Source organism: Tursiops truncatus, chromosome 17, assembly GCF_011762595.2.
Source record: "Tursiops truncatus isolate mTurTru1 chromosome 17, mTurTru1.mat.Y, whole genome shotgun sequence".
NCBI classification, from domain to species: domain Eukaryota; kingdom Metazoa; phylum Chordata; class Mammalia; order Artiodactyla; family Delphinidae; genus Tursiops; species Tursiops truncatus.
Window position 1 is genome coordinate 74,465,331 of NC_047050.1, and position 144,179 is coordinate 74,609,509.

Sequence of the window (144,179 nt, forward strand, 5' to 3'; positions counted from 1 at the left end):
CTCAGTACCCCCATTTGTGCAGGTTCCTCCCATGGCGAATCAGGCTGTCTTTCTGGACCAGTGGAACACAGTGGGTAGGGTATCATGCAACTTCCAGAGCGTAGGCTGGAAGAGGTGTTGCAGCCTTTTGCTTTTGCTGTCTGGGAACTCGGCCCTGACAGGGTCCCTTGTGTGGAAGCTGGTGGTCAGGGAAGGCTTTCCAGGTGAGGAGACCCCGGAGCCAGGTATTCCCTGGAGTTCTGAGGGGAAGCTTTGTCATCTACCCCACTCACAGTGGCCCCTGAGGACAGAGTCCCAGCCTGGCTGTCTCTGTACCTGCAGCTCCAATCAGGACATCTTGCTCGGAGCCACGAATCATTCTGAATGATTTGAAAGATTGAGAGAATGATGTTTTAAGTGATATCAAAGCCCTACATTTCCACAAGTGTAGGAATATAATTTGGAGGAAAGAAAAAATTTAGAATCTCTGAATATTATTTTACTTTAGAATAGATCTTATAACACACCTACAATCTTTTTGGAGGCTTTTCAGAAAGAGAAAAATATTAAGTGGTTGACAAGGGATTAAGTTAAGAGCAAATTTCATCTAACAGGTCTCTGATAAAGTACTGAATATTAGGCAGGCAGGCGAAATCATCATGGGGGGATGGAGAGGTGGGCAAAGTGATACATGACAAAGGCAAACTGAGAGTTAGCACACTGCAGCCTGGGGGCTCGCACACCACATGCTACCCTGGGCCAGGGCCTTGTGACGATGAAAACCATGGGCAGACGCGAGGAGCTTACCAATGCGTCTGTGTGTGTTTTCTTTCTGCAATATTTTCCCGAATCATATGTTACATCAATGAATCATTAGGTGTTTTTTAAAATGTAATAGCTTTATTGAGGTATAATTTATGTAACATAAAATTCACGTGTTTTACAAGCACAATTAAATGATTTTATTATATTTACAGAGTTGCACAACTCTCTCCATCATCCAGTTTTAGATCATTTCTATCAGCCCATCAGGATCCTTCACAACCAATTGTAATCACTTCTCATTTCCATCCCCAGATCTAGGCAAATATTAATCTACTTTCTGTCTCTGTATATTTTTGATATTTCATATAAATAGCACCAGATAATAAGCCTTTGCATATCGTTTCTTTCACTTGGCATAATGTTTTTGAAGTTCATCCTGCAGCACGTATCAACACTTTATTCCTTTTTCTTGCTGAATAGTATGCCATTGTATGAATGTACCACATTTTCTTTATCCATTTAGCCCTTGGTGGACATTCAGATTATTTTCACCTTTTGGATTCAAGGAATAATGCTGCTATGAACATTCCTGTCTAACTCTTTGTGTAGACATGTCTCAATTCCTCTTGGGTAGATACCCAGGAGTAGAACTGCTGGGTCATATGGTCAATCTACACTTAGCTTTTTAAGAAACTGTCCAACTGTTTTCCAAAGTGGCTGCACTGTTTCACATTCTACCCGTGGAGTAGGAGAATTCTGGTCTCCCCGTATCTTCACCAGCACTTGTCTTTACGTGTCTTTTTGATTATTGCCACCCAAGTGGGTGTTAAGTCATATACCATTGGGGTTTTAATCTTCATTCCCTTAATAAATAATGATGTTTGGTATCTCTTCATGAGTCAGTAGATTTTTTCTACAGTAATGAACTACCTCAAAACTTAGTAGATTAAGACAACTACTGTTCATTTATCCTAAAATTTGGGTTGGGTTCCACTGGTGTCCCTTCTGTTTTCAGCTCTACTGAGACATGTCTCCGTAGCGGTTGCAGTTTGCCTGGGGCTGGCCGGTCCACGATGGCCTCGGCTGGATTAGCTGGTATCTGCACTGTGGTCCCTCTTCTCCAGCACTGTCTGGGGTTTGTTCACACGGCCACTGGGCCGGCCCCTAAGAGGATGAACAGAAATGTGCAAGTTCCCTCCAGTCCCGGGCTCCGGGGCACACTGCCCCTTCTACGTGCAAATCAAGCAAGTACTTGGCAAGTCACTGGACCTCTCTGTGTCTCAGCTCCCTCACCTGTTAAACAGAGAACAATAGAGATTTCATAGGTTTGTCAGAGGAATTATATGAGGTATCACATGACAAGAACTTAGACAGTGCCCAGCACCCCTAAGTGTGCAATCCCTGTTATTTTTCTTATTTTTCAACCCTCAGTTTCTTCACCTGTTAAGTACCTCACAAGTTTGCAAGGATCGCGTGAGATAAATGGAGGTGGGGATGTTTTACAAAGTGAAATTCACTATGTGATGTTTGCTGTCTTTGCATTTATAACAGAACACTATGGAGAAGGATAACAGTCTGAGCTACACCATGGACACAGGTGGTGGTACTGGGGATTTCATTGTCCTTTTTGTTTTCACTCATTCATTCATGGGCTGGGCATTCTATTGTGTGCTGGGCCCACTGTCTAAAGCACGGCCTGCATTGAGCTTGAAGTCCAGTGATGGAGGCAGAAAAAGATCATTAAATATGATGGAGTCAGGGCTTCCCTGGTGGCACAGTGGTTGAGAGTCCGCCTGCTGATGCAGGGGACACAGGTTCGTGCCCCGGTCTGGGAGGATCCCGCATGCCGCGGAGCGTCTGGGCCCGTGAGCCATGGCCACTGAGCCTGCGTGTCCGGAGCCTGTGCTCCGCAATGGGAGAGGCCACAGCAGTGAGAGGCCCACGTACCGCAAAAGAAACAAAACAAACAAACGAAAAAATATGATGGAGTCAGTGTACGGAGCCCAAGATGAGGGTTATCAAACCCAGTCTAGGGAGAAGAGGAAAAGTTTCCTGGAAGAGGGGATGCCTGAACTGAGCTCAGAAGGATGGCTGGGGAGTGGGCAGGTGGGCAAGGTTGTGCACCAGTAATAACATTCCCCTCTTCCTAAATCCCTCACAGGACGAGCGAGAGCATGTGGCGTATTCTAGAGGGAAGTCGAGTGTCTCAGAATTGGAAGGTGATGGGCTGGCGAGAGCTCAGGCTGGAGAGGTAAGGTGGAATTCACGGGGAGAGAGGGCTTTCACATTTGAAGAAAGGCATCTACCAAGGCAGCCCGAGCCTTCCTTTGTGACTTAGAGAAGGAGCTCGTGCTTTACCGGGAGGGCCTCTGGGGACCAGGGCAAGTCTGCAGGCATGGGGGCCTCCTTTGATTTGCTTCCAGGCAGAGAGCCACAGCAACGTTGGAGAGGACGGGCTAGAACAGAAGAGGGACCAGTAAGGGGGCCGATGCAGCGGTCTCAGAAAAGGCACAGAAAAGGGGAGAGGTGCCTGTTCAAGACTCCAGGGCGCGGTGGGAAGTAGGTTGAGGAAGATGTGTGGGGAGGAGTCTGGCTTGAGTGACTGGGTGCCAGTTACTGAGGGGAGGCAACACGGGCTTGGAGCAGGTGGAGGGCAGTAACGAGTTCAGGTTCAGACACCTTGATTTTCAGGTGTCTGTGGGACATCCAAGGAGGCCATCCAAGGGCAGGTGAATACATACATGTGTCCTTCAGGAGAAATCTAGGCTGGAGATGGATTTGGGAGACATTATCATAAAGGATACCAATGGATGCCTGGAAGCAGTGAGGGAAAGAAGAGGAGGAACAGAAGCCAGAAGGAATCTCTGGGTTATTTTCACTATACTTTCACCCCAACCCAGGGAAAGCTTACATTTCTTCTCCATCATTCACTTTCTTTCCCTGATTTTCCACTGACTTTTATGGTGGAGAGTACAGTGCAGTGTGTTTTGACACACATAAAATACTGAGTAGAACAGGGTGTGCGCAGGTGGAGAATCATTTTCATAATTCTTTTTTTTTTTTTTTTTTTTTTTTTTGGTGCGCAGGCCTCTCACTGCTGTGGCCTCTCCCATTGCGGAGCACAGGCTCCGGACGCACAGGCTCAGTGGCCATGGCTCACGGGCCCAGCCGCTCCGCGGCATGCGGGATCCTCCTGGGCCGGGGCACGAACCTGTGTCCCCTGCATCGGCAGGCGGACTCCCAACCACTGCGCCACCAGGGAAGCCCATTTTCATAATTCTTCGTTCTGGTCCTCAGCACCGCACTGGGAGGTAGGTAAGCCCGTTTAATACCCTTCGGAGGCATCCAGCAAGACGGCTAGCATCACCCCTTCTTTACAGCTTAGAAGACTAATGCTCAGAGATGGCAAGTAATTTGTTCAAGGTCACAGAGCTAAGGTTTGAGACCCCCAAGAAGAGATGGGGGAAGGGCAGAGAGACAAAATCAGTCAATTCTACTCAATATTCTGTAATGACCTATATGGGAAAGAATCTAAAAAAAGAGTGGATATATGTATATGTATAACTGATTCACTTTACTGTATACCTGAAACTAACACAATATTGTAAAACATCTATACTCCAATAAAAATGTTTAAAAAAATCTGTGCCTGCCGACACTTCTACACATTACTTCATTTAATCACCGAAGTCCCTCCAGGAGGAAAGACCATGACACAGGTCCTGTGAGGCGGGGCGTGTGCTCCTCTCCCCAGCCCCGTGCTCAGCACACACTGCCTACCGCCATATTGGATGGGTGAATGGATGGATGGATGGATGGATGGATGGACGGATGGGCTTAAATGAACAGCCACAACAGGAAAACGGGATTTTGGAGCCATAAAATCTGTCACTATGCTGCAAATTACAGCCAAATTAGCAAGAGAACTAAGCTGGCTCAGACTTCTTTGTGGCCTGGTCATCATTCACCAAGTGTGTGTAATGAACAACGTAGGAACAGGGTAAAGATAGCCTCATCTGTCTCCCAGGGTTCCCTCGTACGTCTCTGTCTGGCTCAGAAATAGAAACAATCCAGCGGCTCCTCTGTCATTCTAAAGAGCATGGAAGTGGATTTATACTGGAAAACATTCAAGAGGGGGAACCAGTGATCGTGAAGGCTTTTCATTTCATTTCCCGTAAGAGATATTACGCTTTGGGATTGAGTGTGATCAGATAACCTTTTCCCAAAGGCCCATCAACCTTATTTCAAAGGTGCCAGTTGGGACGGGTGTTTCCAAGGAATTGCAGGGTCAGATTCCCATGGGGTACAGAGGCCCGTGAGAAGGAAGGGGAAGCTGGAGGACATGCAAGTCTGGCTGCTTGGAAGGGATGAGCAGAGCCCTTCTTCGTCCTCTGCCAGGGGTTCCTGAATCTTCCACAAACCACTACTAGAGCGTCACCTCCTTCGTTAGGACTTCGCTGACTCATCCCTTTCTTCTCCTCACAGAATTTGTCACCCCCTAATTTATACCTCAGGAAAGCATAGGCTTTGGAGTCAGAAAGATCCAGTGTTATGGATTGAACTGTGTCCCCATCCCCCAAAGGATGTGTTGAAGCCCTAAGCCCCCCATAGGCTCAGAATGTGACCTTATTTAGAAATAGGGTCTTTACAGAGGTAGCCAGGCCAAAATGAGGTCATTAGGGTGGGCCCCAATCCAATATGGTTGGTGTCCTTATGAAAAAGGGAAAATCTGGACACAGAGACAGACACACACAGAGGGAAGATGATGTGAAGAGACATAGGGAGAAGACCGTGTGAAGACAGAGGATTGAAGTGATGCAGCTACAAGCTGAGGAATGTCAGGGATGCCAGCACATCGCCAGGAAGTAGGAGAGAGGCCTGAACTGCCTTCACTGCCCAGTAGGAACCAGCTCTACTGATACCTTGATTTTGGACTTCCAGCCTCCAGAACTGTGAGAGAATAGACTTCTGTTGGAGGTACTCTGTTACAGCAGCCCCAGGAGATAATACACTCAGGTTCAGTAAAGTCTCCAATCTAACGACACTCTCCCCACCCTGGGTCCCTATGAACGTGGAGAGGAGACCTGGGGAGGGATTCCTGGGTGGAGAGAGGGCTGCCGTGGGGCTGCCTGCGCTCCGTGGTCCAGTGTGCCAATGGAAACAAAGGGGGGAGAAGGATCTAGGCATTGTGCTGGGACCCAGACAAGATGCCCATTTGCAGAGCAAGAAAACTTCTGCAGTAAGAGGATGAAACATATCATCAGAGATAGGAGCTGAGAGGGGCTTGGGAGAGATCCAGGCAGAATGGCACTCCACGGCCAGGGGGCTGTTCAGTGAAGGGGGTCCTGTAAGGCCTGGGGAAAATGTCACAAAAGCCCCATTAGAGAGGCAGCAGCTGAATGTCTGATCAAAGTGAGACAGCCAGGAGTGGACCACACCATGGTCTCCAAGGAAGGAGGGAACAATTGTCCTTCTTCTTCCATGCCTCCCTCCCTCCAGCCCCCTGAGAAGTTGGTGCCAACAGAGGAGGGGCAGGGGGAAGAGGTAGGATAGAGTCAGTCCTATGTTCGTCTCGCCCCAGGCCCCTCAGGGCAGGGGTCAGGTCTAGATACTGCAGGGAGAGAGATGAGATATTAATGGGAGAGTTTAGATTTGAACTGAACTTGACTAGACTTTTTAATAACCAGAAGTGGCCTGAAAGCCAAAGAACATGTCCAAGGTTTGTACAAAAATGGGAAGTATAATTTGAGCAAGTATGGTGGAAAGCAGAGATTGGGGAGAAATATAATTTATCCAACTTGTAAGGTACTGAGTTTAGGGAGTTCAATGTTATTGACTCTGAATCAGATTGACACAGCTGCGAGTAATTGAAAACTTGCCCTACGTCCAACTCATTCTCAGCCTGAATCTCATAATCATAATTGATTCTATTTACTTATATCAAAAATCTACTATATAACAGCTTCTGAGACAGGCTGTTTACAAGCCCAATTGTCTTAGATCCTCACAACAGCATGAAGCCATAAAATTGTTATACTTTTTTCTCTATACAAAAGCTAAGATCAAGAACATTCATAACAGTATGTAGATAGACTCCCTTCTCCCACAGACATGGGGATAAAAACTAAGGATCATACACAGGACTTACTTTCAAGAGTAGCAAAGCTCCAGAGGGGCTTTCGTTCTCAACCTTGGACCGACTTCTGCACCAGTGCTGGGGCTGTGACTGGAAAGAAATGGGAGGCCGCAGTGCTATGCGGATGTGGAGATCCTGGCTGGGGTACTTGAAAAACTTTCATCTCAGAATTGCTCAAAACCTCTGGGCTGTCAGGCTTGTCCCCTTCCTTCTTACATAAGACTACCCCTTAAGTCATTGAAGATGACGCAGGAGTCTCTGCATCACGAACAATAATTACAGTTACCTCCCATGATGGCTACCGGACCAACAGCTAGCGTTAAGTCACAGCTGGAAAATTGCTGGGTTTGCTGGCTGAGGACAGGATCTCCTCCCCGAAGGAGCTAAAGGACCTGCCAACGTGTACGGAACCGGATGCCGAGGGTACCAGCCCAAGAAGGATGAAACAGAAGACTAGGTAAGGAGAATGGAGAGGCACAGAACATTCTCTCACAATACAGTGGTCAATTCCCTTGCAAAGACCCCACACACTGCTAGGATAGCTCTCGGAACCCTGGAGAAAGTGGTGCCCACGAGTGATGAGGAAAAGTCATGGCAGACATTGGAAATAGGATCCAAGGTTCAGAGAAGTGGGCGCTACGGTGGACATGTGATATGTCTGGAAAATTCACCAGCTCTCTACGCTCGCAAAAGGGGCTGGAGGGCATTTCAGTTCACACAGCCACCGTGAGACACGCACTGGTAAGAAAAGCACCAGTGTCCTCGAGGAGCTTGTGGTTGTCTCCAAGGGCAGGATGACAGTGGCAATGCTGGCACTCTACAGAAGAAATAACAGGATCCTTAAATGATAAGGCCATTGATTTTGTATCCTGTGAGCCTAGTTGCAGGGCAGGAATAAAGAGGTAGACATAGAGAACGGACTTGAGGACATGGGGTGGGAGGGGGAAGCTGGGGCGAAGTGAGAGTAGCATCGACATATATACGCTACTGAATGTAAAATAGCTGGTGGGGAGCAGGCGCACAGCACAGGGAGATCGGCTTGGTGCTTTGCGATGACCCAGAGGGGTGGGATGGGGGGTGGGAGGGAGACGCAAGAGGGAGGGGATATGGGGACATGTGTATGCATATGGCTGATTCGCTTTGCTGTGCAACAGAAACTAACACAGTATTGTGAAGCAATTATACTCCAATAAAGATCTATTAAAATAAGATAAAAATGATAAGGCCAGGTGGCAGAGCTGGACTGTTATAAATAAGGTGGGAACATTGACCAAAATAAGCAGCGGATCAGAGTGGCAGCTGTCTCTGTGACCCCTCAGAGAGCTATAGAGATGGTGGTTAGCACATGGGTAAAGACATACGGGCAGCAACAAAGTTATTGTTCAATCTAGTAAGTCGAAGAGATAGCAAGAACTGACAGCCAAATGCAATACCTGACCCTACACTGGATCCTGGAGAGGAAAACTGCTATAAAGGACATTTTGGGGTCAACTTACAGAACGGGAAGGAAGGGGACAGAATAGATTAAAATATTGCACCCGTGTTAACTTGATTGAACTTGACAAAGCAGAGCTTCACAGACGTGGTGGAGGCTGGTCCGAGTTCCTCAAGATCTCAGGTGATTGTCGGTCCTTCCTCCTGTTTGGTGCTTTCTACCCTGGCTTCTCGCTCCTCATTGATGTGTCCTAAAACTCCCGAGACCGTTACACTGTCTACGTCCTTTAACCCAATAACCCCCACCCCTCATCCAGAATTTACCTGAGGGGAAGAATCCCCAGTGCGGAAAGCCGTACACACAATACGTATGTTCATTACAGTAAAAAGAGGGGCTTCGTTAAGTATGGATTTTCCAATTGGGATGTTACAAAGCAATTGCAAATGGTGTTTATTCACCCTAAAAGCATAATTAATATTGCTATGTAATCAGATGGCATTGAAAGATTGCATCAGTGTTGTGAAGACAATTCTATTAAAGCCATGGATGTCTGTGGCTAGGAATTGGAAATTAACATTTGAACACCTACTATGTGCACCGGGCTCTGCATAATAGCTGTTCTGCTGCCACCACTTGGCTGCCTTCAGAAATGAGAGCCGTCAGAGTCTTAAACAGGGAAATCTGAGACTACAGAGGCAAGCCGACTTTCCCAAGGCCCCTCAGTTACCACGTGATCGCCGCATAATTTGAACTCAGTGCCCTCGGACTTTTTAAAATAAAAAGCCCTTATTTTACCTCTCACTGTGTTATCTAAAACATACCGAGAAATAGGGTGGTGGGAATACAGGTAATTTTTTAAAAAATACCGGTTTTCCGATACCACTGACGGAAAGACAACCATAGTCAGACATAAATAGTATTCACAGCGAAACTATGTTTCCACCTCCAGTTCAACTCTCTTCAGCTAATTTCTCAACCTCAGCACTATTGACTTCGGGGACCAGATCATTCTTTGCTGCCCTGTGCACTGCAGCGTGGTGAGCAGTACCCCTGGCCTACACCCACTAGATGCCTGGAGCACCTCCTCTCCAACTGTGACAACCAAAAATGTGTCCAGGCATTGCCAGGGGCGCCCTGGGGCACACAGTCACCTTGGCTGAGAACCACTGAGCTAATCCCTTTGCATCCAAGGTCTCTTCTCTTGCATCAACAGGGCTCCGTGTAAGACATCAGCCCTCATCTCCTGGTCATCACTGAATGAGCCTCGTCAGCTTCCACCCGTGGTCTAGGAATGAACAAAAGGCCATAAAAGCAGCAATTCTTGGCGTTAGGGCAAGGCAGTCTCAAATAAAATATTCCTTCCAATTTTACATCATCGCATCAGGAAGGATTGTGGAAGCCGTTTGTGTTGGAGATTATGATTTCTGAGAGAGGAATCACTTTGAAATCTAAACATCATGGCATGCATACTGCTCCAGAAACATATGTCCTGAGATGGGCTGAGGACCAGCTGCCAGCTGGAGCTCGGTCCTGCCCTGCTACCCGTTCACTCGCTCACCCATTTATCCACTGGTTCATCCTCTCTCCATTCAACAACTGTTGGGTCCTGGGCGAACCACAGTGGGAGAGATGTCGGTTTGCCCTCTGGCTCCAATGACCCTCCCCTCAAGCGAGGATGCTGGGGGAACAGCCTACCTCAGTCCTGAGGTCTTGGGAGACCTGCGTTATGGTCCTGGCTCTGTTTGTGACACACGATTCAGGAAAATCACCCCTCTCTGGGGTTCAGTTTTTTCCTCTGGAAGATGGGAGGACTGGACCTTCCCATCACCTCAAACAATTGTGTTCCTGACAATTGCAGCCAATTTCATCAGGCCATCGATTCTGAGACGTGGGGTGGTCTCTAAAACAGGGAAATTACCCGCCTCAGCTGGGCTTGCCTAAGGGGCATCAAAATCAATCTCGTTTTCAAGGAACTCCTTCCTGACCCACCTGTCCTGCTCAGACCTATGGACTCATTCGGCCCTGTCTGGAATTCGGACTCCACAGCTGATTAGCATAACCACCATGAACACCGCACCCCCCGAAGCACCTAGAAACCCCTGACTGATCCCCTCCTGGACCCACCCTGTGATTTCCTTCCCTGACGAGATGCCAATCTCAGCTTTGCCTTGCTTTTGTCTTAGTCTGTTCATCTTCATTTTATTCTTTTCCCTCGGATAATCCTCAGGGCCCTTTCTATCACCTTCTGTCCTTCTTCTCTTTGGTGAACTTATATGTTCTTTTGTTTGCTTGCTTGGTTTCATTTGTTTTAAGTACTAGCTTTTTCTGGACGAAGAATCAGGCATCCCTCAAACCTGGTTCTGCCTCTGCTCCTCGTGTTCAAGGGGTGCTCCTGGGCAAGACTCTCAACCTCTGTGAACCTTAGTAAGTTCATCTGAAAAGTGTGGGTCCCAGTTTCTTTATCATGGAACTGTCACGGGGCTGAATGGGATGGAGCTACGGGCCTGGAACGTGGTAACTGCGCTATCAGTTTTGGCTGTCACACCATCCTTGTTTCAATTACAAGAAGAGGAAGAGATGAGTGGGAAAGGCAGCTCTTTGCAGAATCACAGTGCCTCTGCTTTGGAAGGAACTTTAAAAGGACACCTGGCACAGGAGAGCTTTCCAGGCCGCCATGCAGCCTCTGTTTAAGCACTAGCTATGGAAGCCTCCCTGCCCTGTGAGCCTGCCCCTTCAAACACCCACAGTTCCCCTTGGAAATTTCTCATCTTCTGAGCAAGTGTGTTGCCAATAACCTCCAGATGCTACCTTGGTTCTCCTTGGAGATTGAAGGAGAGGCAGTTACTCTGTGCTCAGACCCCCTTGGCAGAGCTGGTGCCCTCCTTCCCCCAGTTCCTGGGAGTATCACCCCCTTCTCAGGGGATGCTTTTGGTTGATAAGAGCTACCTGGCTTGGAAGGAGCTAGGAGGTCATGTCCCCACTCCAGAGGCGTGGGCGGCCACAGCCAGTGGCTCACTGACATAGCAGTTCTAACACATGGCCCCACTGCCACAGCTGGGATGGCCCTGTGTGCCATTCATGCTCCCAGCTACCCCCGGGACCAAACTGAGGACACGCTCCAGCTGAAATGTCTTAGCTTTGGCTCTACCCTATTCTGTAACCTCACTTCCCCCTTCCTGGCTCCTCTGAGCTCTCCACCAATGGATTACTTTCACGGAAGTCCCCATCTCAGCCTCAGCCTCAGGAAACCCGCCTAAGATGGGGCCTCAGAAAATAAATCATCCGCGTGACAGCCCCTCATGACAGCCGTGTCCAAGGAGCCCTGAGAAGTTTTTCCTTTGAAGCCAAATCTGGCCTCTGCACACCAACATGGAATTAAATCTCGGAGACAGAGTTTTGGGTGAAGTAGAAAAGGATAGCTTTATTGCTTTGCCAGGCAAAGGGGGACGTGTGGCCTAATGCCCTCAAAACTGTATCCAAACTTGGAGAGGGTAGTGAGAAGCTTTATAGCAACGGCTCAAAGAGGGCGTGATCAGCTTGTGGACTGGTTGGTGGGGAGGTAAGTAGGAGTCGGCATCATCGACCTTCCGGTTCCACCTGGTCTGGGGTCTGTGCGCTTGTGGGCAGCACACAGTTAACTTCTCCCACCTGGTGAGGGTTTCAGTGTCTGCAAAACAGCTCAAAGGATATTGTTGTGTGTATCTCTTGAGGGGGAACCAGGACCCTGCCTCAAGGCTGCACTATTGTTTCTGTTGACTGTTTGTTCCTCCCTTGTCTTGCATCCCCTCCCTTCCCTAATTAACAACCCCCTGAATCTGCCCCTTAGAACTCAGGGAAGGTCATGGAGGCTGAATGAAGCCTATGTCCTATAATCAAAGAAATGGGGGACCCAGAAAGGCTTTTATGCACAGGAGCCCCACAGAGCTCAGTTACACCTTCTCCACACTCTCACCCTCTCACTTTATACCCCCTATGATATCCTGTATCCTCTCACCAAACCCTTCTATCACTGCATGGAATGACTTCACCAGAAAGAAAGACAGAGCCCAGATCATCTAGTCCAGAGGTGGCAAACTCAATTGCTTAAAGGGGCAAAGCTGGTAATATCAACCAGTAAAGGAGCTTGGTGTAAGACACTAGGGAGGGGTGGGGACTGTGGCTAATGGAGAGCACATGGTCTCAACTAATGCAGACCTGCTCCTCAGCTCCAGTGGGCTGCTCACTGCCTTTGAGAAATTAGAGCACCATGATGCCAACCTGATATTTCCAGAGAAGTCAGAAATTCTGCTTTCATTTTTTTTTTTTAATGAGAAATCTCCTGAACTTCACATATTGGCAACTTACTCAAAAAATTCTCAAACCCTATGTAAAGTCATCAGACTCTCCCTATTTTAGTCAAATAGTTCTTATTTGGGGTAGAGGAGCACATCTACTCCTTGGTGACAGCTTTGAACAACTGCCAGTGGAAAAATTATTCTCAAAATTATGCCAAATTTTGAATACAATTGAGAAGAGTCTAGAAAACCCAGAAAAAGAGCAAACCCCCGGCAGAATCAACGAGTGGGGTGGGGAGTGGGGGGTCACTGATGGTATTCATCACTCTCAGAGGTTTTTCTACTTATTTTAAAATAAACTTTACAAGGTACATTTTAGTGTACAGTTTGAAGAGTCTTGATAAGTAAGTACACCATCAAGATATAGTTACAAAATCGTATAACTGGTACAGTTTCTCCTCCACTTCTTCCAGCCCAGGCAAACACTAGGGCTTTTTGTTACTTCAGGGCTCGATTTGTTTTTCCTAGAGTTTCCTATAATTGGAATCATACAGTATCGTTTTGTGTCCGGCTTCTTTTGTTCAACATAATGGTTTTGGAATTCATCTGGAGTGTGTATGTCAGTAGCTCCCTCTATTTTTATTGGCAGGTTGTATCCTATTCTATGAATTGCCGCCATTTGTCTATTCACCAGGTGATTATTATTTAGCCACAAATTCTGGTCATAATAAATCCTTTCATAACTAGGTTGCTGACTGTGCAGCCATAGATTTTATAAAAAGCTGTAGTGGTGAAGTGGATACACATTCAATTAGGACACTGATTTTTTTTTTTTAGTTGGATTTTGAGCTTATGATATCAACATGAAACAATGACATTTGCCTCTTAGATTCAGTTCCAAAATGTAAGGAACCATACTACCCCATAAAAACCATTTACTCAGCTTTGTGAATGAATTTTTCATTTGATATTTGAGCAGATTACATTTTTAAAGTTCAGACTGTCTGTCTGTCTGGTGGTCTAAACCCTAAATGATTAATAGCTTTCTTCTTTACTTTAGGTCTTACAGAATTTGTCTCCTTACTGATAGACTTTCTGAAAATTAAAACCATTTATCGTTTAAATAATTTTTAATGTTAAGTTGATACCTTAAAAAATGTTTGCTTTTTTTCCCTTTCTTTTTCTCTCATTCTTTTTTTTAAAAAAATAAACTTTCTAGTATGAACACATAGGAGGTGGCTTAAACGAGCAGGGTTCGTTCTTTTTCCTTCTTAAATTAACAGACTTTTCCTTTTGAGCAGTTTTAGGTTCAGAGTAAAATTGAAGGGAAAGTATGAAGGGATCCCACACACCTCATCTCCAGAGCACTGCCATCAACATTCCCCACCAAAGTGGTACATTTGTCACAATTGATGACCCTACATAGACACTTTATTATCACTCAAATTCAAATTTTATATTACGGTTCACTCACTGTACATTCTCTGGGTTTGGACAAATGTATAACGACATGTGTCCACAATTACAGTATCCTCCAGAGCAGTTTCACCGCCTTCAAAATCCTCTGTGATTCCCCTATTCATCCCTTTCACTCTCCACTCCTCTGACAACCATTGATGATTTTACTGTTTCCCTAGTTTTAATTCTCCAAAGTCTCATATAGTTGGGATCAGAATGTGTAGCCTTTTCTGTTTGGCTTCTTTTACTTAGTAACATAACTTACAGGTTCTTCTGTGCCTTTTCATGCCTTGGTAGCTCACTTCTTTTTAGCACTGAATAATATTCCACTCTATGGATGGACCACAATTTTTTATCCATTCACCTACTGAAGGATATCTTAGTTGCTTCCAATTTTTGACAATTATGAAAAAAGTTGTAGTAATATCTGTGTACGGATTTGCCTGCGGATGTAAGTTTCCAGCTCATTTGGGTGGGTACGATGAAGCATAACTGATGGATTGTATGGTAAGAGCATGTTTGGTTTTGTGAGAGGCTGCCGAACTCTCTTCCATGGTGACTACCATTTTTTCTGCGTTCCCACCACCGATGAATGAGAGTTCCTGTTGCTCCACAAATGCTCGTCAGCATTTGGTGTTGTCAGTGTTTTGGATTTTAGCCATTCTGATAGGTGTATAGTGGCTTTAATTTGTTGTTTTAATTTGCAATTCCCTGGTGATGTATGATGTGAGCATCTTTTCCTATGATTGTTTGCTAGCTGTATATATTCTTTGTTGAGGCGACTCTCAGGTTTTTTTAATCATAAAGAAAATAACATCTGCTGTACAACCGCTGTGTGCCCTCAGTTGTAACTTTCAATTCCCCTGCTCACTAGATTATTACCTCCATTTCTCAGCTGAAGAAAGTGAGGTTCACAGAGGCAAAGGTCCCAAGCCGGCAAATGGCAGTGTTCCAGCTGGAAGCCAGCTTCACGTTCATTTGACGGTGAGCGCGACGCATTGGAGCTGGAAGCACCATTTAGAAGCTTGTCAACCAAAAGACAGCCCTAAAATGTAAAGCTTTCTCAAAATAACTCTTCCATTTAAACTGGAATGGATCAACGGAACATGAAGCCATGCGATTCTAACAGGCCGAAGTCTGGCTTTCTATAATTCTGCGGGGATAGAAATTCTCGATGAAAAACCAACTGTGGTCAGATTGGTTTGAGACTGAGATGATTGATGGAGACAAAGGTGCTGTGACAGTGGCCCAATTAAGTTCTGCCCGGGAGAGGCAGGTGAGGTACCAGCCCTAGGAACTTGCTGTGCCCAGACCCTGAAGGTCACTTCTCAAGTCTCAGCGGGAGTGGGAAGAAGACAGGCAGAGCAAGCATCCTGTGCCTTTGACGCACCATCATAGGGATCTAATCAATTGCTGTGACGACCATACAGAAACAGGACAGGAAAGCTATCTGGCTGAGACACCGTTGGGACGATCTCTTTTTTTTTTTTTTTTTTGTGGTACGCGGGCCTCTCGCTGCTGTGGCCTCACCCGTTGCGGAGCACAGGCTCCGGACGCGCAGGCTCAGCGGCCATGGCTCACGGGCCCAGCCGCTCCGCGGCATGTGGGATCTTCCCGGACCGGGGCACGAACCCGTGTCCCCTGCATTGGCAGGCAGACTCTCAACCACTGCGCCACCAGGGAAGCCCAGGACGATCTCTTAGGTAAGAGTTCAATTTAGACAAAGTGGGCTAAACACGTTGAAATAAACCTGAAACCTCCTTTTCTTGGGAGGCCATCCTCCTTTTTTGCACAACTCTCCAAACTGTACAACAAATTTCTTACCAGAAATATGGAAGAGGCCGGTATATATCTGAGTTGCACTTCTTAAGTATTGACAAGGTGCTCATCTCAGGAAGCACGTGGTGTCAGTTACCAATTATTAAAGTAGCAACTCCCAAACTATGCTTCACCATTTGAAACAAGCTGCTCAACCCAGAGCTCTTGCCGGGGTTTCTAGCACTTTATTCAAGTGCTCTGTGGGACCGGAAGTGACAGGTGCGTTTCCACAGACTGGGCTCCGTGTGAACTTTCTGGGAGGTGCGTACTGGTCAGCTCAGAGCGTGCTCAGCCTGGGGATGACGGGGACAAACCCGTAAAACAGTGTAACTTCCCAGCCCATTCCTCCAGAGAAGGGAACCAGAGGTCTTACCTGGCAGGAGGTGTCCTCGAGAAATGTCAGCCCCGGGCAGCCCTCCTCCTGGGGGGTCTCCTGGTAGCACATACTTAACCCCCCAGATCAGCAGTTCCACCTTTTGAGAGGATTTCCAATAAGTACTTTCCAAAACAGGGGTACAGAAAGAAATAGCTTAGAAAATTAATAATAACTAAGCAAGTAAAGGTCAATTTCAAAGAAAAAGAGACAGATAAATGTATTATAAACAGTAGATAGAGAAGCAAAAAAGAAACAATCACCCTTCGTCCCATCACCTACAATAAATCAGTATTTTGAACACAGCCCTTCTCTATTTTGGGGGGTTTTTTGCATTAAATTTGCTTGGAGAGAGGCGGTCCTTTTTTTCTTTTTTTGGCCGCACCATGAGGCATGTGGAATCTTAGTTCCCCTCCCCGACCAGGGATGTAATCTGTGCCCCTTGCAGTGGAAGCACAGAGTCCTAACACGGGACCACCAGGGAAGTCCCGAGGCAGTCCTTTTAAAAATCTAGGTCTTCTCCAGGATTTAGCTGAAAATTACATTTGAGCTATTCACAACTGGGTCGGAAAGAGATTCTAAGATGAACCTAAGACACTTAATGGGCTTCCAAGGGAAGAAGACACAGGAAGGATAAATCTTGTGGCTTAAGAAGACAGAGGTTGCACGTGTGGGCCCCGTGCAATGGTTCTGATTGAATCAGTAGAGTATTTATTTGGCAACATAGTATACCCTGCATGCATACGTGTGTGTATGTATGTATATATATTTGCTAATAACTTCTCCCAGAACATTTAACAAAATTGTCACAAACACACGTGTTTCATAAAAGCTTGGAAATGACTGCCTTTGGCTAACTTACAGAATATTAGGATGCGTAGTTGCTTCCTTCACGCCTGTTTTACAGATAGGAAAACCAAGAAATAACTTGAACGAGTCTCGCTAAAATCGTGCAAAATGAACTGAAAACCAGACTTTGTGAATGACCTGTACCTTTACTGTCAAGACAGAGGGTCTGTATCCATGCATGAATGTTCACAACACAAAGCCTCAAAGCACAGATCGCCGTAGTAGCCACTCCTCCCCTACCATATGTGTCACAGTAAGATGACAGGAGTAATTGTTCTGCTTGGGCTCATAATTCTGGAGATAAGACCACAGGTTTGCTAGTTATCTCATTTACGAATCCTAGTCAATCTGTGCCCCAAACACTGTAAGACTCACTCTTGCCTCAAGTGAACAGCCCCCTTTCTGAGGCATCCAGAGGGTATGCTCGTGCTAAGCTGAGCTTTGACTGGCCACCAGTTTCCCTGGTCATCTTTGTATGGGGTCTTCCACAAAGGTAATTTCACTTTTAAACAATGGATGTCACATGGAGGATTTTTAAGCCTTCAAAGACCCATTATTTCAACACTTCACTTGATAATATCCGCTTCCTCTTTGCTCCATTTTCTTTTTGTTTCAAGAGTAGAGAAAATTGCACATAAAGATGAGATTGAGGGTTAGAATCCATTTATTCCTTTTCATAAAATTGCAGACTTCTCTTTTAAGAAACGACATCTGTGTCTAGCAAAACATGACGTAGGATTCGCAATGTCTCTCTGTTCCTGGAACCCAGACTCTTCAGTTAGAAGCAAATGATCAGTTGCCTGGAGTCCTTGGTCTTCTGTGATGCCAGCCTTCCCCTGCCCCGGCCCTCACTCGTATCTGGGCCCTGGGTGGCACTACACAGGGGTCGGCCACGGTGAAGTCGTCCCAGCCTGGCTCTGGGGGAACCTCGCCCGTGTTTCACCGGAGGGCCCGCACAAGGGTGGATGCATCAGTCTTCAGATGACGTCTGGGCAAAAGCGGTTATGACTGCAAATTGAATAAGTGATTTCCCCCATGGAGCTGAGACGGTAATCTTTTCTGCCTTCACCTTAATGGAATAAAAAGGGCCCAGGTGCCTTAATTTCCTCTGCGAGGAGGGGGTGGGGTGTCTGGAACGCATGATCTACTTAAGGAGATTCTGGGTCAGCCCCCCCCCCCATCGCAGGCTCTTCTCCCTTCAGCCACCTCCGGAGGGATCATTTAAAAATATAAATACAATTGCATCACCCTTCCTGGAAAGCCTTCAAAGCCTTTTCTTCACACAGAAAATCAAATCTCAAGTCCTTCCTATGTCCTTTGAGTTCCTAGCGATTTGTCCAAGGGCCCATTTTCAACCATTTTCCACTCGCTGTGCTCCAGCCAGCTGTTCTTCCAAAACACCCGAAGTTCCCCCACTTCGGGGCATCACAGGCTGCACTTCTTCAGACGTCCTGCACCCTCACTTCCTTCAGGTCTCTGCTCCAAACTCACCTCCTTCCATAGTCCTTCCCTGACCATCCTTTTTAAGCCAACAACGGGATCACACCCTATCTCCTCGCCCTGGATGTCTTTTCTTACTAGCAATCATCACTCCTTTGCAATATGCTCTTTCCCATCAAAATCTCCCACTCAAATATGAAACCCCCGAGAGCAGGCGCCGTACACCCAGCACCTAGAACGGTGCCTGACACTTGGAAGGCGCTAACCACTACACTTGTTGAATGAATGAAGTCCATACAGCCTACGTCTGTCTCCCGCTGAGAGTCTCAAGTTTCGTTGGGGGAAGAAACCGATAAGAATCATCACACCCTGCTCAACATCACTAATCATTAGAGAAATGCAAATCAAAACTACAATGAGGTATCACCTCACACCGGTCAGAATCATCAAGGAGTCTACAAACAGTAAATGCTGGAGAGGGTGTGGAGAAAAGGGAACCCTCTTGCACTGTTGATGGGAATGCAAATTGATACAGCCACTATGGAGAACAGTATGGAGGTTCCGTAAGAAACTAAAAATAGAACTACCATATGACCCAGCAATCCCACTACTGGGCATATACCATGAGAAAACCATAATTCAAAAAGAGTCATGCACCACAATGTTCACTGCAGCTCTATTTACAATACCAGGACATGGAAGCAACCTAAGCGTCCATCGACAGATGAATGGATAAAGAAGATGTGGCACATATATGCAATGGAATATTACTCAGCCATAAAAAGAAATGAAATTGAGTTATTTGTAGTGAGGTGGATGGACCTAGAGACTGTCATACAGAGTGAAGTGAGTCAGAAAGAGAAAAACAAATACTGTATGCTAACACATATATATGGAATCTAAAAAAAAAAAAAAAGGTTCTGAAGAACCCAGGGGCAGGACAGGAATAAAGACACAGACATGGAGAGTGGACTTGAGGACACGGGGAGGGGGTGGGGTGGGCTGGGACGAGGTGAGAGAGTGGCATGGACATATACACACTACCAAATGTAGAATGGATGGCTGGTGGGAAGCAGCCGCATAGCACAGGGAGATCAGCTCAGTACTTTGTGACCACCTAGAGGGGTGGAGTAGGGAGGATGTGAGGGAGACGCAAGAGGGAGGGGATATGGGGATATATGTATACGTATGGCTGATTCACTTTGTTATACAGCAGAAGCTAACGCACCATTGTAGAGCAATTATACTCCAATAAACATATTGAAAAAAAAAAAAGAATCATCACACCCACATCCCATGTGCTGGGTGCCTTGCTCTCACGGTGTCTGATACTCACACACCCCTGAGCAATAGGGACAAAAGAGACACTGAAGCCAGTTCTTCAGCAATTTGAATTTCAATTCAATTGAGCCCAAAGTGCCTCATCCAGCCACCTGGGCAAACGCAGCATCGGTTTCTTTCCCCAGGCTTTAAAGAGGACAGAAGCAGGTGCTTCAATAACTGAATCTCAAATCCACTGAGCCCCCTGCCCACTCCTGCCCTTGAACAAGTTCCCCTCTTCTAGCATCCCTGGGCATCCTCAGAAGGTGGGAGGTGACCCACGTCCATGGATCGACCCTGTTCCTCTTGCCATCACAGTGGGCAGCTTCAGGCCTCCACAGGCCCCCAGACCCAATGCCGAGGACCTGACCGTGAGACCTCTGTGGCTTCCCCATAGGGGCCAGTCTGGCTGTGCTGCGGCTTCTACGAGTCAGGCTGCCCTGGTTTTGTTTTTCACTGAGTGGGTGATTCAATCTTTGCTGCCGATGACAGAATATCCCCATGATCCTCATGGGCCTGTGTCTTTAGAAGCGAGAGAGACTCTCGGAAAATGTTCTCTTTAGAAGAGAGGAGGAACAAGTGACCACCATCTGTGCCGTTGCCCTCTTCCAGTCCATGTGCCCCTCTGGGGCCGGGCCGCAGTACCTGACCTCGCTCTTACCTGCCTTTGAGTTCCCAGCTCCCTCAAACACGGCTTGTTCCTGTCGCCTCGTTCTTCTCGTCCCATTGACTTCAAGTAAGAATCGTACCTGCTACTTATTGAATGTCGTGAGCTTACTGTGAAACTGCATGAGCTGATCAATTTCCATTCATTGATCGTATCTTATTCTTGTAATGACCCCTTGGGACTGGAAACTCCTATCTCAAGATGAGGAAACTGAGATTTACTGAGATTCAGAGGTTTTCTGGTTTGCGGCCTTGAGGCGGGTGAGTGGCTGAGCCATGTCACGCCTTCAAAATTAATCGAGAAACAGAGCATTCAATGTAAACGTGAAAGACTTGTTTTTCCCGGGCACCTAGAATACAGTCTCTATGGGCAAAGATGTGTGCACAAGAATGTTCGTCTTGGCACTGTTTATAATTGTGAAAAATTGGCAATAACCTTAAATAGCAGCACAAACAAGCGATGAAAACTCCATGTAATGAAATATTAGGCAGTCGTGAGGAATGGTGATGCAGAGCGATGCTGGTTTTCATGTAAATTTGCCTAATGAGTATCGTCGAATGGAAAAAGCAGATTATACAACCAGTCTCCCGTCTCGTTCTCTAGACGTTAATGCCAAAGTGTTTCTTCTACAGCTTTACAGATATTTTCTGGGCATTTGAAGGAATTCAGATGCAGAGAGAGCAAAGGAGAATAAATCTGTTTAATAAAATAGAAAAAAAAAACCCTGCATATGCTGTTCTGCAACTTGCTTTTTTCACTTAATCTTGAGCATCAGTCAATTTCCGTTGATTGAGATCTTTCCTTTCTGTTGAAATGGTCACACTGCATTTTATTTATTTATTCAACATTTATTGAGAGCCTATTACATGCCGGGTGCCGTGCTAAGCACTAGAAAGTTTTCTCAGATAGTTGAGTGTACTGTTCTTTACTTTTCTCTTCCCCCATTGATTAATATTTTTCTTTTATTTCTCCTGTTACAAACAACACTGCAACAGATTTCCATGTGTGTGTGTATTGCTCTGCTGTGTGTCTCTAGACTAAATTCCTAGAAATGACATTACTTGGCCAGAGAGTAAGCAGAGCTTCAATTTCGATAGAATTTGTTTCCTGGACATCTTAACTGTGAGAGTCCAAACAGTAAAGGAATGTGAGCTTTTTCCAGTACAGAGGAGGAAGCTGATGGAGATTTCAGAACAGAGAAGTCAGTTTGTAAAGTGGATCTCAGCAAAGAAAAAAAGGAAGAAAACCACGGTGTAAGGAGAACGTACACCATACTTGACATGTTCCATCGATCAGCAAATGTTTCCCTCTCTACAGCTGTGTTTCCCAAGAAGCAACATGACAGGCGTCAAAAAATGTCTGAGTAGCATGTGGGGTAGATGTTGTGATCCCCCACTCTGCGGGTGAAGCCGAGGGGATTAGAACCTTGTTCAATCCCACCCAGCCTGCCAGCGACAGGATTGCCGCCCAGAGGTCACCGAGTCCCCCTGCAGGACAGGTCAGAGGTAAGGAGCATGGTGCCGGGAGATGAGTGAGGACTTGTTTGCAGTGCTGCCCTGCTGGGATGGAAGTCTTAGAGCAAAAGCTGGAGAAGCAAGGACAGAGCGATAACGTCCTGGCTATGGAGTGGCATTCCCCGTCCCTCTTGTTTAAGAACAAAGATAAATCCACTTTCATAAATCGCATGCCCCTCTCTGTATTATAGGTATCCCTCTTCCTTCCCCGTCTGCTGTACAAGCATGCTTTGCCCCGGCCCTCTGGCTGGGCGGTATCAATCATCTGACAAATTGCAAAAGTTCACATCTCCTGCCTGGCTTCTCACTTGCCCACCTTTGCCAGGAGAGGGAAAGACTCCTAACTAACATTCAGAGCGTGAAAAGTAATAGGGCTGCAGAAACCAGTGGAGACTTGGAGCCAGTTATGATAGCTCATAAGGGCTAAGTGTGAGCTCCTCTTCCCAATTCCTCAGTGACAGCATCCCACTCGGAGCTAGCATTTGATCGTGGTGGTAGTATTTACTTCATGAAAATTGGCAGATGCAAGAAAGCAGAGCCTTTTTTATTTTTCTAAAGAGTCGTTAAACATGTACCGCTGATGCAAACCGTAGAGGAGCCTTAGCTTGCAACTACTGAGTTCTGCCCAAGACCAGAAACTGGAGTCGACATATGATATCACTTATACGTGGAATCTAACATATGATACAAATGAACCTATCTATGAAACAGAAACAGAACCGTGGCATAGAGAACAGACTGGTGGTTGCCAAGGGGGCGGGGGTTGGGGGAGGGATGGAGTGAGAGGCTGGGGTTAGAAGCTGTGAGCTATTATACACAGAATGGATAAACAACAAGGTCCTACAGTATAGCGCAGAGAGCTATATTCAAGATCCTATGATAAACCATAATAGAAAAGAATATTAAAAAAAGAAAGTGTATATGTGTGTAACTGAATCACTTTGCTGTACTGCAGAAATGAACACATTGTCAATCAACTGTACTTGAATAAAAAAATATTGATTAAGAAACTAGTGTTGGAAGCACCTGGCCCCATTTGCACAGGTGTAGATGGCCACCACCCAGGGCTCACCTGCATGCCTGGTCGACCCAGGTATTTACATGCTTGTGGTATGAAGCGGGGACTAGATCTCCATTTGCAGATGAGAAAACTGAGGTTCAGCGAGACAAGCACGAGCTGAAGGCTCATTTCTCCAACAAGCTCTGAGTGCCCAGTCTGTCTGCTTCTCAAGGTTCACCCCTTTTCACTCCCTCCCTCAAACTACTTCAAGATTCACATCCCTCTGGCTTTGCACAAACTCAGTTCTGTTCCTCCTTAACTGCTAAGTGCTTTTCAGTCTTCCTGATCCCACAGAGAGAATTACTGGCCCACAGGAGTGAATGCACCGAGAGACAGCTCAGTGGTCAGGCTTGGGTCGGGAAGGGCTCTGGCTTGGAATCTCTGTCATTCTCCCCAGCCCTGGCCTCCTCCAGGTGACGCTTTATCCCTGAGGGTAGAAGTTGGCTGCAGCAGCCCTGGGCCTCCAATCCAAAGAAAGAACAACTCTTGGTCCCTGTGGTATCTCTCTTAAGAGCTGGGATGCTCCTTTCTCAAAAGTACCCCTCAGGGACCTCCCTGGTGGTCCAGTGGTTAAGACTCTGTGCTTCCAATGCAGGGGGTATGGGGTTCGATCCCTGGTGAGGTAACTAAGTTCCCACATGCCATGCGGCACGGCCAAAAAAAAAAAATTTTTTTTTAATTCTTTTTTAAATGTCCTCCAAAGCTCCCTCTCACAGCTGACTGTTCCTGATGAGACAAATCCTATGACCAGAGGAATCACATCACCTGTGGCTGAGTCCTTTCTGAATGAACGAATCACTAGCAAAATGTATGGTTTTAGCCTGAATAACCTGTGTCTGCCCTGGAGCTGGGAGTGGGGTCAGCATCTCTTTAAGCGCCCAGGAATGTAGGGGAAAGGGGGCATCTATTAACACCAGGTACTGCAAACAGGGAGGAGGTGGGATCAATGTTCACTAAGCAGCTATCTTTTTTACCTACAGCCCGGATCCCTTTCCAGCACTTAGTAAACACTGAAACAATGTCTGTTTCCATGTGACTCACCTGTTACCCTCTTGTGTCCTGCAGGGCGTGTCTCGATCTGAGCCTAGGTGAATGCCTAGCCAGGAGGGACCAGCTCCCTGTGTCTGCAATTTACCCCCCCATAGTCCATCATCAGGGTTTGGAAGCTCACTGGAGATTCTGGGGGAGGTGGATGGCCTCTGCCTCGCTCCAGATACAGTTGACCCTCTGAATCCATGGGTTCTGAATCTGTGGATTCAACCAAACACGGATCAAAACTACATATGTTTTTTTAAACTCCAGAAAGTTCCACAAGGCAAAACTTGTGAGTCAGCAGATATTCATGTAGCATTAACATTGTATTTACAACTATTTACATAGAATTTACATTGTATTATGTATTATAAGTAATCTAGAGATGATTAAAAGTGTACAGAGGATGTGCATAGGTTATACGTAAATACTATGCCATTTTATATGAGGGGCTGGAGCGTTCATGAATTTTGGTATCTGCAGAGATCCTGGGACTAATCCCCCATAGATGCCAAGAGACAACTGTATGGCCTTTCCCACTGCTCACCTGAAGTGTGAATTTCTTGCCTAGGAGGCTTCAGAGCTAAAGCAAAACTGGGCTAAAGATGTGTTTACTGAATGAATGAATGAGTGAATGAACACAAGGTTCACGTCACTCATACTTTCAAGGGATGGCAGAGCTGTGGAGTTATTGATGCTCTGGGATCCTTCTTCCACAATTACATTAAAAGCTCGATTATCTTGGGAATTGAGAATAGATTACATCTCCATCTGGAATGAACAAGACAAGAAGATCATTAGAATAATGACTAAGGATATACAATCTCTGACATTTAAAGGACATTGTTCGAATCCGGGCCCCAAGTCACTGACTCCTCCAAGTGACATTTCAAGTTTGGAGGGTCAGAACATCATGGAACTAAATGAGCCCTCGGAGGTGATCTCATCGGACCAGCTCATTCTATACTGGAGGAGGCTGAGGGCGAGGGGAGAGGAAACTTGACCAAAGGAGTTTTAAAAAGCACTGTGCCCGAGGCTGGTTTTCTAGCTCTCACGTAAATGACAGCGTTCTGTGACATTCACAGCCACCTGGGCACCAACCACACTAAGCTTCTACACACAGCACAGGTCTGACGTCATCTGAGCCACGAACCTTCTCCCCCTTCTGTCTGAGTTATTCTTCTGCCAGAAAAGGTCTCTTACCTTTAAATAGGCTGCAGCAATTTGCACACTGTCACACAGGGCTTTTCAGAGAACCAGTTGTGGCCCACGCAACCCCACCAGGAGTGAACAGGAAGTGTGTTTCTTGTTTCATTTGATGATCTCAATCTGCATCCTTTTTCTGTAATAAACTGTAACCATGAGTAGAACAGCTTTTCTGAGTTCTGTGAGTCCTTCTAGTGAATCGTTGGACATGAGGGTGGTCTTGGGGGAGCCAGATACAGCAGCCTACTCTGTTTATCAATATATTGCACACATGTTGAGGTGTCATATCAAGACGGACAGAGCATGGTCTGGACCAAGGGTACTGATTTTGTCCGTGAGCTTTAACTCTCTAAGAATCCCACACTTAGTGGCTCACTCAATTATTTACGTAGTCATGCTTTCGTAGGTTTCAATTTGGATTAGTCTCAGGCAGCCTGTTGTTCTGCTCTCAGTTGGGCTCACTCATGTGGTCAAATACAAATCAGCTGGTGGTTCTGCCTCAGGGGTTGCTTGGATGCCAGATAGGGCAGTGGGGGAGACTGGACGGTGTGTCTCTCTTCATCCAGCAGCTTGTCACATGCAGTAGGATTCCAATTGCTCCAAGGCAGAGCCCCAGTGGGCAAGCACTTGAGTCTCTGCGTGCTTCCTGTTCGCTAATATCCCACTGACCAAAGCTAGTCCCACAGCCAACCCAGACTCTAGGGGCAGAGAAATAGACTCTGTACCTCGAAACGTTGCTAGGCATGGATACAGGGAAGGGAAGAATTTGCAGCCATTTTTATAACCTACCCCACTGGGACACCAGGAGCTCCCAGGAGCCTGGCGTCACAGGACAGGGAAGTGAGAGGCAGTAGGCTCTGAGCTGGGTGACTGAAAGCCAGCAGACTCCAGCACACTCTTTTTGGCAGTCCCCACCTGGTGCAAGGTTGCTCCAGCAGCTGAGTCAATAAAGACGATAAATTCCCCACCACTCACCACACATCAGCAAACCACAGTTTATTGTTCGGTTTAAAAAATAAATAGGGACAGTTATTCCAATGGCATCAAACCCTATCAGAAGTGCCTCACACTCATTGCTTTACAAAATCCCTTCCAAGTCTCTCATGCCATTGTGTCCTCGGGATAATTTTATGAGTTAGGAGCTGTTCTCCTCTATTTTTAGATGAGTAAATTGAGGCGTGGTGAAGCAATATAAGTGCCCACCCAGATTCATATTCTATATGTGATTCCAACACCACTCTCTCAGAGCGCTGCTGCGCCGCCTTTAATTTAGCGTCATAGGCGCTGCTCCCTTTTAACAGATGAGGACGTAGAGGCTTCCAGCAGTTGGTAGATAAGTGGCCATGACACCCCTGAGAGTCACTGCCTCTGTGTGTTAGAGCATTCGTCATGCACGTATTACTTCCTGTGGGCGCTTGTTCATAGCAAAAGCATGGAGCAGGCAGCAGCAACATGCCCAGGGCTTTCTTTTAAGGAGTGCCAAGTCATTAAAAATACATCTTTGCAGGGTTTTGCTCTTTTGTTTGTTTGGGTTTAGGTATCATATAAGGATCCATAGATCTGGGCAAGAAGAATTTCCTTTCAAGTAGGTAATTCAGAATATGGGCATCAAGGGGAAAAATCTCACAGTTTGGAGGGAAAACGAAAAAGAAAGAGGCAAGTACAACCAGCGGGTTTGTGGGCATAATTGCAATGCTCAGAACACTGGCCTCTCCCAGGGATAATGCTGGACCCTGGGGCTAGAGAGAGGAATACTCCAATACGAGTTTCTGCCTGGAAGACCCGCCAGATGGATAACGAGATGGAGGATTGAAACACAGGGGCTGGGGAGGGAGCCGATAGCGGAGTCCTTTCAAAAGTGGGTCTGTTCTTCTCTCATGTTAGGATATTGGGGAAGGTGCCCTTGCTCTTGACTTTCACCTGCCACCCCGAGCCAGAGTGATGCATCCTGCTCTTGGTCATGGGACTTGCCAACACTGCCCACTGGCCTGGGAATAGTTTTGCCCTCCTACGGACTTGCGGACTTTGGCCTTTGGAACGCTGAGGAGTGGATGTCGACCCATTTCAGCATGAAACGTTCAGAGTTGCCCCTTTTCTTTGTTTCCTTTGCTCCTTTTTTTTTTTTTATTTATTTTTTATTTTTTTAAACATCTTTATTGGGGTATAATTGCTTTACAATGGTGTGTTAGTTTCTGTTTTATAACAAAGTGAATCAGTTATACATATACATATGTTCCCATATGTCTTCCCTCTTGCATCTCCCTCCCTCCCACCCTCCCTATCCCACCCCTCCAGGCTGTCACAAAGCACCAAGCCAATATCCCTGTGCCATGCGGCTGCTTCCCACTAGCTATCTTCCTTACGTTTGGTAGTGTATATATGTCCATGACTCTCTCTCGCCCTGTCACAGCTCACCCTTCCCCCTCCCCATATCCTCAAGTCCGTTCTCCAGTAGGTCTGCATCTTTATTCCTGTCTTACCCCTAGGTTCTTCATGACATTTTTTTTTCTTAAATTCCATATATATGTGTTAGCATACGGTATTTGTCTTTTTCTCTCTGACTTACTTCACTTTGTATGACAGACTCTAGGTCTATCCACCTCATTACAAATAGCTCAGTTTCGTTTCTTTTTATGGCTGAGTAATATTCCATTGTATATATGTGCCACATCTTCTTTATCCATTCATCCGATGATGGGCACTTAGGTTGTTTCCATCTCCGGGCTATTGTAAATAGAGCTGCAGTGAACATTTTGGTACATGACTCTTTTTGAATTTTGGTTTCCTCAGGGTATATGCCCAGTAGTGGGATTGCTGGGTCATATGGTAGTTCTATTTGTAGTTTTTTAAGGAACCTCCATACTGTTCTCCATAGTGGCTGAACCAATTCACATTCCCACCAGCAGTGCAAGAGCGTTCCCTTTTCTCCACACCCTCTCCAGCATTTATTGTTTCTAGATAATGAGATATCATCTCACACCAGTCAGAATGGCCATCATCCTTTGCTCCTTTGATGCTCCCGCCACAAGGAGCAGACTCAGCTGTGGGAGGCGACTGGTCCCAGGAGAATGCAACACTGGAGCAAAGCTGAACTTGACCCCAACCCTACAAATGAGAAATAGAAATGTTTGCAGCTTGAAGCCACTGAGGTTTTAGATGTTTATTTTTGGATGAACCTAAAAAAAAAAAAAAAAAGCTAATTCAGATGCATACTTTGCTGGCCAGAAGACCCCTGCTCTGTGCTCTGACGTCAAGGCTTGTGTACCCCTTGACCTGGTCCATCAAGAAGTCATGTCTGTTTCTAGGACTGGGTCCCTATTTGCCTAGTCCTGGTGCCAACAGGTGATCAATTCTAGGTGTATTGTTGGCCCTAGTGTGGACCCACACAGTTCACTCATCTGTTTAAGACAATATCGAGGTGGGGGTTCCCTAAAATGTTCCTATGACTTATTGTGTAGGGGCACTTTACACAATCCACGTCATCAACTCTCCTACCCTCTGGAAGAGCAGATATTAGTAAGCTGTGCTATAAGAGCAGCACGATGCATGGCATCCCCCGCTTCCCCCACACCCTGCTCTGAACCAGGTGAGATGAGCAGGGCTGCAGGCACAGCCAGGAGCTCGAGTGGCCGGCCCAGAGCCCCGTGCTGGAGGAAGAAAGTGACCAAGCTGTTTCATGGGTCACTTGGCTTGATATGTGGGCACAAGCCAATAATAGACTCAGTAAATGGGAAAAAAATTATACCATGTCATTCTGGGGGTGGTTGTGAAGATTTATTCCGATAACATTGTCAAGCGTGGACACACAGAGGCAGTCAGTCACGGAAGATGTTGGTCTGATTCCTGTTGGAATTATTGGCCTCCTCACCATAGCGAGGGGGAGTTGGTGGTAAGCACATCAGGCTACCTGCACCCACCTGCCCCCTGCCCTTACCTCTGATCTGCTCCCTGTTAACTAACCCACTCCCTCCTGGGTGCCAGTCCTACATCACACAGAGTCCAGGGTGATACACTGAGCCGGAGCAGCGCCATTAAAATCCGTCTGATCTCAGTACAAGACGTCCCCCACTGTGTGAAAGCAGAGCGTTCCCATGAAATCTTTCCTAAACCAAAACGGTGTAAAGCAAAGAAGCAGTTGCCTTAGGACACATCTCACTAACGGATGCACAACATAAATCAAGGTAAAGCACAGACAGTTCAAAGCTTACAGCGGCTCGATGATCAGATACTGAGTGTGGCTCCCGGGAAAGAAGGGAGCTTGGCGGGGCTGTTCTCGCTGCTTTGTGTACTTACTGCCTCTGTAACAGCTTAACTGCCTGCCAAACAGACATGGAATGTAATTTTCACTCGTCTTTTTTCGGAAAAGTGAAAATCCTCTTCTGTTAGCCAAAACAGGTACTACTGTAAGTCTTTCATAAAAACGAAATGGTGTAAATGAACTTTCAAAAAGCAGAGGGTACCTGTGTGTAGCCCTCTTAAAGGTCTTCCTAGTGTCAGCCCCCTTCACCACCACCCCCCCCATATGCTCTCTGGAGTGACCAAAAGAGTAATTAAACAGCTCTTTGGAAACTGACTGTGGCACTTATGGTAAACACAGGGAAAAGCCAAAATCTCTTTAGCTTGAGTCTGTGCACTGACCTCTTGGGAGACTATATATACATAGAGACACATGTGCACCCCTGCTCACAACATTCTGGAAGGGCAAAGACAGAGAACAGATGAGCCCCTCGCCACAGGCAGAGTGGACAAGTGGGGGTCATCGAGGGATCTGCTCTCCCCAAAGCAGACTCATCTGTCTTAGTTCAGGCTGCTATAAAAGAATGCCACAGACTGGCCAGCTTAAACAGCAAACATATATTTCTCAGAGTTCTGGAGGCTTGCAGGCCCATGATCAGTGTGCTTGCATGGTACAGTTCTGGTGAGGGCCCCCTTCCCATTTATAGATGGCCACTTTCTTGCTGTGTCCCTATGTGGTTGAGAGAGAGTGCTAGTTCTCTTCCTCTTTCTATGAGGGCACTAATCCCATCATGGGGCCCCACCCACATACCCTAATCACCCCCCCCAAAGGTCATACCTACAAATACCATCACATGGGGGGTTAGAGTTTCAGCATATGGATTTGGGAGGACAAAGCATGCAGTCCTTATTATCACCTTAGCAGAATCTCATTTCTCATCCTCTAGGACAGAAGTTGAAAATTGGCAGCCTGAAGGTCAAACTAGCCTCCCAGATTATGTCTCATTTGTCCTGGGTATTGAAAGATAAATTGATTTAGTGACTGATATTTAATGGTGAAACTATTTCTCAGAAGAATCTAGATGCCAAGTTTGTCTTTAGAAGCAAGACTCTCTGGGAACACTCTTTGTACTTTCCCACTTGGCCACCGTGAGCTGGAGCTGCTGCCTCTCTAAAAGGGGCACGTGATGCTCCCATTTGCCACCTCCCCTTCCCCTCCCAACCCAGAATGTCATTTGATATCTAACACCCATATCCAGGGCTGCTTCTCTCATAGCTATAACCCAACTAACCTTTTTATCATTTGAATTTGTAACCTGCCCTTGAAGACAATCTCCTCTTTTAATAGATAGGGAAACCACAGCCCAGAAATCAGAAGTGTGGTGAGACTGGTGTATGACACATAAACATGGAAAATGCCATTTTCACAAATTCTTTTCCTTCAAGGTCCACACGGTATCTCCAGAAACATTCTGGCACACAAAACTCTCTCTCCTCTGACCTTTAAAGCACTCTGGTGGTGAGGACTTCCAAGCTCTATAGAATGACCAAATAAGGAATGGCACAGACAAAGATATGGGATACCTTTGTCCCCTTCCTGTTCCCTGTCCCTTCTCCCTGTGCCAGGGGTTTTGAAACGTGGTCCTGGTAAGGGATACAGGATGAACACACCACCTGTGAGAATTCTGGGGCTGCTCATCAAATTCGGGGCATAATTGATTTGACAGCCATTTCCCAAGTAAGTCCGTGTCCCTGTTTCTCTTCTTTTGCAGACAGTGAGTTCCTCAGCAGTAAGTCTGACTCCCCAGGGAGATCCCAGAGAAACAAATGTGGTCATTAGACAGGAGTGTCTGCTCAGCCAGAATTCAGAGCAGGACTGGGACTCCTTTTCATTCCAGAAGGTTAAAAAATGATTCTTCTTTATTTCTCTGTTGAGCCACTGGGGGAGAATTTGGAAAATTTATACACACAGACAGTAAGCTTGCTATCAAAGGGGACTGATGCTCCCAGCTGGGAAGAACAATTGGCAGCTTCTCCATCTTGGGCTCTGTTTATCCTTTCATTGTGATGCATAATCACAGTTTCCTTAAGAAGTTCTGTGATTCTTAATCAGAGCTGACTTTGAAAATCTTGCATTTTCTTGGAGAGAACAAGCAAGCGGTTGCCTTTACCTGCTAGCAGATTAACCCCAGTCTTGCTTCTTGCAAAAAGTACAGTTCAGATGAAGGTGCTGAAACATTACCAGAGAATCCCAGAAAGTGAGAAGCACAGGGACCTTTATCTCCTCTCTATGGAGCCTCGTCCTCAGCAACCCAGCCGGCTCATTTGCTTCCACCTTCTGCATGCATGTCTCTGACGCCGAACACCGAACTAAATCTTGGAGACAGAGCTTTGGGTGAAGTAGAAAAGAACAGCTTTATCGCTTTGCCAGGCAAAGGGGACCACAGCGGGTTAATGCACTCAAGACTGTCTGTCCCGACCTGGAGGGAGTAGTGAGGAGTTTTATCCTGTTGGTTCAAAGAGGAGGGCGTGATCAGCTCGTGGACATTCTCCTGACTGGTGGGTGGGGAGGTAAGTGGGTGTCGGCATCATCAACCTTCTGGTTCCACGCGGTCTGGGGTCTCCGTGCTTGTGGGCAGCAGACAGTTAACTTCTCCCACCTGGTGAGGGTTTCAGTATCTGCAAAACAGCTCAAAGGTGTTGTTGTGTGTATCCCTTGAGGGGGAACCAGGTCCCTGCCCCAAGGCTGCACTATTGTTTCTTGACTGTTCCTCCCTTGTCTCTGCATCCCCTCCCTTCCCTGATTAGCAGCTGTTTGAAACTGTCCATTGGAACTCAGGGAAGGCCATGGAGGCTGAATGAAGTCTATTTCCTACAAACAAAAAAACGCAGGACACAGAAAGGCATTTGTGCCCAGGAGCCCCGCAGGGTCCTGCTCAGTTTCATCTCCACCAGGGATGGGGTGCCCACCCCACTCCCTGAAAGACCATGATCACACTGGGCAACTGCAGCTGCCAGAGACTGTTGTCTTTTGTTTAAAAAAAAAAAAACTAGGTGCTTCTGCCAGTTCTATCCCTGTCCTTCTCCTCCCCTCTGAAGGGCACATCTGCTACACACTCTTCAGGTAGATCCTTCCTTTGCACATTACAAATAACCTCCCTCTCCCAGACCTCTCTCTGAGGATTGGCATAGCTTGTGACCTTGGCCAAGACATTTAACCTCTCTGAGCTTGAATTTCCCCATCAGGAAAACTGGGATAATAATAAGAATACTCATCTATGGGGTTTTGACAATGATTCAATTAGATAATACATGTATGGTATAGTTTTTATAAGAGTTCCTGGCATAAAATGACTTCTCTGTTAGCTAATGATTCATCGTCGTCATCATCACCATCAACAACAGAATCTTTAACATCCTCATCATGCTGCCTGAAAAAAAATGCACAAACTAAAGTTGAGAATTCTGTTTTATTCGATGGACATACTGAGGATTTAAGCCCAGGAGACAGCTTCTCAGATGCTCTGAGGGACTGTTCCAAAGAGGTCAGGGAGGAGCCAGGATATAGAGGAGTTTTTGCAACAAAAACCAGGTGGTTGGAACATCAAAAGATTACTGTTAATTAAAGAAAAAGCAAACATCTCAAGTTAATGAATTTAGCACTTTTCTATGTAGGGGAAGATGCAAGAGTCTGGGCTCATTGAAATCATTCCTTTGATCTGCACTTGAACTATCTAGGGCCAGTATCCTGTTCTTTTCTGTCCTGAATCCCCTCAGGGTGCAGTGTTGGGGACATTGCAGTGACTGATGGATTGACGGCTGCAATATCCTTTGTTTGCTAATATGGCAGGTGTCATTCTTTGTCCACAATCATCATCATCATCAACATCATCATCATCATTTTCTTATAAATGGTAATAAACAACCCTGGATCCCTCTACATTGCTTGGGCATGTGAACTCTTGATTGTCGCAGGTGCCTTACAGTGAAAATGTTCCTAAGACGAGTCACTCAGCACGCTGACCCTTGGTTCCCCCAGCTTTCATTGGGGAAACTAATGTGGAAAAGCACCTTGCGTGTCGGCTGACCCAGAGCAGAGGCTGCGACGTCATCAGTCTCCCTGTTGATCCCCACTCTCCTCTGGGGCGTTCCTTGTTTGGTCTTTGCTTCTTTCAAAGCACTCAGATCACTGCCATGAACACCTAGAGGGACCAACAATTGCTCTTGGGATGGAGTTCACCATATTTTTATTCCTTCTCTGCATAATAACAGTCTGGTGATGTCCGGGTCAATGTGATAGCTCCCACTGAACAAGTAAGGAGGCCATGGGGTGAACTGACTATCTCAAGGCCTCCCTTTAAAGCAAAGCTCCACCTGCCATTCTCAGATAGCAGGATTCCACAGGATCGTAGGAATGAGCGTGACGTTCTTTGACACCTCCACTCTTCCAGCCCCACTCTTCCAGCCAATTGCATAAAATCACAAGCTGCTGACTTCTGGACACAATATCTCTCAGCCTTAGTCTCCTCATCTCGTTGAAAGGGGGTCATAGCAGTACCCACATCACAGAGCCGTGAGAGTTGGATGAGATAACCCCTCTCAGTGCTAGCACAGCCCATCTTATAGTAAACACTCAATAAACTGGCCATTTTTCATCTCAAAATGGGCTGAACAACATTCACAACACAGCTCTCATAGAGAGAGCCTGGCGCGCAGAGGCTGGCGTAGACCAAGGGCCGCTTCTGCATCATATCAGCTTTACTAGCATTTTGCTCCAAACCTTTGGCACCATGCCCACCACATCTGAGCCACCTGCGGTCAATTCTACGTTTGATGGGCAGAGTTGGCAGCTCCTCTGGCTCTGACACGCTTCCAAAAAAGTTTCAAGCTGGATTCCAGACAGCGGCTCCGGACTGTCCACTCGGGAACCCAGAGCCACACGCGGGCTGTGCGTGCGGCCCCAGAGCCTTCTCTCCGCCAGCCTGGCGCTTCTGTGCCCAAGGCCTGGGGGCTGAAGAGCGCTCAGGTGGTGGATAATTACCCCACATGCTGCTGCTGCATGTAGATGAGGCATTATTCAAATCCAGCCTCTCTCCAAAGAGCTTTGTCATCTTCCTGGACCCCAGAACGTGCAGCCACAGAACACCCACCCCTGGCAGCCTGGGAGTGGGCTGTGTGTGTGTGGGGGGGGTGGATGCAGTCAGAGAGGATGTTTCCTGTGATGTTTCACCCTAGCTGGGGCTCTTGCCCCTGCCTATCCTCTTCTCATGGCCTCTAACCTTGGCACTGGTTCCTTTCAAGGAAGGGACAAGGAAGGAAGGAAGGGAGGAAGGAGAAAGAAGGAGAAGCAGAGAGGAAGAGACGACAAAGGGAGAGAGGGAGGAAGGAAGGAGGGAGAATTTTCTGCATGCCCACAGATTTCTGTCTGCCCTTGATACCCTCAGAGTTTCCTCCATTCATTCCGTAAATGAAAAGCGTTGCCTGTGATATCAGTAAACAAAGGGTGTTGCAGCCATCAAGCCATCACATCACAGCAGCCCCGACGGCAGCATCAGGCCCTCAGCCACTGCAGCGCCCCCCACTGGTGCACCCTGGGCCCAGATTTTTGCATCTTCCCGTATATAGAAAGTTGCTAAATTCATTAACTAGAGATGTCTGGTTTTCTTTAACAGTAATCTTTTGATGTTCCGACTACCTGGTTTTGTGACAAAACCCGTATATATCCTGACTTCTCCCTCAGCTCTTCAGAGCAGTCCCTCAGAGCTGTCTGAGAGGCCTGTCTCCCGGGCTGGAAGTCCTCAGAAAGTCTTCCAAATAAAACATAATCCTCAGCTTTTAGGTTGTGTATTTTTTTTCCGTCGACACCTCCATAATGATGGCCAGGAGTGCAGAAGGGGCCCCAGAGTCTGCAGCGAGTCTTCCCTCCCTTCCTATAAGCACAGTGTCACCTCCAGTCTCCACCCAAGAGAGCATCAGTCAGACTCAAGCCTGTGAGCACCCATATCCCAGGCCACATGTGCCTTGTACTCTAGACGCCCGGTACCACAACGATATACATCATTGTGGAAACTGGGAACCCCACCACCAGACCCCTTCAGGGCCGGACTTGCTGCCCAGACTTGCTTGCACCGGGGAGTAACCTCAGAAGGCAGCCTCCAACTCTCAGCTCCTTCAGGGCCCGGCTCAGCTGCAGAGGGCCTCCATGTCAGAGGCCATGCGCCTCTGGGGACAGTCCCCCCTGGTGACCGAGAGAGGCAGCCGAGGGGCCCGCTGATGGGCAGCCCCACTCTGGAGCTCCCTGCAGAGGCAGCCGGGGCCCTGCGGGGTGTGCGCTGCAGTTTGGCCCCTTCCCACTCCAGTCACCTGCAACTGTGAAGGACTCGTAGGATAATGGTGTTGGTTGGCCATTGCTGGGCAATGCAGAAGGAGAACAACGGCTGGGAGCAGAACGAGGCAGCTGAGTGGCAGGTCTGAATGACAGGAAGCTCTCTGTGAGCCCAGAAGTTCTCAGCCCCTGCAGCTGAAGTGTGGAGAAAGCTGAGGACCAAGACACCATAGAGCGGCTGAACTTCCAAGATCTTTGGGAAAACTGGGACCCTGCCCATGGATGCCCCTCAAAGATTCAAACTTTCCAAACTACTCGGGGTCTTCTGAAGCCGCAGACTCGGCACCCCTCCCTATCAGGACATAGCAGCCCCAAGGCTGGAAGGCAATGCGGAGACCTGTGCTTCCAAGGCTTCACATTTGCCCTCAGGATCTACCCCCCATCTCCTGTTCTGGTCACTGGACCTATAATTAGGGCTAAGTCACCGCATAGCCCGGCAAGGATGTCTCTCAGAAGCCCAGGGAAAATGATGACCCACACTCAGAATGGTCACAGCTGACAGAGAAAGAAAGGGTTCAGTGGCTCAGGAAGGGGGCATACACTGGAATGGATGGCTGTATGTGGACGGAAGACTCGCCAGGTCCTAACCTCCCAAGAGCCAACCCAGAAGACAGGGCAATGACTAAGGCCATAAGGAATGTGACAGCTAGAGGGTCATCAGTATACTAAAAAATGTCAGAGGTGGCTCTCCTCTCTAAGCCAGGGCTGATGGAAGGAGAGGGGTGTCCTGGAGCTGTGGTGATGACAAGAGCCCTGAAACAGCAGGGAGTAGACAGCAGCCCTTCACACCATGAGCGGGGGGTGGGGGGCACAATGATCACAATTACTGGCAAGGCTGGCCTGGCCTCCAAGGGGTCTGACCCTCAGAGAATTATGGCGATGGTTGATAGAACCTGGCATCCCTGGGAGCAAGAGATTGGCACCACTAAAAGTACCATCCAGCTTGTACCAGCAGAACAAATCAGGGTGAATGACCAGGAGGCTGTCACAATGCTTCGCCCGATTTCTGGACTTGAAATTCGTAGTAGTCAGGGCTCTCCAGAGGAACAAACCAACAGGATGCTTATCTCTCTAGAGAGAGAACTATTTTAAGGAATTGACTCATGATTATAGAGGCTGGCAAGTCCAAAATCTGTAGGGTAGGCCAGCAGGCTGGAGACCCAGGGCAGAGATGATGTTGAAGTTCAACTCCAAAGGCCGTCTGCTGCAGAATCCCCTCTTGCTGTGGGGATGTCAGTCTTTGTTCTATTCCTTCAACTGATTAGATGAGGCCAACCCGCATTGTGGAAGGCAAGTGTGCTTTACTCAAAGTCCACCGAGTTAAACGTTAATCTCATTGCCAAAGCACCCTCCCAGAAACACCCAGGATGATGTTTGAGACGTTTGGGCGGCACGGTCCAGCCAAGCTGACACTTGAAGTTAACCATCCCAGCGTCCCAACTCGGCTCAGCAGGGGCCATTGCAGAGAGCTGCTAGTGAATGAAATAGGAATGTGGGAGGGACCATCCCAGCGTTCCAACTCGGCTCAGCAGGGGCCATTGCAGAGGTCTGCTAGTGAATGAAATAGGAATGTGGGAGGGATGTGGGAGGGGTGTGGGAGGGATGTGGGAGGGATGTGGGAGGGATGTGGGAGGGGTTCCCACCCCTGCGTGGATGACCACGTCCAGCAGTGCCCATTCTGGAAATTTCCGTGGGGTTGATGGGGGCTTTCTTGGGCTTGCACCGCTGTTCAACTCCTGCTTCTGTTTAATCTTTCTCTCTCCCTCCCTTTCACAGGCCTCGTCCCTTATAGACATCTTCCGTCCAACTGCATCTCAGCCTCAGACTATGAGGGACTCAGCTTGTGACAGTCATTCATCACATGTGCACATACCATAAGTTAGAAACTCGATAATTTTTACAATGTGGACACATTTCTGTCACGGGCACCCTGTAGCCTGGAAGCGTCCATCATGCTCACTCAGCACAGTGGCTTTGAAATTCTTCCACGGAATTTCCTGTACCAGAAGTTTGTTCTTAATAGGTTACATCTTATGATATATTTCAAATTACCTTCATGTACGGTGTGAGGTAAGAGTCAAGGTTTGTTGTTTCCCAGTACCACTTATTGAAAAAATAATCGTTCTCCCACTGAAACGCTGGGCTGTCTCTGTAGGAAATCCTGATGACGTGTGTGGGTCTATTTCTAGACACTCCCTTCCTTGCCACTTGTATATTTGATTACCCTTGTGCCCGTATCACACTGTCCTTAATACTAGAGATTTACAATGTCTTATGGCTTAGAATAAGTCCTTCAACTTTACTGTTCTTCATGTTTGTCCTGCTTTATTGTAGGTTCTTCGCACTTTCACGTGAATTGTGATTTTGAGTGGTATTGCGTTGAGTCTCTAGATCAACGGGGATTGGCGACGCTGAGTTTTATGATGGTGAGTATGGCATGGCCCTCGCATATTTAGGTCCCCTTTAATTCTCTCACTGAGGTTTTGTTGTTAATAGTGCATCCCTGCAGCTGGGATGGGAAGAGCCCCAGAAGGCAGTGCAGTTACAGGAGTATGGGAATGTTATAGACGAACCCATACGTGTGTGTAGAGATAGTGTGCTACCATCTGCATGTAGGCTTCGTGCTTTCATATCTGTTTAGTGCGAAGGGATTGTTATGGGCTAAACGTTTGTTTCGCTCCAAAATTCCTATGCTGAAGCCCTAGCCCTCAGTGTGATGAATGGTATTTGGATGTCAGGCCTTTGGTAGGCAGTTTGAGATGAGGTGATGAAGGTGGGCACCCCGTGACAGGATTAGTGCCCTTATAAGAAGAGGAAGAGAGAGAGAGAGAGATCTCTCCAGGAGCACACACTGAGGAAAGGCCATATGAGCACACAGTGAGAAAGTACCTGTCTGCAAGCCAGGAAGAGGGCCCTCACCAGACGCCACATCCGCCAGCACCTGGAGCTCAGATTCCCCAGCCCCCAGAGCTGTGAGAAGTAAATGTTTGTTGTCTAAGCTGCCCAGGCTATGGTATTCTCGTTATGGCAGTCCAAGCTGACTAAGATAGGGATCTATACGATATATACATTTGCATATAGGGATCTATACGATATATACATTTGCATATAGGGAGATAACTTCTGCTGGTTTAGGAGTAGAATTATTTTTGTAGTCTTTTAATGTTCCTTTGCATAGCGCGCCTGGCATAACGTTAATCACGGCAAGCTTAAAATGACGTTAAATTCAATTTTCTTTCCTCTTGAATGCCAGCCACACAGCCTGTTTACAAGGAGCACCAAACAAAAGTGGAGGAGGAGAGAATCAGGTTCAATCAATTTCCCTCCTCGCTAATTGGGGGTTTATTGCCGGTTGGTTTGCTCACAATGGCAGCGGGGAAGAACCATCCTTCAGTTTCTGGGCTCCGGCTGCCAACTGGAATCTGAGTTTATGCTCTGTGGCTGTCTCATAAAGGAACAGAGAGCTGAAGACAAAACAATACTTTTATCTCTTTATTATTTTCTCTGCAGTATGAGGGGCCCTTCCTAGGATGTGGTGGGCTCACCCCGCAGTCTGCTGCACTCCGGCAGGGGGGCAGGGCGTGGCTACTCTCAAGGTGTATTTTTAGGAGAAATGTCCCCTAGACTTGTGTTCAGTTACCTATTTCTTGACTCACATATTCATAGTTTGATGAACTTCTGCAGACTCCCTATTAAGCAGGAGCCCCGTGCTGGGCCCCGTGGGGGACAGGACCCCCCCAGCCTGCAGGGAGCTGACCGTGGAGGAGAGAACCAGGCCCCACAGCCTTACGCATGTTCTACAGGATGTGGCAACAGGGGCTGTGGGAGGCTGGGGGGAGGGGAGGGACAGATCCATCACGCTAGGATTCCGAGAAGGTCCATTTACTGAGCTTTGAAGGGCATATAGAAGTCCAGGGGGAAAGAAGAGGGCAAGGGCTCTCCAGAAGGGGGCCTGGGAGCCGGCAGGTGCCACGTGGGAGGAAGCAGACGGCTGGGGAGGATGGCGTGGGATTGGATGGAACCGGGGGGCTGCGGCACCCCCATCCCTCCCGGGTGGCCTTCAGCCTCCAGGGAGAGTCTTCAGCTGTGTTTGCATCCAGGGCAGATGGAGCCCTACAGGGTCCTAAAGAGGGGAGCAGATCAGGGACCCCAGAGTGGGGGTTTAGAGCCACTGCTGGAGGTGGGTTGAGGAGGGAAGAGTGTGGCGGGTGGGGGGGGGCAGTTTGAAGGAGAGGCTGGGGCTGGGAGTCAAAAGATGGAGCCAGGTTGGGAGGGAGAGAGAGAGGGAAACGCCTTCCTTTCTGGATTACAGGGGTTCTGGCCCCCAGGGCTGCGAGAGGACGGGCGAGCACTAGCAGCAGTGCACTTACGGCCACTCAGGAGATGAATGGTGCTAGCTCGCCAACGGTGGGGAAAACGTGGCCACGCCCACTGCCCTTTACGGCTGACAAAATGCATTCCCACTGAGACCCCACTGGAGCCTCACGGCAGCCCTCAGACACGTGTGACGCCTGCATTGTGCAGACGAGGACACACGGCTCCTGGTTTGCTCCGTCTGGACCCCTTCCCCAGCTCCACACTCACCTGCCCCTGCTTGCCCACCCAGCCCCCAGCTTCAGGGAGCGCTGCGCTGGACGCTAGGTCAGCCTCCCTTGGGTGTTCCTGGCCTCACCCCTTCCTGATCGGGCCCCGCCTCCCCTCCCCTTCTTCCCCAGTGAGCTGCCTCATCGCCATCAGAGTCCAAATGCTCCGGCCTGGTTTCCAATCCCTCCTTCTTCCTGGGGTCCTGGTGTCTACTGTCCCCACTGCCTGGACCAGTAATTCCCCTGCTCCTACCCACTTCCAGCTCAGGTCTTTTGTAGCCCAAACGTCCCTGTAACTAAAGTTCACTCCCCATGCGCATTCATCACCTTTATAACTTGAATCAATTTCAGAAATTACACACTGATCCATGTGATGATTGTTTAGGGCCTCCTACCGACCTCCACAGGCCTAGGGCTGTAGAGTTATTCGGAGGGAACTCACAGAATATACCAAAAATTTGGCTGGCAGTAACTGATCCAAAAGTACTTTAATGAAAACATGAATTTACGCAGGTCACAGAGAGTTGAGGTAGAGGTAAGATTCGAACAAAAAGTTTCTGGTTCCGGTCTTGTGCTCTTGCGATGATATCACACCACCTTCCCGTTGCCTAGAGCAAATCAGTCTGTGCTCAGGGGTCTAAATCGGCCCACCTGTAACTGGAAATGTTTACAGTCAATGAACCACCTGGTCTTTTTCTACCTGGCATCCAACAGCCTGTGGAAGGCTGCTGCCTGGTGGTCCGCTACTATCGTTGGCATCCACAGAGTCCATCAGCAGCCGGCCACACAGGAAAGATAATGTCCCAGGTACCACTGGTTTATTTGAATGAGGAGCCGGCCTGTTGGCCAGAGTGATTAACTCCAGCATTTTCTTTAGGTCCCTCTGGTCAGGGAAGCTCATCTCTGTCCGTAAGTGGGTCCTAGAAGTCTGAGCTGGAAGGGATCTCAGGGACTGATCACCTGGAACAGCCAACATGTGGCACTCGTGGCAGGGCTCCAATGCTTCGCACTGACAGGCATCACTAATAGATCACAGCACTCTTTTCTGCTGGGCTAGGACTAAATGCTCACATCTTTCAAAACACAGCGCTGCAGGCAGCCATTAGCAATCCATTTGCCTCAACCTGTCAGACGAAAGCTGAAGCAGTGAGGGTGCCTGGCTGGAACAGATGCCCCCTCGGCTGGAAATGTGGGAGAGACTCTGAATGAAGCGAGTCTGTGTGGAAGGGACCCTAACAAACGAGGCTGAGTCATGGGACCAGCAGCAGCGGGTGGGGGGAGATGTTGCCACCCCTAAAGAAGAAGGGAGGGAGCACTTGACATCAAGAACTGGGTTTGAAGCCAGAGCCTGGCAGAGCTGGATGTAGGCACAGGGGCCCAAACAGGGCAGGGGCAGAGGAGCAAATACACCAGTACTCTCTCCTCTGCCCCCTCACCTCCAGCCGCCACGGGTCAACTTACCGGCAAGCCAGGGGGCAGTGACTCCTGATGACAATCTCACTATGGTCACCCAGTACTGCAGGGCACAGAGCAGGACAGGGAGAGATTGAGAATGGCGCATTCTGGATGTGGTCTGGGGAACAGGTCCGGTTGGGGGTCAGGTTCCCTTAAAGCAGAGCCTGAGACAGGGATTTGGAATCGCGTAACTTGTTAAGGGAGCAATCCCCCCAGGAGAAACCTGAAAGGGAGGAAGGGATGCAGAATAGAGGAGGGGACAGAGCTGAGCCTGATCCATAGGGGAAGATGGGGGCGGTGCCCTTATGCAGGGGGGGGTCAGCCATTTGTGTCCCTTGTCAGCCAGCCATTGGCTGCAGGCTGTCCCCTGGGGCGGAGACATGCTCTTTTCGTCAAGGATAAATGTCAAGAGAAGGGGACATACTGGGAGCCCCTCAGCAGAAAAGACTCAGGGCAGGTGGGGGCTGGGTGCACCGTCCAGGTGAAGGGATCTGAGTGGAGCACCAAGGCCATCCCTCACGGAGGGGACGTCCGGGGGCAAATCCACTCTCCACCACTTGTTAGCTGAGTGATGACAGGCAAGTCTGTGACTTCTCTGAGCCTCCATGTGGCCACCTGGAGAATGTCGTTCAGTGTTAGTGAGGGGGTAAGAGTGCCCCCCACCCCAGTAAGCAGATCCCCCAGAGCAAAGGGGGGCTGGCGCCTCCTCCCCTCCTCCTGGGCAAAGCTCCTTCATCTCTGACAGCCTAAAATGTAGGGTCATGGAGACCAGACCCTCGGGAAGGCCAGGGGCAGAGGGGAAGAGGGAGAGAGGGCACCGGGCAACTCTTCCAGCCGGCAGCAAAGCCCAGTGTTGGCACTAAGACTCCAGCCCCAGGAGAAGGAAGGCTGTTGGAAACAAGGATGGGGACCCAATGGATGGGATGGAAACCTATGGACAAAGCTTAGACATTCTTCCAGAAACAACCTCTAACCTCAGGATTACAGAAAATGAATCAAGAGATCAGAACCGATTTTAGGGAGGCTTGAACTGGTGCCAAGTGTCCCTAGATGCTCTCGGGACTTACAAAAGTCTTCCCTTTGGAAGAAGATGCTGGAACTGTAGCATTTAGCAAGGTGCCATGAACATAGAGGACATTCAGTAAACAACAACCGTGATCACCGCAAGGACTGCAGTGAGTGGCACCCAAGGGGCTCCGGCAAATTGCCTCAAAGGCTCTGCGGGTGCTGTGGACTGAATTGTGTCCTCCCGCCCCCATTCATATGTGGAAGCCCTGATGCCCAATGTGACTGTATCTGGAGATACGGTGTCTAGGGGGTAATTAAGGTTAAACGAGGTCATAGGGTAGGGTCCTCATCTGATAGGACTGTGGCCTTATGAGAAGAGGAAGGGAGAGAGAGATCTGTCCCTCTCTCTCCATACGTGAGGACACAGCAAGAAGGCAGCCGTTTACAAGCCAGGAGGAGAGTCCTCACCAGAACCTGACCACATGGCACCTTGATATCAGACTTCCAGCCTCCAGAACTGTTGTTTAAACCGCACAGTCCATGGTATTTTGTTATGGCAGCCCAAGCCGACCAAGACAGTGAGGGACGCAGACGCGAGCCAGAGGGGTCTGCTGTTACCATGGAGGAGGACCAGAGTGGTCCTGCTTCTCTTTGCAGCAGGGATGGGGGCATGGAGGAAGGAGTGATACTTCTGCCTCTGGGAAGCAGGGTGGGTGCTGTGGAAGAGGGGATGCTTGAGTGGGCCCCTGAAAGATAGATGGTCTTGACGCATGAGAGAGAAGTAGGAAGGCATTCCTGGAGAAAGAAAACTGCTTCAAATTTGGGCAGGAGAGTTTTAACCTATGGCTATTCTTTCAAGACTTACATGCCACTCACCCATTCAAAACATATTTATCGAGACTTGCTGTGTGCCAGACCCTCTGCAAGGTGCAGAGGAAACTAGGCAAGAGGCTAGAAAATCACAACTGGGCTCTAACTTCAGGAGGAGGATGCTTGGGGTAGGGGCTTGGAGGTCTCGGGGTGCAGAGACATCCCCATTCCTTCGTGATCACGTAGAAACATGCCACACTCTTTCCATCTGGTCTTCATACTCCTTCCACTAAACTTTAGAATCTAAGGTTTTCACCCATTGCCACCTTGAATACATTATAAAGTTTCCTCAAGGAGATCTTCAGCAGACAAGGTTTTCAGGATGAGTCCTTCCCGAGCAGCGTTTCTGTCCCCAAAGCATGCAGAATGGGCAGCGGGAGAGAGAGACGGATAAACAGAACATTGCCAGGCAGGATCATAGAAAAAGGGAATTTGGCAGGGACGCTGGTGAAGGGGAAGAAGGGTCATCGGTCCTTCATGACCACTCGTCGGTAACTCTCCCAGAGAAGCCATGTCCTAGCTCAAACGTGGGCAGTGGTTTGGTGGCCAGTGGGTGAGTGGCAGACGACGGTCACAACATACTCGGCAGAGGCAACAAAGAGCAGGGTCGTGGGGAGGAAAGGGCCTCCGCATTTGGGGAAAGAGTGAGAGGACAGTGGTGAGAAGGGGGTGAGCCTGGGAGAGGAGTCAGGGTCCAGATCAGAGGGGACCTGGCTTAGACGAACATTGTTTAAGCAAGAAGCCTGGGAAACGATTCACAGGTGAGAACTGCGTTTTGGAAGCATCTCTTTGCAGCACTGAGTTGGAGGCATGTGAACAGAATGTGCTGAGTGGAGGGAAAAGCCCAAGCCTCCTGCCCTGTGAAAACAAGGTCAGCCTTCCTGATTTAGTCACCTTGATGTCTCCGCACTTGAAAGTACAGCTAAATCCCCACCTCCCCAGGCATCCCTCCTGCCTGCCCACTGCTTTTTCAACCAAACAGGGGAAGTTGATTCGTTTTTTTCCCCAAAATCGGCAAGCAAAGTGGAGGCAGAGTTTAAGGCAAAAACCCAAACTTACGCCGTCTGTTGTAACAGGAGAACCAGTGGGCTTCGTCTAGGGGAGGGTTTTGCTGCAAATGAGTCGCTTCTGTGATGGTCCATTGAACTCTGGAAGGATGCAATTATTTCGTGGACTTTTCTGACTTGTGTCAAAGCAGCTCTCGATACTACAGCACCTTTAAGCCTGCTCCCCACTAACATTCCCATCCCAGTCAATGGCACCCACTCCAGTCAAAAACTTAGGAGACAAGTTTGCCTTAAAATACAAGCTGGGGGACTTACCTGGTGGCTCAGTGGTTAAGAATCCACCTTGGTCCGGGAAGATCCCACATGCCGCGGAGCAACGAAGCCCGTGCGCCACAACTACCGAGCCTGCGTTCTAGAGCCCGCAAGCCACAACTACTGAGCCCAAGCGCCTAGAGCCCGTGCTCCACAACAAGAGAAGCCACCGCAATGAGGAGCCCGTGCACCGCAATGAAGAGTAGCCCCCGCTCACCGCAACTAGAGAAAAGCCCGCGCGCAACAACGAAGACCCAATGCAACCAAAAATTAATTAATTAATTTTAAAAAAAGGAAAAATAAATTAAAAAAAAGAAATACAAGCTGGATCACCCCACTGCTCACCATCGCCCACCACCGACGTCCGTGTAACACACATACACACACAAACACGCACATGCACGTTGTCCCAACGGTTTATCGCTTTCTGTCCTTTACATAAACCATACTTTTTCATTTCTCAGCTACTTTGCAATTGCTATTCCCTCCATCCGAAAAGCCTTTCCTTCCATCAAGCCTACCTGACAAACCTGTAAATTCTCTGAACCCTGCTCAGGTAGAATTTCTTCTATGACAACTTTTCTGACCACCCAGCCCCTCTTGAGTTAACGATATACATGATATTCATGTGTCCATGTTTACGTAACTAGACTGTTCAGTCCTTGAGATGAGAAGTGGGTTTGGGCTTCTCCATATTCCCCAGTGCGCCCAGAACCCAGCAGGTGGTGATCAAACGTTTGCTGGATTGAGAGAAATTAGTCAGCGCCAGCAACAGCTCAAATGCTCTCACGGAGAAGCGATCCAGCTCCTAGGAAAGCAAAGATGCATGGTGAAGGGACCTTCAGAAATGCCCTCTGTAAGTTAACAGCAGACCCTAGATAAGAACCCAGAGGTGGACTCCCAGTCTAGGGCTTGTTTCTAGAATCCATGCTTCCAAGAAACCTGGGGGTGTTAGACAGGCCTAAAGACCAACAGAACGCATTGGATGCAAGAATATGCATGTAAATTATGGAAAATCACTCATGACCTAAGTGACTGTTTGGAACTGGCTGGGCCCAAGAAGTAAGAGCACTTGCCCAGGAAGACTTGTAGAAAGGCTGATACTGTTGAATGCTGGGAATCTGCCATTTGTTTTCTGTTTGTATTTCTTTACCTTATCTTGTGGAAAGAGACAATTAAAAATTCTAAGTGGTGTTTGCATCCTTGTGTACCTTTGTCACAGGTCCTTGAAGGTTTGGTATGTTTGGGGTGTGAGTCCATCTGTGCCCATTTGGAGACTGGTCTCCACTTTTCCCACTTCCCTCAAATCCCTGTGTGGTTAATTAAAAGCAATGGTATCATCTCTGCTGTGACATGGAAGGATCACATCTCTACAATCCATCATCCTAATTAGCAAGGAGAGAAAGGATTTGTCTACTTTCAATTTGTGTGTTTTAAACCGAGCAAAATTCACGGGAGATGGGCCTGACTCAATCCAGCACGAAATTCTGTTTGGAAAATTGTTTGTGAATTTTGAAACATGGTCTCAGGGCTGTTCAGATTCGGGCTCCCTGTATGATTTCAACTGGTAAATAAGTAATGAAACAACAGTAATAATTCTGAAAATAATACTAAGAGCAGATACTAATTTTAGTGCCTATGGAGGGATTTCTCAGTATTTCCCAAAGTGTGTTCCAAGATCACTAGACCTTCAAGATGTTCCTTGACAAAACGACTGTGTACATTCCACATACGAGGCCCAGGACAGACTCCTCTTGGAGACTCATGGTATCCAGAGACTATGAGAAGCTCTGAGGAGTTCTGCAGTTGTAAAAAAAAAGAGTCATCGAAGTTGACTTATTTGAAAATGGAATCCATTTGTAGAATATTTAGTATAAGAGATCTATTCAACACAACCTTTAACTATAAAAATTCCCAGCTAGGCAGCCACCATATTACAGGTGAGGAAAATGAGGCCTGGAGTGACCCTGGAAATTGAACCCACATCTCTTTGACTCCCAGCCCCCATGACGCCACGCCAGCAGCACGTACTTGGGTCTGTGCCTGCACGGGCAGTTCAAGTTCAGGTTCACTCCTCACCCTCATTGTGTGGAGGCTGCTCACCACGCCAGCATAGTCAGGGACATCAGGAGGGGAAGAGGGGCAGAAAAGAAAAGAAGCATTTCCTGAACATCTCTGGGTACCAGACACTGTACTCGGCCCAGAGAATACAGGGGTGCAAAGATGCGGGTTCTTACTTTTTGGGTGCTAACCACCCAGAAGGAGAAAGAAATGAGTAACCAGCTTGTTATAAAAGCAATTCTTTGTAGCCAGACAGCCCGGAAGTCCATGAAATGCTCACTGTGTGCCTGGTCGTGTGCTGAGCACAACCATTCTGAGTGTCCAAGGGATTCTGATGGTCCTAGAATATTCCAAGTCCAGATCTTCGACAAAGAGTACCCGTGAGTCCTCTGAACGCCGGCTCCAGTCCACAGTGCAGAAGTCCTTCCTGCCAGGTGTCCCAAGTAACATTGGAGCTTCACCAGAGCTGCCTGACTACCTCTCTCCCATTCAAGGAGAAGGAATCGTTCTCTGTGGGCCAGGCCACCTGCTGGCTTTCAGGAGAGGGCAGAGGAGAAGCTCCGGGGAGGGACTCAGGTGACAGCCCCACCTGGGAAGGGTGCCCGTGCCACATCTGCGGGGGCCTGGGGCTCGTTGTTCAAGCTCCAGTAGGCTCTGTGAGCAGGCGTAAGACCAGATGCCCCCATATTAATCAAGGCTGTCCCTTTACTGGAAGCAATGATGTTATTCCTTTATTCATTGGTGAACTCATTCACACTTTCCTCCTTTGCCGCTTTCTGTCCATTTCGCTTTTTCTTTTCCAGTACAAAACGGAGGTGATGATACCTATCTTGGTGGGCCATTGTCATGATAAACGGCGAGGTCAGTGAGAGCCTGCCTCAAGCTCCGCCACCAGAAAGTACTCAGTAGGTTTGATGTTTCTGGATGTTTGCACCTGTCAGGCCTCTAATTGCCCAGACTTGTCTCCAGCTGTCACTAACCAAACTGACCTTTCCTCTAGCCTCCTCTAGCCTGATGGAGGGGGCCATCAGGGAAACAAGAAATCCAAGGTTGTCCCCATCTGGGATAACAGATGGTCCCAATTTGCCCAGGACTGAGGGGTTCCCAGGAAGTGAGGCTTTTAGTTCTGAAATAGGAGCTCAAAAAAAAAAAAAAAAAAAAAAAAGGAATTCCCTGGCGGTCCAGTGGTTAGGACTCCGTGCTTCCAACGCAGGGGGTGCGGATTCAATCCCTGGTCAGGGAACTAAGATCCCACATGCCTCGTGGTGTGGCCTAAATAAATAAACAAACTAGCTAAAATGGGAGCAGTCTCAGGCAAGCCGGGAAGAGCTGGTCACGCCACCCCCAATCATCAAATAGGCTGGAAGAGAACCAATAAGAGAAGCCCCAAAGGTACTCAAAGTCCTGTCTACCTGTGGAGAATACACTCATTGTTCTCGATTTGCAGAAGTTTAGACCGCTCGACACCATCTTTTTTTTTTTTTTTTTTTTTTTTTTTTTTTTTCGGTACGCGGGCCTCTCACTGTTGTGGCCTCTCCCGTTGCGGAGCACAGGCTCCGGACGCACAGGCTCAGCGGCCATGGCTCACGGGCCCAGCCGCTCCGCGGCATGTGGGATCCTCCCGGACCGGGGCGCGAACCCGCGTCCCCTGCATCGGCAGGCGGGCTCTCAACCACTGCGCCACCAGGGAAGCCCTCGACACCATCTTAATAGCGAGTCAAGCAGAGCCCTCTCTCTAGAGGCAGAGGTTAAGGTAAGACCTGGATCAGCCACTTACAGTCCATGAACTCTGGGACAGAGCACTTTCCTTGGCCTCACTTCTTCGTCTACATTTAGTCTGCGAAGACCTTGTTCCAGGTTTTGGATCTATATTCGTGAATAGCTTGGCCTGAATTTTTCAGTCTTGTGCTGTCCTTACGTGGTTTGGACATGAAGTTGTGTTCATTCACCTCACAAATGAGTTGGGGATGAGTTCTATTCTATGGAAGCATTTGTACAAAATTGGAATTTTTATATATATATTTCCCTCATGCTTGGGAGGGCCCTAGAGACGTTTGAGTCTTATTTTTCAAGAAAATTTTCATGTGTGTCATTTATTGAGATACTGCATTCATGAGACATATCTTTAATGTCTTAGCATTTGTAGTTATGTCCCATTTTAATTCCTAATGCTTATGTTTACCCTCTGTCATTTTTTTCTTGATGAGTATTATCAGATGTTATCTAAAATACTAGCACTTCAAAGAAACAAATACTTCTGTTTTATATTTGTTTTCTAAGTCGCTATATTCTAGTCTTATATTTAGGTATTTCATGTACATTAGGAGGTGTAGGGGAGAACTGTCTTGTCCTTTTTTCAACTTCTTAATGTTTAACTTATGTTGTAAGGTTTTCTTTTTTCCCAACAAAAAATGCCATGGTTTGGTGTATAATATTTTCATTATTAGCAATGTACAAGATGCTGACAATTTTCTATTACAATTTCCCCTTTGAACCATGAGTTCAAATTACACTTGTTGTAATTTCAGATTCTTTTGAGGATGCGAAAGATAAAAGCTGTTTGCCCTTCCCAGTCTATTCACCCCTCTTCCACCCTGTTCTCTGCCCAGCAAGCTGACAGATGTGGACCATAGCAACAGGGCCCAGGGCCCCTTGGCTTCTCCTTGAAAGGAGCTAAGAGAGATGAAGGAGAGTGATGTCAGATGCATACTCTCTGGGCTCTCAGGGCACCTATCACATCCTGAAAGGATGCTGTTTGTGTCTGCCTACCTGCTTCTTTATTTTCTGTCTCCCCATTGATAAGGTAAGTTCCATGACGGCAAACTCTCCCAGCATCAAGCCTGGAACCTGGCATGGATTGACACTCCTGAGGGTTGAGAGTTGAAGAAGAATTTGTAGATCACGGAGCCCAACTCCTTCCTGGCGCATGTGAGGAAACTGAGCCCAGAGAGGTGAGAAGGCTTGTCGATGGCCAAGTGTCTCATTAGAGGCAGAGCCAGTACGCACCCCCAGATCCCTGGGCTCTTTCTGATAAAGCATGAGGTGCCTGGAAAGAAGGCAGGAGAGGGATGGGGGCAGGCCACACCCGGACACAGCCCAGAGGAACAGGTGTTGCCATTCTCCAAGCAAAGGAGAAGGACACACCTGCAAATCTGAATCACTGATTTGTTTTCTTCTCCTAAGTTCCACAAAGAGCCTCTGATTTCTATGCCTTGTGTAACCAGACTGCAGAAAAGGTCAGTTAATTAAATGAGGCCACTACAGCCAAATGGTCTGGAAGCTGTCCGTTCCCACTGCCAAACCTCTAACTTCTTCGTGGCTGGGATTCTGGAAATATTCAATAGAAAAGCAAAGTTTCCCAAGAAGCTGAGAGAAAGCCATTTTCCTGAGGTCAAACTAAATATGCAGTGACTGCCAGGGACAGATGCCTAACTCACAATCTCAGAGCAGCCAGGGCCACAGACGGTCGTCTTGGAGGCTGGGAGGCACCGCATTCCATTTACCTTCCTCCTCCGCTGATCCTCCAGGGGGCCACCACTACAGCAGGAAAGTGAAGTATATCGACATTTTGAAACAAACCACTGTGAGCTGTAGGAGGGAGGGAGATCCAGCAAACATTGTTGAAAATTTGATTCATTGCTTTAAAAATATTTAAGACTATCCAAGGAGGGTCCCTCTCATAAATAGATTTTTTTAACTCATAATTTGCTTTTTGTTTGTTTGTTGTTTGTTTTTTTGCGGTACGCGGGCCTCTCACTGTTGTGGCCTCTCCCGTTGCGGAGCACAGGCTCCGGACGCGCAGGCTCCGGGCCCAGCCGCTCCGCGGCATGTGGGATCTTCCCGGACCCGGGCACGAACCCGCGTCCCCTGCATCGGCAGGCGGACTCTCAACCACTGCGCCACCAGGGAAGCCCACCAGGCTCATTTTAAGGGGAGAAAAACAGAGGCTCACGGAGGTTGAACTAACCTGCTCAAAGTCTGTCCAGATGTCACCAACAGCCTCCGAATGTGAACCTCACCCGTCCTGTGCCTTACCCTGGGGCATGTCACATGGTGTTTGTCCTTAGTTGAGTGAGTGTCTGTCTCCCCCAGGAGTCCGTAAGTTTCTTGAAATAACGTCTCATTCTCTCTGCTATTGGCCATTTCTGTCTCTACGGCTTGCACATGCATAGATGCCTCATGGTTGTATGTTTCAGATGTCGGCATGCTTGTTTGATTGAATGACCTGAAATTCACCTCAATGGGAAGCCTGAAAAATAGCAACATTATCGTGGCTCTGCTGTGTGACTTTGGACAACTCACTTCCCCTTTCTGGTCCTTGGTTTTTCCACCTGCAATGTAAGTTCTTTAAACCCCATAGTTTCTCATTTCCCACTTTGTGCCAAAGGTGTTCATCCCTCCCACTGGGGGTTCCCACCCCTGCGCCCAAGGAAAGGTAAGAGACAGCAGGTCTAGGAGAGAGGGCAGTGGTTGGTTAATTTCACAGCCAGCACCACCAGAGGCGGATGCTTTAGAGGCAGAGCCGGAGCTGGTGAGCAGGGAGGCGGCTGGAGATGGAGCCCCGCGCCCAGGGAGGAGGGAAGCCATGAGGGCAGACGAGTCTCCCTCCCAGGACAGCCGCACAGAAGGAGTTCAGCGGCCCAGGAACCCCAGCTTCAAGAGGAAGAAAGTGGATAGCAAGGCCATCCAAGAAACTGAGAAGAAAAATGGCAAAAAAAAAAAAAAAAAAAGAGTGAAACAGAACTTGTCATGAAGAAAGCTGAGAAGGAGAGACTTTCAAAATCCTGCACGGGCAGCAACAGCGTCAAGGCAGCAGAGGGATGGTGCAAGAAGAAGGCTGAGAGCTTTCTGTGAAGTGTGAGCCATGATGTTTGCTGTTAGCATGAGGGCAAGCACTGAAATGAGGATAGCTTTGGGGTTGAAATCCCTCCCCACACCCACTTCAGTTCTGCCACCAACCCCGGCTGTGACCGTAATGTCTCTCCGACCTGTCAACCTCCAGCCTCACTATTGATGGAAAAAGTAATAACATGTGACTTGAAGGGTTTTTGTGATGCTCAAGTGAGAGAGAAAATGAGCCAGTGCTTTTGAAACCGCCCATTTGTTCTTCTAACACGTGGGTTACTGCTCACGTGACAGATTTGGATTGTTAAACCATTGTTAACGCCTTCCGGGTATAGCTTGTGACCCTTTTGTTAAGGCTGGATTTTTTCATCTCCAGTAAAGATATCATGAAGCTTAAGCCTATGACATTGTCCGAGTCAATAAAAAGGGGTCTCTGAAATGCTTCACAACGTGGATGGGATGAATGTTCGAGCCTTTGCAAGTCATCGTTCTCCATCTGCCTCTTCTTGGGGCAGCAGGTGCCCTGCATTTACTTCCGCTTGTCTCTCTCTGTGGTCTGCCCCTGCTTTTGCTCCCGGCTCTTCAGAAGTGGCAGTTGGGTTTTTTTGGTCTTTTTGTGTCTTGTCCATAATCTGCCCCAACTGCATATGCACGCAGTTATTTTTAGTCCCTTATAGTTTCTCTGTATTTTGTTGCTGGAGCAGACGTTTGTCCAGGTGCAAGCACTGCAGCAAAGGGTCCCAGGTCCCAGGTTCCAGCCTGTTTCACAGGAACCAGCACAGTGCTTAGCAACAAGGAAGAGACCCAAGACATGTGCCGAATGGCTGGATACCAGGAGAAAGAAGAAAACGTGACATGAAATCAAGAGAGGTGCATTTGGCCTGAAGAACTGGAATGGTTTCCTGGTGAAAGCAACCATTGACCAGAACTTTGAAAGAAGGAAAGACTGTATGGGCAGGGAGTAGAAAAAATAGTTCTGGCCTAGAGGAAAGTGTGAGCACAAGCACAGGATATAGCGAATTAGGAACGTTGGCAGGTCTACCTTGTTCTTTCCATTTGATCTTGAAAGACATATGGGTTGAGTGCTTGCCGTGTGCCAGACGCATGCTGGACATTTCATCTTGCCGTTGGAGTAGAAAGGACCTGAGTTCCAGACACACCCCGGGAGGGCAGGTAAGTGGGTGGGCTCTGGGCTCAAGCCAATATGTGTTCTAATCCCAGTCCCACCATCTATGAGAGTGTGACTTCGGACAATTTAATGAATTTCCTGTAGCCTCTGGTTCCTCATCTACCCAGTGGAGGCAACAGTACTTCCTCAGGGGGGTGTGTGATGATTAAATGATGTAGTGATGAGGAACGTGCCCAGCATGGAACATAAAAGATGCTCAAGCAATGGCGCCTGCCCCTTCCATCTCAGACTAGTGACCCTGGGCAGCCACAGAGCATATCGAGGTCTTCACGTGTTCACGTTTGCTCTTGGACAGTACGTGCTGTGGGAAAGCAAAGCACCACTCCTACCCCAAGAGTGGAGAGAGCATTCTTTTTCTCCCAAGTCAGGTCTTTATGGTAACCTTCAAATGGTACAACATTTCAGTACCCCAGCTCCCTTCCCCTGCCTCTATTTTTATCTCTTCTCATGTTCCTAGGATGCTGTCTTGCTGTGGTGACAGACATGAGGCTGGGTTGGGAGCAATCAGAGACAGATGGGAAGGACCTCCTGGAAGCATCCTGGCAGGAAGAGCTGGGAGGACGGTGTGTTTTTTGGCTCCACTGCTCCCCGTGGCACGACTCCAAGGCCCTTGTCCGTATGGGAGAGGAGAGCCATCACGCCCTCCCTGCATCTGGGTCAGTGATGCCGAGATGCCCACCCAACAAAGCAAATTACTTTTCAGCAAGTATGCTGTTTAATTTGAAAAAATGCTCACACACTTTATATTCCACTCCAAATATATCAACCCCCATTCTTCACATCGAGGTGATATTTTTAAATTATTTAATTTTTTCCATCAAAATCTATACAAAAGTTGGCTGCTCCAAGCATGAAACCGCACATGACATTTCTTTCCTTAGCTTCAAGCACTGCTTGGGACACGTCCATCTGTCCTGGGTGAAATGTAGACCTCAGGGTGGGAAACATGAGTGGATCCAAACTTCAAATTATGAAACTAAAGCACTGATACTGGAAACCAAGCCTGTCTTTTTGGACTTCATTCTCCACTTACCTGCATCCATGTTACTTACCTAATCCTCACAACAAGCCAATAAGAGAAGAAGGAACCAGGGCTGTTAAAGGTGGCATGACTGGGCTGCAGCCTCCCAGGTTGCCACGGCCAATCTCAGTCTAGAAAAGAAGATACACGTAACGGCCAAGAGTGAGAGCAGCATGGCGTGTGCTGTGACAGAGGGGCTCTAATGGGAGCACCAAGGAGGCAGGCAATACAGCCTGGAGATTCAGGGAAGACAGTAGTGACCTACGAAAAGAGGATTCACTGCACATTCAGGTCCAAAATGTACCAGCCGAACACAGGATGCATGTTTGTGTCCCCCCAGAATCCCTATGTTGAAACCTTATTCCCAAAATGATGGTATTTGGAGGTGAGGGCTTTAGGTGGTGATTAGGTCATGAAGATGGAACCCTCGTGGATGGGATTAGTGCCTTTATAAAAGAGACCCCAGAGAGCTCCCTTCCCCTTCCACAATGTGAGGGCACAGCGAGAGAACAGCTGTCTATGAAGCAGGAAGCTGGCTTTCACCAGACACCGAATCTGCTGGTGGCTTGATCTTAGCCTTCCCAGCCCCCAGAACTGTTGAGAAATCAGTTTCTGTTGTTTATAAACCAAACAGTCCATGGTATTCTGTTATAGCAGCTGGACAGATTAAGACACAAGACCAACTACTTGCATGGGATGACAACTAGACAACCCAGAGATGATCTTGTTGGCAAGATAAAGGCTCAGAAACAAACAAATAAAAAGAATCAAAACATAGAATGGGGCTTCCCTGGTGGCGCAGTGGTTGAGAGTCTGCCTGTCGATGCAGGGGACGCGTGTTCGTGCCCCGGTCTGGGAAGATCCCACAGGCCGCGGAGCGGCTGGGCCTGTGAGCCGTGGCTGCTGGGCCTGCGCGTCTGGAGCCTGTGCTCCGCAATGGGAGAGGCCACAATAGTGAAAGGCCCGCGTACCACACACAAAAAAAACAAAAAACAAAACAAACAAACAAAAAAACCATAGAATGAAGAAGCTCTGTCTACCTTTCTCAAAAAAAAGAAAGGACAAGCAGACAGCTAATTCCCTTCATGCAATGTAAACACCACTTAAATGAGTCTTAACCAAACCCAAAGAGCAGCGCTAATGAGCAGAAATTCTCCAAAGTCTGGCCTCCAGGTAAGCTTGTAGGAATCCCAGTCTCCACCCCCAGACCCTCTCCACTCCACCCAGGAAGGGTCCCCAGACTCTGACACCTGGCTGGCAGCAGGCACTGAAGTGAATGCCTCTTATCTGCTGAGGGGCTCTTTAGAGGATTCTGAACCTGGGGGAGGATCATTTTCTGGTCTGGGGACACCTTAGGGGCAGGGACAGATACTCTTCTGCCAGGGTGAACACCTACTTTTGAGCAGTCACCCCCGTCTCGCCAGAGCATGGGTAGCTCTGCCTCATGAGGATAATTTACCGAACTGGAAATTGGTGCGCAGCCAAAAGCCCTGGAGGAATGAAGTCTCATTTCCTAAAGAGCAGATTGAATGCTTGGATTTCTCATTTGCAAATAAACATGGCTCATTATCCCACACAACCGAAGGAGTTGGCTGTCTCAACAGCGTTAGGAAGAAATCGCGAGATGGCCCTGCTAAGTGGACAGATGGCCCTACTAGGTGAGCCCCCGGCCCCGCCATGTGAACACCTGACTATGTAGCCAAATTCTGCCTCTATACACAGGTACCAAATTGAATCTTGGAGACAAGAGGTTTGTGTGAAGTAGAAAAGAAAGCTTTATTGCTTTGCCAGGCAAAGGGGGCCACAGCGGGCTAATGCTCTCAGAACCATGTGGCCCAACCTGGAGGGGGTAGCCAGGAGTTTTATAGCAACGGCTCAAAGAGGGCGTGATCAGCTAGTGGACACTCTTCTGACTGGTTGGTGGGGAGGTAAGTGGGAGTCGGCATCATCAACCTTCCGGTTCCACGCGGTCTGGGGTCTGCGTGCTGTGGGCGGCACACAGTTAACTTCTCCCACCTGGTGAGGGTTTCCGTATCTGCAAAACAGCTCAAAGATGTTGTTGTGTGTATCCCTTGAGGGGGAACCAGGACCCTGCCCCAAGGCTGCACTATTGTTTCTTTTGACTGTTCCTCCCTTGTCTCTGCATCCCCTCCCTTCCCTGATTAGCAACTGTTTGAACCTACCCTTTGGAACTCCGGGAAGGTCATGGAGGATGAATGAAACTTACTTCCTGCAAAAAGAAATGGGGGGACACAGAGAGGCTTTTGTGCCCAGGAGCCCCACAGGGTCCTGCTCGGTTTCAACTCCACTATTTAGGGAGATGGTGCTGCTGGCTGAGGGGACCCTACCTCCAAGATGAGGTCTTGCTACACAAGCCTATGGCTTAGCTTTTCAGCAGGTGCCCTTAACTTAGGCTGCAGACGCTGTAATTTGTCTACTCAGTATCCATGTGCTGCCCGGGACCCCTATGTTATCTGGGGAAGGATGAGCACAGCTGAAAGGAATCCTCCAGGTTCCTTGTAGCAAGATGGTCATGTGACTTGGCTCTGGCCAATTAAACTGGGGACTTTCTCTAATAAAAGGGAGAAACCACGCCCGAGGATATCCATCCTCGTTTGTGTTTTGCCTTCTAACCACCCAGAAAGCAGACGCCATCCTGCAACCCTAGGAAGAAACGCTAAAAGGAAAGAAATACTCTGGGTTCTTAATGACTAGCTACACTAGCCCTGGATGACCTACCTTCAGGTAAAAATAAGCCTGCCTTTGTTTAAGCCTGCCTTTAGCTCAGGCTGCCGTAATAAAACTGCTATGGACTCAGGGGCTTTAAACAACAGAAATTAATTTTCTCACAATGATGGAGGCTAGAAGTCTGAGATCAAGGTGTCAGTGGGGTTAGTTTCTTCTGAGGCCTCTCTCCTTGGTTTTGTCGACTGAAAACAAAAAATGCACGACATGAGCGTTGTAAGTTAAGTTTTATTTAGGGCAAAATGAGGACTATAGCCTGGGAGACAGCATTTCAGATGGCTCTGCGGAGTTGCTCCGAAGAGGCAGGGGGGAAAGGCCAGTATAGATGTGATTCTGGTGAACAGGGAGTGTGTACCGTCAAGCACGTAGTTTTTGCAGAAGGTGCTGCTAGGCTCGTGAAGGTTACTAGTCACGAGGAGCAGACGTCACCGGGAAGGATTTTAGTGCTTTTCTAGATACGAGGAGATGTAAGAACTGGGCTCATGAAATCTTCTCCCGAAAAGATCTAACTATCTGATGACCTGTTCTGCCAGTTTTTCCCAGAGCCCAGAGCGCCTCATTCCTGATCTCCACCCAGAACTCCTTTCAGGGGGTGTTGAAGGTCAGCAGCTATAGCAGCTCATGAATTAATCCTTGTAGAGGCAGATGGCAAGTACCAGTTTGTAGTTGATGGGCTTCTCCCTGTGTCCTCCCATGGTCTTTCTTCCATGTGTGTCTGTGTCCTAATTCATCTTTGTATAAGGACACTAGCCATCCTGGATTAGGTCACACCCTAGTGACCTCAATTTAATTAAATTTCCTCTTTAATTAATAATTGGATCCCCTCTCCAAACACAGTCACATTCTGAGGCACTGGGGGGTTAGGGCATTTTGGGAAGGATGCAGTACAGCCTCCAATACCACCCATTGTAAGGTTTTCTATAATTTGCTGTATCCACACTGCTATTTGCAATGTAATAGAAAAAGAAGGCATCGTAGTTTGAGGTGCTGTTTTGTCCAGGACTGGCTTCAAGGGCAGGCAGCCGTCCTGAAGGGCACAGGTGTGTGAGAAGGGAACAAACACAAGCCTTTAGGAGGAGAGGCCCAGGTGAGAAGGTGAACTTGCCGACCAGCAGGGAGCCGTGTCTTACAAGCAGCTCTGGACTTGGGCAGCCATCAGTGGGGCTGCACCGATGGGTGACCACATTCCAGGGCCAGCACCAACTTGCCGGTTGGTGCTCATGTAACCTTTACAGCTGCCCGTGTCACGTGGCCCCGACGCAGGTTACCAGGCCCGGTAATTTGGCACCAATGGAAACAGCTGCTGTGAGCGTGACCGTTATCCCTTTATCAGCCCCAGAGCATCGTGGCTGAGACTTGGATGGAGGCTGTGATGCAGTGAGAAATGGTGGCCGCAGTAAAGGGAGGGACCAGGGCTCAGGCTCTGGAGCCAAGTTCAGGCTCTGCTGTTTGCTCACTCTGTGACCTTGAGCAATTAATAACCTTCTCTGTGCCTGAGTCCTCGCCTCCAAACAGGGATGACATCACCAGACTCACCTCACTGAGTTACTATAAGGAATAAGCAATTAACATTTACAAAGTGTGCCCAGCACATCATTTAAGCGTTTATTTTTTATTTTATTTTATTTTATTTTTTTGCAGTATGCAGGCCTCTCACTGTTGTGGCCTCTCCCGTTGCAGAGCACAGGCTCCAGACGCGCAGGCTCAGCGGCCATGGCTCACGGGCCCAGCCGCTCCATGGCATGTGGGATCTTCCCGGACCGGGGCTCGAACCCGTGTCCCCTGCATCAGCAGGCGGACTCTCAACCACTGCGCCACCAGAGAAGCCCTTTTTCTTTTCTTTTTGTTCTAGTCCCATCATTTCATTCAACACCACAGGTCCGTGGGCCAATCACTACCCTATTCTCAGCTTCTGACTCCTCATTGTAAATGTTGAGTCAGCAAATGCAGTCGGCAAGTATTTATTAAGTACCTACTGTGTACCTCGCACTAAGGTCCGTGCTGGGAGCTGAAGGCTGGTAATGCCAAACTGCTTTCCTGTAAGGTGGGGTTGTGTGGAGTAAATAAAATTTGGGCTGGGGCTTCCCTGGTGGTGCAGTGGTTAAGACTCCACCTGCCAATGCAGGGGACACAGGTTCGAGCCCTGGTCCAGGAAGATCCCACATGCCGCAGAGCAACTAAGCCCGTGAGCCACAGCTACTGAGCCCACGTACCACAACTACTGAAGCCCATGCGTCTAGAGCCCGTGCTCCGCAACAAGAGGAGCCACCGCAGTGAGATGCCCTCACACCGCAACCACGAGTAGCCCCCGCTCGCCACAACTAGAGAAAGCCTGCACAAAGCAGTGAAGACCCGATGCAGCTAGAAGTAAATTAAAAAAAAATTGAGGCTGGTGCTGTGCAGTTTAAGAGTGGTTACTATTCTCCTCCACTGTGTGTCACTGATATGTTTTCCAGCAGTCCGGGCAGATCACTCCGGTGGGCAGCTGGGTGGAGGTGGCCCAGAGCAGTGTAGGGACAGGAGGCAGAGAGAGACCAGATGTCAGGAGGGATGGAAGGCCCGTCAGGGTCAGGCGGAGAGCACAGGCTTAGCTCAGGCCGACCCGAGTCTGAGTTTCCCCTCTGCCTCTCCATGTGAGGTTGGCCAAGGTTGCTCACGTCTCTTGCCTTGTTTTCTGGTCTGAAAGATGGAGAAGATGAGACCCAGTATCTGTCCTGTTCCCTCCGGTAAGGCCTGGTGGCTGGTGTGATTGGCCTCTGCTCTGACTGGTCTGTGCAGTGTCATACGAGGACAAAACAAGGCCACCTCCGGGGAAAGCCATCACAGAACCTGGCACAGACCCCTTAGCCAACGTTAGACCCTTCCTTTAAGATGAGTAATTAATTGTGGATGGCTCGCAGCACTGCCCTGGCAGAGATCAGTGCACTTTGACAAATAATAGTTAGAAAGGCCTATATTTAGGTATTAAAGGTTCCTCCTTACTTATGGAATTAGAGACAGGTGAGCAAGAAGAAATTACCTTAGAGAGCCTCACCTGAATAAAGGACTTTCATGAAATTTCAGGGACGATCCCCTCTCACTGGGGAAGACAGTTTGTGGACAGGAAGATTTGAAGTTAGTTGCTGAGATTTGTGGTTCAGTGACACCTTTTCTCTCTCCTGGTAAAAGGTAACCACATGCCAAGGATGCGAGGGCAACAATAGAAGCAATTGAGCAGGTTTGAAAACTCAAAGTTCTTTGCTTAGTGTCTTTCTTTGCCCAAGTCAGACTTATCCTTAATACACCTTACCACGCATACACTTTCTAACTGGCTGTGTGATCTTGAGAAAATTGCTCATCCTCTCTGGCTTTGTATCTTGAAGATAATGTGGCTGGAATAGGTACCATCTGAGAGCGAGAAGGAATCTTAGCAAGCATCTAGTCCACTTTCTGACCTTACAGATGAGGAAACTAAGTTCTAAAGAGAGCAAAGCATTTACCTTCTTATTCCAGAAGTCGTTGGGCTCTAAATTGTAAACATCTCACACGACACTGCAGAAAGTGCCAATGTTAGACACACAGGGACAGCCTAAGCCAGCAGTTTGACACTTCTCCTTCGCCATGGCTGCCAATAATGAGGATGGAAGCTGGATGAAGTGCTGCTTCAAAGCCTGTTCGTTTCCCTCAAATGAGTCTCTGTCAGGCCACGTGGGGTGAGAGGAAATATAATGGAGTCCAATCCAAATCGCTACCCAGTGGATAAAGATGCTGGAGGCAGAGATCACTACCAGCACAGCTGGGGGATGGGTGGGAAGAGTTTCCATCTTCCCAAGCCAGACAGCTCCATGACTCTTAAGTGGTGAGATATAGTCTCTTGTGTGTTATTTACTAAAACCAACTTTAATTCTGCCTCTTGAATGGCTGTTTGGAGGCAGAAAGAGGAAATAACAGGGCTCAAGAGAGAGAGAACCCTGATATCAGGAATCTAGGATCTGTCAGACAAAGAGAATCGTGGAGCTGAGAGGGGCAAAAATGTCCCTGTGTCCCCCAGCTCCTATGTACCTGGAAATAACAAATACCTTGGGGTCAAAGAAACTGCTTTTTCTGTATCATTCATAGGTTGCCCTTTCTCTGCCTGATCCTTAGATGCCATGATTCTCCAGGCTTCCAAGCACTGCATTCTTGTCTCCCATTTGGGGGTCATGAATCCTCCCTGGAGGACCTGATTCCTTTACCAAGAAAAGTCCCATAAACAATTATGTGACAATGCAGATCACAGTTGCACGGAGTTCAAAACCCTTGGTCTATATATGCTGGTGAGTTCAAGTTACTCCAGGATCTTCTATACCCTATGTTCTTTAATCCAGAACTTCCCTCAAACATCAACTTTCTGTAAGCCAAAGCACCCTCCTCCATCGATACAATAGGAAAATAATTATACCACTTATACACCGCATAAGCTTTTGGTATGAAATGAAATGCCCAAGGGAAAAGGCGACGGTGCTTGACGAAGGGTCCTACAGATATCTTAGAGAAGTCTGGTCATGGTCTTCATGGCGATGAAGACCAGTCACATAAAAGAAGAGTTGTCTTTGCCATTTTCACCCAAAAAAGCAGAATAAGGGATGGAATTTTGTGTGACAGCATATCTCAGATGAATGGAAAGGAAAATTTTTCACAGTGAAAACTGTCCCAAAACAGAAGTTCTAAACAAGGTAACACTCAAATATCTGCTTCTTGGCTTCTAGGGTTTATTTTGAAGGCGAGCTCTTGGCTATCAGTCACATGTTTCCAAACTCTGAGTCTAGTTGGTATGCATTTGGAAATAGGGTTCCCTCATTTATTGCAGTCTTTAGTGGAGCATTTCCTTAGGTTACAAGTATGTGTGCTGTTTCAGAATACTGTATGGCCTCCACCACTCCATGGAGCTCGGGAAATGAAATCTACCCTCCAAAAAGCTCATTAGAAATATGCTCATGGTGACAGCACTCGTTTCTCCAAAAGACCTTACTCGGCTCTCTCTCTGGACAGAGCAGAGGTCTGGGTAAAAGCCAAAGGCTTGGGGTCAAAGAGATCCCAAATCTTTACATACTGGTTTAATTTGAAATCATTTCCAAGAACTGTTTTTCTGCCACAGTTTATTCTATAAACCCTTCATTAACTTACGTGGAAGTGTCACCAAAACACTCTCCGTGATTTAGAACTAAGATTCATTCTCAATGGAGGCTCAAAGTTTGTAGAAATTACAGCAATGGAGAAACAGACGTATTGAGTAAATGATGGGAGGAAAAGAAAATGTTTTATCTTCACAGTGAAGTTAACAAACCATCATTATTGAGTTTTCTTCAGTCATGAGTGTGCTAATTAGTAAGGTTGATACCTATTTGTTTATTATAACTTTTTTCCAGATCCTTGGAGGTGTTTAATTGAATTGACTCTTTCTCTGCCCCTGATGGATGTGACCCTCCATTTACCTGAGGCTGATAAAATCAAGTCCTTGTGAAAATTGTAAGTGGAAAAAGTCGAGGGTTTTAGAGGCATCCTTCAGGAGGGGTTAGGACCATTGGATGTGGGGAAAGAGGGAACTGGGTTTAAAACTTGAAAGTTATTAAAACTTCTTAACTCTCAATTTTTGCATCTATAAAATTATATTAATAAGAGTACCTATTGTTAGGATTTATTGAAGATTAAATGTGATCATATATTTGGAGTGCCTGGCATATTGTCAAACATGTAGTAATACATCCCACGAATGTTGGTTATCTATTCATAGTTGGTGCTACTGATTTTATTATTCAGGTGAGAGAAATTGTTTCTAAAATTATAGGGGAAAAAAAATTAAAAAAATAAAAAATAAAATTATAGGGGAATGCCAAGGACCTATAATCGCCAAAACATCACCAAAACAATCTTGAAGAAAAGTGAAGCTCTCACACTACATGATATCACAACTTAATACAAAGCTATCGTATCCAAGAGAGTGTGGCATTGGTGTAACATGAGACAAACAGATGAATAATGGGTTAAAGGAATAGAGCAAATCATATATATCATCTGCTATTTGACATTTCGATGGAGAGAAGAAGAAATTTTCCACAAATGGGACAGGAAGGACTGGATAAATATAAGAAAAAAATATCACACAGCTGGAATATGGTGGGACCAAGATCTAATGCAGAATCTTTACCTCCAGAATCTATGTGCTTAAACCCTTCCCTCCGCTGCCATTCCAGCATGGTGATCTGCAAAGCGTTCTCATTAAATAACCAGCTGTCTTTGTCAAGCTGCTTTCTCAAATCATTATTCACAAGGAGTGAGAGGCTAAGGTGAGATGATTTCTAAGATTGCTGTAGATTTGGAGAATCTGTTCCTACATGGTAGACCAACGACTGGATTCCAGACCTTTCTGGGCACAGCTCCCAACAGAAGCTGCTTTCCCTCAGAAACCTCCATCCTGAGGACCTGGAAGGAGGGCTGCCTCGAGACCCTCGGAAGCCCTTGTCACTGCAGAATAGAGACAGATCCAAAAATATCTCAAGAGCTTGGCAATGCACTTAATATAATCTCTAGCTTTGCCCCCTGAAATCAATTAGACTAATTTTTTAAACTCCAGAAGGGTGTGCAGACTACAGCCTTTCTCCAAAGTCATCAGAACGTATAAAAATGATTTCATGATCAGCCAACCCCCAGACATCTGCACCTTGCTCATTCTGACTTCCTGAGATGTGCCCTTGTGCCTCTCCCTGTGCAGGTATCATAGGCAAATCCCCCAATGCCAGTCAATGCCAGTGTCGGAGATCACCTGGCTTTTAGATGATGTGTCCTATTATTGGAGGTTATAAAGAGTTAACTAAAGAGGCTGGCCTGGGGAGGGCTTACCCCTAACCCTACATGTATCCGTCGGAGGGTGGCAGCTCAGTATTGCGGGAGGAAACAATTACGATTTAATTCCATACTGCAAAAACATTTCCTACAGCGTATTGGGTGCTGTTTGAAAAATGATGAGACAAAGTAGATCTGCCATTGCCCTCCTGGGTCTTATAATGCATCTCTTCAGGCTTAATAGTCACAAGGGCAACTGGGGAAAGGCAAGTGATTGTACTAGAGACCAAGCATCCTGGTACAGAAAAGACAAAAGCAGTGGGAATTCTACAAGGGGGTGGCATTCAAACAGGCATGTGTTAACAGGTAACAACAGGAATGAGGTCCAGGGCTGAGGCTGCTGGTGGGTGGGGTGGAAGGGATGGCAGTTTCCAGGAGAGTCTGGAAATCAAAGGACACATCCGCTCATGAAGGTGGATACAAGAGCATGACTTGGGGGACGCGGCACTTCAGCTGAGATCCAAAGTACAGGCATGAGTTAGTGATGGGGAAGGAGTAGAAGAAGGAGGTTGTCAAGGGAGAGGAACCACATGTGCAGAAGCCCTGTGTTGGGATGGACCATGGTACTTCCAAGGAACCGAGAGAATGCCAGTGAGGCTGGAGAGGACAGGCAGGGTGAGGTGAAGCGGGGGAGCTGAGTGCTGGGCTTTAGAAAAGATGTCTTCCTTCATCCTAAGCCAATGGGAAGATACTGGAGTTTTATTTTTTAATTTATTTTATTGAAGCATAGTTGATTTACAATGTTAATTTCTGCCATACACCAAAGTGATTCAGTTATACATTTATGTATATTCTTTTTCATGTTCTTTTCTGTTATGGTTTCTCACAGAATATTGAATATAGTCCCCAGTGCTATAGAGTTGGACCGTGTTGTTAATCCATTCTATATATAATAGCTTACATCTGCTAATCCCAAACTCCCAATCCATTCCTCCCCACCCCCCACCCCCTTGGCAACCACAAGTCTGTTCTCTGTGTCTGTGAGTCTGTTTAGTAAATAAGTTCCTCTGTGTCGTATGTTATAGATTCCACAGATAAGTGATGTCATATGGTATTTGTCTTTCTCTGTGTGACTTACTTCACTTAGTATGATCATCTCTAGGTCCACCCATGTTGCTGCAAATGGCATTATTTCCTTCTTTTCTATGGTGGAGTAGTACTCCATTGTATATACGTGCCACATCTTCTTTATCCATTCACCTGTCGATGGACATTTAGATTGTTTCCATGTCTTGACTATTGTGGCCAGTGCTGTTATGAACATTGGGGTGCATGTATCCTTCTGAATTAGAGTTTTGTCTAGTATATGCCCAGGAGTGGGATTGCAGGATCTTATGGTAATTCTATAATTTAGTTTCTTAAGGAACCTCCATACTGTTCTCCATAGAGGCTGTACTAACTTACATTCCCACCAACAGTGTAGTGGCTGTACTAATATACATTCCCACCAACCTACCAGGGCTCTCTTTTCTCCACGCCCTCTCCAGCATTTCTTGTTTGCAGACTTTTTAATGATGGCCATTCTGACCAGCGTAAGGTGATACCTCATTGTAATTTTGATTTGCATTTCTCTAACAGTTAGTGACGTTGAACATATTTTCATGTGCCTATTGGCCGTCTGTATAAGACACTGGAGGTTTTAAGCAAGGGTAACGATGATGGTCTGTGTTGTAAAATGAGACTGAAATCTGTCTCTCAGAGGGAATCAACAATAGCTTGTTGAATTATAAATATGCATAAACAGTGTAAGCACGAAAAATGTGGGAGAAATGGATAGCGAATTGATTAGAGTGGTTTCTCTCTCTGAGATGGGATTTCGGGAGGATTTTGCTTTTCCTGTTATGCATTTCTGTATCTTACAAATATTTTACATCGGTACATTTTGTCTCTACTGAAAGGAAAATAAAGTTTTGTTTTCCTCTTTAAAAGCAAAATCTCTGCAGACAATGCCTTCTTTAGACAATAGGAATAAATTGCAAAGGAAATTGCCCTAATGTGACCCAGACCCAGTCTGGGCATGCTTTAGACATAAAAAGAAAGGTCTTATGATGATGTAATTTTAAAAGTGTCCTTGACATTCTCGAAGGTTTTAGCAGCCCCGAAGAAAAGAGAAGAATAGAATCATGTTGCTGAAAAGGACCTTACAGTTCAAATAATCCAGCTTGCGTATTTTACCGCTGCAGGAAATGAAGCTCTGAGAAACAGATATTTCAAAGAGAAATCCACTCGATAATCAAGAGCACTTCTAAACAACAGTCATAACCCATTAGACATTTAAGTTTTTAAAAAAGATTCAGTCACTGAAAGCAACAAAACGTAGGTTAACTAAGAGTAAATCTAAGCAAATGTGTGCAAGTTCATCATAAAGAACATAAGAAAAAAAATTAAAACATAAAATAAGACCTGTACAAATGAGGGTCTGTATACCATGGTTAAGGATGGGAAGACTTACCATCAGGACCCACAAAATGGACTGACATGTAGTAGGGGGTCCAGTTATCCTAGTTCAAGTGAACTCATTGGAAATATATCATTCCTTTCCATACATTAAGCAGAACTGACCTGCCATTCCAGGCCAAGTCCTGACAAGGTTAGTTGATTGGTGGGTTGGCTTTATCTTTTTAAAATCAATTTTTTGAGCTATAATTTACATTAAATAAAATGATCTATTTTCAAGGGTACAGTTTGATGAGTCTTGATAAACATCTACATCAGTGTAACCACCACCCCAATTAAGAACATTTCCACTACTCCAAAAAGTCTCACAAGGCTTTTCAGGAACTTGGCAAACTGACCTTAAAATAGATGCTGCAGGGTAAAAGGTCAAGGATAACAGAGACAATTTTCAGGAATAACAAGGGAAGGATTTTTTATCTACCAAATACAAAGATTAATTTAAAAACCACAGTAACTAAGACATAAATAAAGAGTCCAAAGGCACAGTTACAAGCTCCAGAAATAGACACACTCAGATATGAAATCTCTCTATATATTTTCCAAGCTATATCTACCAAGCCAGTTTATTGGAATACAGCCATGTCAAGTCACTTACAGATTGTTTGCGGCTGCTTTCCTGCTCTGATGGCAGAGCTGAGCAGAGACCACATGGCCCGCAAAGCCTAAATAAAGTATTTACTATCTGGCCCTTTCCCGAAAAAGCTGGCCACCCCTGCTCAAGACATTTGCTGAATTCTGAAGCTGCGTGATAGGGGAGGCTAAAATGCTGAATTATTTGTATTCCACTTTCTCATAATCATAGATTTTTTTTTTCTTTTATTTTTTTGCGTGGCCTCTCACTGTTGTGGCCTCTCCCGTTGCGGAGCACAGGCTCCGGACGCGCAGGCTCAGCGGCCATGGCTCACGGGCCCAGCCGCTCCGCGGCATGAACCTGTGTCTCCTGCATTGGCAGGCGGACTCTCAACCGCTGCGCCACCAGGGAAGCCCAATCACAGAAATTTAAAATTCTCCCTTTTTACCCCTCCCATCTTTTGCACAGTTTTTAGGAATTTCCGTTATGTATCTATTAAATTTGGGTTCTTCATCTCACCCCACGTTCCCTTAACTTTATAGGGGATCACTTTCTTCTGCCTTTGGTATTTAGTGCAGGTCTGATGATATTAAATTATCTCTTATTTCTTTCAAAAGTATTTGTATTTTGCCTTCCTCTTTGGAGCATCCCGCCATGCAGAATGGCACTTGTTAGCATCTAGTGGTTACTCCCTGACTCACTACAAATCAAATACAGAGTATTACTTTTATCAGTTTTCTCACAATGCTAGTACCTGGGAATATTCAAATTCTAATTACCTTTATTTTGTTGTTGTTTTAGATTATAACATATCAAGGACCCACATTCTAATCACTGAGTAATCACTAAAAGAATAGTAACAGATGTTGGCTTCCCTGGTGGCACAGTGGTTAAGAATCTGCCTGCCAATGAAGGGGACATGGGTTCGAGCCCTGGTCCGGGAAGATCCCACATGCCGCAGAACAACTAAGCCCGTGCACCACAACTACTGAGCCTGTGGTCTAGAGCCCGTGCGCCACAACCACTGAGCCCGTGTGCCACAGCTACTGAAGCCCGCGTGCCTAGAGCCCGTGCTCTGCAACAAGAGAAGCCACCACAATGAGAACCCACATGCAGCGACGAAGACCCGATGCAGCCAAATATAAATAAATTTATTTAAAAAAATAAATAAAAGAATAGTAACAGATGTATAACTAATAGAGAAAGGAAACAACTTTTTTAATCTAAAAGAAGGCAAAAAAATTTACAAAGAATGGAAATAGGAACATAGAATGAGCAGATGGGTCCAGTGGAGAACACATAGTAGGAAGACTGATAGAATCCCACTGTATTAGTGCCTATTTTAATTGTGAATGGATTAAATATTCATTTAAAACACTGAGATGATCAGAGTAGATATAAAAGCAAATGCAGTATTACTTTTGCAGACAGGAGTCATGCTTTTATTATAAGGACACAGAAACACACAAAGCAGAGGATGGAATGTGCATATCATGTGAATACCAACCCTAAGAAAACTGGTCTAGCTATACTAAAAGCAGTTAAGGTAGACTTTAAGGCAAAAACGTTACTAAAGAAAAAAAGACATTTCCTTAATGAAAAAGGAGCCAAATCACCTGGAAGGAAAAACAATTCCAAGCCTGTATATATAGGCTTCAAAACACATAGAGCAAAAACTGACAGAACCAAAATGAGAAGTAAAGAAATTCGCAAGGATATTGGAAATGTTACCACACTTCTTACAATAGCTGATAGATCATACAGGAAAAGAAAAAATCCGTAGAGATAAAGAAAATCAAAACAAAACAACAAACTTAAATTATTTGACGTAGTGAACACTGCACCTCTGTATACATTCTTCTCAAGTATACATGACCACTTTCCAAAACTGACTGTATAATGGATTGCAAAACAAGGCCTTCACAAAATTCAAATGATTGCGATTATTCTTATTATCTGACCACAGTAAAATTAAGCTAGAAATATATAACAAAAGGTAAATTTAAAATCACTGAACTATTTATAAATTAAGCAATATGCTTTTAAATAATGTATGTCAAAAAAAAACACAACAAAAAGTAGAAACGTTTTGAACTGAACATTAAAGATAAAAGGTAGCAAATCTTTTGCAATGCAACCAAAGCAGTGCATGGAGAGAAGTATATAGCCTCAAATTCATACAATATTTGAAAGGTGGTAAAAATTCAATTCTATCTCAAAAAAAATTGAAAAAAAAAGGAAAAATTAAAAGGAAGCATAGAAAAGGAAATAAAAAACAAAGTGATAGAATAGAAAAAAATGTAAAATAGAGAAAATCATCAAAGCCAAAAATTGATTCTTTGAAAATATCAATAAAATTGGTAATTCTCTAGCAATACCAATCAAAAAAAGAGTGAACATGTTTTACCAAGATCAGGAAATACAAGGGGGAAAATAAGTGCAGATCTTCATACATCACTGATGGGAAAGTAAATTGGGAAAACTACCTTGAAGAGCAGTTTGGTAATATATACAAAATTTGACAGTTCTGTCATTCTGCATGGAGGAATGTGGCTTACGGTGGTGGTTCTGAAAACTGGATGTACCTTAGAATTGCCTGGCATTCTAAAAATCACATCGAACCAAAAAGATGAATGAAACTGGAATGTCAGGGGGTGGAGTGTACCTCCATTCTCTCTCCTTTTAAATTCTCTCATTTTTAAACTCTGTTAACTGTATAACCAGAGTTGAGATACACTGCCCAGGGGAAACACGTGTAAACGTTCATAGGAGATAAGAATGTTCTTTGTACTGTCTGTAAGAGAGAGATAAAAAAAAAAAAGAAACTGTATAAATATTTATCAACAGAAACATTAATAATAAATTTGGAAATGTTCAGTACTGTCCTACCAGACAATGTATGAAAATGAATGAATGCCTAAATACATTACACGGAGGAGTCTCACAAACACAGTAGGAAGAGTAATTTGCATTGTAAGGTCAGGATGATACCAATTTCATACAGTTTGGAAAGATGCAAAAGACAAAAAACAACTGTATGTTTGAAAGTCAGTGGAGCACGGCAGTTAAGAGCACAGAATCTGGTTCAGATACCAGCTTCCTAGAGACAAGCATGACCTTAGCAATCGCGAGATTTCTGTGTGCCCCACGGTCCCCCTTTATAAAGTGAGGATGCTCTTACCGCCCACCTCAAAGGACTGTGGGGAAGGTTGGAAAAGCTGGCAGATGTGCAGGGCCTGGCACAGGGCAAGTGATTGGGGGCTGTCTATTGTTACTATTTTGTTACATCACAGTACCTACAATGTTTCTTAAGAGTCGTCTTTAAGAGTAGGGCAAGATGTTAGAACTGAATAGAACTGGATGGTGAGAATACACCTGTTTTTATGCTGATTTCTGTTCTTTCCCTCATGTTTAAAATAGTTCATAAGAAAAGCAATCTGAGGCTCAGAGGCCAAGTTCACAAGTCCCACGGCCCAAGGGGGACATGACAAGGTCATTCAGGAATGCTGAATGGTCATTCAGCTGCTCACTGAAATCCAAAAGTCACCTTACCCCAAAGATCTTGCCCCTAATTTAGCAAACATGATACAAGAAATTAAACTCATAATGTGTGTAGGAACATGTCTATTCCAACCACTGAAAACTGGCCTGCTGAAGCCATGGTTTCAAAAGTCTATTGTGATTCTTTAATTGGTTTTTTTGTTGTTATTGTATTGGGTTTTGCTTTTACTTTGCTCATCTCTCCTTCATTGACTTATGACTAGAAAGCTCCATGGTTAAAAACAAACAAGCAAACAAACAACAAAAAAAACACCCCTGTGACATCCCACATCACTCAGAATAAAATGCAAAAAGTACTTTCCCAAGCCCATATATAATATCTGGCCCCTGAATACATTTCTCTCCTTATCTCCTACCACCCTCTCCTTTGTTCCTCTGCTCTGACCGTACTCACTACAGCTTTTGTTTTGTTTCTTTGCTTTCAAATCTGCTAAGCATCCTCACATCTCAGGTTCCTGGAACTTGCTCTGCCAGGGTCCCTTCGTACAGATCCCTCTGTGGCTCACTCCTTCCCTTTCTCTGGGTGTGTGCCCAGAGGGAGAGCACCTCTCTGACCACCATGTCTAAAATAGCCATTTCCCACCATTACTCTCCACCCAGCCCAGTTTATTTGTCCTCGTGGCTCTTACTCAGGCCGGCTCCCAACATGCACAAGAGCCAGGGCAGGGATGCAAACAGAGGCCCAGTGATAATCCGGGCATTTACAAACTACAAGCCAAACTGGCAAGCTGTTAGTAAGATGTTTTCTAATCTCCTGCATTGACAAATATGCAATCATAACCACCAACCAGGTTATCTGAATCTAGAATTTTCAGACTCCTTCGAGGTTTGTACTAGAAAGCAGAGAGGGTGGGCCTCTGGTTCCCAGACTCTGTTTCACTCCCATCTTTTCTATCTCAGCTCATAGAGATCGAGGGAAATAGGCGCCACCAGTGAATTTCAACTGCCCTGTGTCTTTCCTCCTGCAATTCACAAGGAAAGGGCTCCAGTTTTCTCTGCATGGGCAGAGCCTTTTTCAAGTCATCAGCTCTTCCTCACATACTGCTGCCCAACAAATGGCTCAGTGCCCAGGGTCGTGGGCACAGGCAATCACACTGAAAGAAGACAGATGCACAGGCAAACTGACAGGCCAGGCACAGATCTGTAGCTCAAAGACATGAAAAAGCTGGTCCAAGTCATACAATCATAATGGACTATATCAGGCTGCAACCCAGATATGGTGGAGGGCTTACGAATATGGACTCCTAAATCACTCAGCTCATGGTCAAATCCTGGCTCTGTCACTTACCAGCTTTGGGACTTGGAACAAGGTATGGAACCACCCTCTGACTACTCCAGAGGGTATTTGGAGCGATTGCCTGAGTTAGCACAAGTGAGTAGAACAGGGTCAGGTAGTTATTACACCTCCAACCGGTGTTCAGCAGTAGATTGTTGTGGCCTTGAAAGTCCTCACTCTAACCCTCCGCCAAATCCTCGTGGTTTGTAATAGAATCAAAGATGAACAGACGTATTAAATATCTCCTTGAAAATAGGTTCTGAGTCGCAGACTTTATGTTTCATAAGATTTCAGAGAAAGAAGAGGAAAGTAGGCACTGGAGGCATTCAGAAAACCTCCTAGAGGAGGTGACACCAGGATGAGCCCAGAGGCTGGGGATGTTTGGCTGGAGAAGGACTTCCCAGGCCTTTCACACCAAGGCCACTTCACTGGAACAAGAGATGAGTGTCTTAAGGGCAGTATTTTGTTTTTGATTTTAATTTTAATTTTATACTGTTGTACAGTTGAGGTACAATGTTGTTTTAGTTTCAGTTGCCCAGCAAAGTATATTCTGGTATACTTTTTTTTTTTCACATTCTTTTCCCACATAGGTTATTACAGAATACTGAGTAGAGTTCCTTGTGCTATACAGTAGGTCTCGTTGATTATCTTTTATTTTTAATTAATTAATTAATTAATTTTTGGCTGTGTTGGGTCTTCGTTGCTGCACACGGTCTTTCTCTAGTTGCAGCGAGCAGGGGCTACTCTTCGTTGTGGTGCGTGGGCTCCTCATTGCAGTGGCTTCTCTTCTTGTGGAGCACAGGCTCTAGGAGCGCGGGCTCAGTAGTTGTGGCTCGCGGGCTCTACAGCACAGGCTCTGTAGTTGCGGTGCATGGGCTTAGCTGCTCCTCAGCATGTGGGATCTTCCCGGATCAGGGTTTGAACCCGTGTCCCCTGCATTGGCTGGCAGATTCTTAACCACTGCGTCACCAGGGAAGCCCTGATTATCTATTTTATATATAGTAGTGTGTATATGTTTGTCCCAAATTCCTAATTTCTCTCTTTCCCCACCTTTCCCCTTTGGTAACCATAAGTTTGTTTTCTAAGTCTGTGAGTCTATTTCTGTTTTGTAAGTAAGTTCATTTGTACCATTCTTTTAGATTCCACATATAAGTGATATCATATATTTGTCTTTCTCTCTCTGAATTACTTCACTTAGTATGATAATCTCTAGATCCATCTATGTTGATGCAAATGATGTTATTTCACTCTTTTATATGGCCAAGTAATATTTCATTGTATATATGTGCCACATCTTCTTTATCCATCCGTCAATGGACATTTAGGTTGCTTCCATGTCTTGGCTATTGTAAATAGTGCTGCTATGAACATAGGGGTGCGTGTATCTTTTCAAATTATGGTTTTCTCCAGATATATGTCCAGGAGTGGGATTGCAGGATTATACGGTAGTTCTATTTCTAGTTTTTTAAGGAACCTCCATACTGTTCTCCATAGTGACTGCACCAATTTACATTCCCACCAGCAGTGTAGGAGGATTCCCTTTTCTCCACACCCTCTCCAGCATTTGTTATTTGTAGACTTTTTAATGATGGCCATCTGACCAGTGTGGGGTGATACTTCATTGTAATTTTGATTCGCATTTCTCTAATAATTACTGATGTTGAGCATCTTTTCGTGTGCTTTTTGGCCATCTGTATGTCTTCTTTGGAGGAATGTCTATTTAGGTCTTCTGCACATTTTTTGGTTGGGTTGTTTGGGGTTTTTTTATATTGGGCTGTATGACCTGTTTGTATATTTTGGAGATTAACTCCTTGTAAGTCACATCATTTGCAAACATTTTCTCCCAGTCCGTGGGTTGTCTTCCGTTTTGTCTGTGGTTTCCTTTGCTGTGCAAAAGCTTTGAAGTTTCATTAGGTCCCATTTGTTTATTTTTGTTTTTATTTTCATTTCTCTAGGAGGTGGGTCAAAAAGGACCTTGCTGCGATTTATGTCCAAGTGTGTTCTGCCTGTGTTTCCTCTCAGAGTTGTATAGTGTCCGGTCTTACCTTTAGGTCTCTAATCCATTTTGAGTTTTATTTTTGTGTATGGTGTTAGGGAGTGTTCTAATTTCATTCTTTTACATGCAGCTGTCCAGTTTTCCCAGCACCACTTATTGAAGAGGCTGTCTTTTCTCCACTGTGTAATCTTACCTCCTTTGTCCTAAGATTAATTGACCACAGATGCGTGGCTTTCTATCTGCTCCTGTGTTTGCGCTAAGGGCAGTATTTTGAAAGACACGTGCGTTTGGGCGTTTAGGCACCAATTTAAAGAACAATCATATTAGGTTGTTGCTGCAATTAAACAAGTTCCCTTCCCTGGTGTGGAGGTGGGACAGGTCTTCTCAATCATTCTGTTGATACTTCCTGCCCTTGACAAGGCTTTCTTCCCATCAGACAGCCTTCTCTTCCAAGTGGTCGTCATTTATTTGTGCTGCTTTCCAGCGAGCCTGTTAGAAACCTTACCTGGAAAGCCCACTGAAGTTTATCTGCAGGGCTACCCAGCTCTCTCCCTAACTGGAGTTGGCCAACGATATGCTGAGGACTGATGGTCTCTGCGCCAGTACCATCTTCATTCCAGTCCATCCTCAAAGCCTCGCACACCTCCTGCCCACATTGTGTTCTCTGCTATTTAACCGCTGGTGTCCTTGGGGTCAAGCTAGATTCAAGAGGGTCTTTCTGCTCCTCCACTGCACTGCCCCTCACTTCCTGAAGACTGGCCTAGAGAGCCACCCAGAACTTGTGTTTGAGAATTGCTGTTTAAGAACATGGTGAATGTACTATTTCAGAACTGAGCCCAAGAACAAGACGGGTTGGTTTTTAAAACACTAGAGTTCAATTACAGTTTTATATACATGTGATTTTTATACATGATATATAGTATATATGTATTTACATTATAATTGAACATATATACACATTGTTAGTAAATAATATATATTATTTTAGTCGCTCCTTTCTAACAGATAGTCATTTCCGTCTGAAAGTACCTCAGATCCTGGAAGTAGATCCCCTCCCCCGCCCCCCTCCTCCACTCTCCCATGCCCAGACCCTCTTGTTTTGGTTCTGCCGTACTTGGTCTTCCAGGTAAATGCTGGTGACTCCCACGCCTTTGGTTTTATCCGTGGCTTTTCTCGCCCTCACACTCCCCAGGGCAGGTCATGGTGTCCATGGTTCTATGTGCTCTATACTATTGACACTTGCCAGGGACACTTGTCGAAACCCTTCAAAGGGAACTAACTTCGTTAACACCTGGATTTTGAACTTCTAGCCTCCAGAACTACAAGGGAATACATTTCTGTGGTTTCAAGCCACCCAGTTGTGGTACTTGGTTACACAGCCCTCACAGACTAATACAGAACCCACCTATGATTCGTCTTTGACACCACAGGAACATCAGGAACTCAGAGAGTGATGGCTGTTGACCTTGCATCCACCAGCCCTGTCTGGAGGGGCCTCTTCACATATCTGTCTTACTTTTGGTTTTTTTGTAACTATTTCAACTACGTGTTAAGTTGTTCCTCCTGGATGCAAACTTCTGTGATGCTGGACCAATTGATGTAAACTTCACCCACCCTGAGTTTACAGTAAGTACTTGAAGCCTACAGAGGGACAGAGCATCTCACCCAAGTGAGACAAAAGTTCCCAGGATTGTCCCCAAAGTACCCACCTCAGCAGTCCCAACTGTCTACAGTCAATCTTCTTTCTGAGAATAGACTCCCTTTGACATCAGTAATTCCCCAGAACTGCCTCTTGCAACAATGTTTATTCATTCATCCATTCAACAGATATTTATCAGGGGGAATTATATTCCAGACATTGCTCTAACTGTTATAACTGCTGGGGATACAGCAGTAGACAAAAGTGACAAAAGTCCCAACCCTCATAAAATGTACGTTCTAGAAGGTGAAGCCAAACAATAAACAAACCAAAACTTTGAAAAATATAGTGTACTTTTTATTTAGTATAATATATACTATATTGTAGATATGACATAGTATATAGTCTATGGAGAATAATCAGAAAAAGAGGACGGGAAGCCCTGAGCAGAGGAGAGGAGGCTTCCATTCGACTGAGTGCTTTAGCCAGCTTCCTCGGCAGCAGTAACCAATCGCCAAGTCTCACTGACCTATGACAGCAATCATTTATTTCCCATTATGGGTCTCGAGGTCAGTTGCAGCTCTGGGTTCATTCAGACTTAGCTGGATTCCATTAATCTTCTCAGTTCAGGACTCAGTGTGGGGGGCAGCCTCTAAGATGACCCCCAATGACCTCACACCCTGATATTTACACCCCAGTATAATCTCCCTCTCAGTATAGGCTGGACTTAGTGACTCACTTCTAACAAGTGAATAGGGCAAAAACGATGGGATCTCCTGAGATTAGGTTATAAAAAGACTGTACCTTCTGTCTTGCTGGCCCTTTCTTATTCTCTCTCTCTGGGTTCTCACTCTGGGGGCGGCCCTGTAGAGCGGCCCCCCAACCCCATGTCAAGGAACTGATGTCTCTGGCCAACAGCCAGTGAGATTCTGCATGTCTGGTTCAGGATAAGTCAGTAAATTAATGCTTTGAGTGCCACAAGGCAGAAGACGAGAATAGGAGAGGGTAAGAGTGCCTCTCACTGGGGGTAGAAGGAAGACATCTACTAGAAGGTGGCATCCTACTAGGCTGGAGGAAAACATAGAAAACACATATTTTCCAAATTTATTCCAGGAAAATCAGATGCTGTTTTATTTCTTTTTTGGAAAGAGTGAAGTGTGATGAAGACAGGAGATATTTTTTAAGATTCCCCACTAAGGAGCTGTTATTATTTCGAGTTGCTTTGCTATTTTTTACTGATCTGATATCTTGGGTGACTTTTTTCACCATGGTCTTATTATTTTTTTGTCATGTGGAACTAGAAATACAACACTTGCTACTTTACCGAAAAATCTATTTTTTATGGTACTCAGGCACAAGCCTATTTTGGGATCCCCCCACCCCGCCTTTAAATAAATCTCTGTTGATGCTTTCAGAGTGCCTTTGGGAGGGGAGAGTCAGCCCCTGAAAGGTGCTGAGACCATGCTTGGCTCAGACAGGCTCACCTGATGGTACAGCATATGCTCCTGCAGTTATTCCCACAAACTGAAACTCAGCATTTTTAATAAGAGAACCTGTGTTCAGATCCCAGCTCTGCCACTTAAAATCCGTGTGGCTTTCAGCAAATTCCTTCATCTCTCTGGCTAATTTCCCTCACCTGAAAATGGATACACGTGATGGTACTGTTTGCATCTCCAAGTTCTGATAGACTTTAAATAACATGGTACAGAAAAAAGAACGTCCTAAGTGGGAAACTAACTTCATATAATGATGGAATGGTCATTAAGTATGAGAAGGTAAGTGAACATTCTCGGAAAAGTGTAAGATAGTGTGCATATATTGGATCTTGTTATTGTAACTCTGGAATGATGGGTTCCCGCATTCCCAGGGAACACTGTGAAGCTGAGTGGCCAATGAGAGTTTTTGCTCTTGAAGGGAAGAGTTCAAGTTGACTCAGGGGCCTGATAACCTTTGAAATCTGACTGAGTGAGTCTCGGGATAACCGTGTTCCTAGATCATGCCTAACCCTGTTCACCAATTTCATCTTTCTTCTCCCTCTTCCTTATTTCTGTCTCTTTTATGATTTTGTCTCCTTTCCTCTTATCTTTCCTCTCTGTGGCCATGATGAGGGTGCAGAGCATGGGGACTGGCCACCGCGAGGGGCAGTCTCCTGACAGCGTCCACCAAGCACCTTCAGGGAGTACTGCACGCCTGAAGGACGACCTGGGATGACCAAGCATGGCAGGGGCAGGGGGTCTGGCCATTTCCACCCAGATCCAGATCAAGGAAGGCAGGACAACTGCCTGGGGATGAAGCTGGGGTGGGAATTTAAGCATTAAAGGGGAGGTACAAGGTCCCCTTCCAGGTAGTCCAGCCCAGAGCTTCAGCGTGTCAGGAATCGAGCTCATGAACAGTCCCTCTATTCCTGGGGAGTGTAACTGATGACCTGGGCCTGCCCTCTGGAGAAAACCCACCACACTCTGCAGTCTTTATCCTTCTGCAAAGGCAGAGGGGAGCCAGCAGGAGAGGAAGCGCCTGGGGCTGGGCACCGGATCAGGCGGGTCAGTTCCACCTTCTAGTGAGGGAGGGGCTGGCGAGCTGAGACTTTAGGGAGGTACGGAGATGTAATCTCAGGATCGAAAATGAAAACCAGGTGGTCATGTCACCGAGCAGCGGGAGGCTGCTGTCAGCTTCCCTTTGCCAACTCCATTCTCATTTCAAGGTGATGATGACCCTCTAGGCACTGAAGTCATTTTCTTGAGGTTTGATCTGGAGCACAGGTTCTCCGGGATGGACTTGGTCAGGGGGTCAGGAGGAGGTGGAATGGGGGAAGAGTTCCAAGAAGTAGCGTCCAGAGTCCCCAGGACCAAGGACCAAGAAAGCAGACATAGGGGTATTTGTGTTGTCTCCTTTTCTAGAGATTTCCTCAAGGCCCCACATCCACACTCCCCTCCTCCCCCTAGATCTCAAACCAGCCCCAGAGAGAATCTGATTAACACAGCCTGGGCTACAGCAAGGACTTTCAAAACTTTCAGGAATTTTTTCAGTGACAATTGAACTTACCCAGAGGGCATACGCATGTTAACAAGGGTGAAAGAAGATGCCTTCAGCCAAAGAAAAAAATTTCAAGCAGTCTGAGCCCAGACCTTGTGGGACAGGAGGGTTTTGGTGTGTCCTATTTTGTGGTCCTCAGATTCCAGTTTTTATTCACCCACATCTCTCTTCGTCTCTCAAGAGGGCGAGCATTTACTGAATCCTCCAGCTGTGTGTGGCATGTTGCTAAGTTTTTAAACATATATGATCAGCAAGCATTTATCTTATTCAAACTTGACAACAATCCTCTGAGGCAGGTTTTAAGAAATCTCGTTTTGCGGGGGGTGGGGGGGTTGTTTATTTTATTTTTTCAGGTAAAGAGAGAGTTAGGCATTTGTCTTGCCAAGAGTGGCAAGACAGTGGCAGAACAGGAACTGGGACGTGGGTCTGGCTGACATCAACCTGCTGGGCGTTCACAAACCTTCCTGAACATTAGGGTCACCTAAGATGCTCACCAAGAATGCAGCTTCTGGAGGCCCGAGCTCAGCCGGCTGATTCAAGTCTGGGAATGATGAGCACAGCCCATCTGCCTCAGGGTAGGGGCCCCTGGCCCACTTCCTCAGAAGCAGGTGGAAAGAAGGTGCCAGACACTCAGTGGGGAGACGTCTCAGGGTCCGCACCTATGGGGGTAGGGAAGGGTGCATGTCGGGCAGTAATAAGTCATGACAAGGCTTCAGTGGAACCTACTGGAAACTCTGAAGCTGGGATACCCCTTCAGAACTGGCCTGAGCTGGAAGAAGGGGACCACACCTTACACCACTTCTTGAGCGACCAGTAGGTGTGAGTTGGCCTGGAACGTGTGGAGGATGTGACCCAGGGCCGGGTAGCCCTCTTCAGAGTGGAGAAGGTAGCCTCCCCAGCTGGCGAAATGGGTCCTTTGGTGATGAAGGGGGATCGGGGCAGAGAACACAACAGGAACGTCTGTATAAAATCCACAGGAAGCATGGAGTCCCGAGGGTGATTAGCATGGGGGAAGGCTATAGACTTGCTTGCGCTCACCAATAGTTTATGAGGACCAGTAGGGGGCAGCAAAGAGCTTTCCAGGTGTGACTCTGGAGCAGTAAGGTGAGGTAGGAGCTTGGTGAACAGCATCACCTGGGAAGGAACTGCAGAGTGCCCAGGGGAACCCAAGCAAGCCCAAGACTGAGCCATCAGCCGCAGAATCTGAGAAGGGATAGAAGGGCGGGACCCAGATTACAAGAAGGTATGTCACGCAAAGTAGTTGGGTGTTACCCTACAGCTGTTGGGAGATCCCCGAGTGGTTTGAAGTCCAGGAAGTGGTACATTTAATGGGTTTTAGGAAGTTTTCTGACTGCAAGGAGGATGCAGGCAACAGGGAAGCAGAGGAGAGGATGCCTTATTAAAGGGCTCCACCTCTTTGCAGTCACGCAAGTTACTTATCCTCATCCAGGTCGGAAAAATTGTGAGAGGTAATAGTACTCACCTTATAGGGTTTCTATACCAAGGAAGAGAGAAGAACTATATAAGATGCTTTGCACAATGCCTGGTAAATAATACCTCTTCACTAAACCTTATTATTTTCATTACGTTTACAGAGATGTTTGCAATTATTTAAGAGGCTGTGGTGACACGTGGTACACTTGCTGAGGAGGATAGTGGGGCCATTCATAAAGACCAGGTGTGGAAGTGGAGGACCAAGTTTGCAGGGAGAGGAGGGGGTCTGCCCAGGAGGCAGACAGGTCTGGAGCCACTGTCCAGGTGGGATAGAGATATTAGGGATCTGAAAGTCGACGGTGTATTAGAAGGAACTATTCCTAGAGGGATATATGAGGTCACCCAGAGAGATGACCAGCCAAATAATTAAGCATGCAATCAAAAAAGAGTTTCAGAGAAGAAAAGGATTTTGCAGAAAGAACCACCAGGACGCTGACATTTTAAGAATGTGAAAGTAGGGGAAAAACAACACACTGTAGCGAATGGGCCAGGCAGGTGTGAGGACAGGTGAGGGCCAGGCAGGTGTGAGGACAGGTGAGGGTAGCAGCCCAGGAGCCAGCAGAGGTGGGTTTTCAAGAAAGAGAAAGTAACCCACAAAGTAAAAGCACAGCACAGATGTCAGGCAGGATGGGGCTGGAGAGGGGAAGTGATGGGCCACTTTCCCAAGAACAACCTTAGTAAAGGCAGAGGCCCAAGTGCAGTGAGCCCAGGAGCTGGGGGTGGAGGAGGAGGAAGTGGAATACAGTCAAGGGAGACACATGGGTGGTTAGGTGGACAACCTAAAGATTTTATTAAGCTATGGGGATGGAGAGATAGCTAGATGGATAGATGAATGGATGATGGATAGATGGGTGGAGGATGGGTGGATAGAGAGTCTTAGACAGTCAGTCTATCTCTAGCTATAGTTTAAGTCCCACTTAAAGTCACTCTTCTAAGCACTTACCTGTATTATCTCCCTTAATGGTATGAGATGTGTATTGTCTATTTTCCTATCTCTGTGCTAATAGCACAATGTCCTAATTGCCCTATCTTTGTAATAAGACTTTAGTATCTGAAATTCTGCCTTTTTCTCTTCTATATATATTTTAGAATAAGCTTAAGTTCCAAGAGAAAAAAATTAGGCTACTTGGAGCTAAAATTTTAGGTTAATTTAGGCATGATCAGAATCTTACAGCGAATCTACCCTTCCATGAACATAGTATATATAACCATTTATTCTGTCTTCTATTACATCCTTTAATAATATGTCAGAATTCTCTATATAATGGCCTTGCATATTTTTCCAAGGTATCTAATCCTATTACTAGGTCTTTTGTGCCATTACAGTTTCTAAGAAGTTATTATAGCTATGCCATTGATATATGTGGGTTCATGTTGTTTCCAGCACCCCTTTGATTAGTTCTACTTTCCTTTAAGAGTTCTCTTAGACTATCCATGTAGACAACCTTATTCACTTACTTGTAAATAAGGGGGAATTTCTCTCTTCCTTTGTACTTGTTTGCAATTTTTCTCTTTCTTTGTAATTCCTATGTCTCATTCTTTATTCTTCTTGTCTTACTGTGCTAAGTAGGATCTCCAGTAAAAATGTTAAATAGACATGCTGGTAGGAAATATTTGTCCTGTTTTTAATATAATGGAAATGCTTCTAACAGGTCATCCTAAGTATGATGTTTACTGTAATTTAAAAAATACTCTTCAATCAATTAAGGAGTCTCCCTTTTATTTCTATTTTTTTCTATAAGAGCTGTTATCATATATAGGTGTTGAATTTTATTTAATACTTTTTTTCCATGCCAAGTGATATAACCATATCTTTTCTTCCTTAAATATTTTGAGGTTTTGAATTGCCTTAGTGAATGCTCTGGTGTAAACCAATCTTTCTGGGATAAGATGTTGCCATTTGAAATTTATTTAAAGAAAATTTTAAAGCCAATCACCCGGGCTTCCCTGGTGGCGCAGTGGTTGAGAGTCCGCCTGCCAATGCAGGGGACACGGGTTCATGCCCCGGTCCGGGAAGATCCCACATGCTGCGGAGTGGCTGGGCCCATGAGCCATGGCTGCTGAGCCTGCACGTCCAGAGCCTGTGCTCCGCAACGGGAGAGGCCACAGCAGTGAGAGGCCTGCGTACCACAAAAAAAAAAAAAAAAAAAAAAATAAAGCCAATCACCCTAACATGTTATAATATATGGTTATGTCAAGAGCCTTTATATGTATTTTCTGAGAGGTATCATTTGTCTTCAAGATAAAACCACATATCCAGTCATCTCATTCCCCAATTTAAATCTTTCAATGGCTCTCTATTGCCTACTGAAGACAAGATCCTTTGATGTACATGCAAGGTTCTGCATAACATGATCCTCAAATTGTATCTCCAAATTCTCTGCTTATCTCTGGCATCTTTCCTTTGCTCATTGCATCTAACCTGGCATCAAAGCCTGTTACCGTTCCTCTTAAAACATATGTATTATATTATATTTAACATATATTTTATATTTTAGTAATATTTAATATATTATTAATATATGATATATTTAATAATATATAATAAATCTATATGTGCATGTGTGTGTGTGTGTATATATATATATATATATATATAGTAACTAAACTAAGAATCTTTCATCTAGATCGTGGCAATGGGCTCCGAAACAGTTACATGGTGATGTTGTAAAATACAAATTGGTTTATGCCACTCTAAAATCCTTCATTTGGCCCAGTGGTGTGCTGGAGTCTGTTCATATCATCTTCTGAGAGTCAATTGTTAATACTCGGGAATTTCACAAGTCAGTTGTTAAATTGTTGTTAGCTTGAAATTGACCATGGTGGGATTATTCACTCCAGAAAAAAAATGGCAAATACTACAAATCAGTGAATTTTTTTGAAGGCCAATTTTCCAGCACATCACTGAATATACTCCTTTACCCATGACATAAGGACTACAGTCCATGATCAAGTTTCTCTCTACCTTGTGCCCTGGTCAAACCTAGTTCCCAGAACTTTTGTATTTCCTTGATTTTGCAGTACCTTCCTTCTGATTATAATGCATTTCCTCTCCCATCTGCATGCACCTCCTCCCGGACTCAATTCAATGTTCATCCCCTAAGGAAGCACTTACAGGATCCTTCTCTGCATCTCTACAAAAAAGCAATTACATGATTCCCTAGTCATTAGTTTCTGGGCATTTCCTCTCCCATCTGCACGCACCTCCTCCCGGACTCAATTCAATGTTCATCCCCTAAGGAAGCACTTACAGGATCCTTCTCTGCATCTCTACAAAAAAGCACTTACATGATTCCCTAGTCGTTAGTTTCTGCTCCTTAATCTCTAAACTCCTGAAAGGCATACACTCTTCATCATTCATTCATTTATCCCCATGTTTAGTACACTGTCTAGCACATGACAGGTGGCACATAAACTCTGGCCATCTAAGAAAGGAGTAAATAAAAGATGTTTCCACCTTCGTTTTGGTACCCGTGTTTCCCTCATGCTCACCCAATTTCCAAGCCATGATTTCCTGCCATCTCCCCCTGGGCCCGTCCTATAAAGAGAACTGCAGCATGGTACCACTTCTAATCCCACCTTTATCCACAAAGCAGAACTGATGAGTCAACCCCAAATCCAGAGGGAAACAAAACTGAATGGAAAATTTTCTCATCTGACGGAAGAGTACTAGAAAAAGTCACTGGGGCAAAATCATTGTAAGAGATTATTCTAGTTTTCTATTGTTGCATCGCAAACTATCCCCAAATTTGGTGATTTATTTTGCTCTCAGTTTTGTGGGTCAGAGATTCAGAAGGGCCTGGGCTGGGGACTCTTATCCACTGGGTGTCCAGGGGTGCAGCTGGGGTTGGAGGACCCACTTCCAAGTTGGCCTCTCTACACACAAGTTCAGCATCTCTGTTCTTTGGCCCCTCTGTGTCCACGGGACATGTCCTCTGCCAGGGCTTCTCCACGTGGCTTGAGCTTTTCACAGCATGGTGATATCAGGATAGTTGTCCTTCTTCTATGGTGGCTGTCTTCCAGGAGAACAAGGCAGAAGTTGCCAAACTGAGCAGGCAGTCTCAGAGCAAGCGTCGGATTATAACCTGTGTAATCTATTGGTAAAAGCAGTCCCAGGCCAGTCTGAATTCAAGGAGAGAGAAAGCAGACCCCATTTTCAATGGGAAGAGTATCAGATACTTTGTTCATCTTTAACCTGCCACAGAGGTGACTTGCTCTTGTCTGTCTCTGGTGGAAATGAGGATAGCAAAGCTACATTGGCAGGAAAATATGAAGCTCAAAGGTATCCCCCATGGAATGAGTTACTATCTCCAAACAGGTGGAGTAATACCCGGCACCAAAGATTTAATCAAATCCCGAAAGGTGGTGCTGAACATTTTTTTTCCTAACGTTAACCCCAAATCGATCTCAGCTGACTTAACAACCTCTCAACTCACCTCTAGCAATTCCCGAAGTCAGAAGAGTAGACAGAATCTGTTCTCCAACTGTAGCCATTAGAGAAAAAGCATTGCCTCACATATGATGAGCAGTGAGTCATGAAGTATTCTCACTACATCACAGCAAATGGAAAGGATTGAGCCATCTAGCGATGATCAGAATGAAAAGAAATGGCACGTAAGCCACTCAGGCAGACCATCGGAGGGGAGGCAGCAAAAATAGGCACACACACAGACACAACAAGTTTTTCCCAGACATCTGGATTTCAAGGGTTTAATGCGTTTCCTGAGGAATATAAACTTTAATCGCTAAAGGATTTTATGCTTACAGATCATTGCAGTCGAGGTTAAATGGGAAACAGATGGCATACTCAAAAGGGGTGAATAAAAATAATGGAGCAAATAGCCTATTAGCAAAGGGGAGGGAAGCATTGAGGAAGATCAGCATGAGATGGTGAAGTACAAAGGTACAAGCAACAGCAAGAGGTCATTATGACCCGGGGCCTGAGGGGACACAGGGAAGAAGCTGATGCTGGAAGCCAGTAAGAATCGGAACAGTAGGAAAGGGCTGTCTGATGAGAGCTGTGATACGGGGAGAGGAGCCCAACCACTGCCCAACTGTGGTCCAGCCTGTAGAGAGTCTTGGTAACAAGTACCCAGACCTCCCTCTGCTCCCTTCCAGTCTCCTGCTAGTACCTCTTTTTCCTGAATGCAACTGGAAGAAAGGGCCCCGGGAGCCAATGAGACATGGCCCACAGAGGGTAGCCTACTGGAACACAGTGCAGGGTGGAAAAGTATAGGAAGTGGGTCTGGAGACACAGAAGCAGATTACGCAACTGAGTTGGCCTGGTAACAGTATTTGACTTAAATCTGTAATATTTGAATATATGTCAGCAGCTATATCTCTATGGAAGAAGACTCGGAATTATCTTTATCTTCCCCCTTTTATGTACAGAGATTTTTAAATGATTAATCCATTTTATTCTTTGTCTTAAGGTATATGGAAGATTTATTAAATTGACATTATAGAACTCATAGTTTTATTAAGCAGAATAAACATGGTTGACTGTTGAACTATCAACATAGAGGATGGGTTTTACCTAATGATTTCTGATGGAAAGGAGAAATATTAAAGCAATTAAAGGTGAGCTAATAGATATATAGGACAAAAACAAGCCAAACTAAGTATAATTGGTAGCTCTAAAGTAGAAAAACCAACAAAAGTACAGAAGACAAATTTAAAGGTAAACTACAAGGGAATTTCTCTAAAATATAAAAATAACATATGAAGATTGACATGAATCTGTAACTCAGGGAACTGTTTCAAATTTTTCAACTCCATGGCATTTCTTAGTTGATGTATTGAACTCAACAATTAAAAAAAATATAAGGTTCAAGCAGAAAAAATAAATCACATACAAAGGAAGGCAAAATGTCAAGCAGGACTCACACATCTCCAGATCCATATTATATGTCATAAAACAAACAAGCAAACAAAAAAACACCTGATTTCCTGACTCAAAATCCATCACCTGTAGTTTGTGGCACATGGCAAGGGTGTATCAAGAGAACTGTGTGTGATTGGTTAATAATGTCCATGCAATACATACCACACCACACATACATACCAATAGCACTGCAGTGTTCATGCATGTTTCACAAGCATTGTGACTATTCAGAATCATTTAAATGTTTCAGTAGATAACAATCATTTGAAGACATTACTTTGTAATAGTATATGTCTATGTTTAACGCAACTTTTTTTTTTTTGAATTGACATATAGTTGATTTACAATGTTGTGTTGTTTTCTGGTGTACAGCAAAGTGATTCAGTTATATCTATCTATCTATATATGTATACACACATATTGTTTTTCAGATTCATTTCCATTATAGGTTATTAAAAGACCATGAATATAGTTCCCTGTGCTATACAGTAGGGCCTTGTTGTTTATCTATTTTATATATAGTAGTGTGTATCTATTAATCCCAAACTAATAATTTATCCTCTGCCTCCTTCCCCCATTGGTAACCATAACTTTGTTTTCTAGGTCAACACATCATTTCTTAATTCCTATAGTAAAAGGAAAACTGAAAAGAATATATCTAGCTGACGTGAGAATATACCTAGATGATTAAATCATCTAATTTAATTTTAGGTCACTAAACCCTCTTGTAAACTGATAGGTCTAAACTTTAGAAATATTGTTTGTCCAGAGCAGAGCAGGACACAAGAATTCCAGGAAAAATCATCTTCTCTTGCTCCTTCATGGATATTCCCTGTTGTTTAGAAGAGCTGGTCTCAAATCTGGTGTCAACTCTCTGGTGTATCTCAGTGAGCACAAGCAATCTGAGGTTAATGACCATTCAATAACTGATGTACTTTATAAATAACTTGGGGGAAAATTCAAGGTTACATCTGTGAAAGCATCCCTCTTGCTTGTATCCTTATAGGTTTTCTTAAAGTGTTATGTCGGATATCACCCACATCCTGGGGCTTGCTCTGTGCCCCAGAGGCTGACCTGAATTTCACACATCAATGGATTCTGTGGGAGACTGCAAGCGGTAGCCACACATCCCTCCCCTCCCTGTATCCATACCCTTTTACAGCATGGCTTTGTGGTTCTTCTCATCAAGAGGTAGAGTCTATTTCTCCACCTACCTCTCCTCCCTCAGCCCCCAGAGTCTGAACTGGCTTATGATTGACTTTGGCCTTTAGGATAGAGCAAAAGTAAAATTGTGGGAGTTCTGAGCCTAGATCTGAAAAGGCCTTAAACTTCTGCTCTCTCTTAGAACCCGACAGCACCATATGAGGAAGCCCGGGCTCCCTTCCCTGAGAATCAGAGATGAAACGGAGACAGAGGTCCGGCCGGGAGCCAACACCAACTGCCAGACATGTGGGTGAGGCCACCTGAGCCTATCCTGCCCCAGGTGAATTGCTAGATGATGCAACAGGAGGAGCGAACTTGGGAGTGACATCGGGAGACCCGCCCAGTTGAGCCCATTCCAAACTGCTGACCGACAGAATCTTAAATTTCAAGAAAATTCAGTGAAATTTCTAGGGGCCTGGTGGTCTGGGGCATGTTGATATATTCCTTCCAAGGTGAACGACAGGTTGCTGCATCTGGTCCCTCCTACGACCATAAAATAGGCACAATGCCTAGTGGACCTCTTTGGATCTTAGAGGCCACGTATGCCTAATTTTTCAGGCTACTCTCACCCATTTTCCAAGTAACATGAAGGCTGCCCATGTTGATTAAGAACCAGAGGGAGAAAAGGCACTGGATCAGGTCAAAGCTGTCGTTCAAGCTGCTCTGGGCCTGTGGCCAGGTAAGCAGCAGATCTGATGGTGTTCGAAGTCTCCAATAGGTACAGATGCTTTGTGGAGCCATTGGCAGGCCCCACGGAAGAATCACCACATGAACCTTGAAGGATTTAGCACTCTATGCCATCCTCTTCAGATCCTATTCTTCTGAGAGTCCCTGGCTTTCTACAAGCCCTAGTGTATAGCAAATGCTTGGGCAAAACCCACCAAATTACTAGGCAACCTAAGGCCCCCATCATGAACTGGGTGTTGTCTGATCCAGTACGTTGTGAAGTGTGTCCTGCACTGAAGCACTCCATCATCCAGCGGAAATGGTGTGTACAAGATTGGACTAATGGGAACTGAAGGCTCGAGGAAATTGCATGGGCAAGTGGCAATGATTCCCATGACTCATCCTCTGCCTACATCACCTCCCCTCTCTCAGGTTAGTACCCATTGCCTCATGGGCAATTCCCCATGACCAGTTAACTGAGGAAGAAAACAGGCAAGCCTTGTTTACAGAGAGTTCTGCACAAGTTAAGATTCTGACACTAGCCAAAAATGGACAGAGGCAGGGCCTCAGCCACGTTCAGGAGCAGACCCAAAGGAAAGTCAAGGCAATAAAGGGAAATGCTTGCAGGGGCCAGAGCCTCAGGCAGTGAACCTCTGGCTATATCCACTTGGCCTAAAAGAAGAGACGATCAGAGGTCTACATCTACACTGGCTCATGAACGTTGACTAACAGTTTGGCTGGAGAGTCAAGGACTTAAAAGTAAGATGCTTGGGAAATTGATCACTAGGAGGTCTGGGGAAGAGCTATGTGGATAGACCTCTCTGAATGGGCACAGCCATGAACGTGTTTGTGTCATGTGTGAATGCGCCCCAAAGAGCAACCTCAGTAGAGGAGAGTCTTAATAATCAGGTGGATGAAATGACCCAATTCTCTGGATGTCTGTTGACCTCTTTCCCCAGTCAGCTTGTCTTTAACAAATGGGCCCATGGACACAGGGCATGGCGGCAGGAAAGGAGATTATGCATGGGCTCAGTGACATGGACTTAAACTCATCAAAGCCAGTCTGGCTGCAGTCACTTGTGAATGCCCCCACCTGCCAACAGCGTAGACCGAAAGCGAGCCCCTGCTGTGCATGGGAGTTGGGTCAAAACACTGTGGATGGGCAGCTGCATGATTTAATGGAGAGAACCAGGAACTAGGAATGAAGAGTTTCAGGTTTCCATTTCTTCTCCCAACAAACAAAACATTAACAGCTACATGGGTAAGGAGGTGATGATAGAGGAGAAGGTTGAAGCTGGAGTCAAGAGCTGAGATCCTGGGTGGGCAGGGGTCAGCTGGGAGATCCTGATACAGCTAGGTGCCATTTCATGGGTTGGGGCTCTGTGGACCGTGTTAGGAAGCCCGGACAACAATGACCTGTGGGGTCCTGGAGGCAGTGATGCTGTCTCCTGGGCATCACTCACTAGCTCTGTGACCTTGGCCATGTCTCTGGTCCCCTCAGAACCTCAGTATCCTTATCTGTCAACTGCAGGGCTGCCCAGGAAGGTTAAATGAGATACATCATATGTAAAGTGCATGGTGCGGCGTGGGTGCCGATACGCTTATGCTGTGATCCCGGGTGAATGTCCTTACCCCGTTTCTAGGGCTCTCAAACACCAACGTTGAACTAGGCCAGTGACTACTAAACTGAACAAGCCTCAGAATCACCCAGGAACTTGTCTAAACTACAGAATCCTGGGGCCACACCCAGGTCTACTCGTGTAGAATGTGCAGGGGCAGGACCTGGGGCCTATACGGTCAAACAAGCCCACCAGGGATTCTGATCCAAAGACGGCTCCATGGACAGGGTTGGAAGCCACTGCACAGATGCTCTCCAGGTCCAGGGCCTGCACGCCTCAGGCTCCGGGCTGTATGGTCCTCTGGAGGTCACTCTGCACACCACCTATGTTCAGATCCACCTCCAGGCTCTGGCCGAGTCAGTGTAGATTACAGTGGACACCTTCTGTCTCCATCTGTCTGCTTCCTAATCTAATTATCACAACAACCAGATGTGACAGGCTCCCTCTCAAACCCATTTAAACATCTCCGAAGGCCCCCCTCAGTATTCCAGCCTTCTCTAACTTTCCCTCTCCCTCCTCTGGTGGGACACCTCGGCTCCTGGCCCTCTCCCTATGCCAATTAGCCGTGAGGTATCCTTCTGCTGAAATAACCCGATTATGGGGCACTGAATAGCAGCCACAGACTGTCACAATCAAATCCTCGTCCCCAGAGAAAAGAAAGTCTACCCTCTCAGCATCCTACGGGGTCAGCCTCCTGGAAAACGATGGCATCTTCCTCGGACAGCAGTACTTCTGAGCCCTTCGGTGAGTCTGTGCCTCTCTTAGTATCTTTGAAGCTGGGATGGATGTAAAGGTCTCTTTCCCCCACAAAATGCACATGTGTGCATTGATTCGTAGTCAATTTCCAGAGTTCATGGCCCCTCGGAGACCATCCCTGGACCCCTGGCCCTACTGTGTCAGCAGCTGACATGACCTGTCTGGACCCCACCACTCACCATGCACAGTTTATACATCCCCTTCCATACATTTCCCTATTCTGGAATTTTCTTTCCAAAATAGTAAGTGGGAGCTTACTGTTCCCACCATTCCCATTGTCGTCTTTTCACTTTACAGTACTTCCTGGCCACCTTCTCTTGTCAGTAATAGCCCTCCATCTACTATTTTTAATGCCCCACCAATCCCATGGTGTGGATTTTTCTTAACCACAGATGGGCATTTAAATTTTTCTCCTCCACTTTCAGGCAAATCACACATCCCTGGAAGAGAGAGAATTAAGAATTCGGCATAAAAAACATTGATCAGGGAAGGCTTCAGGGAAGAGAAAACAACATTTTAAAACACTGCTGACCACAGAGCAAATCCCATTGAAACCAACAGACCTGCCCTAGGTCCCCCTTGCCTACCAGAGTGCGTGGTCCTCAGAATGACCTGATTAAGGCCACCGCCATCTGGCCCCATCAACCATTCCAACCTACACCAGGAGTACTGCAAACCCTGGCTTGTTTATGATTTCCTGAACGTGCTGTGCCTTTCCTCCTGCTATTTCCTTTCTGGAACTCTCCGTCTTTCCCTCTCCCTTAAGCTGGAGCTCAGACTCCCTCCGGGAGCCCCACCAGAGAAATTTACATATTAAAGGCTTAAAGAGGAGCTACAGGAAAGGGACTGATTTAACTCCCATTCACATTCCGCACGTTCTCCTGTCTCTTCCTTCTACACCTGGCCTCCCTCTGTGCCAGTTTCAGGGGCGGGAGAGGGAACAGGCAGGCCCAGCTCCTCCCTTCCTGTGACTTGCAAACCCTCCCTCCAGTGGACAGGCCATGGTTCTGAGCATCTGAGCCACGGTCTTTTTGTGGCTTGGATTTCCTCTGGTCTGTAGTCATCCTGGACTGTCTTAAATAACAAAATTCCACTGAGTAGATTTTAAAGATCTTATTGGCTCCATTCAATGATTAAACCCAGCAGCATCCAATGTAGCAAATGGAAAGGAGTTCTGAGGAGCTGTACAAAGTGAAAGACTTTTACGGGCAGAAGGGAGCATGACATGGATGTTATACTAGACAAAACAGCAGACTGGTTGTGTCAAGGTCACGTTCCTTTAGGGGATGACAGGGGTCAGTCCGGCAGATGACCTCACTAGTGCTCATCAGGTGATTCCTGATTGATTTATGATTCCATTTCTGAGTGAGTAATTAAGGTGAGTCTCTGTTTGGTGACGCAGGACTTAGCATAAGTGACTCCATTCTGGGCCTGTCGTCTTGTTTTTAACAACTTCAACAACGGTCCAGCAAGCTGGACCGTCCTCCTTTTCTGAGGACACACCTTGACTCCCTTCCTCTCACCAAAGAGCTCTGCACAGGTGGGGCTGATCAATGCCGATCACCTACATCCTGGGATCGGGGTTTGGCGGAGGACAGGTCACGTGACCCAAACGGCCAATCCGAATTCGTCCTTGGGGGTTGCTATTTCAGGTGCTGGAGGAGGGGCTCCTTTCCCCTAACAGTGCAGAGCTGGGACTTACCCCGCGAAGAGGAGGAAGACGCCGAGGCCACTGACTGTGCAGAGACCAGCAGAGCTTCCCAGGTGGACAGAGAGGAGGGTCAGGTGGGTGTCGAGTCCTCAGATCAAGTCCCTGAGGTGGTCGCTGCCCTTCCCTGATTCTCTGAGCGGCCCCAGACTGCTTTCCAAACCACGGAATGGTAAATTCCTCTTCTTTTTTTTAAACTTAAATTACTTTGACTCGGGGTCCTGACACTTGAAAAGAAGCACTGACAATTATATACACGGTTTAGCAGCTAGATTGGTCCTTTGTGTTTCGTTAAAAGGTTCTGCGTTCTCCGAGCCCTTCCAGCTCTCTGAGCTCGTCTTGTTCACCCAAGTCCAGGACAGGCATTTTTTTCTGCGCCTCAAAAACTCAAGGACTTTTGCAGGCATTTTCCACTCAACTTAAGATTCTCTCTGCCCAGGTCTTCTCACAGCTATAGCTTCACAGCTGTGTTGCTGACATCCAAAGAGTGCCTGGCGATAAATATCTGGCAGATAAATGAATGAGCAAGGTGACAAATGAAGGAATCAATATAGAGAAAAAGGCTCAGATTTTGAAAGAGATGCCCTAGAATTACATCAGCTCCACCGCTCATAAGCTTAGTTTTCCTTGGGAAAAATAATTAATGTTGTGAGACTCAGTGTTGCTACTTGCAATGGGGAAAGTATTCACACACGGTATTGCTTTTACAATTTTTTTATTTTAACAGATCTTTATTAGAGTATAATTGCTTCACAATACTGTGTTAGTTTCTGTTGTACACCAAAGTGAATCGGCCATATGCATGCACATGTCCCCAGATGCCCTCCCTCTTGAGCCTCCCTCCCCTCCTCCCTACCCCACCGCTCTGGGTCATTGCAAAGCACCGAGCTGGTCTCCCTGTGCTACGCGGCTGCTTCCCACTAGCTATCTACTTTACATTCAGTAGTATATGCAGCTCGATGCTACTCTCACTTCGCCCCAGCTTGCCCCTCCCACCCCGTGTCCTCAAGTGCATTCTCTATGTATTCATCTTTATTCCTGCCCTGCAACTAGGTTCATCAGTACCATTTTCTTTTTTTTTTAGATTCCGTATATAGGCGTTAGTATTCGGTATTTTTCTCTTTCTGACTTACTTCACTCTGTATGACAGACTCTAGGTCCATCCACCTCACTACAAATAACTCAATTTTGTTTCTTTTTATGGCTGAGTAATCTTCCATTGTATATATGTGCCACATCTTCTTTATCCATTCATCTGTCGATGGTCATTTAGGTTGGTTCCATGTCCTGGCTATTGTAAATAGTGCTGCAGTGAACATTGTGGTACGTCTCTTTTTGAATTATGGTTTTCTCAGGGTATATGCCCAGTAGTGGGATTGCTGGGTCATATGGTAGTTCTATTTGTAGTTTTTTAAGGAACCTCCACACTGTTTTCCATAGTGGTTGTATCAATTTACATTCCCACCAACAGTGTAGGAGGGTTCCCTTTTCTCCACACTCTTTCCAGCATTTATGTTTTCTAGATTTTTTGATAATGGCCATTCTGACCAGCATGAGGTGATACCTCATTATAGTTTTGATTTGTGTTTTTCTAATAGTTAGTGATGTTGAGCATCTTTTCATGTGCCTCTTGGTCATCTGTACGTCTTCCTTGGTGAAATGTCTATTTAGGTCTTCTGCCCATTTTAGTATTGCTTTTTGATTGATTTATTCTTTACCTCCAACAAGACTGGAAGATGTGAAAGTTCCGTGTTAACTGCAATGTGCGGACCGTATGATGATGTTGTTGATCACCACAGCCAGCAATGACTTAACTGCATGCTGTATTCTATAGACATTGTGCTGACAGCTTTATTCCGTTAATTAATTTAACCCTCACCAGGACCGTTAGGCAGGCATCAATGTACCATCTTAATGATGAGAGGTCGAAGCTTAGTGGTATAAGTAGTATCCTGAGGTCACAGCTGGAAGTGTGGAGCTTGGGATTTGAATTGATCACAATCTACAAGAAGATGCTGAGCAAACTGCACCAAGCAGCTGGTCGATGGTTGGACCAGGTGACCTAACGGTACCTTTGAACCCTGGGATTCTGCGAACTTGGTGCTCAAGCAGCTCCCACTTCTAATCTATTTCTCCAGGGCAGCTGTGCTTCCTCTTGACTCATTTAATCAGCCCGTCACTCAGCTGGGACTCAAGACGCCCTGATCATAGATAGACCTTCGGGTGAATTCAGGATGTGCCGTCACTGGGGAAGAGTGCTGTTGGCTTCACCTGTGGGCGCTGGACCCAGGATGCCTGAACTTGAACGAGCGCTGCCTCTAACTAGCCTCACAACCTTGGGCAGGTTATTAACCTCCTTTGCCTCCGTTTCGCCAGGATAAAAGGGGAAAAAACAAGAGCCCCTCCTCACAGAGTGTTTGTGAAGATTCCATGAGTCAACATAACTAAAGCGCTTGAACAGGTGTCTGGCCCGTTGTGAGCATTCGACAAACGTTCGCTATTAAAAATAGAGCTATGTAGAAATGTAAAGAAAGTCAGAATTAGCAATCCTGTATTATACAGCCCCCCCTGGGAAAAGAAAATCAAAGTCATTTCAGGGTCAGCTCACGTAGTACAATACTCTTTTGAATCCTTGAATTTCTTTTATAGCAGTCATCTATTCACACATTCATTCAGGGGAAAAAAAGCCTTAGTTAACGTGGCTAAGACGCCCACCCCTCCCTCTCTCCCACATGAGATGCATTCAATTAGTAGCATGCTGAAGCAAGATGGAGAAAATTTTGTTACGCAGAATTCCTCCCAGCAAGACAGTGAGGCAGCCCTGTGTGTATAGTCAGGAGAAATCCTATGGTAAGGCTCCTGCGCAGGGGACCCGTCTCTAAAGTTCCTTGTAAATTGCCTTCTAAGAAGGAGGTGCCCTGCTAGGAGGTGGCCCCTTTGTTTGCAGAGCACCAGGTGGATCTGTACAGGTAAGTTTGGGGAGACATGCTCATCTTTGCTTAACGATGGAGGTGGGGGAGACTTTGATAATAGAATAGGGGCCGGAATCTCCAAAGAAAGAGAGACTTAGAAGCTTGATGTTACCGAGGGAGCAGGTGGAGAGAACAGAGGGAAAACACAAACAACTAAACAATCCCAGAAGAGGTACAGATGCTCGAAAGAAATATTTCTTCCACGCTGCTCCAAAGGGTGAGCTATAAGGACCTGGGTGAAATTTCTAAGATGACACTTATCTTTCATATAAGGGAGATTTATTTTTACACACTCACAAGTTCAAAAATGAAAGTTACTACTTGGAGAGGTGATGAGCTCTCCAGTAATGGAGGCATTTAAGCAGCGAGGGGTTAGTCTTTGAGGTGGAATTGGCTTGGGATTCACCTGTTTCAAAAAGAGAAACGTTGACTCGTGATTCTAAATCCTGCCCCGAAGAGGGTGTAATCCTAGGGCCCGTCCTCCATCTCCCCCGTGAAATCTTAAGGGGATAATTAAATTAAAATGAGGCTACCAGGGTGGGCCCTAATCCAATCTGTCTGGTGTCCTTATAAGAAGAGATTAGGACACAGGCACACAGAGGAAAGACCCTGCGAGGACACACAGAGAAGACGGCCATCTACAAGTCAAGGAGAGAAGCCTCAGGGGAAACCAACCCTGCTGATACCTTGATCTTGGACTTGTAGCTTCCAGAGTTATGAGAGAATTAACTTCTGTTGTTTAAACTATCCAGTCTTTGGTATTTTGTTACGACAGCCCTAGCGCATGAATACAGAGGAGAAGTGACATCTGGGCAACCTTTTTTGACAGAAGGGGCGCCTAAGCCTTGAAGAGATAAAGCGATTTGCCCCAAGGTAAATGATGAAAGTGCTTTCAACGAAGTATGTCTGATTCTAGTGCCTGTACTATTTCTGTTCTTCTGTGCTGCTTCTTAAGTGCAGGATACCATGTTCAACAACTGTAGGAAATAATAGGAGCTGGGAACCTTGAGCAAATTATTCCCTCAGTAAGCATCCCATCCCTGCTTGAATACCTCCATTGCTAGACAGCTCACCACCTAGTAGAGAAGCCATTTCCTTTTTTTAAAAATTTTATTTATTTTATTTATTTTTGGTCACGTTGGGTCTTCATTGCTGCACGCAGGCTTTCTGTAGCTGTGGCGAGCGGGGGCTACTCTTTGTTGCGGTGCATGGGCTTCTCATTGCAGTGGCTTCTCTCGTTGCGGAGCACAGGCTCTAGGTGCGCAGGCTTCAGTAGTTGTGGCACGCGGGCTCAGTAGTTGTGGTCCACGGGCTCTAGAGCGTGAACTCAGTAGTTGTGGTGCATGGGCCTAGTTGCTCTGCGGCATGTGGGATCTTCCCGGACCAGGGCTTGAACCCATGTCCCCTGCATTGGCAGGTGGATTCTCAACCACCGTGCCACCAGGGAAGCCCCATTTCCATTTTTGAACATCTGAGCATGTAAAAATAAATCTTCCTTATGTGGGAAATAAATGTCATCTTAGAATATTCACTCAGTTCTTTACATCTCTCTCTTTGGAGCAGCATGGAAGAAGTATTTCGTTGTGTCCCTGGAAAGTGCTTCAAGTTCCATTACAGGACAGTTATATCCATATTGTCTCTCTCTTCTCAAAACAAAGCAATGACAGTATCATGAAAGCATCCTCATATGACAATAAGTCCAAATTCCTTCTTTCTAACACTAAAATTAGGTCACCAGAGAGTTGCCTAGTCCCGTTAGTCAAACCATCCTTAAAAAATGGACAAGCATGATTTGAAATGAGTATAATTTGGCATCCTTACCAATTCAGAGGCACAGGAAATTATTCACCACCAGTTTGCCTTCTCCTTGAGCCAAAGACATATTGGGAGTGACCTGGAGCATGGACTTGGGCTGCCAATGGATGAAGCAATGAAGTAAAAACCACCATCTGTTAAGTGGAAATGAGAGCCCCTGAGAGGAGCCTGGAGGAAGTGGCTTGTCTCAATGCAGAGCCATGAGATGGGCGCCTGCAAAAACCACAGTGAGGAAGAGTCCCGTAGGAAGCTCCATCCCCACCATGCACTCCAGCACATGGCATGGACGGGGGAGTGTGCAGCGTGGTGCTGGATTTCCCGGGAATGCTGGCTGTGGCCAGGATGCTCTAACAGTGGGGAGGGACGTGTGGCAGCCTTTCCATCTTTCCCATTCCCTGGCTGTCATCCCCTCAACTCCAAGGTTCAAGACATTCCAGATAGTTGTCAAGGCCATGTCAAGGTCCCCACCAAGGAGGGAAGGAAGCGTGATGCTCTCTGAGCTAGGCTGGAGCCCAAAGTGCGACCAGTGACCACAGGGGTTATGTAAACATCCCTGAAGAATTTTGACTCGATTGAGCCAAAGGACCAGAAGGTACAACCCGGGGCCAAAAGATACACTGAAAATGGTCAGGAGTGCCGAGCAGAAAAGAAGAGTTTGCGTGACTGCCGTGCAGGCGTTTAAGGAACATAATATTAGTTGTGGCTATTTGATGCCAAGACCTGGGAGAGATGTGTATTTTCAAATACTTTTACGCTAGATATAGTTTTCTACTTTCAAATGCATGCAAATATGCAAAGAAAACTAATAAAGAGATGCAGAGTAAAGAGTCTCAGAGAACTGGCTTTAATTAAATTCCCCCATTAAGTGTTTCTTAATGGCTTCTTCGAATGTGCCTGAACATTCACTACGAAGTACATTAAAACCTTTTTTCTCTCATGAGAGCAACAAAGAGGATGAAGCACCTCAATGAGCTTCAAATAAATGGACACAACTGACGTGAAAACAAACAAAATAATGAAAACCAGGAGCCGCCCCCCACCACGCACTAAAATCTGACAAAGTTTTATTGATGGACACAATGAAGATGTGAATAAACAGGGAACTGTTACCTGCTCCCAACTAGACACACTTAATAGTGTAGAATTATCAGCTCTTCTCAGATTAACTTATGTTTATACAACTCCAACATAAATCTTAGTGGGACACTTTGAAATTTCACGAACAGTTTCTAAAGTTTATCTGGAGAAAAGGAAACATAGGATACTATCCAAGATATTTTTTAAAAAAAGAACCCTGGGGCTTCCCTGGTGGCGCAGTGGTTGAGAGTCCGCCTGCCGATGCAGGGGACATGGGTTCGTGTCCCGGTCCGGGAAGATCCCACATGCCGCGGAGCGGCTGGGCCCGTGAGCCATGGCCACTGAGCCTGCGCGTCCGGAGCCTGTGCTCCGCAGCGGGAGAGGCCACAACAGTGAGAGGCCCGCGTACCGCAAAAAAACAAAAACAAAAAACCCTGGGTGGAAGCCGCCCCTCCAGGTAGCAACTGTAATGAATCTAAGATAATTTGAACAGTATGGTAATGCAATATTACTAGCCCCTTGGTGCCAGTATGGTCATAAACAAAGTGCATATCAGGCCCTAATACTGCACGATGGTCTTGAGCAGGGGTCAGCGAAGTTTTCTGTAAAAGGCCAGATAATAAATGTTTAGACTTTGTAGGCTATCCAGTCTCCATTGAAACTATTAAACTCTGCTGTTTGTAGCATGAAAGCTGCCATAAACAATATAAAATGTGTGCCTGTGTTCCAATAAAACTTTATTCACGAGAACAGGCAGCAGGCTCAGTTTGGCCCACGGACTGTAGTTTGCCACCCCTGGTGTTTGCTCAAAATCTAGCATTCAGTTACACGCATGTACAATTGTCATGGAACTCAGAGCTTTTCAGACTTCTTAGGTAGAACTCCGTGGTAGATTGCTCACAAAAGAAAAAAAAAAAGGGGCCACAATTCTTTGCAGCATCTCCCAACAAGAGTGTAGTCTACTTTCCCACCCTCTGACTTGCTTTGCTTTGATGTCACGTCATTTTAAGCCTGGGCCCCAAGAGGAGTTGCAAGCTTTTTCTGTCACTCTTAGAATTCAGTTTCCATGGCAACAGGTCTAGTTTCCCTTGTTGGAGGATTCTATGTGGAGGAGAACGCTGGTGCCCCAGTTGAGTTTCTGCTGGCCTCCAGCCATTCTGGGAGTTGAACGAATTCACCAATAAGCCCCAGTCAAGGTCAGCTAAGCCTGGATAGATAAGCAGACTACCTAGCGGAGCCCAGCCCAGGTACTGACCCACAGACTCATAACGTCCACAAGTGATGTTAGGCTAAACCACTACATTTTGGGGATGATTTGTATGTAGTAAAAGCTGATTAAAACCATTCTGCCATTGAACATGTGAAACAAACCTATTTCACAATGTAGATTTTCCAAAGGTAAGAACAATTAGAAAATCGACTGTGCTTTTGTTTGTACACTTGTTCTTAATACCTCTTTGCTTAACTAGCTTCTCCTGCTTTGATGTCTGATTTGATTGCATGAATATACTTGAGAGGATTAGATTCTTCGTCCCAGATATACTGTGGGGATACAGGCATGATTTCGAAATACCTAATCTACTAGAACCTGTTATCAAGGCATAATCATTTTTGTTTATGACCATATTGGCACCGAGTGGCTAATGATATTGCATTAATTGTCTCGGACTGATAAAGCAGATTATCGTGTGAATAATGTGTTTATGTCTGGACCAGTAGGACAAAATGATAGTACGCTGCATGGTACAAGGTTTTTCAATAGTTTAGAATGAGACACGTGAAAGGAAATTAAGTTTCCATGTGGCAAAGAGAAGTAAAGGCATGAAAAATTCAACAAGACTTGTCCTACAGCAGCTGGGATCATCGGTGTTACAATCAGCATTTCATTCCAGCAAAAGAACTGCATCTATCATACTAGTGTTATCCTTTTGAATTTCAGTGTTTTCTTGTGGTTTCGGTATTTGCTTTATAAATTTTCTTTGTTTCTGTTGCTGTGTTAGGAGTTTGTTATTCTCTCAGAGTAAGGGCAGAGCCTTTAACTCTGCTAACCCCACTTCTGATACGATTCAGGGGGATAACCTGGATTAGATGCCAACAGACAGAGGAAATCTCTTCCCTTGTCTGGGCTTCAGTCAATAACTAAAATAAAATACTCTGACTTGAACTGTGGTTCTCAAACTTCAGTGAACCTGTTTAAAATGCATAGTTATGAGCTTCCTCTCCAGAAAATCTCATTAAGCAGTGGAGGGTAAGACAAAAACAAAACGGGAGGCAAAACCAACAGAATGTAAGGTAGAAATAGACAATTCACCAAAAATGACTGAATACTTTAATGCCACATTTCAATAACGTAGAGAACAACTAGACAGGAGATAACAAGGAAGTAGAAAACTTGAACATGGTTAACCAAAACTGGACCTAACAGACATCTGTAGAATACTCCTTCCAACCCTAGCAGATACACCACCATCTCAAGCACACCTTCTCCAGGATAGACCATGCATTAGGCCATAAAGCAAATCTGAATAAATTTAATAAAAGAAGTGAAATCATACAAAGTATGTTTTCTGACCACAGTGGAATGAAATTAGAAATCAATAACAGAAAGAAATTTGGGAAATTCACAGATATGTTGAAATGAAGCAATACATTCCTAAATAACCAAGAGGTCAAAGAAAAAAATCACAGGGGGAATTAGGAAATACATTGAGACGAGTGAAAACAAAAATACAACATACCAGAGCTTATGGGATTCAGCTAAAGCAGTGTTTAGAGGGAAATTTATACCTATAACTGCTATATTAAAAAAAGAGATCCCTCAAGTTGGTAACTTCCCACCTTAAGGAAATAGAGAAGTAAGTGCTAACTAAACCTGAACCAAGCAAAAGGAAGGAAATTAGATTAGCAGAGATCAATGAAATAGAGAACACAAAAATGATAGAGAAAACCAATAACTTGTTCTTTGAAAAGATCGACAAAATTGACAACCTTCTTTGTTATAAAGCAGAAACTAACACACCATTGTAAAGCAATTATACTCCAATAAAGATGTTAAAAAAAACCCTACACATTCAAAAAAAAATGACAACCTTTAGGTAGTCTGACCAAGAAAAAGAGAATACTCAAATAACTAAAATCAGAAATGAAAGAGATGTTGCTATAGACTATACAGAAATAAAAAGTATTAAAAGGAAGTACTATGAACGAGTTTATGCCAACAGATTAAACATCCTAGATGAAATGGACAAATTCCTAAAAAGACATACCCACTAAAACTGACTCAAGAAGATAGAAATCTGAATAGACCTCTAGCAAGAAGAGATTGAATCAGTAATTTAAAAACTTCCAACAAAAAAGTCCAGGACAAGCACCCTTGGTGAAGTCTACCAGTCATTTAAAGAATTAATACCAATTTTTCTTGAATTCTTGCAGAAAAATAGAAGAGAACACTTCCCAACTCATTCAGTGAAGCCAGTATTATCCTGATACAAAAATCAAACTACAACATCACAAGAAAACTATAGATCAATATCCTTTGTGAATATAGATACAAAATCTTCAACAAATTACTAGCAAACCAAATCCAGCAACATATAAAAAGGATTATACAAGCCAACCAAGTGGGATTTATCCCAGGAACACAAGATCGGTTCAACATTCAAAAACTATCAATGTAGTACACCATATTAATAGAATAAAGGACAAAAACCACGTGACCACCGCAACAGATGCAGAAAAAGCATCTGACAAAATTCAACACCGTTTTATGATAAAAACACTCAACTAATCAGAAATAGAAGAGAACATTTTCAACCTGAGAACGAACGTGTGTTTAGCAAGGTTACAAGGATACATGATCAATGTTAAAAAAAAAACTCCATTTCTTTTTTTTTCTTTTTAACATCTTTATTGGAGTATAATTGCTTTACAATGGTGTGTTAGTTTCTGCTATATAACAAAGTGAATCAGCTGTACATATACATATATCCCCATAGCTACTCCCTGAAAAAACTCCATTTCGATATACTAGCAAGGAACCATCAAAAATTGTAATTAAAAAAAAAAAAACAATACTATTGGGTCTTTCACTTCCAGGAAGATGGAGAATGAGTTTTTGCCTATTCCTCCCACTAAGTACAACAGAAACACTTGGACATTATATGCAAGATAAACAGAAGGACTCTGAACCATGGAGAGAAGGCAGACCAGTTAGGAACCTCAGGACTCCAGGAATGACAAGGTAGTGATCTCCCTGGGCTTTCTTTCTACCTCATGTATCCCAGACTTGGAGCTGAAGAACATAGCAACTCAGACACCCTAGTGGCTGCAACCAAAAAACCCCAACGAAAGCCTGTTCTCTTTAGCCAAAGGGCCAGGAAAGAGGCAGCCTAGCAAGACAGAAACCTTTTAGAAAATAACCACCCAACTCTATACAAACACCGCAGGAAAAAACTGGCCACCCACCCACGCCAACATGTGGAGCTGGATTTCCTCTAGCCTTTGGAGGCTGTGATGAGGTTCCCCTCCCTCTCACTGGGATGAAGAGCCAGGGCTGTCATCCCTGCCCACCTGTAATGAGGCACAAGTCCCCCTTCCCCAGGTCAGTGGAGGCCACATGGGCAGCCGGAACTCCCATCCCCACCCAGCAGTAAGTAGGAGACCTCGGGTGTCAGGGGGGATCTTGAACTTGTGCCTCCACCTGGTAGAGAAAAGCTGGTGGGAACGTAAAATGGTACAATCATGATAGAAAACAGGCTGTTTCTTAAGAAGATTAACATTCACCTGCCTTTTGATCTAGCTGTTCCACCCACAGGTTGCCCCCCAACCCCAAATAAATGGAAGTTTGTGTCCACACAAAGACTTGTGCACACACACCCCTAGCTGCTTCGTTTGTAATAGTCAAACACTGGAAAACAGCCCAAATGTCCATCAGTGGGTGAATGAATAGACACGATTTGGTATATGTCCACGCAATGAAATAGCCCTTAGAAGAAAGAGAAAGAAACGGATGAATCTCAAACGAATTATCCTCAGTGAAGGAAAGCCAAATGAAAGAAGTACATACTGCATGGTTCCATTTTAAAAATTCACTACCCTAGGATGACAGAAAGCAGATTGGTGGTTGCCTGGGAACCTGACAATATGAGGTTCTGCATGTAAGGCAGAGACCACTTAGGGAGACACGGAAAACTTGGGGGAAAGTGATGGATTTGTTCATTACCTTCATTATCCATGTTCATCCTTACGGACTAGAACAAGAGGGTCTGGAATATTGATAAATTAGATGCCTTTATTAGTTTTAAAAAAGATCAATTTCTCCTTTATCTGAATTTAAAAAAATTATAAAGGTAAGATTTGGGCCAAAATCTAGGATCTTATCACTCAACACTCCTGAAAAGCTTTGTACTGTGAAAGCAGACCACCTTAATAAATGTGCGTCCTATTTGCACAGGTCTGCTAGCTGAATCCTGAATGTTTCAGTTCAGAAACTAGGGCTGAACACTGGAGCCAACAGAGCTGAAATTCTCTGAATCCAGGGAAACCAATTAACACCTTTGCATGCAATAAACTGGAATGCATAATGGATCATGACTTTAAATTTATTTTGATAAATGGTCCAATAATTAGAAGTTCAAATAAATAATTCATCCTCCTTTCTCCCTCAGCATGACAGCTTGGAAGATATACGATAAGCTGAAATCGTGGTGCAGTCTTCAGCGGCTCCTTTTACGGGATTCCAGGCTTAAAGGCATGACCGGAATGGCTCCTAAAAGGTACCATTGCGCTGTACTCTCACATTTGCCAAATAGATGAGTAAGCATAGATCTGTGGTATTGCAGTGGCCCCAGAGGTAAGAGCTGAAGCTCTACACCCCTGCTGCCTCTTCACTTTCCTCTACTGTATGGAGACCTACTTGGATCGTTCAATTTGGAAAACTTGCCACGTTGCTAGACACATCACTCCTGCCTTTTTAACTAGGCCATCTCCCTTTCCAGGAACGTAGCCCAAATGCATCCAAAAGTGGGGCAAAAACATTTCAAGCTATGTTCTTTCAATCACACGAGGCAAAATCAAAGAGCATCTTCATCCCAGGTACAGAAGCGTCCATCCTCAAGAGCATTTCGTCTTGAAAATAAACTATTTGTTGATTAAATCCTTCCTGAATTAAACTAAATCTACGGAAAAAAAAACCTGTTCCAAACAGTATTGTGTTTTTAGAAACCTCTTCTTAACTCTCCTAAAGATGGAGAAGGGGGCAAACAAATTACATTTCATTACTAAAATACATATCCAACTCCTAACACTCACTCTACAAATTTTTATTGACCACCTACTATGTGCTGGTCACTTTTGCAGCACTGGTGATACAGCAATGAAAAAAAAAGGCAAGCATTCCTGTCCTTACAGAGGATATTCTAGTGGACACAGAGCTGGTCTGCTATAATTAAAATAAGTAAGTGTTAAAGTATAGGAGAAAATACTCCATTTTAGGGAGAGGAGTGAAGTAGGGGATGGAGATAGGGGATGCCAAGAGAGGGAAGGCTGCAATCAAATAGATAAGGAAAGCCCACATGGAGAAGGTGAACTTGAGCATTGGGTGAAGGAGAGGAGCCACACAAATATTGAGGGAAGGGAGTTTCTGGCAGGAGAAACAGTGAGGACGGGGCACAGAGCAGCTGCAGGGCTGCCATATTGGAGGGGCTTCACGGAGGCCCGTGTGGCTAAGGAAGAGACTAGACTCGGAGAGTTAATGGGGCCAGATCCCTGAGGGCCTTGACCATAAGGACTTTGATCTTGCTTTGAGTGAATGTGGGAATCACTAAAAAGCTTTGAGCAAGAAATGATCTGACTTGAGTTGTTTTGTTTTGTTAATTGTGATAAAATATACATCATATTTACTATCTTAACCGTTTCTAAGTGTCCAGTTCAGTAGGGTTAAGTACTTTCCCATTGTTGTGCAGAACTCTTTTCAGAATCTCCAGAACTCTTTTCTTTTTTTTTTCTTTTTTTAACATCTTTATTGGAGTATAATTGCTTTACAATGGTGTGTTAGTTTCTGCTGTATAGCAAAGTGCATCAGCTATATGCATAGTATATCCCCATCTCTCCTCCCTCTTGCGTCTCCCTCCCTCCCACCCTCTCTATCCCATCCCTCTAGGTGGTCACAGAGCACCGAGCTGCTCTCCCTGTGCTATGCGGCTGCTTCCCACTAGCTAGCTATTTCACGTTTGGTAGTGTATATATGTCCATGCCACTCTCTCACTTTGTCCCAGCTTACCCTTCCCCCTCCCCGTGTCCTCAAGTCCATTCTCTAAGTCTGCGTCTTTATTCCTGTCCTGCCCCTAGGTTCTTCAGAACCTTTTTTTTTTTTTTTTAGATTCCATATATATGTGTTAGCATACGGTATTTGTTTTTCTCTGTCTGACTTCACTCTGTATGACAGACTCTAGGTCCATCCACCTCACTACAAATAACTCAATTTTGTTTCAGAACGCTTTTCATCTTGCAAAACCGAAACTCTGTACTCATTAAACAACATCTCCCCATTTCCCCCTTCCCCCAGCCCCTGGCAACCACCATGCTACTTTCTGTCTCTATCGATTTGACTACACAAGGTACTCCGTATTATTGGAATCATACAATATTTGTGGTATTGTGACTGCTTTATTTTGCTTCAAATGTCTTCAAGGCTCATCCATGGTATAGCATGCGTCAGAATTTTCTTCCTTTTTGGGGATGAATTATATTCCATTGTACGTGTATATCACATTTTGTTGATCCATTTATTCATCAGTGGACACTTGGGTTGTTTCTACCTTCTGACTATTGTGAATAATGCTGCTATGAACGTGGGTGTACAAACAGTTGTTTAAGACCCTGTTTTCAACTCTTTTGGATATATACTCAGAAGTGGAATCACTGGATTGTATTGCAATTCTATGTTTAATTTTTTGAGGAACTACTGTACTGTTGTCCATGGTGTGGCATTAAGCGTTAAAAGGGCACTCTTGCTGCAGTGTTTAGGGATGGACAACAGGAGGACAAGGGTGATGTCAGGGAGGTCACCGAGAAGCCTTCTTAGATGTTTCCCTGCCACACTCCAAGATGGAAATCTGCATGCAGAAAATTTACCAGGGATCACATTGGATTTATGTGGGGAGGGAAAAAAAATAGGATTTAGCAGAGGGAGGGTTTGATCAGAGATGCAGGTGAAAAAAGCCTTATCTGATCCCAGGGGACTCAGAAGCTGGGATGGCCCTTTAGTGTTGTCCAGTCTTGAGATAACAGGGCTGGGTCTTTCTGCCCCACAGTGGCCAGTCACTGGATGCATTCTGACTCCAAGATGAAAAAGTAACTTGTACTAGGCAGCTTTCTTCAGTGGAGGACAGTTCCCAGTGAGGGACTCAAGGAGAGCCTTCAGCCACCACCCTTCAGCAGGAGAGGGAAGGTGGGCTCAGTTCTGAGGGGGCAAGGGGTCTGGGCAGCACACCACAGCACCCTCCACAGAGGGTACTGCAACAGTCTGTGTAATTGGCAGTGGTGCTTGGCCAAGGACCTTAGCAGTCAGGGTTGGGAGAAGTGCTGAGTTCTTGAACCGTTTTGAACGTAGAGTAAAAATTATGTTTTGATAAATTGGATATTTGGTGTGTGATTAAAAAAAAAATTAAGCCAGAATGAGCCAAGACTGTTGACCTAGCAACTAGAAAGATCAAATTGCCATGACCCGGGAGGGAGAAGACTATTGGAGGAGCAGATCTGGGGCGGATGCTCAGGGCTTTCATCGTGGACCTGGGAACAAGGGCCACGGTCGGGCAGGCAGTTGAATATACAAGGGTGGGTTTCCAAGCAAAGGTTGATCTGGGGTATAAATGTCAAGGTCACCAGCTTATAGATGGTATTGGAGATCAGGAGAAGGTAAAAGATCATTAAGGAAATGTAGACAGAGAAGGGAGAAGAGACCTGAGGACTGAATTGCTGCTCAGCTCAGCTTGAGGCCGGGAGACCCAGCACAGATGGGGAGGGGCAGTCGGCGTGTCATCTACTCTCCAGTTGCTGCCACCACCCTGGATTCCTTCCTTGTCCTCTCCAGCTGCACGTGCCCTGGAAGGCTGTCACCCACTTGATGCACCCCGTGGGCTGCCTTGCCCTCTGGCTTCCCTTTGGGTTTAGCCAGTGGGCGTCACTGTCAGGATGTCAGAGGTGCAGCCGGAGAGCCGAGGGGGCACTTGCATCCTTCCTCGGAGCAGTTCTGGCAGGGACAGCATCCCCCTAGGACCACACTGTGTGCCTCGCACCGCCTTCTTTGGCTTCAACTCCCAAGGAGGTCCCGGTAACAACCTTTGCACCCTTCACCCCTTCAGGTCTGAGAATCGCCGCGGTGGTTATTCTCTTGGGTGAATAACGTCCCTTTGCTCTGTCACACTTCTCTAAACAGTCCATTCATGACAATGTCTCTTTAAAAATCCCTGTTATTTCCTCTGTATCTGCCAAGACCCCGACTAGTGTATGTGCTGTCCTGGAAGAAAAGAAAAATATTTTAAAGTTTGAAGGAGAAAAATGAAATCAACAGCGCTACTCACAGTTTAAGATGCAGACTCTGAAATGACCACAGGGTTTCACAGCAAGGAATAGACGCTGATTTTATCAAGTCATGTCTTTAAAAGAGGTGACAAAGGCTCAGAGTTCAAGAGAGAAAAGGAAGAAGAAAATTTGAAAAAGCAGGAGGAGACAACTATTTTAGGGAGTTTTTCTGAAAACAGGAGCAGAAAATGGAACAGATCTAGGAAGCAAATGTGAGATCGACGCTGGGTTTTTAAGATGGGAGAAATAATAGCTGGCTTTCATGCTCAGGGAAGTGATCTAGTTGAGTGGGGAAGTGGTGATGCAGAAAGGGGTGGAAAATTGCAGTCTCTGTGTCCTTGAGTAGAAGAGAGGGGTGTGACCGCATGCACAAGCGGAGGGGCTGGCTGGCCCCGATGTGTTACTTAGAGAATTTATCTACGGAACCTGGAGAGAGGGCAGAAGGTGCAGGGACAGAAGCTGATAGGTGGGCAGGTGTGGGCGTGAAAACATGTGGAATTTCTTATCAATTCTGCTTTTCAATCTAGAAGCAACACCAGCACCTGAGAGTGAGAATGAGGGAGAGATTGTTGGTCTGAGAGGGACAGTATGCCACTGTGCAGGGCATGGGAGAGTGACCTGGGGAAGGTGTAAGGACCGTGAGATTACATTAAAGGGCCACACCTTAGAGATTCAGTCATACATTTTAAGTAGGATCGTGGTCGTTCTGGGTTTCTCCTGCCATATTTAGCTACCTGGATGCAGGCACACAGCAGGGAAGAACTCTTTTTTTTTTCTTTTTTCCGTTTTTTTTTTTTTTTTTGCGGTACGCGGGCCTCTCACTGTTGTGGCCTCTCCCGTTGCGGAGCACAGCCTCCGGGCGCGCAGGCTCAGCGGCCATGGCTCACGGGCCCAGCTGCTCCGCGGCACGTGGGATCTTCCCGGACGGGGGCACGAACCCGCGTCCCCTGCATCGGCAGGCGGACTCTCAACCACTGCGCTACCAGGGAAGCCCAAGAACTCTTTTATAGGTCTGGGGTTTTTCCAAGAGAGTACTACAAAGCAAGAAAGGGCAAGAGAACTGGGAGGGGATACAGAAAGAGAGTGCTGATAATGATTTTTCAGGAATCGGCACGTCAAGGAGGATGAACAGCAGTGTACTGGTGTGAGGTTAAATACTAGAACGAATGATCTGGAAATGTAGGTGATGTATTAAATGTATCACCCCACCCAAGATACACTGTAGGATGCAAAAGGATTTTTGTACACATTCCTTGTTTTCAGGGGGTTTAAAGTCTGTTGGGAGGAGATAAGTTTCTCATAGTGGGAGAAGTGTTCACTGGCTGTCTTTGCAGACTTCTGAAATGCAAGGAACTTTGTTTGCCATTTCTGATTTAAGACACTTCACGGAAACATGAGAAGTAGATAGCATTGCTCCATCTTACAGATGAGGAAATTCAAGCTTAGTACCTTGTCTCATATTGGAAGAGCCAGGATAATTCAAAGCAAGTGTCTTAGTTCAAGCTGCCATAACAAGATGCCACAGACTGGGTGGTTTAAACAACAGAAATGTATTTTCTCACAGTTCTAGAGGTTGAGAAGTCCAAGATGACAGTGCTGGCGAATTCCGCTCCTGATAGAGACCTTTTTTCTGGTTTTCAGACAGCTGCCTCCTTGCTGGGTCCTCACCTGGCCTTTCCTCAAAGCACATGTGTGGACAGAGAGAGCGAGAGAGAGAGAGAGAGAGAGAGAGAGAGAGCGAGAGAGCGCGCGAGAGCGAGAGAGAGCCAGAGAGAGCGAGAGTGAGAGATAGAGAGAGAGAGAGAGAGAGAGAGAGAGCGAGAGAGAGAGAGCGAGAGAGAGAGAGAGAGAGAGAGGGATCGCTTCCTCTTCTTATAAGCCCACCAGTCCTCTTGGATTAAGATCTCACTCTTATGATCTCATTTAACCTTAATTATCTCCTAATAGCCCTACCTTCAAGTGCAATCATATTGGAAGCTAGGGCTTCAACGTATGAATTTGTTGGAGGGACATAGTTCAGTCCTTAGCACCAAGCTCTTCTGATTCCAGAATCCCTTGTTCTTGCCACTTGGTCTAAGATAAACAAATGCAAAGAACATTCTAGATGAAATAACAAACAAGTTCACTGGACATGCAGGCCTCAAAATCCTTGCAGTTGTCCTGCTATAAAATAGAGACTTTAATATATTACACTCATACTGACGTATTTAAAAGAACAATGTAACATAGATTTAGAAGTCCACCGTAGATGTCATTGCTAAAGTAAAGTGAAAAAGCAAGTCTTAGCAAACAAGTGTGGCCTGATACCGTTTGTTTTCAAATCACGTTAGACTAGTTTGCTAGGGCTGCTATGACACAGTGCCCCAGGCCGGACGATTCAAACAACAGAAATGTATTGTCTCACATTTCTGGAAGCTACGAGTCCAAGATCAAGGTGTCCTCAGGGTTGGTTACTTCTGAGGCCTCTCTTCTGGCTTGCGTGTAGATGGCTGTGTTCTCCTCATATCTTCACGTGGTCTTCCCTCTGGGCCTGTTTGTGTCCAAATTTCTTCTTCTTCTAAGGACTTGAGTTACTGCATTAGAGCCCACACTCCTGACCTCATTTTAACTTAATTCCCTCTCTAAAGACCCTATCTTCAACTAGTTACATTCTGAAGTACTGGGGGTTAGAATCTCAAAGATTCTACGGATCTTGGAGTTCACAGTGCAGCCCCTAACCGACATCAATGCTGCAGATGTAGAGAGCGTCCATGCGTGTGAGCGTGTGTGTCTGTAAACGCATAAAGTGATGTTTGGAAAGTTCGCTGTCAATTAACAGCACTTGCCTTTAGGTTGGGGAAGTGGTTTTGGGGAAAAGATGTAAAGGGGGACTTTGGCTTCTGATTCTTATACAAGTCTTCATTCTCGATTTCTTATCATGAAAATACATTAATTTGTGTTGAAAAGAATGAAATGTTTTAAAACAATAAAGGGAGGTGTATGTACCAAGGGCCATTTTGCACTTCATTATATAAACAAGGCTATATAGACCCCATGCTCGCCCAGTTTAATACTAAAACCGGGTGGCTGAGTTATAGGAACTCTCCTTCCTGGGGGGTGGGGTGTCCCCAGTCCCCTTCCCAGGACCTCCGTGCTCCTCTCTACAGAATGAAGGGTCTGGCTGAGATGATGTACGGGCCTTTTCATCTGTAAATGTCTACATTCCATGGTCCCAGTAGGTTGGGCTGGGAAACAGTGGGCAGGAAAGAACATTGAGTAGCAAGAGATCTGAGTTCTAATCCTCATGTTGGTCCCTATATCAGAGTGAACTTGGGAAATTCACTTTCCTCTATGGGTCTTGGTCCCACCTTTAGTAAAATAAGAAGATTGATCTAGATCAATGGTTCTTTATTTAGCTCTAGAGTATTCTGATCAGGAGTAACGTCACAGATGGCTTAAAGGGCCAGTGAGCAGGGGTCTCTCTCTCCTGCCACAAATGGGCAACTCCCTACTGCTCTGTAGAATAATCAAGTTCCGAAGAAGTTTTTACATAGAGAGAGGAGAGGGTTTGATGGCTAAAGGAAGTTTCTCACGGAGAAAGGGATCTGAGTGTTTTAGGTGGCCTGGCAGTTTGAGGCCTTCACATACTAGGGAGAGGCAGAAACATCTGATGTGTTCAAGCATTTCTATGTGTGGAGTATGGACGGTGCATAAAGACGTAAAACTGGACGGGTTATATCTGGCCAGCTCACAGAGGATATTGTGGGCCACATTAAAGGGCTTGACTCTTGCTGTGCTGTATGTATTTAGAGCCTGTGTTATCATGTGCGTACTAGTTCATTATTATATCTTGGCAAATTTTTTATCATTATGTAGTACCCCTATTCACATTATCTGATCATAAGGTTGATACATTCATGTTTGATATTATTTCTCATCATTTTAATTTCAACTACTTTATTTGTCTTTGCTGCTTTTGTTTGAGATGTGACTTTTCTCTTAGAATATTGCTACATTGGCCATCCCACCTATTTTCTAGTTCTGGAAATAATATTAGATGTATACTAAAACACCACAATCTGTCCCCAGAGTCTTATAAAATCTCTTTCATATCTGTCATTATTTTATCCTCCTGTCTGTTCTTAGGGAGTTTGTCACAATTTTATTCTAATTCTCTGTTCTCTCTTGATTGTTTCCAGTTTAGAGTTGCTGACTTTTGATGTTATCAATTTAAAATTTTTCTTCTAGAATTTCTAAATGCTTTGATTTCTTACCCACCTGTTTCTCACTTTTCTCTGTTGTTTTTGTCAGTTAACACGTCACAGTTTTACAGAATTTTTCTTCTTTGGTTTACTCTTATTTTACTTCCAGACAACTGCACCTTCATTTTTGTTTTCATATATTTTTGTTTTCATACATATAAATATGCAAGCATACACGTATATGTACAGATATGTATATATACATTATATGCAATATATTGATATAAGTAATTATATTATATATACTCAGCAGTTTTTTCTTAGTTTTGGTCTCTATTATCTCCTAAGTCCCCATTTTAAAACCACATATAATATCGTCAGCTCAGGACTCCTAGCTCACAGGGATATTCCTGATCTGGTCCCTGAGTCAGGTTGGTGTTTTCCCCCTTCTCAACTTGGGCTGCCTCTGCTCATTTCTGCCCCTCTGGGAAATCAGCATCCTTCTGGCCACAGCCTTGGACCTTGATCCCAACTTTTATCTGCCTCTTTTCAAGGGCAAGTTCAGTCCCTACTTTGAGCCCCTTACTTCATGCAGTGATCCTGGATCTCGTGTTATCATGCACTGAACCTGAATCTCCCTTATTGTTAGAACTTGCAAGGTTTGAACACGTGGCTGCACATGTGTGTCTCTGGCCCAGTGTCCACTAGGTTTGCATAGCAAGTCCTTATTTACTGCAGTATATACTTGTTTGATTTCTGAGTTGTGGAGATGTTTATTTTTATTTCAGTGTCACTAAGTCTACTTATATAAGTGTGTGTGTGCACGCGCACACACACACACCTCGCACGCCCCACACTGTCATTGTTCCAAATGGCATAAACTCAGCCTTAATCCTGAGGCCACAGAATAAGGGGGTGATAAGGTCAGTTCTTCATTGTCGCAAGCTGCTCTTGCACAGGAAGGAGGAGCTGGGTCTTGTTGGAAAACAACTTCAGAAGTCTCACAGGAAACATAAGGGAATAGTAGAGGCTGTGAAGCCCAGGAGCCCGACTCTGTATGTCTGCCCCACCACCTACGTACTACATGACACTGGATCAGTGACTTAACCTCCCTTTAGGTTCATTTTCTTTATCTGTAAGATGGAGATGATAGCACCGTTTACCAGTAATGTTTGGAGCATAAGCTCAAATGCCGTACTTAACAGTTCTGACTGTAATTTACTGCCCAGTTCCTACGCTGAGTACTTGGTATGTATTATGTCAATCAGTGAAATAATTGAAACCCAGCAAGGTAGGTTTCATTACCCAAAAGTACAGCTGTAATATCTGAGGCTTAAGAGAGTTGAAAGCGTTTACTTGCCCGAGGTTGAACAGCAAGTAAACTATGGCGTTGACATTTGATGCTGCTTCCATCTGGCTTTTAACCACCAGACACAGGAAAGCTTTTATTTCACTGTTCTCATTGATAAGGCCAAGTCTGAAGGGCGACAGGAAGGAAGGTAACAGTAGAACAGAGAGCGGGGATGTGGCAGGTGAGGACAGGAGAGACGCACAGGCAGTTCAGGGTATGAATTAGAGGCGATACGAAGGGGCTGTATTCACAAGAACCAGCTACACCCGTTTGTCTTCTATGGACAAGATCTGAAAACTTGGCTTCACGTAGACTGGCGAAGGTCTCATCTGGGCACCTCTGCTTCCCAACGCTGGGACCTTGGAAAGCCACTTCTCTTTCTGAGCCTCGAGTTCCAAGGTGAGAATAATAGTCCACACACTGCAGGCTTGCTGAGAGGATATAATGAAGTAGTAGAGCGTGTGTGAAAACACCTAGAACAGTCCTTGTTATCAACTAGGACTGCAGCCAGGAGTGAGACTCCAGCCCAGTTAACTTGGAAGCTCTTGCTTCTTTCACACTCACATCCTGCTTCCCACTGAGGACCAGGCCCCTGACCCAGGGCTCCAGAGACAAGCAGAGTTTGAACAGCAGAAGGAAGATGGGCGGGGGTTTCAGGTGGGGAGAATATGCTCTAAATGAAGGAAAAGACTTACCTACTCATGTTTTTCAGCAGCTTGTAACCCTAAAAATAATTCTTGTGCTTTGTCAATAAAGCCAAATGTGAAACCAACATAAAAACCTTAAAGGTGAGGGTTACTTCTTCTGTTACTTCCTTTTCTTCTTTTTTTATGCCATTCTTGTAGTTAAACACAGATCATAAATAATGCAAACCTATAATTCATGCAAATTGATCCCTAATGAGATGGAAACCAGCCAAGTTTTAATTTGTTGAACTTGCAGGAGATAGTATAATGAGTTGGAAAGAACAGATGCAGCAATACGTCCCCCTTTCATCTACAATGAGCCCAAACAGTTCATCTCTGCACTCAGTCTCGTAAGCTTTGAATGCCTTCAATCCAATTTAAAATTTTTTGTTAAGGAGACGTAACTCATCACAGGCACATTGAACTACCTTGTGGACACTTCACGGTGTTTCTAGTTGCCCAGATTCTTCAGTGACCTCATTTCGTAAGACTTATACTACCTGGAACAGAACTCGATCTATTAATGATCTGTAATCGACAAATGCTCTTAATGCCACCTCACCTAAAGCCTCACAATTTTTTGAAAATGGTCAGTAATTAGTTCTAATGTGGAGAAAGGGGTGAGGCACCCACAGACTCTGTCCTGGTGGGAATGCTGAGAATGGAAGCCAACAGAGAAGAGCATTTCAGGCAGAAGGGTGGCATGAGCAAAAGTGTGGAGTATGAGTATGCGTGACGTGTTCAGCACATAACGACTCTCCTCAGAGGGACACACAGAAGGAGGTCAGCAAATTGAACCTTTCAACGCACCCCTTCTTCACTTACAGTCCTCCCAGGGGTGCAAGTCTTCCCCTTGACAATAAGTAATACTCCACTCTTTGAACCAAACATGGAAGAAACCAGTAGGACTTGTAGGTAACCTTTGCTGGGTAATAAGTAGGGGAAGTACCAAAACTATGGTCCCTCCCGATGTGAACTTTGCAACTGAACAGAGATGTATCTGAGGTCCATCAGACGACCTCCTAGGAGGACTCATGGGACTCAGCTTATAGTCATACTCATGGCTAAGCTGCATTGTAGTGAAAGGAGCAAAGAGAACAGGTACACAGGGCAAAATCCAAAGGAAACCAGGTGCAAGCTTCCAAGGGTCTTATCTCAGGGGAGACACGTAAGATGGACTTCATTTCCACAGTAATGAGATGTGAAGCACATGTCCAACGCTGTCTTCCGGGAAAGCTCATTGGAGACTCAGCGCCGAAGGTTTTCACTCGGGGCTGGTGTTGTAGGCACTCTACCTAGCACATAACCAAGCTCCGGATTCTCAGGGAGAAAGCAGGACTTCAGCATGAACCACCCTGTACCAACGGTTGAGGCGCAGGGCAGTCCTCTCATTCATCCCGGGACTGGTGGAAACCCTCCCCAAACCCAGGTTCCCATCTCCATCCCAGGATCAGGCTGGCAAGAAGGCCTTTCTTATTAGCATAGCAGTCCCAGGGCTGCTGTGCGAAATCTTTTCTTCCCGGAGGGTATAGGAGGAGCGATTATCGTCCAGTGCGGAACGCAGCAAATGATACTGGAGAGGGCAACCTCATCTGAATAAGAACACAGAAAGAAAATGATTTCCACATTAGTGCAATTCAACGAGTGTTTATTACAGCTGATGGTGGAGCCTGGTGGAGACAATGTGTTTGGAGCCTCAGATGAGAGAGAAAACTGTGAGCCGGGGTAAGAAGCAAAGTCTTTCCTGCGCTGGGTCTTGAGGATGAAGAAGGTGGATAAAGAGGATGCAGGAAGGTCATCCAGATGGAGCAAACGGCATGAGTAAGCAGATGACTTGGGGAATAAACATGCTGATTAGAAGAGGCTCGTTCATCCCGCCTGTATTCATTTCCTGTTGCTGCTGGAACCAAGTGCTACAGAGGTAGTGGTTTAAAGCGACGCACATCTATTCTTGCACAGTTGTGGAGGTCAGAAGTGTGAAGTGAGTCAGATAGGGTCAATGGCGTTGGCAAGGCAGAGTTCCTTGTGTAGACTCTGGGAGGGGAGTCCGCTTCCTTGTCTTTTTCTGCCTCTGGTGACTGCGTGCATTCCTTGTCTCACGACCCCTTCCTTACCTCACTGCACCTTTTTCCTTCCATCACTGTATACGCTACAATGGACTCTGATCCTTCAGGTCCCTTTTATAAGAACTATTGTGATTACATCAGGCCTACCTGGGCAATCAGGATAATCTCCCCATCTCAAGATTCTTAACTTAATCTCACCCGCAAAGTAGCTTTTGCCATATAAGGGAGCACTCACATGTGCTGGGCATCAGGACAAGGACATCTGCAGGGGGGGGTTATTCAGGCCACTGTACAGTCATCTACCCATTCATTTATTCAAAAATATTTATTGATCTATTACATATCATGCACTGTACGAAGGAAGAAAACTTTACCTAGATACACACACACACACACACACACACACACACACATGCGCGCGCACACACACACACACCCCAGTTGACAAGGATGCATGTTTATGTTAGAACTTTTGGTCACGATCTTCCCTGGGTCTAGTTAGAGTATATAGGAGGCACATGACCCAGCACAGGGGTAGAAAGTACTGATCATATACAGAGAATCATCAAGGAATTTGCAGCCCTACAAGGAGAGCAGATGAGGGAGCGTCTTAACAATGCAGCAGGGGGTTCATTCCTGACAAGAAAACATATGTCTCCCATGGCAGCTCCAGCCTCAAAAGACAGAGTAGTTAGTTCAGCAAGTCAGAGATTGGATAGAAAACATTTTAGCCCTGAAGCAAAAGGAATTCGTACCCACTGAGGTTAATAGCTTGGGTCAAGCAAAGAGACTATTTTCACATAAAAGCAAAGAAAAATAGTCTCAGATATTCAGATGCCAAATTATGGAACACATTTACTTGGCCAGTGCCTGAGTCTATATTTTTTTTACGGGGACTTGACCAATTCATTAATGGGTAACGACAATCTGAGTTGAGAATAATTAAAATACATACATACATATATATATATATATATATATATATATATATATATATATATAAAATCATATTGGTAGTCAGAACTCCAGTATATGACAGCATTGATCAAAATGTTGTTTAAGTCTGGGGTTTAAAACACAAGGTGAGTGTGCCAGGCCTTTCTTCAAGTTATAAGTAAAAATCCTCTCAAGATATACTGAGTGAGCCCTTAGGATGTCCAAGGTACTGAATCAAGACACGACTCACGGAATCTGATCTCCAGGAGTCTGCCGAGGGAGACACGTATGCAAATAACCGTGCGCAAACCTGACCGTGAGAAACGAAGCCTGTGTAAATGCAAAGTACCACAGAGACCCAGGAGAAAGTGGACGGACTGGAAATATAGCACGAAGCCCAAAGTGGGCACATTTTAACTTTAGCCTTGAAACCGATGATGATGATGGTGGTGGTGGTGGAGTAATTAATAGTGATGTTAATAATGATATCAACTTTTTGAGTTCTTGAGATTTTGTTTTTTGAGAGAAGAAGACTTACACCCATGAGGGAAACCCCAAACGGCACTGCTCTAAGTGTGACCTAGTTCTTGCTAATAGAGAGAAAAGAGCATGGGTTTTAGATTCACGCAGACCAAGGTTCAAATGCTAGCTCTCATTGCTAATTATCCATGTCTGAGTGATTTATGTAACTCCTGTGAGTCTATCCTCATTTACAGAACAGATATGTGAATAACACAGAAACTGACGAAGTTACTTCGTTTCATTCCCTCAGCCATTTACTAACAGTGTAAATGTGGACAATTTCTTCATCTTTGATTTCTTCAAATGCAAAATACAATTTATACTATTTAGTTCACAGAAATGCTGTGTTGAGATAATAATGTATGCAGAATCTGCTCTGTACCTGATAGAATGCCAAACAAAAGTTAATATGTCCAATATAAATATCACCCCTAAGGGGATAAAACTGTGGAATTTAGAGGTTTGAGGCATGAAAAATTAGAATAGGGTAATCTTGGAAGGCTTCCTGTAGGAGGCAGGATATGAATTGGTATGTTTATGTGACTTTTGAAGTACTAGGTATACGTATCACAATTCAAGACTCTGTGATAGAGTAGGAAATGCTAAGACATCCCCACTTGCCATTTAATCAATGGAATGGACTTCTGCACTGGGATATGATCATCACGTGTTAGTTTAATTTGCTTTTTATAATACAGTGGGCTTTGCTGAAATAGTTTTTTATTCAGGAAGTTGATGAGGGACGGTTTCTAGCATAAAGGATGTTCAGGATTAACAGTTCCTGGGTCTAGGCAGGAAGTTGAAACTTCAGTTTTTCAGTATCACAGCAGCAAACGAAGGAAGGTTCAACAGAGTTAAGGATAATTAGGGTGACTGCAGGTAGGGACAGAGGTCTGACTTAAAGAGGGAGAGGGGAGTCATGCATGGAGACTTAGGGCTCTGGCCAAGGGAAACAGAGAAGGTCAGGCAGAAGAGGACCAGACAGCGCCCCAGGACCTACTTGCTAGAAACACATCACTCTAACATCCAGCTGCAGCTCTGAGGAGTCTCTGACCATCACTTCAGTATACGCCAGGAAGAGCACTCCGTAAACACCCTGTCTTCTGGCAAAAATGTAAAAATCTAAAAGATACCCACCTCATTCCATGGTAAATAGGGAGAAAAATATATATATTGGTCCTATGAAGTAAGGCAAGAGCAGGGAAATCAAGGTTATCCATAGAGTATTGCACTGAAGATAATCTATTTCAGTGAAGTGGAAAATTCCAGGATGCTGTTTGGAATTTTCAAAAGGTACAGTGAGAGCTATCCCCCTGCAAAGAGTACCAGAAAACCACAGGATAAAACAAGCTGAGGCAACTAGGCAGAATGGAAAAGAAAATGGATGAGATGAAATAGGAAAGCCCGCAACAAGTAGATTTAAAATCATACCAGAGTCTATAGAAATAATTGTTAAAGGGAATATAAAAATGGATAGAATAAAATCAGTGACATGGCTGATACGTTTGCCAATCTATCCCACATTGCAGAGGAAGAGGATAAAGAGGAAGACACAAAAATTCAAACTAGTATAAATGAGTATCTTAAAACAAAGATACAAGAATGGGCTCAGAGGATATTAAAATACTAAAATGTTTCCTTAACTAAGAAATCTGGATATAAATGTTTTTATAATATAAAAATGAGATAAAATATAATAAAATACCTAGAAAACAGAGGAACCTGAATAGGACAGTAACCGTGGACCAAACTGGGAAACAGGTAATTATAGAATTACTTATGAAAAAGTTCTCAGCCTAGGCAGTTTATGAATGAATATTTTTTCAAAAATTTTTCTCTTTATAATCAGTGCTGGAACACAGAAATATGGAAACACTCTCGATTTTATAAATCCAGTATATAATCTTGTTTCCAAACTCTGATGAAGATAGCATAAGAAAAAAAATTAAAGTCTAACTTTGAAATATTGCTATAAAATTCCATAATAAATTACAGACAAATAGAACTCAGCAGTGAATTTAAATTAAAATAATAAAATATTATTTCAGAATGAAAGGATGGATCCTTAATTGAAAACATTAATATTTTCATCATTTCTGGAAGAGGCACGAATACTTTTTTGTTCCTCTTTATAGTAAAACTCAACATCAGTGTCTGTTATGACCATCTCCATTTCTTCACCTCTGCTTCTCTTCTCAACTAGCTCCATCAGGACCCCAACCTCTCCCCACCTTACAAAGGCCAGCGGCCCATTTGTTTATTTTTTCTTTTGTTGTCTTTGATTTTGGTATCAAGTCCACAGTCGTTGCCAAGACCAGCGTCAAGGAGTTTGCCCTTTGTTTTCTTCAGGAATATTATGGTTTCAAGTCTTATGTTTAAGTCTTCAATCTATTTTGAATAGATTTCTGTGTACGATGTAAAACAGGATTCAGTTTCATTCTGTTGCGTGTGGATGTCCAGTTTTCCCAGCACCATTTATTGAAGAGCCTAGTCTTTTCCCATCAAAAATTAATTGATCAAATATGCATGGGTTTATTTCTGGGTTCTCTATTCTGTCCCATTGGTCTGTGTGTCTGATTTTTTGGCCGTTACCCTCCTGTTTTGGTCTCTCACAAGCTGGGAGCTTGTGAACATTCTCAGAATGTACACAGGAACATGTGTATTATTCCACATCCGTTTCTACCCTTTCTCCCTTCCCTCCTACACCAGAATTCTGATCTCTCTTAAAATAAATGGAATAAACAGGATCATATCTATTCCATTCCAATGTGTTTCCACTTGTTTAGAACCAATCAAACTTGGGTGATTGTCTCTCCTCTGCCTTTGCCCAAAACTCTGCACACACCACCATCACAGAACGCGTTTTTTTCTAGCTTTCTACGCGTCCCCTCTCCCCGTAGTTAGGAGCATGCTTCCATGGTATCAGTGGATGTTCCTGGCCCTCCCTCCCTCCCTCTGCTTTTCCCTCCCCAACTTAATTATAAACATCCATGAGAGGAGGGCCTTAGAGCTGGCACCCCAAAATAAAGGCTCTCTGTTCAAAAAGAAACCTTGATGAGTTGCTTGGGTCAACACAAGCACTAAAGTCCTGAGTGGTCAGAGTTGAGCACATGAGAAAGCTAAGATGCTCAGTCCTAGGAAAGAGCAGGGCACGTGGGGCATTGGAAGAGAAGGCGAAGAGTGGGCTCACGAGGCGGTGCGGCTGAGGGACCAGCGCGCCTCGCAGTCTGGGAGTCGACCGTCCAGTGTGATCGTGATCGCACTGTGTCAGCGTAAACACCCCCCTCCTTCCTCTCAAGCTCTCAGGAAAGTTGACCACACGTATAAATACTGTGCGATTGTGAGTATGTGTGAGCGTGCGTGTGGCAACTGAGAGAGGGGCTGAGTTCCACACCTGGACCAACGTGGGAGAATATCGAGCAGGCAGCGGCATAAAGTAAACTCAGCAGAAGCCGGAGCGTTGAACCAGAGAGGACGATGGAAACATGCGTCTACCCACCCCACCTCATCATCGGAAAGGTGTGGAATTTTACATATGGGGCTTCCAAAGTATGCAAATAGAGTTCTAGCCCATCTCATATGGATCTTAGGGGCAGGGAGACTCCAGTTGCCATGTGGACCATGCACACATATCACCCTCCAACAAGCACTCAAAAATGTATAAGTAAACGTGGTGCTGAAAGACCAGCGTTGTTAATAAGGACAGAGGAGGAGCTACTAGACTCTCCTACCTGATATGATGTCTGCAGCCCACGTGTCCATCGACAGAGGAATGGATAAAGAAGATGTGGTACATATACACGATGGAATATTACTCAGCCATGAAAATGAATGGAATAATGCCATTTGCAGCAACACAGATGAACCTAGAGATGGTCATACTACGAAGTAAGTCAGAGAAAGCCAAATATCATGTGATATCACTTACGTGTATGTGGAATCTAAGAAATTACACAGATGAACTTATTATCAAAACAGAGGCTCACAGACATAGAAAACAAATTTATGGTTACCAAAGGGGAAAGGGGGGAGGGGAGGGATAAATTAGGAGTTTGGGATTAAAATATACACACTCCTATATATAAAATAGATAACCAGCAAGGCCTACTGTATAGCATAGGGAACTATATTCAATATCTTCTAATAACCTATAGTGGAAGAGAGTATAAAAAAAGAATATATATATATATATATATATATATATAAAAAACTGAATCACTTTGCTGTACACCTGAAACTAACACATTGTAAACCAACTATATTTCAATTAAAAATAAAAGTTTTATATCTTAAAAATTAAACAAAAAAAGATGTTGCAGCTTTGATGGTTCAGTAAAGGATCTCTTGTTTACTCCAAGACATGGCCTTAACAAATGCTGGCTGAGGTTCAAAGCGAAGGGGGAGGTGTGCAAACAGGACTGATCTGCTCTTTATCAAAGGTATAAACAGAAGCTCAGCAAATGGACAAGAAGGGAGACTTGCTTGCTTAGAGCTTTGTAATGTGGCCGCACACGCACACTCCATCCGAAGCTGAGCCTCCAGACACATGCAAAGGCACATCTCCTACCGATTCAACACCTGACCCCGTTACCACCAGCCCAGCTCTGTTCTTCAGAGCCGTAGATCAGAGCTGGAAGCCACCGCACTGATTCCCATACTCCCCGTGGCCCAGTGTAGACCATCAGGAAAGTGCTCCTGTCTATCCCACAGTGACAAAACTGAGAAGATTAGATTATAAACGCTAATCTGATCCCAGATATTTCTTCTCTCTGTGACATGGCTCAGGCAGTGTTTCCATAGCAGCCCCACATCTTACAGGGCTCCACCTCCTAGCAGAGGGTCCGTGGTGGTTCCCACTCTTGTCAAGGAATGCTGGCCACTGGGTCCAGTAACAGTACCTCCTGATGCCAAAAGAATGGAGGTAGTGGATTTGTGGCGTTACTGAATCTGCGCTAGTTCAACATCACCTATTCATTTGTCAGCTTTTCTATTACCTGTTTAACCGTCTCCCTGCATCAAATTCCCTCTCTTTCAAAATACTCAAAATTGTTGGCTTGCAAACTGGCCCCTGTGCATGGAGGGGAGGAAGAGATGGAAGAAAGGGGCAGCCAGTCCAGATGGGAAGGTGGCCGGTCGAATAAGCAGGCAACTTACTTGCAAGGCCTGCCTTGAACCTCAAGACAGGAGATCTCTGCATTCACCCACTGGGATCTTCAAAGGTTATAGAGAGTTCTTAAGGGGGTTCAGTCACCCCATCCAGATGGTCACAGTACCACATTGCTCTCTCGAGGCTGCGTCCTTGAACAGGGCTCCCACTGTGGAGCCTGTGGGCCCAGCTTATGTTCCAAGGACAGGGGAGGGGCCGAGGAGCCTCCGACTGCGTGGGTCCGGCCCGTGGGTCAGCTGGAGGTCACATCCTCTCAGTGACCTGCTGCCACACAGGATGGTGTCTGCTTTCCTGGTTTTATACCCCTTGATACAATGCCTTTCTGGCTTTTTGTACAGTTACAAAGTTAATATATGAATGTATCTACTTAAAATGCCAGGTATCACGTCACAAGCAATCATGAATACTCTGCTTGGTAGTGGAGACCCGACCTCATGGATTTGAAGCTACGTGACCTTAAGCAACCTCTTTAAAAGTTCTTTGTTTCTTTTCCAAACCTGCAAAATCAGGATAATAATACCTACTCCAAGGGTTGTTGTCAGGATTAATTTGATTCACGTAAAGCACTTGGACTAGCCCCAGGTATAATAGGTCCAATAAGTGTGGGTTATTTTCATGAGATTTTCACTTAAGAAAAAAAGTCAGTTGATAAAATTCCAACAGAAAAGCAAATGAGAAATCAAAGTCTTTGAGCATCTAGTCTGAGCTAGTTGGAATCTTAGGATTCCAAAAGCAAAACCACTTATCTTTTAAATAAGCTCAGGAGGTAAGAGGCATTACCCTGGGTGAACTAATACTCTCCAAACTGGACTCTCTCGTCCCCTATAGAAGTGAAGGGTGTGTATATATACACACATATGTCTATGTGTATATCTGCGTGTGTGTCTGTCTTTCTGTCTGTCTGTGTAGTTGTCCCACCACAGCTAGAAATGTGCCAGTTGCGTTGCTCCTAGCTTGGCTGGTTACGCAGCTTTGGTGGAAAGAGTACTAGACTTGGAGTTAGGAGTTAGCAGTCTGGATTTCCGGTTGTGATTGCATCATATAACACTTATGTGATTGAGAACAAGCTACAAACTCTGAATTTAATTAAACTTACCTATAAAATAGGAATAGTATCTACCTTCATATTGTGTCATCCAGTGAAATGGGATTTTGCTTATAAGATAACAGCAGATTATGAAAGGGGTACCAGGTGGTCTCCAATCAAAAGCAGAGGTAGCGTATCAGGAAAGCACGGTTGTATCTCTATCCTGTGGTTTTTGTTCCATTATTATCCCTTTTATCGGATAAGAGAACAGATTCATGGAGATTGCTAGGAAGCTGCAGAGCCTGGTTTGAACCCAAAGTGTCTGGAACCAGAGTTCAGGCTAGTAGCCATGATTTTGTCATCCACCTCTAACCAGGTGGGGCGATGGGGCAGGACTGCTTACCCAGTAAGGACCGTGGGAAAGGCAGCCCAGCGTAAGGTTGGAGAGCCACAGGGTGGGAAACACCTCTGGGGTCCTTTATAAGATCATCCCCACCGACTCCTCAGGCCCACAGGAAAGTTTCCAACAACACAAGTCTTGAAGGAAATTGTGTTTATTGAGAAAAATAGTGAAGGGCTGGAGTTTGTGTACCAGCTCACTTAGAGTAACTGACACAGACACACACAGATGAGCACAGAGGCGTCCACGTGGAAGACATGGTAAGACATGCCAGATGGGGGGAGGCTACAAGCCTCACCCAGTCTCTGACGTGGGAGATTCAGGCCTTCGGGGAGGCCCCGTGTCACTTCTGGGCCCCATAATTAGGCCCTAAGAGAACCTACAACAACAGGAATGACCCTTCCATCAGATACCAGATACCTTCATCCATCTCTCTGCGTGCAGGTACTTCATGTGTAATGTAGAAACATTACCTGTCACATCTGTGCCAGGCCTACATAAGAGGAAGACAGAACGAGTCATAATAACAATCGTTATTGACGTGTGTTTGCAAAACGTTTCCACATGTGCCTTCCCAGGTACATCTTACACCCATCCGACCTTATCAGTAAAAGCTGGTATTTATTGGAAACTCACAATAGACCAGGCATGATCGTGAGCCCTTTACCTGTATTTTCTAATTTAATCCTCAAAACAACTCCGTTTCATTGATGAGAAAAGTGAGGCGAGGAGGAGAGGTTAAGTCACTTGTTCAAGGCCTCCCTTCTAGTCGTTGTTGGAACACGGATCCCAGCCCAGAAAGTCAGCTTCCAGAGGCCCGGATGAGTGGCGAGGTAGACATACCACCCAACCCACTGATGGAAAAAATGCAGTTCTAACGCTTGGATGATTGACTGAGAAATGACTTTGAAACGTCTTTCGCGCTCAGCAAAGGGATCCCGTTGATGCAAACACAGATCTCGTTGCCAGTGGCAGACGTCAGGCGCCAAAGCCTCCTCTGCAGCATCCGGGCCAGACTGCAGCCCTTCTGGTGCTTCTGCGGCTGGCTGACTCGCCTCGCTAGAGTCAAGAAGGCGCTTCCGCAGAGCGGGAGAGCCCTCCCCAGCTCGGACTGCACGGACCCAATGGCAGACCTTCATGCCTCTGCTTGTTCACTTGCATTTCAGGCAGATCAGGCCTACTCCTCTCTGAATATTTTCTATTCCTTAGGGCAAGAAGGATGCCTCTTGTTTAAGTTCCACCTTAACCTTCAGCCTTTAACCCCTTACTACCACCTGAAGCTGGAATTTGGGAAGAGTCTAGACCTAGGTTCAGGAAGGCAGTGGAGACCAGCAGTACTTGCTTTGCGGGATCGTCATGAAATTAACCAAGTCCAGTACGTAAACCGTGGGACCCCTTCAGTAGTGCAGAGGCTGGATGAGTAAGGCAAGTCCCAGAGGCCCCCAGAGCAGCTTTGTCAGTACACGTAGCGTCTCTTTCCTGTCCAGGGGCTTATTTGATCTAATGGAGTTAGTCCTGCTTCTAAATACAAGGTTAGAGAGTGGGGAGGCCCTACCCACCTCCTGCTGGAACCCCTCTTCTGTGGCCCCCCAGAATTAGGAAGTGACTGTGCCCTGTGCCAAGCACTGTTTTTCTTTTTAAAGACCTTTCTCGTGTGGACAGTTTTTGATTGAATTTGTTGCAATATTGCTTCTGTTTGATGTTTTGGGTTTTTTTGGCTGCAAGGCATGTGGGATCTTAGCTCCCTGACCAGGGACTGAACCTGCACCCACTGCACTGGAAGGAGAAGTCTTAACCACTGGACTGCCAGGGGCGTCCCTAAGCACTGTTTCTTATGCATTTGCTTCCTGGACGCTCTCACTGTTTGGACCCACTGCCGGCACTGGTGGTTCTTCTAGAAAGGATAACCCCAATCCTCTGATGCTAGCCTGGGCCACAGCCCGGCACCTCGAGTCAATTAGTTTATATCCACCATCAGTCCCTTTTCTCAACGCCAACCCTTGGGGCCAGGTGGCCAGTTAGGGGTTCAGGCTTTCCTGCTACAGCCTGTACTGTATCAAAATCTGCCCTCCACTGAACATCTGAGTTGGTGCGTCTCACACTGCGGAGTATGTATAGTGCAGATTCCAGGCCTGTTTTATTGCTACTTTTAATATTAAAATAACCATTAAAAAGGGTGTCTCGGGACAAATGTTCGAATGAACAGAATGCTGATATAAATGGCATAAGTTGGTCTTGGCAGGGCAGACAGGTCCTATGTCACCAGATCTACAAGCCATATAAAGTTGAAGGAAATATGGTTCTTGTTCCCAAACAACTTTGGCAAGTGGCTGGGACTCCTTGACCATAGCTATTCATGTTATAGCCTATCTGCATTCTCCCTGGTATCCTAAAGAAGAGTGTAACACAGAGAACAGTATTTAAATTCCATGGTGGGGATGGAGACGGAGAGAGACCTCAGGAATGAGGGGGCATTGAAGCCAAGTCTTGAAGGCTGGTAGAATTGCCACATCCCCCAGAGAAAGCGTGGGAAATCCGGATGGGAGGAAACACAGGGAAAGGGTGCTGAGCTGACCGTGGCAATGGGTACTTGGGGAGGGATGAGTCATCCGTGGTGGTGGAAGCAGAGGACAAAAGAAAAGAGGAAGAGAGAGGGGCTGGGAACGGAAAGGTAGTTTGCTGGGACCCAGAATGCTCTCCAGGAAGTTTCGACTTGATTCCCAAAGATTTCCAAAGAATATAGATCCCCACGGGGGGTTACAGTGGAGAAGTGGCCCAATTAGAACTGGATTCAAAGAAAATGCTGGCGGCCCCTTGTGTAACTCATTAGGGGAAGAGAAACTGGAGGCAGTAGCATCGTGAGCAGGGTCCAGGCAAGAAGACCCCACAGCAGGAGGAAACGGAGAGGAGAGACGAGACCCTGGGGAGAAAATCATCAGAATTCAACTTTCCCCAACTGCGCAACTTGAACACTTGTTATCTGTCTCTCCTGAATCAGGAGATGGGCTGGAGCGTGTGAATAATAGATGAAGTGCTATGTTGATGAGGTTGATTAGCACGAACAGTTTAACAATGTGCTTAAATGAAAATTTCAGGGCTGGAGACCCAAATAGGAGTATCCTTAGAGGCTCAGCACAAGGGGCTCCAGCTTTGTTCTCTGGGTGATTTTTAGGGAGCAACACAGCATTTTAATGTCAATGTCGTGATGGGACATGATTCCTGGATGGGTCGTGGAGGGCAGAGGTCTGGAGAAAGGCAGCCTCTGCCACAGCAATGCAGATCTGAGGGGACACCATGATTCAACATCCCTCCTGCACCCGTTTCTGGCAAATAGAATCATAACTGATTTTAGGGTCTTTGTTTGGATCCCCTCAAAATAGAACTCATGCATTAGCACTACCATTCCCATGTCATAGGACCCCAAAGCATACTCACCTCAGAAAAGAAGACTTAAGTCATTAGCAAAGGCCCCATTCTGGGCTCTGAAGCTTTTTCTGTGTGTGCTTGTCTTAGGACGCACAAAACCAGCAATGTCCTGATGGTAATGAGTAGGTGACTTGAACTGAAACTTGAGTCCTCGGTGAAAACTAAAGCTTTGGAAATTTACATTGTAAACTTAATATTAAGCTAAGTGTGTTCCATGTTATTTTCAGAAGGAATACTGGTTATATTCAGTAATAATGATTTGTATTTACCAAGCACTTAGCAGGGTCGGGATCTGTGCTACGCGATTTCCACAGGTTAACTCATTTAATCCTTACAACACCCGTTGAGGTAGATTCTGTTACCCTCATGTAACATACAAAGAAACTAAGGTAGGAAGTGACGGACCCAAGGCTCCCAATAACGAGTAGGGATCTGATCTCCATTCCTTTCGACTCTTAAGACTTAGCAAATACGTACGGTGTTGTAGACCTAACAGACCTTTCACAAGCAGTGATTATTTTTCAAGACAATGCAAAGATGTTACTGTCAATGGTCCCTCCTTGCAGCTGATGCTCAGAGAGCTGAAAGTGACTCACTTAACATTTGTACAGCTCAAGAGTGGCTTGTTGGGGATTTTCAACAAGGTCCCCTGACCCCAAAATACAAGGGTGAGTCAGGTACACAGCCCATCCCATTCTTGCTCTAAACCTATTTCTCTCCCTCTCTTTATTCCCTATTTTGGTCCACAGCATTGCCAAGTGACCCCAGCTCAAATCCAGAGCCATCCTCGGTTCTTGTCTCCTTTCTCCTCACCCACACCTGCAGTCATCACAGCCTGTTTTCTTTCTTTCCTAAACTCCTCTCTCCTCCTTTTCGGTTTCAACTCCCCTGACTCAAATAAAGCCTTTGCCTATAACTGTTCACTGTCCTTTCCTACCGCTCTCCTCATTTCCCCCAGTGGTCCTCGAGCTTTAGTATACACAAGAGGTACTCGGAAAGCTTTTGAAAACACAGATCTAGAGACTCTGATGCGGTGGGTCTGGGGTGGGCCTCACAGATTTGCATTTCTAACAAGTTCCCAGAGGAGGCTGCTGCTTCTGGTCTAAGGACCTCGTTTTGAGAACCGCTGTCCTACTCCATGGCCGCCGGAATGATCGCTTCACTTCTGTGCATATAAACTGTCCGTGGCGCCAGGGGGTCTAGGGCAGACAGATGCCCAGCATTGCAAAGCCTTTAGTCCGTGTGAGCCTTGGTGACCCAACATCGACCAGAAGCAAGAGCTGGGAAGAGCCACGCTTGCTGATGGCGCTAGTGCATGGATAAGAATTTTCCTCGGCTCAAAGTAAGAAATCAAGCCCTGAGGACTAGGGGTCTGAGTGAGCAGGTCAGGGGTAGCTGATCTTTGTTAAAGGATTTTTCCCAACCTCTTAAAAATCCTGCTGATAAAACTATGGTCTGGATGATGACTTATTAATCAATGGAATACACTATATTAATAGAATAAAGAACAAAAACCACCTGGTGATCTCAATGAATGCAGAAAAAGCATTTGACAAAAATCCACTGTCCTTTCATATTAAAAACACTCAACAATCTAGGAATAAAGGAGGCTTCTCAGCCAGATGGAAGTCCATCTTTGAGAAACCCACAACTAACATCATCCTTAAGGGTGAAAGACTGAATGTTTGCCCCTAAGATCAGGAACTAGACAAGGACGTCTGCCCTTGCCATCTCTATTCCGTGTTTTGCTGAAGGTTCTACTTAGCGCAATTAAGCAAGAAGCACTTTAAAAGGAAGACATAAAACTATCTCTGTTTGCAGATGACATTATCTTTTATATAGGAAATCTAGAGGAACCCACTAAAAAACTGCTAGAGGTGATAAATGAGTTCAGCAACATTGCAGGATACGAGATCAGTACACCAACTTCAATTGTATTTCTGTGTACCAGCAATGAACAACCCTAAAGTGAAATTAAGACAACAACTCCACCTACAATAGCATTCGTAAGATTAAACTGTTTAAAAATAAAGTTTAAAGAAGATATGCAAGACTTCTACACTGAAAATGTAAAATATTATGGGCACCAATTAAAGATCAATGTAACTGTAAGGAAAGTTCATGTTTATGGATCAGAAAATGTAATATTGGTAAAGCAGCAGTAATCCCCCGAATAATCTCTGGATTTTATGTTATCTCTTTTAAAATCCCAGCTGGGTTTATTCTGTAGAAATTGACAAGAAAATACTGAAATTTATTTGCAGGTGCCAGGGACCCAGAGTAGCCAAAACAATGTTGAAAAAGAACAACATTGGATGATTCACAATTTTAAAACTTACTACAAAGATATAGTAATGAAGGTAATTAAGAGGTACAAACTACTATGTAATACGGATATACAGTACAGCACAGGGAATATAGCCAATATTTTATAATCACTATAAATAGAATACAACCTTTAAAAATGATGAATCACTATGCTGTATACATGAAACCTATTTAATATCATACATCAACTATACCTCAAGTAAAAAAGATTATACTAGGTAAAAGCAGCCAGACAAAAGGGCCACATGGTGTATGATGCCATTTACATGAAATACGCAGAACAGGCAGATGTATAGAGACAAAGTAAAGTAGTTCCCTTCAAGGCATCGAAGGCCTGGAGAGAACAGAGAGATGGGGAATGAGTGCAAATGGGCAAGAGATGTCTTTTTGGAGTGATGAAAAAGTTCCAAAGTTAAATGATGCTGATAGTTATGTAACTCCATGAATATACTAAAAAAAAAAAAAATTGAAATGTACTCTTTAAATGGGTTGAATTGACGGTACATCAATTATGTCATAATAAAATGATTTTGTAATCCCATTAGGATAAGCTCTTGACTAGATCCAGTAGAACAAATAGGTGGTACATGGGGAGATAGTCCTGAGGAAATTGCCCAGAATGCAATGCAGAGTGATAACATGAACGACGTGAGAAGCAGCACAGAGGCTACACTGGGAACCTCCAACAGGTACCAATGGTGCCAGAAGAAGGAAATGGATGGATGCTGACAAAGGAGATAGTAACCAAAAATATTCCAGAAGTGAAGATTTCTGACATAGACTCTCACATTAGAAGATGATATTCTGAGCTGTAAGCAAAAGGCATAGATGTCTAGGGAGACTTTAAAATGCAAAGAAAAAGGAGAAAATCCTAGAAGCTTTCCAAAAAGAATAGATCGCTTACCAAAAATCTGTTCCAGAACAGATTTCTCATCGGCGAGAGAACCGATGCAGATGGGAATGAAATAATATCTTCAAGGTGCCAAAGGAAAGTAATTTTCAACCCCACATTCTAATCCTAACTAAGCTGTAATTTATTTGCAGTGAAAAGTAGTGGTTAAATGCATGACTCTGGAGCTAGAACACATGGATTTGAAACCCAGCTCTGCGACTTGTTTGCGTGGAGCTGGCCTCAGTTTTCTGACCTGTGACACAAAAATAACCACCTTATAGGGAGTTGGGGGAATTATGTGAACTTTGCATATGTAACCGTGCTCAGAACAATGCTTGACATGTAGACGCACTGTTGAAGGGTTAGCTACTGATTCCAGATATATCATTAGATAATAAATATGGAAAACAACTTTCTAGTCATATAATCAAGAAAGTTATTGTAGCAATGTTTAGTATCAGATTTTAAAAAGAACCAAAAGAAAAACATTAAAAGAATAAAAGGATTGGGGGCTTCCCTGGTGGCACAATGGTTGTCTGTCTGCCTGCCGATGCAGGGGACACTGGTTCGTGCCCCAGTCCGGGAAGATCCCACGTGCCGCGGAGCGACTGCTGGGCCCGTCGTGAGCCATGGCCACTGAGCCTGCGCGTCCGGAGCCTGTGCTCCGCAACGGGAGGGGCCACAACAGTGAGAGGCCTGCGTACCGCAAAAAAAAAAAAAAAAAAGAATAAAAGGATCCACTCAACAAAAGGATAAACTATCCATCAAAAGGATATCACGTGCAGGACCTTGCTTACATCTTTGTGTACAAAACATAGTCTCAAAATATATACAATAAAAATTAAAGAAAAAATGACAAATCCACAATTAATGGTATACTTTAATGTCAAAGATTAGAAGTATTATGACTGAACAAATACAAATACACACATATTCCCCCACAAATCTCATAAAAATGTTTCAGCACATTTCAATGAATTGATAAACAGTTCACGATCTCTTGCCATACAGAAATTAAATTCAAAACCAACAAAGAGTAGAACAAAGAGAATCCAAAAAAAGTGTGCTTTGAAATCTCAGAGGGAAAAAACACACGGAAGAATAAATATAAGCAAGTTAAGTGTTCAACAAACTAGAAAAAAATAGGTTAAAGGAATGGAGGAAATAATAAAGAAGTCTGTGGAAAATTCAGAATTGAGTCCACTAATATTTTTTTCTAAAATTCCCTTAGTTTCTCTCATTTGTAAAAAAAATTGTAACTTTTATTTGTACACATACATTCAAAATGTTATTGAATTCATTAAAACTGTGAGACTCATACCATAAATAGAGTGCCTATGTATATGTGTTTGTAATGCTTAATAGAGATTATAAATTCCAGGAGGAGAAGTGTTATGGCTTATTCACTACTATATCCCCATTCCATGTAATAGTGCTTGGCATCTAGGAGAGTGATAAATATTTATTGAATATTGGAGTTGAATAGCAAGTAAAATGAGTCAGAAGCTAACCCTCAGAGAATTTTGCAGAGTCAAACACAACTAGATTATAAGCCTGGTTCTGGAACATTCTGGCTGAACTCTGGGAAAGTTTAATGTCTCCCAGCTACAGTTTTCTACAGCATAAAATGGAAATGACAATAACTACTTCACAAGGATCTTGCAGGACTTAGAAATGAGGACCAAGTGCCAGCTATTGGGTCTAAGACTTATTGGGTCTTAGCCCCATACCCACCTGTTCTAGTACTCTGTTCTATGATACTGGGGCTGGGACTGCAAACCACATTTCTGCTTGGCCAGCTGGTTCCATGCTCAGCTCTGGCAATGGGGGACTCCGGAGCAGGTGCTGGAGGAGAAAGAAGCTCCTTTCTGTTTGCTCTCCAGGGAGGTCCCATCTACTTCCTGTTCCTGTGAGCATCACAGCACAAGGTTTCTCCACCCTGGCAGTGACTCACTCCTTTCCCTGGGAGTGATGAAATCCAGTTTGCAGTTTTTTCAACACTCAGAGAACCAGCTTCTTCAGGGCACCAGTACCAGCAGGACAGCCCCCTGCTCAGAAGGATGAATTTCAGTTCCATGACCCCTCCTTTAAATGTCGAAATTTTACATATCCTTCTAGCCTTTTCTCTTTGAAAGAGAAAAGGCTACCCCTGAAATTGCTACCTCTGTGATCCCTTAGAGTATTCTTTCTACCCTTTTATTACCTAATTGACAATTCTCTGTATTAACTTATCTCTATTTAAATAACTAGTGTGGTTTCTGTCTCCTGACCGATCCCAGATTAAGAACTCAAAGCCCCTAACATGGTGATTCCCATCACCATTCACAAAGCACTTCTGCATCTTAGTTCCCTGACCAGGGATCGAACCGGTGCCCCCTGCAATGTAAGCGCGGAGTCTTAACCCCTGGACCGCCAGGGAATTCCCACATTTTTGCATGTGTGGTCACATTTGATCCTCAGAACAAAGCTGGGAAGAAATCACTATAGGTAGCCAACCCTTTTTCAGATAAGAAAAATAAGACTCACTGAACCACAAGCTAATTCCAGGATGCAACCTTGCCCCTTGTTAGGTATCTTTTTTCAAAATGTATTGGCCACTATTTTGTTTTACAATAACAATCTGAAATAGGTATTGAATGAGTCTTCATTGATTTATTTCAGCAGAATACTGAACTTGATCAAAATCGTTCAATTCTTTTGAATTGTTTTCCATTTATACTCAAAACGATACAAGCATTGATAAACTGCAAATGTTTGATGTGAAAGTGAAGGACAGAGACCTTATTTAATTCAGCTAATTAACAGGCAGCCTTGGGAATCGGAAAGACCTGGAATCTGAATGCGATCTCCCAAATTATCAGCCATGTGACCTTCCACAAGACACTTGAGTTCTGAACCTCAATCTTCTCATATGTAAAATAGGCAGTGCCTTGCTGGGCTATTTGAAGATTAAATGGCTTCTGTACAATTCCTGGAGCATAGACTGTCTTAAATAAAAATTGTCTCATAGGATACAGAGATTGGTCCTATCCTCAGAGCAAAACAACATGTATTGTCTTTAAAATTTCTACAAAATACAGCTGGATAATTTACAGTTCTCTGGACCCAGAGAAGAAGTTCTTTTCCATCTTGTTGCATCTTAAAAAGAAGAGATGTACTCGGTCTGTGGTTTCAAGCTCTTTTATCTGGAGGCTTAAATGATCCTTGAAGTCTTAGGGGCTGACATGAAGGTCAGCGGCAGCGGGACAGAAGACAAGAGACCTCTGGGGAGACTTCAACCAGTCAGGAAGATGCTGGCAGCCGGGAAAGGAATCTAGGCAAAACGGCATAAAAAATAAGGAAATCTATCACCTCACATAATATTCAGTCCAGAGGTAATATAGGCTTCAGTGCCTTAAAGATATCTGCAAGAATTGTTGTTGTTCCTTTTTTAATCTTTCCCTTTTTGCCATCCTTGCTGATTTCACTCTCAAGCCAGAAGGAAGATCGCTTATAATCTGTAAGCTTCACATGTGATCCACTGACACCTTGTGGAAGAAAGGAGTGTCACTTCCTGCTTCTTTATTAGGATCAAGGACTGTTTTCCCAGAAGACTCATCAGACTTTTACCTAATAACTCATCAGCCAGGACGAGGCCATATGTTCCTTCCCAAGAAACGAACACGCGCCTTGAAGCTGGAGTGGGATCCCTTTCTCTGTGGCACACTGCTTCCTGGAGAAGGGTGGACACTCAGATAAAAAACCAGGTTTCCACTGGAAATTGGGACTTGAAAAAGAGATCCCATTTCAAATAACTATTAGGAGACCACTGACCCCAATGACATCAGAAGTTCTTTTTATCCCCTTTAGGGAGGATACCTGTGTGTATTAGTTTCCTAGGGCTGCTGTAATAAATTGTCATAGCTATGTGGCTCAAAACAACAGACATTTCTCGCAGTTCTTGAGGCCAGAGTCAAAAATCAAGGTGCTAGAAGAGCTATGCTTCCTCCAAAGGTTCTAGGGGAGAATCCATTCCTTGCGTCTTCCAGCTTCTAGTGTCTCCAGCTGTTCCTGGGCTGGTGGCTGCATCCCTCCAATCTCTGCCTTGTTGGTCACCCGGCCTCCTCCTCTTTTCTTTGTGTCACCTCTCCCTGTTCTTCACTCTTAGGAGGACACTTCACGTTGGATTTAGGGCCCACCTGGATGATCCAGGTGATCTCATAACCCAAGATCCTGAACTTCATTACGTCTGCAAAGACCCTTTTCCAAATAAGATGTACAGATTCGGGGGACTAGGATAGGTCGTACATTTTCTGTGGTTGTTGGAGGAGGTATCACCATTCAGCCCACTGTACTGAACTGCAGGGTGGTTGTGATACTGCGTATCTAAAAGTTCTGGCAAAGGGCTGGCTCCAGGTGAGCATGTGATAAGTACTGGTTGACTCTGAATCCATTTATACGTCTCTGCAGCCTCAGCTGGCATTTTTCTCACTCCCTATGGCATGACTTCTGGGGTTCTTGGCAAAAGACAGCATTCCCTTGGCCTGAACAAGAAGAACGTGAGCCAGCAGGACAAAGGGAAGAACCGCGGGATGGAAAGTCAAATGCGGGGTGAGCAGGTTGACCCAGATGGCAAGGAGATGGAACAGGCTGGCTGTGGCAGCGGGAAGCCAGGGGAGGTGAAGGTGCGCGTCTTGGCGCAGTGCAGGCGGGATACCAGCCCCTCTGTCTCACTGCTTTCCAGAGTCCTAACGTGGGCTAGAAATACCTTCTCTGCCTCAAGGCAAGCAATTACCCCCAGGGTATGTAACTTCTTCCTCTTGAAAAATTCACAGTTTCATAAAAGGTACACTTTACAGACCCTACATCCAAGTTTGTTTTTCTTCTAGGCAAACACATCCATCTTCCCAATCCCTCGTTTGCAAATAATGAGCCAAAGCAGTTTTCTCGTTCCTCTGTTTTCTATTTTGCAAAGAAAGGTGATGCTGAAATTTCATACTTCAATTTCATGCTCAGACAGTTTCCCAGCTGGAATGAAGGAAACTTAAGAATCATCTGTCTCAGCCCTGCATCTCACAGAGGAGGAGTCCAGGGCCGGGAGATGTTAAGTGACTTGCTTAAGGTCATGGTGGGGACGGGGGGTGGGGGTGGAAGGAAAGGATGCACTGCCAGAAGGAACAGCTGGAGACAAATTCCAGATGGGAAGAAGTTCCTGGAAGTCTGGGTAGTCAAGCAGGAATGGAGCGTGGAGTGGTGACCTTGTCACTTTCCTGGGTCACCAACTCTAGATGAAAATTTCTGTTTTGTCCCTTAAATTAACCCTAAGATTCTTTATGTAATCTCATTTACCAAATAAAGGTAAGACACTTAAACTATCAAAGCGTCATTACCCATGTTCTGGAGACTCTGAGCAAGTGAAGTGAATCCAAAGTATGAAATAAGATCTATAACTTTGTCATCGATTGTATTAAATGAATCACTCATCACCACCCATCGACCTGCAGTTACCGTCCTCATACCAGTCCCTGTTATACTCACCTCTTTAAGAATACATTTTGCGGGGGGGCTTCCCTGGTGGCGCAGTGGTTGAGAGTCCGCCTGCTGATGCAGGGGACACGGGTTCGTGCCCCGGTCCGGGAAGATCCCACATGCCGCGGAGCGGCTGGGCCCGTGAGCCATGGCCGCTGAGCCTGTGTGTCCGGAGCCTGTGCTCTGCAACGGGAGAGGCCACAACAGTGAGAGGCCCGTTTACCGCAAAAAAAAAAAAAAAAAGCAAACTTTTTTTTTTTGGCTTGGCCTGAAATGACATGAAGGATGAAAGAGGTCATTGAAGAAAAGAGCAATCTTGAACCAAGCAAGTCAAATGGCAGGACTGCATCTCTTTCCCCACCTCTGTCCTCTCGCGGACTCTGGCCTGGGGATGGCTCAGCCAATACTGATGCTGCCCACGAGGAAAAACAGACCCGGAGAACTTAAGTGACCTGTCCGTGAGTGTACCTCCTGGTAGTAAAATGGGTGTGCTGGGAACGTCTATCTCCTGACAGTAGCGCTTTCCACAACTCCATGTTGTTAAATCAGCAGCTCAGAGTATAACTTTGCCTAAAATAAAAGTATCTGCTCAAAGGCATTGGGGAAATTGCAAGCAGAATAATTGATTTGGCAACAGTAATAGAGTAATTGTATCATCAGTCAAGGCTCAATCAGAGAAATAGAACCAATAGAGTGGGTGTGGAAGGGAGACAGAGAGGGTGACTGGGACCGATTTATCACAAGGAATTGGGTTACACAACTGTGGGAGCCGGCTATGCAAGTCTGAAGTCTGTAGGGCAGCCGTCAGGAAGGGAAGAGCATAGCATACTAGACACCAGCAGGCATGTGGTCCAAAGGAAAGGGGGAAGGAGAGAGGTTGGTTAGAAAGTGACCACAGCTACACAACTTTGTAAATCAACTATACTTCAATTTTTTAAAAAATCTCTTACTCAGTGATTTAATAAACATTACCTGAGTATCTTAAAAAAAAAAAAAAAAAAGAGAGAGAGAGAGAGACCACAGCACAGTCTGGAAAAGTCCCGTTCAGGCCAACAGAGTACATACAGCAGAGCAAAGACCCGTCGTGAGAGGAGTCTGCATCGGGCAAAAATGCCCAGCCGTCGTGTTCCCACTGTGCTCTCCATCACTGGGAGCGGCTGGGGGAGCAGGTCCCAAAGATGTAGGAGCTGGAGGCTGACCGCTAATACACTCCCCAGGGTGGGCTGTCTCGCGAAGGGAGTCCTGAGCCACGCACTCCCATCGCCGACATGGAGGGAATGGGGGAAAGCCAGCATTCTGGGATTTAGTACTCCTTGTTCACCCATGAGAAAAGTGTGGCTTAGACGAATTCAACACCCACTGGTGAGTCTTAGGGATACAGAATTCCAGCCGAGACCCTCTTGGTTCTCCATTCTTCTTTTCCTTCCCGCTATGCCACATTTCCATGCTACAAATTCTGCACAGACTCCAAATCAAGATGCCTTTGTCACTGTCACCCCATAATAGTGAGAAAACAGCCCTGCCCTTTAAAACGTTCCTCTGTGTGCCGTGCGGCTACAGGAAACTCGAGGAAACGCTGTGTTAAGGAAGGGAAGGTCCTCTTGGGTTATTTTGCAGACAGTCCTCCTCAGAAATTGGCGATAATTAGTATTCTGGCTGTTTTTCTAAGGATGAATTCTTGCAAGGTGAAGCAGTTCAACTCTGCAGTACCTGAAACAGAAATAATGTGTGTTATGAACACAGGGGACAGTCAAACAGCCTCCCCAGGGTCTCCACTTGGAAACCTGAGATCAACCCATTAAGACAACAGAACAAAGCTTCCTCCAGAGGGAAACGAAACTGGAAAGTCCAGGAGAGCTTCTGGGTCAGGAGGCAGCCCTGGTGCCCTGAATCTGTGTCCTTGTTTCATCTTCCCCTCAGGTGGGAAAAGACACTCTGAGGGGGTCTTCTCCTGCCTCTGTTTCCTATTGCTATAATAACACGTTACTCCAAATGTAGTGGCTTAAAATAATACAAGTCCTTTCTCCTACAGTTCTGGAGTCAGAAGTCCTAAAGGCTCCTTCCTGCTGGAGGCTCTGGGGGAGAATCTGTTCCCTTAACTTTTCTGGCTTCTAGAGGCTGCCCGGCCACATTCTTTGGCTGATGGCCACAGCACTCTAATCTCTCCTTCTCCAACTCTGATCCACCTTCTGCGGCTTTAGGGGCAAATCCATATCCTTGTCTGTTTCAGCTCCCAGAGGACATCTGCATCAGCGCGCACAGAGGTAGGGGGTAGTGACCCTGGCCAGGTGAAGGGCACCTGGGTGGGTCATCCATCGCTTCTAGTACAGTGGTTCTCAGTCTTCAGCGTGCGTGAGAATCATCTGGAGGTAGGGTGAAGAGGTTTAGCAAGTAAAAGTACAGGACACCTAATTAAATGTGAATTTCAGATAAGTACTTTTCTCATATGAGTATGCAGTATTGCGTGGGACATTGTTATACTCAAAAATTGCTCATTGATGGGCTTCCCTGGTGGCGCAGTGGTTGAGCGTCCGCCTGCCGATGCAGGGGACGCGGGTTCGTGCCCCGGTCTGGGAGGATCCCACATGCCACGGAGCGGCTGGGCCGCTGAGCCTGCGCGTCTGGAGCCTGTGCTCCGCGACGGGAGAGGCCACAACAGTGAGAGGCCCGTGTACCGCAAAAAAAAAAAAAAACATTGTTCATTGTTTATCAGATGTATACAAATCTGACTGGGCATTCTGTATTTTATCTCCTCCCGGGAGGGCTTGGTGAAACACAGTTTGCTGCTGTTCCTGATTCATTAGGTCTGGGGTGGGGGCTGTGAATGTGCCTTCGTAACAAACTCCCAGGTTCAGCTGGTTCTGCTGACCCAGGATCTGCACACAGGCTGAAAAACACTGTTATAGTGCTACATACTCTAAGAATATGTCAGATTGTTCCTCAAAATCTAGGGCTTTTCCAAGTCCCGTAAAGGAAAACCCAAAGTCCTGACAAAGGCTTTCAAGGGCCCAGGTGCCCTGGCAGTTACCTCCCTGGACTCGTTCCCTAATCCCCTCTCCATTGTCGAGAAACTCTGGCTGCGCAGTTGTTTCTGGAACAAACCAGGCACAGTCCAACCCAAGGGCCTTTGCACAAATAGATCCCCCCAATTAAATGGGTCTCCCCTAAACAGGTACAGGGGTTCAGTCCTTTACCTCCTCCAGCCTTTGCTTAATTCTGTCTTTTCACCTGATTTTAAATTGCACCGCTCCACCTCCACCAATCTACGTGGCATGTCGATTTCCGCAGCATTGTCTCCACCTGACAAGCAAGAAATGTATCACTGCTTATTATCTACCTGGTCCCGCTAAAACTCAGGTTCCACGAACACAGAGATTTGTGTGTATTGTATTCACTGCTATTCACAGCAGTGATAGAGTTTCCCAGGATGTAAGAGGTGCTCAACAAACGCATGCAATGTGTTTAAAGAACGGAGATGCCCTAGTCTGACACTGTTTGTTCATGCTGTGGACAAAGGCATTAAGTCACGCTGTGGACAAAGGCGTTAAGTCACCCTGTGGACAGGGCTTAAAAAACCTTTTGCAGAAAATGTCTCCTTTGCAAATGGGTAAAGCCAAGTCACCCAAGGGTGTGTGTGTCGGGGCATGGGGTGGGGGTGGGCAGTAGGACTTTAAAAATGCTATTGCAAGATGACTGAGCAATTTGACCATTCCACAGCTGTCAGCTATCTGTTGTTTTTGTGGTTGTTAATCAATAGTCCGGCAGTAGGGTCAGGTGGAAGATATTCCCCTCTCCATAACCCCGCCTCTGACCAGAGAGCCTATCACAACCAAGATGAGGCTTAGAGCCCATTCTGATAAACGCGCAGGCGTTCACTAGCGATCAAGCAGCGACCATGCGGTCATGTATTTTTTTTAGTTCGGGGAGTTCCATATACTTTGTCTCCAAGCTTTCTAAAAACGGGGTGAAAATTTCCTTCAGGGGCAAAGGCACTGATATCTACACGGCAGAACGGTTCAAACCTTTCATCTCTTGAGGGATTTGAGACATCCGTGAAGGCAGAGAGTCTGAGGAGGAAGATCGCAGCCCTGCAATTTGCTCTCAATACAGCGTCCAAGGGAAGGTGCTGGGATGATGGGCGGCTCAGACCCTGTCCACCCAAGGGTGGTGGCATCCATGTAGTTTTCAAGGCAGACACGTGGCTTGGCCGTTGCCCATTGTGCCAAAGAGAAATTACTTCTAATGTCCCTTGGAAGCGCAGCAAGGTTTTTTTTGTTGTTTTTTTTTTGCGGTACGCGGGCCTCTCACTGTTGTGGCCTCTCCCGTCGCGGAGCACAGGCTCCGGACGCGCAGGCTCAGCGGCCACTCCGCGGCATGTGGGATCTTCCCGGACCGGGGCACGAAGCTGTGTCCCCTGCATCGGCAGGGGGACTCTCAACCACTGCGCCACCAGGGAAGCCCAGAGCAAGGTATGTAAAGTGCTTGGTAGTCCCCTCTGGATACAGAATCTCTTTTAAGTTACTGCACTTTGAAGTTAACTGAAGGCCCCTAGGATATAAACTAAAGGTGTTCAAACACCTCACGCTGTTTCTACCAGAATATTTTAACTACATGTAAACAATAATAAGCATCTTTATATATACGCATATATAAAGTTTAAAATGTTAAAATCACCAATATGTATCAATTAAAGTAAAACTTTACAAATGAAATCATTTCAAGATGCTTTGCTTTATCATCAAAGCTGGCAATGAAACAAAAACCATTTAATTCCTTGAACTCACTGGATTTCCCAGTCCTGAGGACAAATCAAATGAAATAAAGAAACTTACAACCATGGCAGGGTTAAAATCTCAAATTCCTAACTCTAATCATTTACGTTCTGTTTGTAGGACCTTCGCCTTTGGAACTAACATCTTTCACGTGTGCAGAATCCTAACGCTAAAAACCTGACATCTGACGCCTCAAATAGGAGACAAACTTCGTTTAAACATCTCCCTGGAAGTCGGTGAGTCTGTTCATAACGAATACACAGAAATACACATTTAACGAAGCTCACAAAACTCTTAGCCTTTCTACCCAAAATTAAAACAATTTGAACTGAGAGTAATAGCAAAGGCTTCCTGTCTTTACATAGGCAGAGTTGAGACAGGTCTAAGGTAGGTTGTAAATCTAAGTGGTGTAGCAAAACTCAAAAGCACTCCATGAAAGCAGAATGTTTCCTTAAAGCTCCCAGTCCAGCCCCTGCCAATTGTGGGGGGCCAGTCCAAGTGCTCCTGCGTGGTGGAGCTTTGCTCCAAACCCCACGGGAAGTCGCCAATTCTTCCTCTGCTTGGGTGCCCAGCTTCTGGTTTGCGCAGGACTGAGGGGTCTCCCGGGATGCAGAACTTTCGGCGCTAAAATGGAGACAGTCCCAGGCAGCAAGGACGAGCTGTTCACCCCACCTGAACCCTGGCTCCTCTCCAAGAAGGATCCCTTCCCCTGGGCTGTCCCCAGGGCCGGGAGGATCGCCCATGAGTGTTTTTTGTGTTCAGAGTAACCTGCTGAGCCTCAGATGACTGTTTGCAAGCTTCATCCCTCTACCCTGTTGAGCTCTGCTCACGGCCTGGGCCCCTGGAGGCCCCAGCTACCCCTCATCAGCCCCCCAAACGTGACAGGAGGCTGATGGGGGTGGGCAGGTGAGGCGCTGCAGGCGCAGGTGGCTGGAGTTGAGTTAACGGGGGCGGGAGGATGCAGGTCAGGTGTGTAAAGAGGCGGGTTGCAGCGCCTCTGCGGGGATAGCTCGTGGGCTATCAGCTCGTGTGCTGCAGGGGCTCCGGCTGCTCTCTGACGGGTGGGGTGGTAGGGCTGCTGGGGGTTGTTTTCAAGCTTGCAAGTTCGGCTTTCTCTGGATTCAGCTCTTTCTCTCCTGAAGATGCTCTGCCTGCCTCTCTTTCTTTCTCCCGTTGAAGCGTGAAGAGGCTGTAGCCAAAGCCCGTCTGTGGCCTCTACTTTGCACAAAGAACCTCCTTTGTTTTCTAGGCCTTTCCTTCCCCCTCAGAAGAGGGTTAGGGACAGCACATCCTTGGTCCAGGGCGCTAAGGTGAAGCTCCGTTAGCTTATCTAGAAGAACAAGACGGGATAGGAGCTGGCTGGGCCCCTAATGACCTGGTCTCAGAGGGAACAGTAGAGCGGGCTTTCAGAAGCTTCCCTCCTCCCCTCCCACCCCCTGCCGACATCAGCACAGAGACCAGTGTTGGGGGGAGAGCCACAGGCAGGGCCTCTGAAAAGCTGGGGAACTGAAAGTTGGGAAACTGAGGGCCTGGGGCTATCGCTGTCTGCCTTCCATGAGAATCAGGCCAGCCTGATTTATTGTGAACCATCAGGTCAAAGAGAGTTGAAACACGAGAGCATTAAATAGATGAACCTGAGGCCCTAAACGTAGGCCTTCCTACGTCCATGATACGTACCCTCCCCTCCCCCCCCCGAGCAATAGGGCTAGCAGCTGTGGCTCCAGGGCCCCTGAGCATCAGGGACCTTCATCAGCTCCTCTTGGGGTTGTGCGAGGGGTAAGGGGCTCCTCAGACCTGAACTGAGAGCTGAGGACTCCCAACCCAGGCTCTCTATCCTCGCCCCACTCCTCGCAGCGAGCCACCCGCTCAGGTGGACACGCAGCGTCAGTAAGAAGGTACTTGGAACTGGGAAGGGCAAAGACCTTGCTGCCGCTCTGCCCGAAGCTCAGGTTGCTGGTCCCCGCCCTAGGCCGTGGGTGACTGAAGCAGAGGCTCTGGTCCTTAGGCCCCTTTAATAACTAGATCAGACCGAATGCTCCTGGAGTGAGAGGGCTGAGAAGTAGCAAGAGGTCGTTATCAGCGTCTAGAAACCCCTTAGGACCTCATCCCCTAACTTACGAGGCACGAGGTGTGCTGCCTTCTGTCCCAGAAGTGCTATCTGGGTACCAGACTGTCAGCAAGTTAGAGCTGCAGAGCTTGGGTATTCATGCAAGTTTAACCATCACTCTAAGACGTAGCAGTCATGAACTAAAGTTAATTGAGCCCAGTCATTTTTTCCTTAATCCAGCAGGCGTTTGACACCCCTTGTCAATTTCATCACTTCCCTGGTCAGCATTCGTGTCACCAAGAGGGAGTGACCCTGATCCCAGTTCCAGCATTTCATGGGGACACGCTTCCACACTCGTGTCTAATTCTCCACTACAGGACACATCCTCCCCCATCTCTTAAGAAGAGATACTTGTCAGCTGGGTCTTTCTTGAAGCAACATAACTAGTTACTGGTGGAGAAAAGATTTAGGCCCAGTTTCACCCAGTCAGCTGGCTTCTATTTCTTGATGCTGGGAACCATGTGAACTCAGGTCTAGCCTGACTCCTTTCTACTCTGGTAAACCTAGGCTCCTCAGCTGCTGTGATGCTGGCATCCTAACTAGTAAGACAAGGGAGTAGGTAATAGCTTCTGAGGCTTCCACAGGCCCCCCTTCAGTGTGAGGGGGGCCTAAAGTTGGGGGACACCAGCTAACTCACTACTGTGAGTGCAGGAGTGGAAAGTCAGCTGCCAGTGAAACGCCAACTGGATTGCTCAAGGCAGCCCCCAAACGCTGCCAAAAGTAGGCAACAGGGGCATCTCCTCTGAAATGGAGGTGAGGTCAGTGCTCCTCCTGGAATGTGGAAATGCACAAGACTAGAAAATGCCTCCTAAACCTGCACCCTGGAGAGCAAACTAACCATGTGGAGCGCTGCCTAGCTCTTGCTGTCCTGCTGTGAGTATTGATACATCTTTTTAAGTCCCCTCAAGGCGAGAAAATACTGCAGTCCACTGCTTATGTGCTTAATTAGACGAAGCCAGGAAAACTCCTCCCGTGTTGATCACACGCCTGGCTTTTCGTTCTAGCTTCTGCAAGCTGCCCTTCCCTCTACTGTCTTTGCTGAGAAAAGTGCCCTGTAGGGCTTTGCCAGTCATTTAGTCATTCCCAAACAATAGGCTAAGGGTTTATGTTGGTGGGTGACTGTTTCTCAGTGGAGTAACAGTACTAAAGGTTGGTTATAAAGCTGAGCCTTGAATGGCCACGATCAGCGTATGTGAGGTGTAAGGGTTCCGAGGCTGCCCATCAGATCCACAGTGTGCAGCTGGCAGGGTAACATCCCTGGTGACCTGACCCTGTCCCGTGATGTCTGCGCTGGGACCACTTAGATGTTAGCCTACAGGACACCAGTGAACCTAAGTGGCCCCTATGGTGGACATTGGGAGGGTCTAGGTGCCCAGAGGACAGGCTCATTTCTCCGCAGGAGAAGGGATGCCTGCAACACCTAGATTAGAGGTCTGAGTGCACAGGCTCAGATGCAGAGAAACTGCTCATTTCTCCATTCCCTACTGAGACTCGTCACGAGGTAAGAGTTAAGGGCAAAAAACCAAAATCTTTCCAAAACAGCACATAGGTATTAGGTCTAAATGTCAGGTCGGGAAGAGTACTCGGGGCCTCCCAG